Below are 144,179 nucleotides of genomic sequence, written 5' to 3'. Positions count from 1 at the left end.
ATTTCACCAAAAAGATGTTCAAAAATCCTCTTAACTCTGTGACAGGAAGAGCTGGAGGATGTACAACCTCGTTTTTTTTTTTTTTTTCAGATTCATTTCAGTACAACTCAAAGTACAAGTACACATTCTACTCAATGTATGATTTCCTGCGACAAGTGTTGATTGGAGTGTTGTTTTACCTCTCACACACCGATTTGTATGACTTCAAGAAAAGGTGTTTAAAATGAATCAGAGAGTAAAAAGTTGACGTGGGCGTTTTTAAAATTTGTGCTGCACTGGTTAAATTATCACAATCAAGAGTGATGGCGACTATTACTTTACCCTGCAGAGACAGCATAAAAGCGTGTGTACAAATCTTTTATTAATGGAAAATGACTGTGTGTATACATCAATATTATTATGCTTATCTTCAAGTGTAAGAACGTAAAACATCGGAAGCATGAATATGTAAATTACCTCATAAAACTACACTCACTACTACAGTAACTTTCATTGCCAGGTTGAGTTGCATTTATTTTATATTCTCCAACGCTGAGTTTTGTTTTCTCTGCGGTGAAACACTTTCATAACTCCTCCTTAGCTTTTTAATCTCACTTTCTCGAACTGTAATTTGCTCTTCTTTCTGGGATTCTTCAATATAACGCAGCTATACTAAATTAAATGAGCAAAAATAGCAACAACAACAAAAAAATTGCATTGGAGCGACTGCCAGACAACTCTTGATTAACTCCATTCCCTCATGAATCAACAGAGCTGTGATTCTATGAGCGTCCCGCGGTGTCCAAATGTGCTGTAACGAGCCCAATTGCGCGTCATCCTGCGTGATTAATCATTTAATTTGACTTTTTTTTTTTTTTTGCACGAGAAGTTGTCCGCAAACGTACCCCGGCATTGTTTTTCTGATCCGTTTCATGCCTCCCAAATGTAATGTCCCCCTCAACGGTGCCAGCTCCGTCATTGCCCTTTTAACGAGGCGATAGCCAGACACAAGGGAGCAGATGTTGCAAAGAAAACACAGTGACGTGATTGTGATCGATGCGCGCCTCCCGCCATATCCCACCGCATAATTCGGTGGATGGCATCAGGATAACAACCTGCATTACGGGGGAGACAGCTGTCGCCATGGCGCTCGGGCAGCTATGGTATCAGCTCCCGCCTTATTTCAGGCAAAGGCGGGGAAGCCAATTAGAGTGATTTAGAGCTGGCGTGTGTCGTCACCACCTTGAAATCTATGTCTCGGTCCAGCTAAAGAGAATGCATGGCTACCTGGGTGGTCACGCTGAGGAAAGGAGAGCAGCAGCTATGTTTATCTGTGAGATTTAAAGCGATTCGCCTCCAGATGGGTGATCATTCAAAGTTAGCATCAGCATGTCCTTCAAGTGGAGGTAATAAAGTTTTTTGTTGTTGTTGTTGTTGTTGATGATGCTTCTACAAAAAGCCCCTGTGATTACATCGGATAGGACTTGATTTACAGACAATATCTGCAGTGCAACACCTCGGCGTCGGATGGAAAAATGATAATTGCCCTGCTTATGCACAGGTTTTCAAATAATTGCACGTTTCCACAGGTCATGCATAATGCATTGAAAAATAGCATCTTCCCCAGAAGTTTCTGGTATTGCTACTCAAACATTACGTTGTTATTACGCTTCCCAAGATACTCTGCAAACTTGAAACAAGCACTAATTACCTGCGAGGTTAAATAATACACACACACACACACAAAAATCAGACCTTAAATGATGCAGATAAGCGGCAGGATTTTTTTTTTTTTTTTTTAACGATGGCGAACCGTGAGACGGCGGCGAGGCCGTGTGAAATAAAAGGAAGATGAGTCGCGATTGACTGTCACTGGTAATTCGAGCAAGCTTTGAAGTGTAAAACGATGACGGGATACGCTTTGAATGTGTTTGCACTTCCCTCATCCGTTTGAGAGGTCACAGGAAAGTCACGTCTGACGGGGGGAGAAGACTTTCGGAATGGCAGAAGTACGGCGAGATTGAGTTCCTGCGAGATGTGTTCAGCGGAGAAGCAGTCGGAGGGGTGGCGATCGCCGACGTCCCCCGTGAATGTTGGGTACATTTAGTCAAAGATGCCGTAACACCGGAGACTGCTGTAGTTTGGATCACATTCAAAATAATTCTTCATATTTTTAGGGATGATGAAACACTAAAAATATGCCGAAAGTGAGGACAGCTGAGAAAAAAAATGGCCCCCTGATACAAATCATACAAAAAAAACAAAAGTGAAAAAAGGCTAAATATGCTAAAGGCTAAGCTAAACAAGGCTAGGCTAAAGAGTATTAATGAAACAAATTTGAAGCAGTTATAAATAGAATGTAAATCGCTTTTTATGCTTTATTTTGTGAGGTAAAGATGTGAGTCCGAGCCATAATTATCCCTGTACTTCCCCATTATTAGTATTATTATTATTATTATTATTTATGTAATTTGGTCAAGCAGCAGTTAGCAGTTCGAGTTGACATTCAACGGCTGAGGGTAACTTTCTTTTTTTTTCTCTCCCAAACACCGCTTTGTTTTTGTTTTATTTTTTTTAAAGAAAATAAAGCCGAGACAAAACTGCATTTTCTTCAAAGCAATTTTGAAACAGACAATGTACAAATGCGCGTGGAGTCACACGTGCCGATGATGACGATGCTCCAGGATGTTGTAAATTTAAAAAAACTTGAGTTTGTTCTTTGTAAAGTAGCAATGCCAGCTAAGAACTTTGCTTTGAATTTGTGTGTTTGTCGTTGTTTTTTAAACAGTTGTTGCATCCGAAACATTGAATGTTCGTTGCTATTCAACTATGAAATCATATTTAATGGAGGGAACGTGGGATTTGAGTGCTGTTTTGCATTTTAAAGCGTAACGTGTGTTTGCTTTGGTCCTTCAGCCCAACATTGAGAAAGTCCTCAATATATTCTGGGTACATTTAAGTCACACAGCTCATAAAGTCCCTGGTATAAATGATAGAAGGGTTCAGCTCATGTAAACCAAGAGATACATTTTGTTTCAGTTAATTTGCTACTTCATTAACTCATTCTCAATACCACTACTACATCCATCCATCCATCCATTTTCTTCTGCTTATCCTGTTAAGGGATGCGTGTGTGTGTGTGTGTGTGTGTGTGGCCTATCCCAGCAGCCTCGTCCCCTCTCGATGTCTTTGGACTGTGGGAGTAAGCTGGAGTACCAGAGAGAACCCACACAGGAACAGGGAGAACATGGAGACTCCACACAGAAAGATCCTGTGCTGGAGCCGGGACTCGAACCTGGAACCTTCTTGCTGTGAGGCCACAGTGTGGACCACCGTGCAGCCCCACTACTTGATATTTAGGGCCTGAGCCTGAAGGTACTTCAGGCGAAGACCCTATTATGTTTGCTCGGCAGAGCAACACATTAGCAGCACTAATTAAGATTAAATCCAGTCTAAGAAAATGAGACCCTGAACACACCGCAGATCATTAGCCACAATTTAGACTTTACATTTTGAAATTTCAACTTTTTGACTCAATGCTTCGATTTAAAAATTGAGATTACGATTCAACATTGACACGTAACTTTTGGATCCAGAATGGAACATTTTCACATTCATGTTTGATATTTGGGGGACGTAGAGAATATTTATCGACCTTGCATGAGCAGCTCCTTCAGTCTCAGACATCCTCGCAGCAGGAAGGAGCGCTTTCACAGGTCGTTCATCCCAGCAGCAGGGAGACTCTGCCACGCTTCATGACGCGAAGAGTCACTCGGACATTTTACCTCCTCCGCCCCCCCCCCCCATCACTTTACACACACACAGTGCACCCCCCCACGCACATATTTATAGTACATATACATACAAATCTACAGCTGACACACACATGTATAGCACACTTACACACATCTACAGCTGACGCACACACATGTAGAGCACATACACACACACATCTACAGCTGAGGCACATGTATTGCACACTTACATCTACAGCTGACGCACACATGTATAGCACACTTACACACATCTACAGCTGACGCACACATGTATAGCACACTTACACACATCTACAGCTGACGCACACACATGTAGAGCACATACACACACACATCTACAGCTGATGCACACATGTATTGCACATACACACACATCTACAGTTAACGCACACATATGTACAGCACATATACACACATCGACAGCTGACACACATATCTACAGCACATACACATCTACAGCTGACGCATACATATGTACAGCACATACACACATCTACAGCTGACGTACACGTGTATAGCACATACACACACATCTACAGCTGACGCACATATATGTACAGCACATACACACACATCTACAGCTGACGCACACATGAAGAGCACATACACACACATCGACAGCTGACGCATACATATGTACAGCACATACACACATCTACAGCTGATGTACACGTGTATAGCACACACACATCTACAGCTGACGCACACATGTATAGCACATACACACATCTACAGCTGATGCACACACATGTATAGCACACACGCACATCTACAGCTGACGCACACATGTATAGCACATACACACATCTACAGCTGATGCACACACATGTATAGCACACACGCACATCTACAGCTGACGTACACATGTATAGCACATACACACACATCTACAGCTGACGCACACATGCATAGCACACACACACATCTACAGCTGACGTACACGTGTATAGCACACACACACCTACAGCTGACGCACACATGCATGGCACACACACACATCTACAGCTGACGCACACACATGTATAGCACACACACACACATCTACAGCTGATGCACACACATGTATAGCACACACGCACATCTACAGCTGACGCACACATATGTATAGCACATACACATCTACAGCTGACGCACACATGCATAGCACACACACATCTACAGCTGACGTACACGTGTATAGCACATACACATCTACAGCTGAGGCACACGTGTAGCACATACACACACATCGACAGCTGACGCATATACATGTACAGCACATACACATCTACAGCTGACGTACACGTGTATAGCACATACACACACATCTACAGCTGACGCACACATGTATAGCACATATACATACATCTACAGCTGACACACACGTGTAGCACATATACACACATCTACAGCTGACGCACACATGCATAGCACATACACATCTACAGCTGACGCACACATGTGTATAGCACATACACACACATCTACAGCTGACGCACACATACATAGCACACACACATCTACAGCTGACGCACACATGTGTATAGCACATACACACACATCTACAGCTGACGCACACATACATAGCACACACATCTACAGCTGACGCACACATGTATAGCACATATACATACATCTACAGCTGACACACACGTGTAGCACATATACACACATCTACAGCTGACGCACACATGCATAGCACATACACATCTACAGCTGACGCACACATGTGTATAGCACATACACACACATCTACAGCTGACGCACACATACATAGCACACACACATCTACAGCTGACGCACACATGTGTATAGCACATACACACACATCTACAGCTGACGCACACATACATAGCACACACACATCTACAGCTGACGCACACATGTATAGCACATATACATACATCTACAGCTGACACACACGTGTAGCACATATACACACATCTACAGCTGACGCACACATGCATAGCACATACACATCTACAGCTGACGCACACATGCATAGCACATACACACACATCTACAGCTGACGCACACATACATAGCACACACACACATCTACAGCTGACGCACACATGCATAGCGCACACACACACACACATCTACAGCTGACGCACACATGCATAGCACACACACACACACACATCTACAGCTGACGCACACGTACAGCACATACACACACATCTACAGCTAACGCACACATGTATAGCACATATACATACATCTACAGCTGACACACACGTGTAGCACATATACACACATCTACAGCTGACGCACACATGCATAGCACATACACATCTACAGCTGACGCACACATGTGTATAGCACATACACACACATGTACAGCTGACACACATGTACAGCTGACGCATATATATGTACAGCACATACACATCTACAGCTGACGCACACACATGTATAGCACATACACACATCTACAGCTGACACACACACATGTATAGCACACACACACACACATCTACAGCTGACGCACACACATGTATAGCACATACACACATCTACAGCTGACGCACACACATGTACAGCACATACACACACATCTACAGCTGACGCACACATGCATAGCACACACACACATCTACAGCTGACACACACATGTACAGCACATACACATCTACAGCTGACACACACATGTACAGCACATACACATCTACGGCTAACGCACACATGTATAGCACATATACACACATCTACAGCTGACGCACACATCACATGTATAGCACATATACATACATCTACAGCTAACGCACACATCACATGTATAGCACATATACATACATCTACAGCTAACGCACACATCACATGTATAGCACATATACATACATCTACAGCTAACGCACACATCACATGTATAGCACATATACACACATCTACAGCTGACACACACATGTATAGCACATATACATACATCTACAGCTAACGCACACATCACATGTATAGCACATATACATACATCTACAGCTAACGCACACATCACATGTATAGCACATATACATACATCTACAGCTAACGCACACATCACATGTATAGCACATATACATCTACAGCTAACGCACACATCACATGTATAGCACATATACATACATCTACAGCTGACACACACATCACATGTATAGCACCTATACATACATCTACAGCTGACACACACATGTATAGCTAACGCACACATCACATGTATAGCACATATACATACATCTACAGCTAACGCACACATCACATGTATAGCACATATACATACATCTACAGCTAACGCACACATCACATGTATAGCACATATACATACATCTACAGCTAACGCACACATCACATGTATAGCACATATACATACATCTACAGCTAACGCACACATCACATGTATAGCACATATACATCTACAGCTAACGCACACATCACATGTATAGCACATATACATACATCTACAGCTGACACACACATCACATGTATAGCACCTATACATACATCTACAGCTGACACACACATGTATAGCACATATACATACATCTACAGCTAACGCACACATCACATGTATAGCACCTATACATACATCTACAGCTGACACACACATGTATAGCACATATACACACATCTACAGCCGACACACACATGTATAGCACATATACACACATCTACAGCTGACACACACATGTATAGCACATATACACACATCTACAGCTGACACACACATGTATAGCACATATACACACATCTACAGCTGACACACACGTCTTTATTTATTATTTGTTAAAATACCAACAACCCTCCACCCATAATTTCAAACCGTGTATATTTTGGGGTCTTGTAGTGTTTTGTTCAATGTAACTTTATATCGAATGTTCTTCTCTTTCTTTGATATCTTTTAATTTCTGTTTCTTTCTTTATTCGAACTGAGCTGTGGGAACTCAAATTTCCCCATTGTGGGATCAGTGAAGTTCTATCTATCTATCTGTCTGTCTATCTGTCTGTCTATCTGTCTGTCTATCTATCTATCTATCTATCTGTCTGTCTATCTGTTTATATGTCTGTCTATCTGTCTGTCTATCTATGCTATACATGTGTGTGTCAGCTGTAGATGTGTCGATATGTGCTATACATATGTGTATTTTTTTACATACCTCCAAACAATTGCAACTTTATTTAGCTCCATTGTTTTCCTTCGATGCGTCTCATCCAACTGTTGTTCACATGAACTTAGTGATTGAGTTCATTAAAAAAATAATGTAAACAGTTAACCTGATTTTTTTTTAAATATACATTTCTGTTAACTTTTTGATCTTTTGGGATGATATTGTGAGTTTGGGTCCTTGCTGTCATTGTTCTCTTCAAGTTCTATGTTTTCAAAAAAGTAATCAAAGTTTCACCAGCCGGACAGAGGAGCAACGCTACAGGTTCTCAACTCAAAAGAGGATTTTATTTTAAGTCAGACAAGTTTTCTTTTGGCTCTAAATTTCATGTCAAAATCTAAATAAATTGGAAAAAATAAATCAGTGCCATCAGAGGGAGAAGAAAAAGGTGGATTTGGAATAGGGATCCGGTTGAAACCAGTAATTTTGATTGATGTTCAATAAATCTCAATAATGTCAAAGCAAACAAAATCTGATCAAATATTTCTGATGTTTTCTTCCTCTGGGGTATCTTGCCAGTAGAGGGCAGCAAGAGACCAGGTTTCTAGGTTTATTCTCTTGTATAAACAGACGTTTCAGTGAATTTTTTTTTTGTGATTAAAAAAAAAATGTTCCTGAAGGTGTGGAAAACCCACATCAACACTGAATGAGCCGTTCTCTGATGATTGTATCAATTTGTATTCATTTAGCTGTATTGTTTCATATACTCACTTTAGGAGGTTATTCTATTAAATTCAGTGTGTAGAGTAAGTCTTATCAAACAATAAAACGAGGATATAAACGTAAACATTCGACTTGGGGACGCGCTCAAATCTCCCACACATAGAGTTGAGTCCAGAGTTTGAAGTTGCACGTTTTAAAGTCGTCCAGCAGATGGTGCTGTTCAGAATCTGAGCCTCTCCGATGTTAAGCCCCGCCCACTCAGCCGGTATCATTCAAATGTGGAAATTCTCATCATTCCTTTGATGCGCCTGTGTTCGAAATCGGGAGTATAAGAGCTGGAAGTGACGCAGCATTCCTCAGTCGGCCGTTGTTGGCGGCAGTGACTACCAAATTCTGTACTCAGCACCGTTTTGCACTGAATTTTGGACCATTAATGGCTTTTTCCTGCACTGATTTCCGTCTGAAGACCAACCAGAACGTGTCCTTGTTCCGATACAAGGCGGGAGAGTGCGTCCAGGTGAGTAGACCGCAAATGTAGGAGCTTGTACCTTTGAAGGTGAACGCAACAATTCGAACAACCTTTAGCCATGGGACTGCTAGCAAGTTATAGTTCAAGAATTGTCAATGTAATGAAGGTGGAGGAAAACGCTGCATTGTTTCGGGGGGAAAATATACTTATTAGTCAGTTAAAGTTATGATAACTCCTGCTGATCTAACCTTTGTGAACAATGATGTTAACCTGCGCTAAAATAACCTGTGTGAACAATGATGTTAACCTGCGCTAAAATAACCTGTGTGAACAATTATGTTAACTTGCACGAAGCTAACCTATGTGAACAATTGCGTTAACCTGTGCTAAACTAAGCAATGCGAACAATTATGTTAACCTGTGCTAAGCTAACCTATGCGAACAATTGCGTTAACCTGTGCTAAACTAAGCTATGCGAACAATTATGTTAACCTGTGCTAAGCTAACCTATGCGAACAATTATGTTAACCTGTGCTAAGCTAACCTATGCCAAAAATTGTTTACCCGCGCTAATCTTACCTATGTGAACATTTGTGTTTACCTGCGCTAATCTTACCTCTGTGAACATTTGTGTTTACCCGCGCTAATCTAACCCATGTGAACAATTGTTTACCTGCGCTAATCTAACTCCCGGAACACACGCCACCTGTTAAATAGCTTATAACAAAATACACCACTCCATGTTTGAACCGCTTTGTTTTTTGTTTTTCCTGTGCTTTGACCTGGAGAGTAAATTGTGAAGATTAGCAGCAGAACATTGAGGAAAGTGAACGTCTGCATTGATGCTGTGGTTCTTGAGAATCCTGTTAATTTAAATTGTGTGGTAAAAGTTGAGATGTGATGATGAAGGCTTAGTTTCCTGAAGCTCCAAACAACCAGAAGAATCATTATCAAGGGATCATCTCTCAGTAGATCAGCTCTTGTTTGTTCTAATAATTCAAGTGAGGTGTTGTGCACCCTAGAAAAGTTGATGCTGACCCATTTAGCAGTAAATATTAACGGATGACAAATTAAAGGAAAAACAAACATGGCTGCCTGGACAGATATGACATTGTGAATAACCTGCTCCTCCTCTGTGCTGCAGGTGAACTTGACTCCCCCTCAAGAGGTCCAGGGGCCAAAGACAACTGGTCCAATCCACCAGGAGCAGGAGAGACAGAACTTGACGGACCGCTCCAAGACCCAGCAGCAGCAGAGCGGAGGCAGACGTGGAGGAGCCATGGGGCAAAATGGAAATCGGTGGTGCAGCCCACCTCATGATGAGAGGCAGGAGCCTCAAAAGAGAGAGGACGCCACACGTAGCATCCCAACGGTAAAGTCCCAGTCATTTTCACCGCCCGTCCTGGCGGAAGTCTTGGTGACTGAACTTGAAATCTCATGTTGTTTTGCTAGCCTGCTGCTGGGGACCAATCAAGGAGCCGAGGGGACACGTGGGGCCGCTGGCGACCCTCCCGCCGAGAGTCCAACTGGAGGGACGTGCGTCGTAGCGCCGACGTCACAGGTAGGAACTTTCAGCTAAAGCCTCTCTCACATGATCGGAACTGAACTTCAATCACTCATTGTTTTTTCTCTTTCCCTCCAGTCAAGCGTGGACGTGGCCACCTGTCCCCTGCTGCTTCATCCAGGGACCTGACCAAGTGTGTCAGGAAGCAGGTCAGCAGGCTGTCTGGGCTTCATGCTCAGATTTCTTGTGTTGGTGACTTGGTTTGTTGGATCGGCGAGTTGCCGAAGAGCGTTTTTTTAACCGATTTTTTAAATAATCTTTCAGAGCCTCACCACCAATGACATTAGGCAGCATCTGGACAGGCTGCTGCGGGACGAGGCCTGCAACAAGCAAATCTGGGACTGGGTGCAGGTGTGTGTTTTCTGTCTGTGGGGTGATGGGACCACATCGGTCTGTTGGTCAATCATGGTGAACCTGGATTGTCCTCCTCTCTTTTTCAGGCCAACCTGGATGAAAGCCAGACCGCTTCTGTGGAGTTCCTCAGGGCTTTGGTGATGTCTGTGTGCAGGTCTGCCGTCGTCGGTACGTGGGACTCATCTGTTTGTTTGTTTGTTTTTTACGGTCCTCTTATTCGGCTCTGTGTCGTGACCCTGCTGACCTTGAATTGAATTCTTATTGAAGTTTTCCACCGGTTTATCTGCTAGTTTCAGGCGAGCACCGCAAGTGTCTGGATGCAGGACGGCTGACGAAGAGAGTCAAGCTTCTCAAGAGGTTTCTGACCGATGGAGTCAAGCAACTTCAGGCCCTCTTTGCCCTCCAGCAGCTGATGGCAGAGATGCATCACCCAAAAAGTGAGTGTTGACCTCCTGACCTCCCTGGAGGGTGGGATGAGTCTTGTGTTTTGGCTCCAAAGCCCCTAAATCAGTCCATGATAAAAGCTGCCGTGTTGTTGCGTCCCCGCAGTGCTGCTCCTGATGATCTTTGACGTCCTCTTTGAAGAGGATGTCATTTACACCGAAGTCTTCCTCAAGTGGCGCGTAAGTGACGGTGCAGAGCAGCGAGCCTTGGACTCCGTGCGTCTCTTCTTCACCTGGCTGGGATGAGTTGGAGATGATGGCCCCCCCCCAAGTCCTCACCGGGGCCCCAGGGCCTGCACAGGCTGCTGGAAGGAGCCGAGGACAGTTTAGCCCGAGAGGCCGTAACCACTGAGGTGAACCACGACAACGAGTGGAGCCTCTTTTCATCTTTTTAAATGCTTTTCTAATTTAAAAAAAATTCTAATTGATTGTGTTTTAAATAGTTTTTGTGCTTTTTTTTTTTTTTAATCACAAATTGTACCTTTTTATTCTCAGTTTTAATGGGTCCAGATGTTGTTGGGTTTTTTTGTGCTTGTTTTTTGTTTTTTTGTGTGTGTGTGTGTGTGTGTGTTGTTTTTTTTTTTAAAGGGGGTGTGTTTGAGAGTAACTAACTTTTGATACCTAGAAAAAAGCTCCCATCCACTGTCTCGCTGGACTGCTCTCAGGTTTATTCCAACCTCGGCCCTTCACCTGGTATAAATCCACATGTACTTAGATGTTCATGTTCGACATGTCGATATTTGCAGATACGCGTTAGGTTTGTATCTGTTTTAGAGATTCTTGGGGTAAATAACCGTATCCATAGACTTTCATCAGGTCTGAATAAATTTAAATGTATACATCCACACTTTGATGTATTCGTCAGGTATATATCTATATAGAAATGTGGACCACCATCGGGTACGTATCTAAAAGCTTCTTTTTTTTAAAAAAAAAAAAAAGGTCTCAAAGGTGACGCCAGATCCTCCAGGCGGAGACACTCAGTGGTGCTGGCTTGTGCAAAAAAAACCAAACAAAACATGTTGACCAATGTACTAAAAATAACTACATGTAGATGTAAACTTGTGGAATGTCTATTTCTAGATCTTTACCTGGTGATTGTCTTCATAGACAAATACCTGATCACCAGCTAAATTCCTGAGTAACATGGATGGAGGTGTGTGTGTACCTGATGATGATGATGATCTACGTATTCAAAGATATAAACCTGATGAATATAGAGAGGTGACACTGGACACCTGAAAGCAATCTGAATAAATCTCAGAGCGGTGGAGGGAGATGGTTGGTGGGAGCTTTTATCGATTTTATTTTATTTTTGTTGTTGTTCATTAATCGCATCCTGTTTTTCATGCTTTTTTTATGTTGGGGTTTTGTTTCTCTTATTTGAAAATTGTGTTCACCTCTGTTTTTAACAATGTTTTTTTTTTTTTTTTAATTGTGATTGTAGATTTTAATGTGTGTAAATTTTTTTGTCTATCTATATAGATACAGATGTAGTTCTATATCTATATAGATATCTATATATATAGATATATCTATATATATAGATTTATATCTACTCCTCCTGGAACCGTCACCTTATCGTGGTGGAGGAGTTTGAGTGCCCTCATGACCCTAGGAGCTGTGTTGTCGGGGGCATTTTGCCCCTGGTAGGGTCTCCCAAGGCAGACTGGTTTGAGGTGAAGGGCCAGACAAAGAACGGTTCAAAAGACCCACAGGAAGAGGACCAAGAGACTGAGTACCTGGCCCTGAGGGTTACCAGGGCCCCGCCCTGGGGTAATGGCCCATGGGCGAGCTCCTGGTGGCCATGCTCTTGCCCATGGGGTGGGGCTGTGCCCAGCCCGAGCTGCATCGGGTCGGGGTGGGCTTTCTGATAGCCCCCAGACTCTGCCTGTACGTTGGGTTTCACCCCAGTGGACGAAAGGGTTGCTTCCCTGCCCTTCGGGGTCGGGAAGGGGGTCCTGACTCTTGTCTGCAGGTGTGTGTGTGTGTCAAATATATACATAAGAATTAAAAATGTGTGGGTTTTTTTTGTGATGTAGCCTTTGTTTTAATGTGCCTACTTTTTCCTGTTTTAACTGTCTTGTTTTTTGTTCTTAATTTTCTTTGTTGTAACCTCTGGTTTCATGTGTCTAAATGGTTTTATTTTCCACTTTTTGTCACTGAAAATTGATGATCTTAATGAAATGTCTCATGTCCATTGAATTGCAAATAAAAGAAGTCAAATTAAAATAAACACTGTTTGTACATTTTGTTTTTTGAATCTGGGAAAATGAACTGTCCAACTACTGGACTGAAAAGAACAGGGATGGTTTATGTGCACTGGTTTTGTGTCACGTATTACAAAGTTGGAAGATTTGTGTCTTTTTGTCCGAGTATTCTGGTCGTGAGAGTTGTTCAACAACCACACATGTTCAGAGTTTTAAACAGATCCTAATTATCTCGCACTGAGGGAGAATCTCCCAGTTATTTTCTCCTCTCGCTCAGAACGTCCTCAACAAAATGTCACCGACTGAATTTTTGTGTGAAGAATTACCACTGTATGTGGAAAAATACTGCATTTAAATCGGATGAAGATCATGCTGAGAGAAGAGGAACCTTTTTGATCCTAAGTTGTGGATGAAGAAAAAGAAGCAGAATTGATTTTTTTTTTTTCCAATTGAGTTCTTCCTCCGGAGAGCCTTGCCAGTAGAGGGCAGCAGCTGGTCGCTTAACTAAAATAAAGCAGAAGAAGACGCCGGCGCTCGCCAATGACACTGCTTCACCGCGACATTTAATCACAACAGACGAGCGAATTGCGATTTTCAGTTGTTCTTCAGGTGTAAAATGCTCAAAAAGAAATCCAGCGGCACTGAAAAGAAACGGAAACACTCCCAGACGGAAGAGCGGCATGGCGGTAGCAAGCGGAGAAGTACCGAGACGAACGTGGAGGTGAGATATTCAAGCTAATGTTAAGCTAGCTCGCCGTGTATTCCTGTACTTGTAGTTTATTTGTTGTGCTGTATCTAGCTTACGTTGATGTTCCTGTAACACAGGAATGCTTCCAAGTTCGTGTTACATTACAACAAGGTTTCTGGTAGCCAAAAGTTGTTTTTTTTGAACGGCAACTCGCTTAATTGGCCGATAATAGCGGCACTTCCGGTGGCAGCTGCACACCTGCCTTCTGTCGTTTATTATTGTGCTCATTTGTACCTTACGAAGCAGACTGGCCACTAATTGCATTTGCATACTTGATTTTGCGAATGATGTGATGATATCAAAGTACTACAAAAGACCATAAAAGAAAATTACGAAGCACAATATCAGTCACGTTTCCTGGAATTTATTGCTTTGTTTCAATGTAAAAGATTTCTGTATAGTGCCAGAAGTAAATGGGTTCTGCTGGAGAAAAAAAAAATTCAGCGGGCTGAAGTTCAAAAGCAGAACAGAGCACCATGGACAGGAAGAGCAGTTTATGACATGCTTGTACTGATTTGATCACGTTCGCCATGTCAGAAGCTTCGGGGAATCAGTTTGTGAGATTTAAAGAACCGAAAAAGCTGTTTGGATATCACTTTGGATTTCAGCGGATTTGTTGTCGCTTTTCGTTTAGCTTAGTTTTAGCTGGAGTTCATATCCGCTCAAGAAAGCTAAATCTGGTAGAGATTCATCACATGGCAATATTTAGCGTCATACACCGTTCCTTAAAAGCGCCTCTCTAAGCCATTGCTTTCTCACAGCAGGAATCCAAGGATGAGCTGGCCGACCCGGAGCTGGACAGGATTGGTAGTGACATCGAGGAAGGCGGTCTGGACCTCAATACGCCTTTCCAGCCCATCACCGCCTACGTGAAGGACACAAGGGAGATGCTGGAGCAGTGTTTCCATGTGCTGGGGGAGAGGAAGCTGCGGAAGATGCTGCCCGATGAACTGAAGGTGATGATGACGATGATGCATGGTGATATATATATATATATATATATATATATATATATATATATATATATATATATATATATATATATATATATATATATATATATATATATATATATATATATATATATATTTAAGTGAATACTATAAGTCAGGTTGTCAGCGTGGTATGTTGCACGTCTTCAACACCTAAGTCCTTCATTGATGTCTGAAAACCAACTTCATTTCACAAGTGCTGAAATTTCACCTCAGAGCATTGTTTTGTTTCCTCACAATGACCACATTTTCACTTTTCTCAAAGCTTTGAGAAAAGCTCATCACGTTTCATATATATGAAATATATATTTTGGTCTTCTTACTTTTCACCAAAATATGTGGCAGCTCATCGAATGTCATTTCATTTGCATTTTACTTTTGCATCTCATTGTGTAGTCTTTCGTTGAGTTGTCTGTCGCGACTGTTGGTCTCCAATTTGTTGTGTCATGCTGCAGAGAGGTTGCGTTTTGTATCCAAAAACGGTGTTTAACTGTTACACTCTTGTGCCAGCTCTTAAAAGCAAATGTGATGACAGAAATGCAGTTGGAGACCTAAAAGCATTGGTTCTGGCACAACCCCAGTGATATTTATACAGACAGCTGTATTCAGTAAGTGTCTTTCATGGCTTTTGTCACAAACATGCTAACACTTCCCATCCACCACCATTCATTGTGCTAAGCTAACTAGCGGTCAGCCAGTGTAATTTGAAATCATTTCATCACAACTGCTTGGCACAGCCCTCGTGATGTTCGAGCAGGCAGCTATATTCAATAAGTGTCTTTAATGGCTTTTGTCACAAACATGCTAACACTTCCCATCCACCACCATTCATTGTGCTAAGCTAACTAGCGGACAGCAGGTCTCTGAATCTCAGCTCCCTAATGCACGAACGTCTGGTTGGATGATGGCAAATATTTCTCCGTAAATTGGTGTGTTCCTGGTCGTCAAAGACATACCTTCCATCGTTACTTTTTAATCACACACAGGACTGTAGTTTAGAGGAAATCCGAAATCTCTGCTGGGAGCAACTGAACCAGATCTCCGAGAAAAATATCTTACAGATCCTGGCAGGTAAGACTCTCTCTCTCCATCTATTATCTATAATCTGGATCGTTCGAACATCTCGGTGCTGCCAATGAGGCCCCAGTAATAACGCTTGTTTGTTTTTGTCCAGGGCAAGAACTGATGTCTGGATATTGCAAAGAAAACACAGAAAGGACCGCTGAGAGCCAGTGAGTTGCCAGCACACTCGAGGCGCAATTCTAGACCCAAGCACATGGTGTTCTCTTCCTTTCTCATAATTTTCTATATTTTGTTTTGTTTTGTTTTTTCTCGTTCAAGGCAAGACAATAATGTAGACTCCACATGCTGCCTCAAAGAGTCTGCAAAAACAGTTGACCCCAAGCAAGGTAATTGTTATGTAACACACAGAATGTCTTAAAATCTCGTTCGCCTATTATTTTGTTTAATCATCATCTGTCACTGTCCTTTGCGCCCTGTTTGTTGTGTATTTTTTTGTTGTTATCATTATTCGGTTTTGTCGTCCCGTTCTGCATCTTCACCTGTTCCCCAACGGCGGGGGAAAAAAAAAACAAAAAAAAACACCATTGTAAAATAAAATGTCTTCATGTTCATAGAAGGCTCAAGTGAGGACAGCGATGTTCTCAGCATCAACGCAGACACTTACGATAGCGACATCGAGGGACCAAAAGAGGACCAGCCTGTGAAACCTGGCGACGGGACAGTAAAAGCAAGAGACAGCGGCGGGGAGGGCGTTGACCCCGCCGTGAACCCGACCGGAGAGGCTCCGCCAGAAACCCAGCCAGCGGAAGCGAAGAAGGACATCCAAAGTGACATTGACAAAAGCGTTAGTGAGATTTTAGCGCTCGCCTCCACTTCAGGCAACGAGGAAGCGACTGGGCAGAGCGCACCTGCAGCTGTCAGCTCACCTGTGGAGCCAGCGACCAGCCGCGCCGCCACAGTGTGTCAGCCGTCCATTCAGCAGCTGGAGCTCCTGGAGCTGGAAATGAGGGCCAGGGCCATCAAGGCGCTGATGAAAGCAAGCGATGGGAAGAACGTCAGCGCCGCAAAAAGTGTTTGACATTTGTGGTTTCGAGGATTGAATTGAGACGTTTCTGACCGAGTTTGGGGTTGAAGTGTACATTCATAATAGAATTCCTACTGTTCCCCCCAAATCATGCTGTCAGTGCTCCACACTGGAATGTGTCGTTAAACAAATTACAGCCTGTCCCCTGGGATTCTCATTGAAATCTGTTGTTTTAGTGTCTGGTCACTAGATGGCAGTGTTACTCTACCGTAATACATCCATGAACAACCCAGAGGAGACGAGGGAGGGAGGGAGAGAGAGAGAGAGAGAGCAAGAAATGCTGCTCATGTAACAGTGAGAATCACCATGAAGCGGCTTGTAAGTCACATTTCCCTTCATCATGATGTCACTTAAGAGACACACACTTGCTTCGCAACGGCGGAGGATCACACACACACTCACACACACACACACTCGCTGCCATGCTGCGTCTGTAATTGAAGTAGTTGTGGTACTGCACAGATCGCTGCTGCATCTTCCAGCAGTTTGAAGTTCTTAAAGGGAACAAAACACTTTACCTTTGCTGCCCCTGTTGGAAAAAAAAATAAGAAAAAAGAAATCTGGCGTGGAAAAAGTCCTGTTTTGATTACTGTGCATCATATTATGATAGAATTAAGGGAGGGTACGGTGAGTGTTTGATGTTCAAGAAAAACACACTCAAATTACTTTTTTTTTCTTCTCTCAATTCAAACAACTTAAACCTAGAAAAAGAACATTTGTGCAGTCCTGTTTTAAAGACATTCGAAATTCAATTCACGGCAATAACTACAACAAAAACAACAACTTTTCTGCAACCTCTGTGCAATTCTGCTTATTTTAAATTTTTTTTAAAGTTTGATGTTTTGCGGTTACATAATCGATGGATGAATTGCGCCTCTTTCATCCGAGCTAAGTAAACCAGCGGCTCCCTCCCTCTCCCGACTCCCGTGGAAGAGCTTGTATTAATAGCCTCCCTCTCGTCTGCTGTCGTCATTTCCCTCCCGAACCCGCTTTGTCTCCAGTACACAAGTCTTAAGGTTGCAGCGAGCGCGCATTTACATGCAGATGCAGAGCAAAAACAGCACTCTAACCCCCCCCCCCCAACCCCGAAGGAGACAATGAAATGCGCGATAAGAAGCCAGTTGCCTCCTGGGTATTTGCATTTAAAAGGCTTATTTCATGGGAGGAGTGAGGCTGGGAGGGTTAAATGTGTCATTATGTATGCGTTTCCTGTGCAGGTATCTTTGTGCTCATTGAGGGTTTCAGGAAGAAAACGTCCACTTTAGGAAAAAGAAAGAAGGGAGACAAAGATTCCTTGTGCTGTCTGATTGTTGAGTATTTATCGGTGTCATTTGGCTGCTATTAGAATGCCAATTAAGCTCAGTGTGAGCAGATAAAATGGCTTTTTGAAGGAGAAATGCTTGGAAATGGACCGATGCTGGTAATTTTATCCTGTGTTCAAACCAAACCACCCGTGTAAGATAGGAGTTAAAAGTCTCCCCCCCCCCCCAAAAAAAAAAAACATCCACGTGGTGGTTCAGGAGTTACACGTGTTAAATGGACAAGCGATTTATTTCTTTATTTTTGCTCCCCGAGCTGTTCAGAGATCCTCCAGGTTTGCAAGCGCTGAAACACAGCGTACCTTGTGTTCAGTAGGTGTTCTCGACTTCCTGCTGTGAGCTGTAGGAGGAAGTGGCTGTTGCTTTTAAGGCTGCTGGACTGTTTAATGTGTTAAAGCCTCGAATCACCACCACTTCTCCTGTCACGTACGAAAAAAAGTAATTTGTTCTGGATGAAAACGGCAAAAAATGGGGGATTTATTTACGCGGTTTGCTGCAAAAGTGTAAAACTCGAGTGATTAAATATCAATCTGGATGACAGTGGTCAGTATTAATTGAGCCTTTGAGGTTTTAATTGTGATGATTCCCATGTACGCTCGCGGATGCAAGTATTCCAGCAGCTTTTGAGAGAGTGAAATGACAGGATGTGGAATCTCAGTTCGCTTCCGTAGCTCTAGATTCCTGAGCAGAACCTGGACGAGCTGCTTTTCGTGCTGCTGTCCTCTGTATTTCGTTGTTTACTGATGTCCTTGAAGAACCCGGTGTTGGTCCTGTCTTGAAAATAGAAATCTTGCCAATCCCTTGCAAAAAAAAAGAAAAAGAAAATACAGATGCAATGGCATCAGAGGCGAGCCACAGATGACCACCTCTTCTCGATTGCAGTGTTTACACCAGCGCCGATTTGAGGCAATAAACACTTGTGAGTGCCGCAGGGTCGTTTGACCTGGAGTCAAACGCTGCTGAAACCCAAACGGAAAACGGTTCCGCTCATCTGGTTATCTGGATGCAGAGGAAACTAATCAATACAACTCAAGCTACGACCACATGTTAGCATGTCGGTGCTAGCCCAGCAGAAACCCAATCAGTGACATCACATCAAGTTTTCCAGTTGCTCAAATGGTCGTGTCCAAATATTCCAAATACTCGCTCTTTAGGCAACCTTACAATTTTGTTTTGAGCGTAAAATGGGAGGGGGGGGGGGGGCACGTCGCAGCCAAAAACCCCGCCTCCTTTCGTCCTCTTGCGTTTTGATTTTTCTGTCGGACTTTGCATTTAGCAGTTTTGTCGACGCTTTGCTGGATTTGAAAAGCATTTCTCATAAAAGTTTGCGATTGTGGTTTTTGTGTGTGTGTGTGTGTCGCTGTAATCCTGTACACGCCTCTGACGCTCTGCCGAGAGACACTGTTGGGACAAAACAACAAACATTGGTAGAAATGTATTTTATACAGTAAGTGGTGATTCATTAAAAACTTCCTCTTGTGTTTTTTGCGTAGCTTCATGATGAATTGAACTAACAGCCTCCTGCTGAAAGCGAATGAATGACTAAGTGGCTGTGAATGATGAAATGAAGTGATTTCACCAGGCAGTGACTCATCGGACACGTTTCAATTCCTTCAGGTGTCAGTGTTTTTCTCATCAAAGTCAAAACAAAGAGAAGTTAAAAGTACTTGGTTTTGATCTGTTCTCGCGCTTCACTGTGTGAAGATGGTGTACGAATTTAAAAAAAAAACTGGCCATAAATCTTCGTTAAATGACTAAAATTGAATTATTACACTCAGGACATTTTTTTCTTAGCCCTCAGTTCAGACTTAAAGACAGAGGGGGGAAAAAAGCCTGAGAGGCAAATTGAGGGGTTAAAAGAGAACTCGTGAATGAGGCCCAATGCGCGTTTTTCCGTTTGAGCCTCTGTCAGCGAGGGGGAATAGAAGGGCAATTGTTGCCGTTTCAACACAGCTGTGTTGCACATCTGTTCTCCTTTTGCTCCATTTTTTTGTTTTTTCGCTTTTTTTTTTATATCCTTCCCTCAAACAGAAAGAAACCTAGCAGAATCTGTTTTTGTCAAGTGTATGGTGGTATTTGGTGGTGGGAGAAAAGAAAAGAAAAAAATGTGAGCCAAAATCCCTGAAAGAGATTTGAAAATTTGATATTCCACTCCAGTTGCTGTGTGTGTGTGTGTGTGTGTGTGTGTGCGCACATTTGAGTGAGAATTCCTCTCTTCCGCTGACTCCTCTGACATTTGACTTTCAGATTTAATGCTCTCTCTCGCTCTCTCTCCCTCTCCCTCTCCCTCTCCCTCTCTCCCCTCCACCTCTCGCCCACCCGCCCGCCCCTCAACTTCTGGTTCTGCATTCAAATGGTGCATTAATACCATCAAACAACCATTGGAATTCTGGCGAGGAGACCAGCAAGCCAATAAAGCAAAATGCTTTTGAAGGATATCGAGAGACGCAGAGCAGGATGGATGACCTCGCGCAATCAAATTAGCATAATCAAATGAAATATCACAATATTACATCAAAGCGCGACAGCAACTGCAACGTGATCTACAAGCCGGAGTACTCTCTCCCTGAAATACTGGGCTTGATGAAGTGGCGCGTACGTGTTCGACAGTGCCGTAGTGTTGCGCGGCTTTTTAAACGCCCGCGCGTTTAAATCTTTAATCAGGAAACTCGAATGCAGACGAGTTCCTGTGCTGAGGTATACATCTGCTTTGAGAATAAAGGGTGACGGCAGCCGAGACAATTAATGGGTGCCCGATATTTATGTTCAATAACAATAACAAAGGAAGCTAATTGGAGTTTATGTTTAAAAAAAAAAGTACTTTTGGAAAGTTAACTCGACGTTTTACTTGTAAAATGACTTTCAAGCACAACAGGCAGTGTGTGGCGTGGTTTCCCCATCCCGGACGTTCGCGGTTTAATGTGGAGTTTAGCCTCCCGGTTTCATGCTTTTGTGTGCGTTTCTGCGTTTTGGGTGAATTCTCCTCCCATAAATCAATAAAAAGCTGCCAACATGCAAACATAACCACGTCTTTGTGTGTTCAGTCAAAGGTTCCAATATGTGACAAATAGTTCAGTGTCAGTCTGAAGGGAGAAAGTCACGTATTACGAATGAATCAATTGTTTTAATAATTGTTTTAAATGGTCTTTGACTTTCAGTATTTTATAAATCATTCAGTTTATGTGTTTGCGCAGCAATTAGCAGGTCAATCATTTAAAGGACTACTTTTTACGTCACAGCCTGTCACTTGGCGGGAAAGCGGAACTGGTATTTTTACTTTCCTGTTTTTTTTGTTTTGTTTTTTTTTGTATGTTTTTTTTTCTGTAAAGTCGACTCATTTATATATTTAAATAAAAATAAATATTTCAATTTATTTTCAGAATGGTCTCAGAATATTTTTTCAAATTTATATGAGTTTATATGTTGAATTTGCAGAAGAACAAAAGTCCTTCCAAGTACTTTTTACACAGAGTACATTTCAGAGCTTCCCACTTTTTCTTGACGAGCAAAGTTTTTGGTTTGTTTGACACAAGTATTTATACTTTGGTAAATACTCTGTGTGTGTGTACTGTAGTGATATCGGAGCAGTTCTAGTTTTTTAAAAACTAAACTGACTCTAGCGGAACAGTTGGCTCCAGTTGGTATCTGACAAACTGAGTCGACCTTCTGTGAGTTTTTAAGTGAACCTTTTAAGTTACGTCCAAGTTGTGCTATGGAAAAAAAAAAAAAAGGCCGACCACAGCGCCACCCCGAGACACATGATGGACACCCCGCGGAAACACGCGCTTTTATGACGCTGCTGGGTTGGAAGACACTGGGTTGTCAAATCCCAGTGTGTTTTTGTGCGTGCGTGCGCCACTTATTTATTTATTTTGGATTATTTGGATGATTTATTTCCAGCCAGCAGTGCCAAAAGGATTGAAACGAGTAAATTACTTTTGTCAAAGTTGTGATAAACCTGTCAGATTGCTTCCCACCACCAGCTGGCGAGCAATCGTGTGACTTAAGTAATTGTCAAAGGGAACGTCAGGAGAGGGGAGTATATTGCTTAGTGAGGTTCTGTCTGTCTTTCCGTTGGGGTTTTACATCCCCGGCTTCAGTTTAATGGCCTTGTCATGGGTTTGAACTACACTGCATTGCGTAGTTCTCCGGGGTGAAGCGGCGTCGAGTCTTTTTTTTTATTTTATCTTTACTGTCATCCGATTGAATTTTCCTCTGATGTCGACCCCGTGTTTGTGTCTTTAGCCTCCTGATTGATGATACCTGTCAGTGTTTATTTTTGTGGCGGGGAAGCAGAGGGTGTCATTTATCACTTTTGATTGATGGCTTGTAACATTTATAGATAATAAGATATGAAGTTGTTGCCTGAACCTATTAGACAATAAGCATGAGTCATATGACCGACGCACAAAAGCTACGTATACTCCACACACGCACACACACACACTGCTGCTTCACGTCCCAACATCCCTCTACTTGTTCATCACGTCACATGAATAAAGTGCTATTTTAGTTCCTGACAGCTAATTAAGCTGCCCGTGTGTCTGCTTGACTGATCGCTCGGCCCCTTCCTCTGATCGTGACGGCTTGATGCAGAAACGGCATTTATGCAACTAACGTGACATTTTGATGGGGAAAAGAATCGATAGAAATGGATTCAGTCGGGGTGCAAAGTGTGATTTAATTGTTTTTGTTCCCTCGGCCGAGTGATGTTTTCACGCTGTTCGTGTTTTAGCGGGATTATGCAAAGAACTATGGGGGATGAATTTCAAAGTTTTGGTTATTTTATTTGTATTTTTATTCATTTTTTTATCGTTGCTTTGACTTTGAACTTGGCAGAGGTCATTTTGGCTGAGGTGTGTGGTCTGAGGCCCCTCTAGTTCTTGACTTGAAGTTTTTAAGATTGTTCAAAGATGTACTTTTTTTAAAAACTAAAAGTATTTTAAAATGTATGCATTTTTAACAGAGTTTTGATAAACATAATTAAATACATTTTTGAATCCAAAATATCTGTGAATTTAACAAAAATCACGACTTTTTGTAAAATAAAAAAGATTTTTAAAAAGCAAGAGGATTCAGTCTTGTGTAAATGTTAATCGTCTAATCTTCTCATGTTTTTGTTTAAACTGTCATCAGCACAGTGTGACCCACTTTTTGAAAAAGATCCGTTAGCGGCGTTGTTTTAAAACAATATGGCATTATTTCAAATTAATAATGGTGAATTGATGCTTAGTTAGGCGGCACGGTGGTGCAGTGGTCAGCACAGTAGCCTCACAGCAAGAAGGTTCCAGGTTCCAGTCCCGGCTCCATCACAGGATCTTTCTGTGTGAGTCTGCATGTTCTCCCTGTTCCTGTGTGGGTTCTCTCTGGTACTCCAGCTTCCTCCACAGTCCAAAGACATCAAGAGAGGACAAGGCTGATTGATACTCTAAATTGACTGTAGGTGTGACTGTGAGTGTGAATGGTTGTCTGTCTCTATATGTTGGTCCTGAGATGGACTGGTGACCTGTCCAGGGTGAACCCCACCTCTTGCCTGAAAGCTGTTAGGATAGGCTCCACCCCCCGCGACCCTTAACAGGATAAGCGAAAGACGATGGATGGATGGATGGATGGATGATGCTTAGTTAATTGCTAGTACTTCGTAGTTAAGGTTAGTAAAGTAACCCTCAGTAACGCTTAGTTAATCTTATCTCACAGTCAGATAATCATTTACTGATGGCGTTGACGGGTCACAGCAAAGATAGATGGAAAAACTGGGGGAGGTTGTGAGGTGGGGTCACAAAGAGCGTTAAGAAATGGTGAGTCATGCTGAAGTCAAGCACTCGCATGTCAGTAATTAACTAACTGTTACCGATGTGCATTCATTGTGAAGTTTTAGCGAAATTGGTTTTTGTTGTAGTTCATCCCATCACTCAGACACTAAATGACCTCATACACGGTCAGAGCCGACAGTCTGGTGTCCATTTTTAAGGCCTCCGTCCCAGCGTAATGGAGCTTTGATGATGCATGCTGGGTAATCAGCGTAACCTTCGTTGTGACTGAGTTGTCTTTTTTTTTGTGGTGGGATAATGACCTTAATTAATGGACCTGTCTCAAGTTTTGCCTTTGAAAGTGAGGTGATGTCCGTAATGTTCACGCCGGCGCAGATCTAGTGAGGGATTATGGGACAGATGTTAAAATGTCATTTCTGATGTGTATCTCAGCAGGAACAGGTGTTGGTGGTCCTCCTCGGCATGCTGGCGAGAGAGAGAAAAGGTGGCTGCTCATCTGCGTACACATAAAAGCTCCTGGACCGGTTCCAGCTTCTTAAGAACCCGCACCGGTAAGTTTGCACAAAGTGTGGATTCATTTATTTACTCCCCCCCCCCCCTCCCCCTTCAGCCTCCCCTTGCAAATAATTCAAATTATGCTGGCATATGTATTCATTACAAACACAACCATTTGGTGCAAAACGTTGATGAACAAAAATGTCAAATTAATTTGTGCCGTGCGTGTCGTTTCTGAGGAAATGAACTATTTATCAGAGGCTTAATAGTTGGGCTTTATTTCTGTGGAATTAATCAAGGTGAGGAACATTCATCAACATCCTCGCCCCCCCCCCCCCCCCCCCCCCCGTCGCCTCTCACTTTAATCTGCTCCAACCCAAACTGCTCAGAGGCTGCAAATTCAACTGGTAAGACTTCACAATTAAATGGGGGGGAATCACTTTGAAAGTCATGTGGAAGTTATAAGTCACTTCAGAAATCAACACAAGCGGAAGTAAAAAAAAGAAAAAAAAGATCCATCATACGTCATGGGATATATTCATGGTAATATTGATAACCGAACCTCCACCTGTTCCCCGGTGACTCATTCCTCACGGAAGTAATGATACGTGAGGAAAAAGAGCAATCAGTGCTGTGGATCTGAGTGATGATTGTGACTTACAAGGTTTGTTATTGTAGTGGAAGCCGCCGCTGCACCCCCCCCCCCCCGGGGAAAAAAAAAAAACTCAAGAAAAACCATGTTGCAACTGAGAGTTCACCAGAAAATGATTCCACTTTATCAGTACCTTATCACCCTTTAGACTCATTACACAGCACAACACGGGCGCAGAGATTTAAAAAAAAAACACAAAGTAATAAAATGTGATTTAATCAAAATCAAGCAGCGCTCCAGAATAATTGCTCCCCTTCAGCCCAACACGTGAAACAATCGGAGAAGGGTCTACCGTTGCGCTTAACCTCATCAAGGTTCTCATTTAAGTGATGGAGGGCACAGATGCTGAGGCGAGGAGGAGGCTGCTAAGAGGTTATTTTCAATTTACGCCCTCTAAAATGAGTCAGCAGTTTGGGAGGGATAATTAGTCCTACATTTTGTTATGATGCATTAAAGTGGAGCGCAGTTTGAGTCACATGTCTGGATGACTTTTATTTTTTGTTTGTCTTTTGGAACTTTATGTTTTTTTAAAGGAACACGTTGACCTCATTTGGGGAAATGTCTGTTTTTGGTCATCTTTTTCAGAGCGAGATGACAAGGTAGGTCCTCTTTTCTGTGCGGGTTTGAGGGAGCTGACACTTGTTGAAAGCAAGTTAGCTTAGCAAAATGAATGGAAGTGGGTGGTAAGTGTTAGCTTACCTCTTTCAAAGATGATAAGAAAGATAGCCTCTTCTCTCTGCAAGTTTGCGCGAGCGGACACCTGTTGAAAACGAGATAGCTTAGCAAAATGAATGGAAGTGGGTGGTAAGTGTTAGCTTACCTCTTTCAAAGATGATAAGAAAGATAGCCTCTTCTCTCTGCAAGTTTGCGCGAGCGGACACCTGTTGAAAACGAGATAGCTTAGCAAAATAAATGGTAGTGGGTGGGAAGTGTTAGCATACCTGTGTCACAGATGATAAGAAAGATGTCCTCTTCTCTGTGCGGGTTTGAGGGAGGTGACACCTGTTGAAAGCGAGTTAGCTTAGCAAAATGAATGGAAGTGGGTGGTAAGTGTTAGCTTACCTCTTTCGAAGATGATCAGAAAGATAGCCTCTTCTCTCTGCAAGTTTGAGCGTGCGGACACCTGTTGAAAGCGAGATAGCTTAGCAAAATGAATGGTAGTGGGTGGGAAGTGTTAGCATACCTGTGTCACAGATGATAAGAAAGATGTCCTCTTCTCTGTGCGGGTTTGAGGGAGGTGACACCTGTTGAAAGCGAGTTAGCTTAGCACAATGAATGGAAGTGGGTAGGAAGTGTGACCCAATCTCTGTGAAAGGTTATCAGGTTTTGAGATCCTGCATCAAATCACTGCACCCTATCAGGAAAATAGGTCCCATGTATCAAATTCTAGAAGGACAGTTTCTTGTAATTTCTCCGCAACTGCAATACACAACCAGTTGTATAAATGAAGGTTCAGACCGTTGTCCAGAAAAGTGTCTTTGATAACGTTTGATTGAGGTATGCTAACACTTCCCATCCACTACCATTCATTGAGCTAAGCTAAGTAGCAGTGAAAAGTCTCAGCTCCCGAATGCACACACAAAGGAGAGAAGGGTATCTATCCTCTTGCCTGAATCTTGGGAAGATGCTACATTGCTGGACTTCCCAAATCAGCGATTCATTTCTTTAACAAAACACAAAACATTTACTGTGAAAAAAACTGAAATTATACACGCAAAGCATAAAATATATGTAATAGGGCCTAACAATTTTAATAAGTCACAAGACAAAGAAAATACACTTTCGGTTTGTCTGTCATTATATTGATTTTAAGTTTTACCAGCTCTCCTCTTCAATAATAAACCCTTCCCACTATTTTAAGTAACTTTTAACATCATATGGATTTGGATTATATCTTTCCAGAATAAACTGACATTCAATAAACCAACTGTTATTGAACGAATCCCCATCAGCTTTAAAAATACACCTTTCTCCTGACAGAAATAATCCAAATAATCTCAGTAACGTTATCAGATTGAAAACCGGAAATTTATCAAATGACTTTTTTTTTTTTTAACTCTCTTCTGAAAGCACAGAAGACATCAGACACCGATAAGCACAAAAAACACTCAGGAGACTCAGAAATACGACAGACTTTTTCATCGTAGGCAAAAAAAAAACAACAACAAAAAAAATCTAAATTATTCCTCTACTGATGTTTCATGTGCTGGTCCCACTTTATAGCTCATCTGCATTTACTGTACGCGTCTTAATTTGACTGAAATGTTTAAAATTTCTTGTCTCTTTTGTTTCCAAATTTGACTTTTTGGACCGTAGCGTTTGATTTATTTTAATATCACATCATGTCTTACAGTAAAAGCTTTTTAAATGATTCACACTTAACCCTCGTAAAGGCTCCAACGCCCCCCCCCCCCCTCCCAGAAGCTTAAAGTTACAGTAAATTGCAGTATTTTTGCACTGTGGTTGAAATACCTGCCCCCCCCCCACACACACACACACACACACACTCCCGAACGCTTTTCCAAAGTGATGTGTAAGTGTCTGATTCTGTAAATGGGCTATGCCATGGGAACGTTTCCATGGTAACGTGGCAAAGGCGCCAGTACAGCTCAATGCGACTCTCTGGGGAGTATCTGGGGAGCTGGTGCTTAGTGGGAAATGATGATAAAAGTGTTGGATAAAACTCAACTGGGGAAGACGAACCTCCTCATATTGCAACGTAAGGAGGCAACATTCGTCTTCTTGAGCCCGAGCTCTTTGCTGTCAGTTTCCCCAGTTACCACGCGACGAGACGCCCGCCCCACCACCCCACCCCACCCCCCATCCATCGCTTTCATTTTGTAATTTCATGTGTTGACGCTGGCATAAAGAGCACGTGGCTAAACCTCGGGCATTTGTGAGACACACGAGTGAATATGGGCCTTTTAGAACTGACTATTTTTAAGATCTAGGCAGGCAACTGTGGCGGTGGAAACATTGGTCTTAAGAGGTAGCAGCTATCGCCTGGAAGACCGTTTGACCCGGCGACTCCTCTTGCAGCGAGACACCTCTGCTCAAATCAGATACCTGTTTATACCCCCGTGGGTCCTCTTTTTGCTCTTTCCCCAGCAGTTTCTGCGTGATAAGGGGTTGTTCACCGTTAGATGTCGGATTCTAGTGAGCTTGGAAAACACAGGCTTTTTTTTAATGTGTGTGTGTGTGTTGTTTTTTTTTATTAAATCCCGACCGTGCATAAATGACATCCACGGTGAGTGTTAGGCGTGTTGAAATAACTAAAGACTGAGACTCTTTGGAGTTGAAAATGTCACATTAATTTCAAACACATTACCCCCCGCCGCAAGACTTAATGAAGAAGCCCATTAGAATGTCATACCTGCTTACTTGTGACTTTGCAGGAAGTTTATTCGATATGTCTGAGTCAATTATCCAAAGTCTTTGTGATAAGGAACTGCTCGCTGGACCAGAACCCCCCCCCCCCTCCAGGTTTCACTTGGATATTTGTGCTTTGAATACATTCCCAAAAGAAATTCTTCTTCACTTCGGTTTCCGCCGCCAGCGTCAAGCTTTTTTTTTTTTTTTTGTCCTTTATGGCAATTTGCGAAGTGTGTCCAGCTGATACGAAATGAAGACTTAAAGATCTGTTTTTTAAGGAGCCTGAGATGTTTTTTTTTTTGAAGGAGCTCTGCGTGTAAAGAGGCGGCGGAAATCTAGTCCAGTCATGCTCCTGTGACTTTTACAGGAAACTAAAAAGTTTCTTTTGGATGGCGACCAGGGCCCGACTGGGATTTTGGAGCCTGATCCCACTTTAGGAACAGAAAAACCCCCCACAGATTATTGATATGTGAAACCGATACGGTGGATTTTTGTGCTTGACTGAAAATAGACTCCTTCCATTTATTCACTGTGGATTTTGGACCGATGTGACTGTGTAAAGGTCGAAGGCAAATGACTCACCTCTCAACAGCGCATGACCGTTTGAATCAAGACGAAAAGGAAAAAAATAAATAAATAAACAAGATGGAGTCGCCAGAGCGCTCTCTGCTGGACATATACCAGGTTACACCATTTTTAAATCACCAGAGCTGTTGCGCTTTGCATTTTATGTGCTGTATAAAAAAAAAAGGGAAAGGTTTTCATATCATCACAAATCAGAAAATATATGCACAGATACGATAAATCTGTGACAGCGGATGTACCGGTCGGGCCCGAACAGTGGCACTCTGAGATGATCAGTCATTGTTGAAACGGGTTTGTCAAAGCTCGCTTCTGTGGCGTGGTTCAGGAAGTCGAGTGGCGGTGTCTTTGGGCGAAAAAAAAAAAAATTCTAGCGAAATGGCAATTGGGCGGAGTGCAGTCTGTAAATGGCGGGAGGCGCAGCGTTTGCTTCGTACAAAGTGTGTGTCGAAACGCCACTCTGACGGAAGTGTTTGGTTGGCGTAGAGATGTCCCCCACGCGCAAACGGTGTTTTACACACTTGCAGAAATATCACACCGTTTTTTTGACTGTTTTTCACTGAAAGTGCGAACGATGACGTCGCCGCTGTCGTGAATCATGACGAAGTTATTCAAAACTGTACAGCCCCACCATCTGGAGGGGGGAAGGGTCGTTGGTCGATTCCCCACAGAGACCACGCCAGACTGTCCCTTAGCAACATACTTAACCTTAAATTGCTCCTGATGAGTCAGTTGGTGCCCTGCATGGCAACCAGCAATTATTCAGTTATCGTGTGTGTGCGTGTGTGTGTGTGTGTGTGTGTGTTACACTCTAGAGCTCAAGCTCATGTTTTTTTCGCATCGTAGGCCCACAGCCCTCGATTAAAGAAATAAATTGATTTTCAGTGAAACGGGGGAGCGTCTGAAAATATGTGAACTACAAAGTGTAACGCATACATTTAAAATAGTTTCATTTGATTGGACGTGTATATAGCTACACCTCGCACGTGCGACTGAGGCAACGTTGCAAAACGCTGCCGGTGCCATCAAGACAGAGAAGCACGGCGTAAGCGGTTTTCGTTTAGTGTTTGATTTGCCAGCTGTGGAACAAAATGGAATATTTCAGGACTTGGCGAGACGATACCGATACTCCAGGGTCAAGTATGGATTCCAGTGTGGTCATTTGGCATTTACCATTCTCACAACCTCTTTATGATACGCGTTTGCAAATGTGTGTTGACTAAGAGGCTCTGGGCTTTGTGCTTTTTTTCATCCTGTGTATTGAGCTGTCAGCAATGAAGTGACCACATTCACAAATCCTGCTGTTTCTGCCTCCTTATACCTCATTTCTTCTTCGTCTGCGCGTATCGCAACACTTCGTAGGTTCATTGTCTTGCGATTCATGGCTTCGACTCATGTCGTGATATTATTCATGAGCGTGGAATGAGTATTGGGATGCATCATGGAAGGGTTGGAGGAATGTACCATGTTGAGATTTCACAACCGATTTGGCTGATAGTCAACAACAACCTCGTGTCATATTTGCGTACTGAGAAACATGTTGCATACTGACACAAAAAAGTTAATATATGTGTTTCATATATTTATATATATATGTATACATATATATGTAAAAATACATATATGTATACATATATGTATATATATATGTAAAAATACATATATATGTAGATGATATTATCGTTCTCCCCTGTATTGTATCATCACGTTCCCCGTAGCTGAAATCGTTAAATCTAAAGTACAAGTAATGTAAAGTAAGAACAAGCAGTAGTACTTCAAGATACACTGGCTCAGAAACACCGGGTCCTACATTTCTCAGTCACGCAACTCGGGATTCATTCGGAGCGAGCGAACGTCGTCCTCGTGTTTTTGTTGAGAGTGGTGGTGAAATCAAACGTCGTTGAATCGCTCCTGTGAGTTGAGGGCAAAAAAAAAAAAAAAAAAATCTTACGTCACAAAGATGTAAACAAAGAAAAGCATAGTACTACTTTATAAAGCATATATAAAGCTTTACTGGCTCACATAAAACATACAAGGGGACATACTACAACATCTTTGTATTTGCATTGGTAGCAAATGGCCCGCTTGGATTTATATTCACTCGTAGCCATTTTTTTTATTCGTATGCACTGAGGAGTTTGTCTCTTGTCTCGGTGGACGTGGAGCGTTTCATGTCCTCCTCAGACATGTCGCTGCAGCGCTGGGACAAACACCGGATGAGCGACTAAGAAAACAATTCCCCTGGATATGCCAGTTGTCTTTCCTCTTTTCTCTCTCTCTCTCACACACACACACACACACACACACACACACACACACACGCACTCTCTTTCGCACTCTCTTCAGGGCTTGAATCACATTTTCCCTCTCGCGCTTCCTTCCAATGCACCATATATATAGGTGCGTGTGTGCCCCTCGCCACTGACACACACTGACAAATACACCCCCCACCCCCCACCATCCCTGCCCCTCCCTTCCCCTCTCTTCTGCCAAAAAGTCGATAAATAAATGCATTGTCTCTTCACTTGCTGCTGTTGGCATCAGCCTGTCTAAATTGTCTGAGGGGGCAGTGGAGTGTGAAATTGAGTTCAGAACTGTGTGAGGGGGAACGAGATGAGCGTATGTTTGCTTATTTATTCATATTGCAGCAGGGTTTTTTTTTTTTTTTTTGCGCAAGGAAGGGTCAGTTTAACATGTTGAGGTGGAAATTTGACAAGTTTTGAAGGAAAGGGGTTTGGCTCTCGGTTAAGGGAGCGATAGGTTACTCGTCTTATTAAGCTTTTTAAAATAAAAGTTTCTCAAATCTTGCGTCCCTGGCTTCTGTGAACCAGGGACGCTCTTTTGGTGACAGTAGCTGTCATTGTTGTAAAAGCTACACCGGCGCTTGTGTAGTTGCACACAAAGCAAGAAAAAAAGAAGGGAAAAAAAAAGCGGGGGGGGGGGGGTAATTTGACTTGAATCACTATGATTGAATAACTTCACAGTGATTTGCTTCCTCCCATTTCTGAAAAGATGAATTTCTCTCCCAAAGCCAAAGAGTTCTTGCGAGAATAATAGCACCTGCCCGCTCTAATTTGCCAAGAACAAATGATTTTGCTTTCGAATGTAACTTTTGTGCCGCTCTCCCGAGATTTAATCAGAGGTATTACGCAAACCTTTCTTTCCTCGCCTCTTTTCTTGCCACCCTGTGATGAATGTGTTGTTGCCGGATGATGTATGTTTATAGATTGCCAGGGATAACCGCTGTTGTGAAGAGTTATAGCTTCCCCTCACAGTACAGAAAGTGCCTCTATGTGGAAAATCATTCAGGGGTTCCAGTTTTGTCTCTTAATTTCAGCGAGCACCACGCATCATCCCTACATTTCTTTAAAAAGAAAAACCTCAAAACTTTGTTAGAGACTTTTGCAAAGGCTGTTGTAAATGGAAAAATGATTCATATATGCATTTATATACACATATACACATATATATACACACACACACATATATGTATACACGTAGATGTATACATGTATATGTGTTATGTGTGAATATATATATATATATATATATGTGTTTGTGTGTATATAAATGTGTGTGCATGTGTACATGTAAGGATGTGCATACATGTATTTATATGTGATTATATATTCATATACTTTTATACATGTATGTATATTCAAATACACATGTATCTATCAATCTATCTATCTCTGTCTGTGTGTGTGTCTGTATGTGTGTGTGTATATATGTGTGTGTATATATATGTGTGTATATATATATATATATATATATATATATATATATATATAGTTGTACAGATTGGCCACAAGGGTTCATGTGTCCTTCAGTGCCGCTAGAATCAACCGGTCTGGAGGTCACCATTTTTTTATTTTCAACTGACAGAAATTGTAATGGCAGCATGAATCCAATCAAAGTCTTTGCCTTCTCAGCATTTAATAGAAGAACTTTTCCAGGGGTCACCTGATAGCGAAAGTCTTCAGTTTGAAGGCTTCATCCTTTTTGTAACACTCACAGAAACTCATTTCTTCCAGAAATCCAGCAAATACAACAGAATGAAACTCCATTATTCAGCTTGTTTTTCCTCATGTACATTAATGGAATTGCATGGTGTCAGAATGGAATGTCTTGTCTTGTACTTAACATGGAAGACGTTTGCTTCCGAGTGCAATAACACAACAGTAAATTTGGAAATACAGTCACAGTACATTTATTTATCACTTTTGCAACTATGAATAGGTTTGAAATTTACCTTCCCACTGATACCTGCAGCTGCAAGCTGATATAAACTTTGATAAAGTGTCTGGATTCCTGGATTGAAACATAAAATCACCCCATCTCCAAGAGATAGTTCGCACAAAAATGATAAATTCATGGCTCATCCAGTCGCCCTCGTGCTAATGGAAGGTTGGATGAAGTTTGAAAACTGCAAACATTGTTAAGAGTTTCACAGAAAAAGGGGTTGACTATTTCAAATGTAAAAAAACAAACAAAAACGTAATAAAACAGTAATATTCTTGTTTGAGGTACCCTTGACGTGCCAAGTCCTTCTTGAAAAACATCTCTCCCGCCGCATTTTTTGCCTTATTGCTCACTGTCGCTCGACGCCATGTTTGGAGGCTAAAAACGTCGTGTTAGCGATGCTTCTCAACACAGCTTGACATATTGAGGCTTCAGACAAACAGTTTCGTGGAGTTTGATGGTTTTATGACGTATTTTTGTGTTGTGTTGTGTTTTATGTTCCCCCATTCTCTATGATTGAAAGGGAGGGGGGGGGGGGGGGACGACTACAAAACGCATTGCTTTTTAAACTCCAGCAAAGTTTTGCGGACTTCACCCTTACGTCCATCAATATGAGAGTGAATAACTAATGACTAAAGTTAGATTTTTGTGTGGAGTATCCCTCTAATAATAACACATCTATTACCTGCTCATCAGCATCTGCACTCATCAATGGTGTAAAAAAAATAAAAATTATTGTCCCACTAATTGAAGGTGTCAATTGTTTTAAATTTCAAACAAACTACCGTCTTCTTTAGCTTCTGTTAGCATAACTCACTAACAGATTGCGTTTATTACAATAAAATGCATTTGCCCTTTTCCCTGAAAGTCATTTTAATGTGCTTAACGATGTAATTAGTCGTTCTTGAACACGCGGAGGCTGTTTGATTTCCATAAACTGTCACTTTGAATTGACAATACCGTTTGTTCATTTTGACCGCCTCAAGCCCTGTTAAGAGGTGTGCGTTTGAAAAGTGCAGAATGACTACACACTTTCATTATTTATTTTTTTTAACATATGGTTGTATTATATTTTGGTCCTATTTAAACCCCTTAACACCTCAGGGAGTTTAGCAGGCCACTTGGGGTCCCCGGTTGACATTGAACGTTCATGCCCAAGTCACCTTTCGCTGATGAAAACCGACTCAGTTGAGGATGGTGGCAAACCACAGCTCATCCTCTTGCCTTCACGCGAAAATCCTCACCACTGACGTGTTAGCATCCCCGCACTGGCTACCTCTCAAATACAGGACTGAATCTCAACTGCTTTTTGGTTTTGAAACAATGGACAGGCTGGCGAGTTTACAATTTAGGACTTCTTTGTCTCGACCCCGACTCTTGGCCTCATAGATCCTCGGAGCAAAGGTTTCCAACTGTTCCCTGACCAAAGCTAGTGGGTAACGGACACGGTGCCACCAAAGGTTTGGAACTGGCTATGCTTTCAAATATTCCCAATCCATAGAAAGCTTGAGGAGATAACTAAAGGGAGACATGTTTTCTGTGGAGTGAGTTCTTGATCTGCAACCTGACCCGTATCTGTTGATGCCGTATCCTCAGTGCTCCCTCGTCCACAAAAATCACTCTGGAAGCTTCATTCTATTTTAAATTCACACGTATATTCGGATACATGGTGTTCATGCCTGTGATTTGAATCTGATTCGGATCATTTGTGGCTTTTGCTTCACCCCTGCTTGTTTTTAAATGATATTTGTCCAGCATTTTGGTGAGCTGCGGGAGTTTTAAATGTGCTATATCAATTCATTGACTCAATATAGATTCATAGAACCATTTTCTAAACATGTGATGCTGTTACTGTGGGAAAGGTTTATCATTAAAGCCTGTAAGGGATTGTTTCCTTTATTTTTTTTGGTCTAAACTTTGATCACGTGGCGTACTTAAACGGTGCAAAGTCAAGAGGGAGTGTGAATGAGCATTATCAGTATGTCCTCCCACTTACATAGTCTCCTCACTTCCTACCTTTAAAGTCTCGTCTGTATTCTCTCTCATTCTTTGAGTCCCCCAAAGCCACCATCTCCTCAGACTTGGAGCCATTAATCTAATAACAGCCAGCAACTCCCATGAAGTTGAGTCCAATCAATATTTCAGTGCTGAATGGCAAGTTTGTCCTTAAACAAAAATAATTTTCCTTGACAAACCACCCTCCTCAGAGCCCATTAAAAGGGTTTTAATGAGGGGAGAGTAGGAGCCAGCGGTCGACCCCCTACTAGCTTTTGATACAATGCACTGTCGCCTCATTAAATCCTGATGACGTTCAGTGATATTCCAGGATAGTTTGAGACCCATGTGTTAAGCCGCAGATGCAAAGTCGCCATGGGGGCACTGCTGGGGGGCTGTGGGTACCAGCTGGACTTGGCACCACAGCTTGGCCCTAGACAGTGATAATGGCCTCCCTGCTTCTTGTTCACATCACTTGCTTTGTCACTTTAAACTGCTCTGTAATTGCCTTTATGGGCTGCCATGCAATAAAGAGAGGCGTGGAGCCAACCCAAACAGAGTAGTGTGCAAACTGGGGCGGAACATTGCTGGGTGGTTGGACGCGACGTTCCCTAGGCACCGTCTCTGTCTCGCGCTGACAGTGATGGTGCATTTCTGCGCAAACAAGATTGGACCAAAGGATGCTGGTCGTGTTGTCCGTGAGCAGGCAGAGATTTTGAGCCTAAAACTTTGTGTTAACATACAGTACATAAACATAAGGATGAGTCCTGGAACCCTGAAATAAGTGAGCATTGTTTAACATCCCGTTCACTTGTCTCACGGTTTATGGTTAAATGCTTGAAATCTTTTGTTCTACGGCATTAAAATATATCTGCAAGTACGCACGTCTGCATATCGCAGCTTTTGAAGCGGCGTTTGCGCACAAGTGGCAAGACGACGAGAAGTTGTTGAGGACATGAAAAGTGAAAAGTGCAGTTTTAGAATCCCATTGGCTTTTGGTTGAGCGAACCCAGGGAGATGCAAAGCTCAAGGTTGGCTTACAAAAGTGCATCACCCCTGTGGCACTCTATTAACATTTAGTACTTTTTAGGTGTCAGAGAAACCGTTTAAAATGTGGTTTATCATTCTGACTGGGATGGACATCAAATGTTTGGGTCCACTTGTAGCCTACATCGGTTTTCCAGAAAAAAACAAATTGGTGTGACGGGAGAAGTAACGACGCCAAAGCGAGGCAGCAGGGTCCGTCTGTTTCTGTTGGTGGGCCAACACCAACATGTGGATGGAAGCCAACGTGATAATTTCGGGCCAGCAGACAGGAGCCCCAGAGCTTGGACTGACTTTCAGACAATACTTTAATTTTTCGTCTTCAAAAATGGGATTTTTATTTATTTATTTGTTTTTTACAGTGGTCTACAGATCCGGAGCCACAAACATAAACATTGTAATGCGCAAAAACACGCACATGCAGTTTTCTAACCAGTCATCAGTTAATTTGTCCAAAAAAATAATAATAATATTTGAGGGGATGGCACATATTCTTCACAAGTCTTCACAACTCTCATTTGTGGAAAGTGAATCGCATGTCGTAGTCTTCATTGTTGTCATCGGTGATTGAACTCAGTTTTCGTGTGCTTCGATGATGTGATGAAGAGGTTGTTGTACGAGTGTAAAAAAAAACAAAAAAACAAAACAGAACCTGGACCTTGAATGTGGATAATTTGTCGAATCGGTTTCTTTGAGAACTCAATAATTTTATTTTGGTTATGGGTAGAAGTAAAGACATTAAATATGAGAAACTGGCCATGTACGATTAAGTTCTGGAACAAAAATAAAACAAGAACTGTACATCACAAGAAGGTAATTTATCCAAACTACAACTACTACCCAATAATATATGCAAACTTCAGGCAAACTATTGACAAAATGTCTCTTAACGTGATAAACAAATAAATGCTTTCCTTTAATGCGCTCTGAGAAGCATTTAATGACTTGGTGTCTGGAGAAAGAAGAGCATTTCGTTCTGGTTTCTTTGTTTTGAGGTTTTTGTTCGTTTTTTTTTTTTCTTTTTCTTTTCTTTGACATATGTAAAGAGTCTGAGCTCCTCAAATTAAGAGGTTCTCAGCTCTAAGCCAAGCCTTTGCTGAGCAAATCACGTCACCGTTACGAGCCCATATTGTTTTCCAATTTGAATTAGAGCCTAAATGAAGCATTATGATACATGAACACAACCTCTGGGATTATTATCCAAGCCTTTTCTACACTTGGTGTAATTTTAATCACATCGAAGCGTGGTTTAAGCAGAATAATCAAATGAATGGTAGCCTTGATTTTCAATTGCCTCAACCAGGAGGTAAATTGGAATGATGCTTTTCTTTTTTCTTTAGATGCAGTTGGTACTGAACCTGTGTGTCTAGTTGCATGTCGCATTCCATGCGTCTGGTTTCTCATCTTATAGAATACATGCTAGAAATGAATCTGCCTTCAACAGTCTTTACTCAATAACACAGAAGCTTTGTTTGTGGTGTTGTAGTTCCACATAGCCCAAGCTTGTATCGATGAGATAAACAGCAGGGAGAGCAATCGTCATGCAAACATGAAGCATTTTATATTATAATCATATTCTTCATCCAGCAATGAAAGGGTTTTATTCCCTCTGATTTTTTATTTATTTATTTGTTTTTATTTGTGCTGCTTTACAAGCGTTGAACTGCGTTTAATGGGAAGTTGAAGCATCCCTCTGGAGGGAAATTTCTTTTCGTGATGAAGGGGGGAGGAAACCTGCTCTGCACTCCAGAAATTCCCATAAAGGATTATTCCGGTGTGATCGGAGGGTTGCCTTATTTCCTGCCTTCCCTCACTGATTTACATCATTCTTCTATGATGTTGTATTTTTTGCTCTTTGTCAAAGTAAAGACTGAGTGCTGAGGTGGTTTGAGGTACTCCCAGTACTTTGATGATGTGAAATCTCGTTGTATTTGCTTCATTTTCCAGTTTAAAACATTGAAATCAGGGGAACTGAGTTATATCCTCATGTTGTTGCAAAAATTCAGCCAGCGATACAACAAAATATTGTTTTTAGTTCCTGATTGGCACTTCATGCATACTTGCGTATACTTGAATTATGTAATGTACACCAAAGCCGATTCAAGTTCCTCTGGAAAGCTTTGTTATGTCTGATGTATTTGCAAAGCTTCTCCTCTCAAGTTTTTTTGCAGTCCAGTGTTTGACTCAGATACGTTGAAATAACTGAATTGCACTTAGGGGACAAGGCAGGCTGCAGCCACGTAGAAGCAAAGAAAAACGCGAAATTCTTTTGTTTCTCTGTGGATTTTGGCAATGCTTTGGACTGTGCGTTAGCATAAATAAGCTAACGGGCTAGGGGTTAGTTAAGTACCATTGCTTTCTCCGCAGCTCTATCTGTCGTCTTCCATGCGGATATTCCACATGACTAGGAGGCGGCAATCAGACGAAATTACCCTCTCATCCCGAGCCAATCGGGTGTTCTCATGACTCATTCCCACCAAATTGTAATTTCATGTAACAGTGACAGGAATGTCCACTAATTAGCCCCGGTGAGAAACTTGGTCAAATTTTGTCTATTTTTCGACTCCACAATTATCCATTTACTGTCACCAACTTGAGTTTTTCAACACCGTTGAAGCAAATACTGGAGCGGAACGGAGGGAGGAGCTTCATGAAGACATGAATGGCTTGTGATGGCTCCTGATAGCCACACGTGGAAACAAGCTCGAGCGTTTCTGTATATCACAGGTTAAGTAAGGACACCAGACAAATCTCAGAAAACGAGGTGTAACCGTTGTTAATTACCTTTTTAAAAGTTGAATTGAAGTACAACTCCAGCTTAACCATTTTCCACCCTTCCCTCCTGCCTCTACAAAAGAAACCCAAGTCAAATGAGGTCGTGGAGCTTTGCAATATAGTGAAACATTACTGATAAAGATGTCAGAATGCCACACACTCTGAGAGTAATTTCCATCTCTTGGTTTCTGTCTGGTGTTTTAAAGTCGGTATGACCTTAACTTGCCTGAGTTTGAGACTGGGTTTTTTTTTCTTTCTTTTTTCCAGACAGGTATCATGAAAAAGCTGCATGCGGAGGTTTTTTGGGTTTTTTTTGTAAAGTAGCGTATGGATTAGGCGAGATGAGGAGTGAGGGGCACAAAGAAAGCAACGGAACTGCAAGCTGACAATGACAAGCAGCTGAAGATTTCAGTTGCAATGAGCTACTGTTCATGATAATACCTAAAACGTATTGTAGTGGAACTCGGGCGCTAACAAATCTGCTGCTTTTGAGGTAATTGTCGCCCTCACCTGTAAGCTGCCATATATGGTGTTGTTTGCCGCAGCTCTCCTTCAGTTTTAATTCATATTTAAGTCAATATTATTCACCTCAGCCTTCAAAATTGCCATTTACTTAATTAGAGCTGCAGCCTTTTTAGAAAAAAAAACAAATATATATATATATTTGTTTCTTCCCTCAACTGAATTGTTTGTTTAACTCAGTTCATAATGATTTTTCCAAGACTCTGAAACTTATTAAACTACGTACAGTGTGAAGATACTTCTTCAGAAGGCTGCAAAGTCTATGAAGTTGTCCCCCGCTTAATTTTCTTGTTGACATTTGTAAAGCTGTCTCCAGTTGACAACAGCCATTTGCCACGTTGGCATTTGTAGCTGCAATTATAAATGACTCTCCTGTTTATTCCCATTGCGTTTCAATCATCTGGACAAAAACAGAAGGGGCGATTTTTCATACCAACCTGCATGCCCACTTAATGACAGAAGCGCTGTTTGTAATTCCACAAGCGATACAGCCAAATTACCGGTGCTTTTTAAAAAAAAATTTATATCCTTTCAAAGACCCAAATACATTTGGAGAGATCCATACTTTTAAATTTGTAATATTTATCCGAAGCTATTCTTGGGTATTTGATAAGCCCGCTACCCTTTTGTCAAGTTGAACAGACTTTAAAGGCAGAGAGCTGCACCCCAGGGACCAGTGAACGGCTAAATAGATGACATGAATCCGAGCAAGAGTTCCAATGAACTTTCCTTGAACTAGAGAGGACCGGTGATCCGTGACCGTATCTCTTCTCTTGATTATACCTCGTCTTTCTGCTTCCTATTTGTGCTTTTATTCATTTCTCTTTCGTCTTCTCGCCTCTCAAAAGGAGCAATATGCAGTGGTAGTTCTTAAGCTAAAGTCACTAACAAGGCTCTGTCACAGTGCAGTGCCACTTCGCTGCCTTCCCATCATGTGGGATTTTGGTTTGAAAGACAGCAGTTCATTTTCCAATGTGTGGGCTTTCACTCCCGCCATGCGCTCCTCTCTGTCCCATTGCGGCTGACCAAGTGTGTTCCCAGGCCATTGGTTTGATTTATCCACTCTGCTCAGGCAGTAAGCAACAATAGATGACATAAAATGAAAATTCCCCTCCTCCCTATCTCCAGAGATGTGCTTTGCCAGGCGGTTCAGATTAGCCAGTGTTACACAATGTCTTTGAAAGAGCTCCATATTTTGCTTGCAAACATTAATCTTGTTACTTTTGGTGTAAACACTGCAGTCTGTCATCCAGTGTTTGATTTGTAGGTGATCCTGCATGCAGAAGCCCCCCGTTTGAGTGTCCTACCTCTTCCTTGACATTCACTCCACAGCACGCTTGCTTCATTCTATCGCGCCTTGTCACGATTTAACATACTCATTCATGGTAATCACAACGTGCAAAGCTTTATCAGTGCAGTCTTTGTGCACGTCTCTGTGTCGCCAACAGGGGGCAGTATAAGAGTTCATAATGATACCTCTCTCTTTGAGCCTCACCGTGTCCTCTCAGACAGAAGCGAGGAGGCATCGATTTGCATTTATCAGCAATGTCTCATAAATCTCTTTTTTTTTTTTCTTTCTGTCTGCTTTAAATTTCAGTAGACTTCTTTAGGAAGAGAGAGCAAGAAAAAAATGGCTTCTATATGCTTGTCAAACAGGAGAAAGTACCTGTTGTAGTGCAGTGAGCGGGGATTAATACTGGCCAGTGTGAACCTGAAATGCTACAATATCCTGAAATATGACATTCAAGTTTACCCCTCAAAGTGACTGCATCAATGGGATTGTTGAGGTTTCTCGGCCGTATTTCACATTTATTAGTTGACACGTTCGAAGACGCTGGGTGATAATGATTCATGATATGAATTAATTTTCCCCCCGAGAAGCGCATAACGGAAACATAGCAAAGACTTCATGTGCAGGTCAGTTGAACACGAAGGACTTAAGACCTGCACCGTCTGCTCCAGCCGTTCGCGCTCCCGACAGAAGTGTGTGTTTCACCCCAGCCGTGATCTTTCACTCAACATTTATTTTTAGAGCTTGAACCACATCCGACCATGACCGCACCCTTTTCACGGCATGATCAATTGCTAATATTTCTCAATATGACTCAATGCAAGTGAGAATGTTGCAGTTGTGCAATTGTTGGTTCAAGTGAGAATTGAACTTCCACTGTATAAAGCAGCCGATCTGCCAGTGTCTAGGTTACTGGATGATCTCAACAACTGTTGGGTTGGCCGAAGTCAAAATTGTGCATCGCTGGGGACACACACAAAAAAAAGGGCTGTGTTGAATCTTTTGCATCGTAGACAGTGTTGGGTAGAAAACTGAAAATGTATACTCAGTTAAAATGACTTCCATCAAGAATTAGCGAAGTAGAAGTGAAAAACCTCCTCGCTCCCGGTTATGTCCGCCTTAGATTTACTGCTTTCATTGGCACTCAGTGACACAAAACCTGAGCTATCGCGAGCCAGCTCGCAACATTTTCACCCGTGCGACTTCCTTGAATGTACCCGCGGATCAGCTTTAATGAGATGAACGAGCTTTGTGTTTTTCGGAAAGCAAAGCAAGGATTTCATTGCGTAACTGTTGTCTGTTTTAGACTGCGGTATAAAGAGTTGGACCAGGAAGTGTCGCTGGACGCTGCCTCGTGTTGTGGGTCGTCCGGCGTCATGGTGTTTCACGGTCAAAAGCCAAGTGGGTGGAGCTTATTCCTCCAGGCAGGGAGCTGACAACGATGCGGTCAAGGTGTTCCTCAGGCGCAAACTCCCCCTAACACTCAATCCCCACATTTAGAGCAGACTAAACTATTCACTAATTCACTTTGAACTAAAGTAAAAAAAAAAAAAAAAAGTAGATACAGGCTCTAAATTATGAACAGGTGAAAAGAAGAAGTACAGTTTTAAGAATAGAAACTTGAAAAGTACACTTTCCTTACAAATATTACTTTAAAAAAAAATCATTTGCATGGCTATCCACCACCTAAATGTCGACCTGCAATCATACATTTTGAAAAAAATAAAGAAATCCTGCGAGCTTTCGGACTGAGATGATGGAAATTGGTTTCTTTTGTGTTTTTGTGTGTTCACATCGGACAGTAACCGTATTCAGTTCGGGAATATCGCCTCAGTGACTTGAACATGACCAGAGTTCTTTTCACCCCTTTGGCCGCCACGGCGTATGTTTTGAGGAACTGCTTTCTCACAGTGTCAGACTGTAGCTCACCAGCGAGATGAGTTTAAAAGACATGAAGTCAGAGGTTTCTGAAACCGTGCTCTTCGTGCCTCTTAAACGTGTCCGAATGTGACGCAGGAATTTGAACAGAAATCCGTGTTTTAAGGGCACGGATGGTTTTCGGTATGCGCTCGGACACATTTTATATCATAGCGTTAATTAACTTCTTAATTAGAATCTGCTCAGTGAATTTCAATCCAATGTATTCATTTCATTTTATTGATTTGGACAGACTTAATTAACTGAATTAAATGAAGCACTGAGTGATGATGTGCAACAGATAGGGGAGCCAGATCGGAATCAGCACCCGGGGGTCAGGTAGAGGGTTTATTTTGTGCTTGGAGGTTAAATCCCTGATATCTCTGTGTATGTTTCAGTGCTTGAAACAAGCATTTGGTACAAGTTCTGAAAAAGAAAACAACAGGAGTAAAATGTCATTGGGGAAATGTATTGTAGTCGCTGTGCTCCTAAAGTTCAGGTTATGTATTTCTTGACCAAACATGTCTGGAATTTAACATGACAAAGTATAAAATGTCACAGCAAATCAAGTGTATTGCCTGGATTGTAAATACCCCCCCCAGGAAAATCATTTTGCTGTTGGATGTATAAAGAAGTCATGTAACTTGAGGGCAACTCTCAGCTTCACTTTCCTTTTTAGACGGATGCTTGAAGGCACGTTGTAAATCACCGCCGGTTTGTTTTGAAAATAGTCACTGGTACACAATTATATCCATAATTGCGATTAGAGCTTTCGCCGAGCTTTCTGTTTGCATCATCTTATTAGGCTTTGACTGGCAGGGAGCCTCATGAAAAATTAAGCTACAGCAGAGTGATAGGGAGAGAGAAGTGAGGACAAACTGCTCCGTTTCCTCTGACATCCTGAGGCCGTTGGAAGTTCCAATGGGAGGGGGGTTAAGGTCACATTATTACCTAACGGTGCTGCCGAGCCCACCCCTCATCCCGCGGGTACTTTGGTCACATTGGAAGAGGTATCACCAAACACAAAGAATTTTTTTTTTTCCCCATTGCTTTGCGCGCTGAATTATAAAACACAAAAGTGAACGTTTAAACATTTCGCTGCTTTTGCAGTATTTTGTCATTTCTTTGAAGCTGCTTTTGTTTTTCTTTCTGGTGAAAGTTTTAAGATCCCTCCAGACACTATTTATGATATAAACATATGCAGTTGGGTCATAATTTGCCCCCCCCCCCCACCCCAAAAAGACATTTATTCAAATACACTGGTCCCAGAATCGATGAAAATGTTAACATTTATCATTGTAACTCACAGTTTAAGTCCTAGATGAAAAATAACTCAGATTTTAGTGAAAAGTTCAACTATTCCTCTTACCGAAGCAACCTGATCAGATCTGTGCCCGGTACGACAACGAACGCGTTACTTTTCTTTTCGAGAGACCGAACTGGTTAGAAACAGCGGCCTCTCACTTTGTCTGTCAAAACAACTCAATGTTGCAGCTCTCAATGGAAAACAAATGACCGTCACTTTGTAAAATGCCTATAAAAACTGATATCTTAACTTGCAGCTGGCGATAGGAAACAAAACGCTGTCCCCGAGGCAATGCTGACCCCTCCTGTCAGCGAATAGCAACAGTTGTCCTGGTGATCTACAAAGTTGGGCCTCCAGATAAAACCAACCGCGCAAATGTTCTCCAAAAAAAAGTCATAGAAGAGGACTACTTAAGCTATCCGCAAATTAAAAACCAAACTGTCATTTGATATTAAAGTTTATAAAATCAACAAAGTACATTCAGACTCATTTGCTTCAAGTAAAATCGCCTTTATTACAAAAAGGTTTGTACGCTTTTGTCTTTCCTTTGTTGTTTTGCTAATGGTTTTATGTATTTTTACTCAATGCCCATTATTGAGGATCATCACTTTGAAAGAACATAACTTAAGGCCGTAGAATGAGGATTAACCAACTTCCCCTTTGTGGTTTCTGTATTTAAAGCCCTGCCGACAAGTTCATAAATCACCCACTTAGTTAATGTGGATATCCTTTTTGGAGAAAATGACTATGGATTTGGAGGTGATGGTAATTGCAGAATGAAAGTAAGCACATTTGTCATTGTTATCATTCAGACTGGTGTTGGCCACTGAGGATGCTATTCAGGAAATGATGAGGCCAGGGGACCTAAATAGGCCAGGCGAGCCGAGGATAAATGGGAAATACATTTAGATCCGTCCATTACATCTGTAAGCCCTCCCTTTAAGGTGTCTTCAATGTGGCTGGATAAATGGTTGTATAATGGCACATGAGAAGAAAAGGTCAGTAAAGCTCTCGGTATCCATAGGTGACGGCAGCTCGGATATCAACAAACCATTCTGAGATAACACTTTTCAAAGAGCCTCTGTTTCAGTGAGAACTCGCACAGTGGTGTACTTCTAAGAGGCGGTCAGGTTTCTGCCAAGAAACCGCTTGAAACCACTGCATTTGACAGATCTATCATTTCAAATGTGTTGACTGTTCAGTCAGCGGTTTATAAACCCTTGCTTCTGTTGCCTGTGGTGATAACTTTTAACTCGAAGTTTGCCAAGCGTTCTGAAATCAGGTCCATTAACCACTGATGCAGGTTGATATTCTGCTGTGGTGGCGATATATGCAAATGCTACGTCAGCGACCACATGTAACACTCTTTACCGAAACTTTCTCAACCCATTTTGAGGCTGTTAAACTTACGGCATCCTCTTCTTTACTGAATGTATTTTGCGTTGTTTTTATGAAAACGTCGCCGTCCGACTATCAACAATTTATCCCTCTTATATTGGGTTCAGCTAGCAAGTACCTTTTGATAAGTTCCATTCCGTGCCCTGTTTCCATAGCCTAGAAACCTAGACTGCCCCTAGTGGTAGCAAATTTAATTTGCAGCCTGGGTCAGTCTAGCGGCACACGGCTCAGGCTCTGAGCAGCAAAACCAGAACTCAGGTCAGGCCAATCACATCGGATGGGCTACACCAGGTTTGCAACCATTTTGCAGTTGTAGTTAGGAAGTTCCCGTAAATAATAAAGATGGCTGCTGCTGGCGAACAATCTGCGTTGGTCTCAATTATGAGCGATTTAAAGTTAAACTTTTCCTTGAAAGAAGAACAGAAAAACGGCACCTAAGTCATTCATGTTAAAGAAAGATGTTTTCTGAGTTTTGCCAACTGGATATTGAAAAAGTTTGATTTCTCAGTTCGCTCCGCTGCTGGCTGAACGCATGGGACTCATCAGTGGAAACCCGCTTGTGATTATTGTCACCGCTACACCGGAAAGTCACGTTCAAGTCTCGATAAAAGGGTGAGACACTGCTGACAAATTCTGTTCGACTTTGTGTTTTCACAACCGCCACGCCGACATGCAGTAATCTCTTGGCAATACTTTGGGGTTTCTTCAGTTTTTCGAAGATGCTTGTTGAATGTGCAGGCACGCCTGCATTTCTCTGTTTTTTTTCCCCCCACAAAAACAGCAACTGTCTTTGGGCTCCAGAACTTAAGTATTTCTCCAACTTTTCCAGAACACACCATATGCGAAACACCTCCACGGTTTCCGTTTCGTCACTCTGACTACGTCGCGTTCTTCGCCGCTATGATTTGTTGTAGCGCCATCCTATTGCGTGCAGTGGGAGTTTGACAGATCACCGTTTGTCCAGCCCCTCTGATTAAGCCCAGCCAATGGCGGGTTTCCAGACCAATACACATGGTTTTAATAAACGAATCAGTCAAGAATTGGCTATGTTGAATCAAGTCAGTCAAATACGTCATCAACTACAAGACACAACCTCGTGTTAATGGTCTTTTTTTGTGTAACAAGAAAGTACAAATACAGTACAAGAGTGACAGCTGCTAAAAATGTAATGTTTTAAAACTTTAGAGAGGAATGATACAATACATACGATACAATACGTACGATACAATACATACGATACGATACGTACGATACGATACGTATGATGTGATATGTACGGTACGATATGATACAGATAATATGATATGGATGATACAAGATGGATGACATAATAATATACAATATGATATGATACCCATGTTTCCACAGATGGGTTACACTATGACACATCTGGAATATTAAATCCTGAATAGCGACTTCAGTCAGCATTACAATAAAAAATTGGGGTAGACATCTTAAAATTGTAGGGCTATTCTGGTCTTTGAAATCCACCACTATGTTTGTTGAAGGTTTGGGAAAAGGGCCACTTGTTGCAACATTTTTTTTTTCTACTGAGGTGTACATTTTCTTTGTCATTTCCAAAACTTTTATTAAATAAATAAAAATAGAGCTCACCAAAAGAAAGAAATGCAGTTTTTAGTTTTGATAATGGTCTGTATCTGAACAACTAAACATCAGGATTTTGATTTTACCCACCATTACACACTGAAAAAAGGGCAAAAATGAAGCAGCTTCTCTGGCATTATAAACGTTAAAGAATCAATTAAATGCATAAAAAAACACACACACACATAATTAATGGAAAATTGATTGAAGAAGCACTCACTCCTGTCAGTTGTTCTAGACGTCATGGGATGCCCAGTTTCTAAAATCCTGTATGACAACAAAACACAACCTCATCCTTTTAAGAATTTGTTTTACTCCCCTACCGCAGGCCACCGGGGAATAAAAGACGGGAAAAAAAAAAAAAAGTTTTTTGACAAAATCAAATTTGATACAAATTGCATTTGCTCCCAAGGAGGAGACATGGAAACCTTTTTCGCAAGAATAAGCTGACAGTGATTTCATTTGTCTAAGTAGATAAATCATACATATTGAACTTGTCTCTCACAGCGTATCACTGCTCCGACCTGATTTAATTTGCCGCTGTCTGGTGGTGCAAGAAGGCATGCTTAAACATTATAAAAAAAAAAAAAAACAAACTCTGAAGGTTACACAATTTCAGCATTTTAATTAGTTGCAGAGTTGCCCTCCTTCAAACGCGCGTGTTACGCTCCTTTCCTTCCCTGCACACTTTGAGCTTCCTATCCCAGAAAAACGGCCTGGTCCTTCAAACACTGACCTGTGGAGAGACTAGAAGCTGCACCCTGGAAAATGCTCTGTAAATTGGGTAGGGTTGGAGGGTTCAAGTGTACCTGATGTGAGATCAATTGTATTGGAGTGCGGCGGTAACGCTTTTCAACGGGGAAGGGGCGGCGAGTGCTGTGTCTGACAAGAGGACAGAAGCAGTCACAGGAAAGTGCAGTGATGAAAGACAAACCATTTGTGCCCACTGAAAGCTATATTTTACAGCTTCTATTCTACCAAATTGCTTTTGTGCGTTGGGGTGGCTTTTTAAATAATGCAATCGGTTAAAAGCTCTCTGTAAATGCTATGCTTGTGCAGCGTGGGAAGCCAGGATGGAATTGAGTGCATTTTTAGGGAAGAGGGTTATAATTTATGCACCATTGAAATACAGCCACTTTGTGTATTCTTTGCCACTTTGATTCAACAGGGTTCAACATGTGCACAATCTGTTTGAAGATGAGTTCAAAGACCCCGTGGTCAAATGTCTTTAATAACAGTCATTCAGACAAGCACTGTTTTGATAGCTTTAAGAGAATTATGATATGATGATGGCAACATGTGGCCTTTGCTTCATTTAGCCTTTTCAAACAACTCATTAAAAGCACCGGTGGAGCACTTTTGCTGACACGCCGGGGCTTTGTGCGATAGCAGTATTCACGCTACGAGCCGCATCACCCCTGCCTTCTCTTTATTTAGCTGTTAGCATGGTAACACTTTTCTGAAGCTCCCCGCCACCCATCATGCTGCTTCTCATTGGCAAAACAAACCCTTCACCCTCTGGACAACAGCTGACAAAATGATGGATCAGTTCTTCCATATTGGCGTGTTGATCTATAGTCGCCCCTCCCTGCTTTGTCCCCACCGACAGGGAAGATATTGGCATTTGCCACTCAGATGGCTGCACCCCCGAGTCCCATAACTGCTGATTAGTCAAATGAGTCCTGGCCTGTGGAATAATTAATGTTTAACATTGGGATCTTTACTCTGCGGATGATCGAATGGCACCGAGGTGAGCATTGCGGTGGAGGATTGGACAGCAGGGGCCTGACACCCTGTGAGGAGGGAGGCTGCTGGCAGATCCATGTCAGTGTTAGCCTGGGTTAACCTTAGCATGTTACAGACACTGAAGTCTGGGGAAGGGCCGCCATTAGGCGTAATAGCATTTAAATTTCTTAATTCGCTTGTTTATAGCTTAATGGAACAAGGGGGGCATTTAGGGTAGCAGTGAGGCAGAAAGGACAAGCATTTGTCGACCATAGAGGACCTAAATTTAGCCGATAGCAATTTGTGTCAGTCAGGGGTTCCTTTAAAGCCAACTACTTACTTCTTCCTGTTGCCACCAAGAGATTAAAAAGTTGTTTGGTTTTTTTTTAGGTTCTCTATTTAAAAAAAATGGATGATGAGAGGAGGGAAATCCGACAGATTACCCTGATGAAGGTTAGCGAGATGAAAGTTTTTAGTGAGTACAACAAAGTGTTCTCGAAATGAACGATGGCTAAAATACATCTGTACAGGAGAATCTTGATTTCACATTTGATTAATAGGCAAGAGCACATCTGGGTGAAAGAGCAAGACCAGGTGACGCCACTTCTGCGATGCAAAGTGCAAAGTTTATGATTGAAAGACCCTCCCCCTAGCAGTTGAAGCTAACTTTAGCCGCTAACATTAGCAACACAACTGGAAATCTAGACATCGCAGCTTGCTTTTTTACAACTGAAAGTGTGTTTTGTTGTTTTTGTTATCATGAACAAAAATAAAATACTCTTTGATATGATTGTCGATCACAAGGTTCCAATATTTGTTCAGATCTAAACGGTACTCAATTCCAGATTCATATTTGCGGACATGCTAATTTTCAGTCTAAAATTAGCCGGTTAGTTACACGATAGGAATGTATTTCTTTCCTCTTTTGCTAATCTGGGAATTGTTTAGTTTCATTTTCCATCCATAGCAAGTTGAATGTTTTATTCAAGCTTTAAGAATGATCTCGGGCATAAGAAATGAATAGGACATATAACACATGCATGAAAAGATAAACACAATGATCCAAGCGTAGGAAACAAAAGAGGAAAAACTCATATTGTAAACACTGCATCTAAAAGCCTCCCTGAATGACTCGAGGGTATGTTTGAATTGGATGTACTATTTTTCATTTTGAAGCAATGAAATATTTAATGGGCTGGCAGACGACTGTGTGACATGTTTGACCTTCAAAGCAGAAAGTCTGACCTGTTATTCCAGAATTTATACGGCCGTCTCCACCCACGAAAGCGCCGATGTAAGAAAAAAAAATATATATTTAATTACTCAATTAAGCGAGGCGGATCACGACCCCGCGGGTAAAAAAAACAAAAAAAAAACAGGTGAGGGAGGAGGTCACACGTGATCCGCATCAACAAAAGTGAGAAAGCGCTTTTTGAGTGGAAGTGTAAGATTATTTTGGCAACTTTACACGGTGGCAGTGTGAAGAAACACTAACTATCTACTCATGTCTCTGAATGACGTTGATGGAGGAATAATGGTGGGCTCAGTGGATGGATACCTTAAGTGAATGCTGTATTGTTTTCAGTTTGTAAAAAAAACCACACACACACGGTGCACTGAGAAGCTGTATCCTTGTCTTTTTTTTTTTTAAATTTTTTGTTCTCTGTCAGTGCATTTGAGTGGTGGTGTTATGGATTTATGGGCAAAGAGAACGTTCATATCCCAGATGGGGAACTAATGTGGCCAGATTCAGTTCATTATCGATTGTTCCTCTTTTAACAGCACTGGCAGCGTTCAAAGGAGCGATGAGGAGGCGATTACTGTCAGCGTGTTGGAATAAAAGTTTCATAGGCGCAGTTTGGCGTTCCTTAATGCTCCCAGCTACTTTAAAAGTAAAATTCCACATTTACATTTCACTTCGGTTCACTAGCCAGTCTGAAACTGCCCAGTCTAGCGGGCAGGAGCCTGGCCCAGAACCCGCTGAAGGATATTTTCTGATGAAATACTCTGCTTATTTTTATTTTATTGCGGCTGCAGATTTTATGGTCACTGCGGTCGAATACAAAATCAACTGGGGAAAAAAAACAAAAAAAAACCCCATTCCTGATTATTAATAAAAAATATTGATGGACTTAAAAAAAAACAAACAAACAATGAAGCGTTCCTCATAATCCCCCCCCCCCCCACACACACACACACACACACACACACACAAAAGCTAATCAAACAGAAATTACCACGGTTTTCTGGAACTTACTGGTGGACAAAAAAAACCCACAATTTGTTTTTGATTGTTTGCTGCTAACACACACACACACACACACACACAAGGCGCTGACTGTGAGCACTTTGAGATGTGAGGTTTAAAATGGGATTATAAGGCACAGGTGATTATTTATTATGTAATAGAAATACCTAAAGAAATAGGAAAAAATCCCTTACCGCAGTCTGCATATCTGAAAGGGAAATCATTAAAATGACAAGCTATCCATTTCCCTTAGAATATCTACTGGTTTCCTGAGCGCCTGTTTCTGCATAGTACAAGGCAGATGTGGTTTATTTACCTTTCATACAAGAGTGCGCGAGCAGGGTTGAAGTCGCCTTTCTACATGGCGTGAGATGATCAAATAGCTTAGGGATTCAGAAGTTGCTCGAATTTACCTTTTCGTACCCACATAGAGGGTAAAGTAACACAACACTTCCGTAGGTAGGGCAGAGACCTGCGGCGAGTGATGACAAAGCTTTTTTTTTTTTTATATATACACAGTGTTTTGAGGCACCCAGACACATTTGATGAACTCTGCTGGACAAAATCGAGGATGCAGTGGTTTTAGCCTCCATGCCAGCGCCTCCACCTCCTTCGCCGTGGTTGCATTTGAGTCCAGCGCGAGAAGGGCGACCGTCTACGTAAACACAGGTTCCGCGCCGAACACCTCGCGGACCGTGCAGATGCCATGTCTGATCTTATTCAGGGATTAATAATTAGACTCATCACAAGATACAAGCTAGAATTAGCTCGTGTGCATACAGGGTGGTTCATCCACTGTCATCGCTTGTGAATTTTGAAGCCAATTTTTTTCTGGGAGGAGGAACACCAGACAGCTGCGTAATTACACGTCAGGACAAAGCTAAGCCAGTCTACTACAGACGGTAATGGCTCACATTGATATGCCTGTGTCTGTCTGAACAGTACCCACACACTGAATTGTCAACATAATGTCACATCTCAGGTTGAGCCGTGGAGCGGTGTCTTTTTTTTTTTCTCTCTCTCTTCTTCTTCTTCTTTTTTTTTCCCCTCCGGCGCTTGTTACTTGATAATGAAAGCGAGATGATGGCAGCGAAATGCACCCATATTAATCTCTCAGCATTTTCTACCATGACAGCACAATTTTCAGTGCATCCTCCAACAATCCGCCGCTTCGGCGTGTATGCCTCTCAGAGCAGACGCAGACGGCGCTCGCATTTTCCCAGATGCAATTTGGATATAATGTTTGAGGTCTGTCACTGTGAAGGAGTCGAGCAAGAGAAAGCGTCTCGTTGGCATGAAACCAACTTTTAAGATTTCTCGACGCTCCGAGGTTGCATTGCATCACGTCGCCGCTGTTTGCTAACTGATTTTTCAATGCGTTTTTAATCATTTCACGTGACCGGCAAGGAGCAATTCGTGACCTGGTTTGTTTTCAGCATCTCCCTTCGAACAAAAACCATGACTCGTTCAAGATTTAGCCGGTCACATCTCATCTTGCCTTCTGGCTTTGATGTTTTACTGCTTATCTGTTTGCTTCCCAAATGATCCTCGTTTAAGATTTTTCTTAATGCTTTGGTGGAGGATGTGACTGTATCTTTTTTTTTTTTTTTTTAATTTTGTATGCATCAACTTGCTATGAAACACAAGCCCTCTGCTCTACACACCTATAGAAGTCGCTTGTTCCCACCCTGTAGATTAGCGATTTTTAGCGTCGTCTGGTTAGGTTTAGGCACAAAAAAAACTCAGGGTACGGGGTGTGGTATGGTTTGGGTTCAAATTTTTTGACTGAAACGGGAAGCCAGCACCCAGCCCACTCCCCGTGTATGGCGTCCAATCACATATCCATTTATTGATTCATACAGCACATCAAAAAAGCCACCAAACAGTGGCTTTTTCCACCGAGTAGCCTCGAACAATCCCTCCACCGCTCCCTGCACCTCTGTGTATGGGGGATTCTCTCCATTCATTGATGTGACTTGCCACTTTCCTGTGGTCATTATTGCCGCATCGACAAGATGGTATCAGTCGTTTCATGTTGTTTACAAGGTCATTTTTTTTTCTTCTGCAGAGGAGAGGCTTGATTGTAACCACATGAAAAGTGCCCAGTAGGTCGCATTTTAATCATTGTAAAGAATTTGTTCTTTAATCTAACGTGTCTGTCTGTAAACTGGACAAGACTGGACTTTTTTTTTTTTTTTTTTTTTTCCTCCAAAGTCGAGCTTCCTCTGCGACATCAAAGAGAGCAACGGACTAAAGGTGCACTTAAGGGCTTTGTCCGCTTGGAGTGGCGGGGAGTCCATCCATAGAAGGCTGCCTGGCTGCGGTGTCTTCTTTAAAGACAAGATAGAAGTGGTGGAATTATGACGCTCCTCTCCAACTGCTACTCCTGTCTCTTACCTCCAATTATCCAAAGAATCAATAGGAATAAACCATTTCTGGACTAACCGCTTGTCAAGTCATGTTGCACTGCCCTGGCACGCACAAACACACCTTGGTCCCCTGATTGGCTCTCTGTCTCCCTTTAGGGAAAAACAAAAATGAGGTGAGGTTGAAGATGCAGGAGGAAGCAGCATAAAAATAAAAGCTGGGGTTGGGTTGTGACTGTGATATTTCCCCTTGAAGGCTGTCTGCCCCTCTCTCTGTTATATCCTCTTCCTCTCTCTCAGTCTCTTATTCTCACTTTCTACCTCACCCCCCCCCCACCCAACACACACACACACACACCACCCCACACATCCCATTTCCCAGGACTATTCGCTGACAGGAAACATTACCGCCATTACATATCAGTAGATATTGTTCGCCGGATGTCAAAAGAATCAGATTGATCACATGGCACGACAGAAGTGTTGCACGGTGGCAGAGGGGACAGTCAAATTGCTGGAAATAATAGGGTGCTCGCCAGGCCTGACAGATAACTCGGAGGATGCCGCACAATAGGCATGCAACATGGCTGAGCTCCACAATGGAACGAGTAGAAAATGGTTTTTGCATTGCAGTCGTCCTCTCATTTCAGCTGACATCCCTGATAGCATATGCCACACTCTGGAAAAATATCTATGCAAGGAGACGGTGAATCACAGCAGCAGGCAGACAGCAAACTCCGATTACAACCTGCAGAATGAAGAAGAAAGGGAAAAAAAACCTGATGGACTTGCGTGTGTGTGTGTGTGTGTGTGTGTGTGTGTGCGTGCGCGTGCACGTGTGGGTGCGCGCTTTTGCTTCCAAGACCAACAATACACTGATTTATGCTCAATTAGCTTTTAATTAGAAATCAATCTCATTTGAATCAAAACATCAGTCCTCATTCAAAATAAGCAATTTATCTGCAATTAAAAAAAACCCATTAAAGCATAATGATACTTTCACACTAAGAATCACATGGAGATAAAACTGCGTGTTTCTCACCGTACGATAAGGTTCTACTATTTTTTGCGACGGACGAAAGAGGATGATGAAGCAGTGAAATGTCATCGAGGTTGAAATGATGAGTGGATCCACAGAATCAGCGACAATGTAATCAATTCATTGTTAAAGACATTTCTACATTCTCAAGCCATCAAATAATTATTTAATGGAAACTGAAGTGAAATCTTTGTACAGACCTTCCCAGTAGAAATCCTTCTCAGTTTATTTATTTAATAAACTATCTCAGAGAAAAATAATCTACTGGGGCTGATGCCAGTTACAATATGAGGCGTTTTAGAAATCGTATGAATATAGCAGTTGATATTGCGCACATCTATTGACAAATGTTTCTCACTGTCCAAAATTGAAGTCCCGCCATGGTACAATTTAGAGTTATATCTCTTTCACAGTCCTTTTAATGTTGTTATGGTAGAGCTAAAAACATGATCCTGTTGAATCAACAATAGCCATTCATTCAATACATAGATACATACAAGACAGCCGATACAATAATTTATAAATGTAAATATACAGATTATAAGATACACTATTTTTCCCTCAAACTGTAGGCGTAATTACTGGAAATGTTCAGTTTTGGAGGGAGTACACAAAATGTTACCGTGTTTTCACGTTAGCTTCCACTGAGCTGTCTCGGTTAGCAAACTAGCTAATGTAGCACACATAAGGAAGAGTAGCACGTAGGCCGTCACAGGAGGATACGAGAGAAGACTTTTATTTCCCAGCATTCCATCTCGGTACTGAGCTACCACAGCCAGAAGTCAACAGACCGCCGCGCCGTCAAAAAGACCGGTAACGTACGTTGTCTAATTTTGTAGCTTATGACCAAATTAGCGCGAATTTTAGCATGCACCAAGGTAGCTAAACATGTTTAATCAGGTAAATATGCTACTTGCTAACTAGAGCATTGAGCATCGCTCTGACTCGGCAACATTTTGTTGTTAATTGCTAGAGCATAGGGTTAAACACAAAAAAATTGACACTTCTCAAAAATTGTAGAATAATTTGAAATATGATAATTTCTTATGACTAAGATAAGTTTGCGGGTATCTTTTCTACTCATGGTTTATTTGCCTGTACGGTTTTACAAACTGACTAAAATAATTTAAACAAATTCTCTATGAATATCATTTTTATTATTTATTTTTAAGTTTTTTTTTTGTTTGTTTGTTTTTTTGCGTCACATCAAGACCCTGGATCAGATATCTTGTGTTTTAAGGTCTTGTGAAACCTGTCAGCAGACATATTTCTTGATGTAGAGCAACTTCAATTCAAATTGGGGCTCCGCAGCTCACTGAGAGTCAACTTGGGGTTTGGTAATATGAATATTTTGGCATGTAGGTCAGCTAAAAAAAAAAAAGTCAGTTTGGAGGTGTTGTGATCACTATTTTTGCAGTACTTCATGGACCACACAATCTCCCCATTACTTCATCTCTTAAACAGACCCACACATCACATTTATGACTTTATACATCCCTGGCAGAAGTTTGATATACATTAGTGAGAATAGCATTGAACAAGCTGTTGCCAGACCAAGCATAAAACTAAAGAAAACAAATCTTTGTTTGTAAAGCTTTATTACCATTGATTTCCATTGAGAGTCTGATGGTGTAATGAATTAAAAGACTGAGAAATGCTTCATTCGGGTGAGCACGGTCGATTCAGCGGCGCGTATGAGATTGATCAAACTGTACTGTCTCACAATGTCCCCGACATCGCTTCCTGTCTGCAAAGCTGTTGTAGCAGCAGTAAAAAGGCCTCGACTTCATGTGTGGGCTTTGGCTACCACCCCCCACCCCCCCTCCACTGCCCTTCTTGTCATAAAAAAAACAAAACAAAACAGTTTGACCTTGAGCTGTTGCTACTCAGGCACATATCACCTTTTAGCCCCCTTGGATACGCACATAAATCAAAACGTCCGCCGGCCGTTTTAGGATGAATCAGCAGTTTTGGGAGCATTGATTGAATTTTATCTTGATTTCATAAAACATTTAGACAAACCAATTAAAGAGGTGGCTGACTGCAGCCACCAGCACTTAATCCATCATGCTGTCGAGGGGATCAAACGGGATTGACACTAATGTGGTCGATATGTTGGTTTGCTTGCAATCTGCTGCAATGAAGTGGACGTTAATTAGATTTGTCCGAGGAAAGAGGCATGATTGGTATGAAAATGGCTGCACCTTTTGACCATTACGCTTGGCAATATTCTTCGACGGTTCTCTATAGCTCAACCGCTCCCTCCATTCATGAAATGTGTCCTTTCAGTGCGGCAAATCCGTCGCCCTGCAATGCTATTATGCTGCAGTGCGGCCCAAATATTATAATAAGATGGATGGCTCCAGCACATTTTCCTAGAGGACTCTTGGACTTGTCCACCAACTGCAGGTGAAATACAGCCGGCCCATTAACATGCAGTGGTTCTCCCTGGAGTTAATGGCGTACTCCCACAGAACTCCTTCTCCCTTTGTTTTAAGGCCGGCTTCTTAATTACTCGCTGTCCCATTCCGGTTGTAAATGGACCTTTATTGCCGTTCTGTAATCAGAATAAATCCTCAAGCCTATTCACTGGCCCGATGCCCCTCCATTGATTTACAAATGACCCATGTATTATTAATCTGTTGTTTTTTCCCCCTTTTCACCTTATTATGAGCCCTATCTGCGAGTAAAGGGCACCTCGCTACAGTGTTATCGCACAACGCGAGGGGTTGTTTTATGATATAATACTGCCGCTGTGTCGATAACAAGGAAATATCACATCCCCACGCAGGTGCTATCTTGATTTTATCCGCGGCGGCGCTCCTTTATATATGAAGTTTACAAGAGACTTTTTTTTTTCCCCCCCTCAAAAGAACCTTGAGCAGTTTTGACAAAATGACATTAGATCTTAAAGACGAATGATACGCTCACCGAGTATAAATGAGATTTTTAAACCGTCACATTTGTTTAAAAATCCTCTTATGAGCCGAAAAGATGACATATTATGCCCGAAGAGGGCAAAAAAACAGTCACGCAACACGCTGTGTTAGCAGTTATTGTCTTCTCCTGAATGAAACTGAAGTAAGTAAATATGGCAATAAAAAAAAAAAGTCTTTATTAACCTTTTATTTACACATTACAGCCTGAAATGAGATCGTAGGAGCGCCGGAATTAATAAAAAGTCGCAGCTGGATTGATAAAGATGCAGATAATCGTAGTTTAGCCCAGCTTTTCATCAGAATGGTCAATTTTTTTTTTTTAAATCATCAAATTCTTTGACCACGGTCAGAAAAAAAAACCCCAGTCCTTTGTCCATCAGCCGTATTGGGAAAGTTTCAGAGTTTTGGGAGGTTTGAACATTGTGCCATATGTACACATCACTTTTAAACGCCTTCCTTAAACACTGGAATAAAGTGACACAAAATACACAGAAACATATGGCAGAAAAAATAAAAAAAATACCACCAACCAGATAAACGTCAAATTCAGAAACGCATGTGGAACTTGGGTTGTTGTTGGGACCCAGCTGGGATATTTTTGCAAAAGGAGGAATCCTGGTCTGGAGACATCTAGAAGCTGAATTTAAGATGCAGTGTCACCTTCCAGTTAGGGGAAGTAATGTTTTTCTATGAAACGAACGCTTCATTTACTTTATAATACACTGTGTTATCTTCATGTGATGCACGGCAACATAATACATGGTAAGCGTGTGTGCTCTATAGCCCCACCTGGTGGACATAGGAAGCAATATTTGTTCCACAATGCACATGTTGGTCTTCTACTTTGTGCAAAATCCAAATGTCAGGCTTCACCATCTTTTGCTTGGGCTTGGGGTTGGTTTGCTCGATAGCCAGGCTTTGCATTCACGGTCGTAGCACTTCATTTCCTTCATTGAACTTTCCTGACATTTACATACTTCCCATTTGTTTTTCTAGTGGTAGAGTTAGTAGGATATTTTCTATGCTGTTCCTGTGCACAGCAGAATGTGAAGTACAGAACATTAAGGAAACATTAAGCGTCAGAGTATGCAGTTAACCTGAAGGCATTAGCCACTAGCACGCGCAGGCAGCGAAGGTACCAAAAAAAAAAGAAGCTCACAGCAGCTCAGCAAGAGCGGTAGCCATTAGCTAAGATGGATTAGCTCGTGCTGTCAGCAGGGCTACAATTGAACGGTAATGCCCGAGATATTTAAGAATGACGCTGGGTTCATGGCTTTGCTAGCGCTGAGCTGCTGCTTCAAACTTTTTTGTCAACACGCGTTTCATAAGCTCCTTGTCAACGTGACAATTCCAACTGGCTCGAGGACATTTTGCCTCCCATCCATTGGCTTTGATAGCTGCTTGGGTGTGACACGCTCCAGTAGTTTGTCGCATGTGAGATCTGGGTTTCAGAGTGGTTAAGGTCCCATGAGAGTTGTTGGTCCAGCTGGTATTTAAGTTGGTCATTAGCTGGTTGTTACCCGACCGGTATGTATGTATGTGGGACGTTAGGGCCAGGGAATGGGTGTTGAGTTTCCTCGGGAGGGTGCTCAGTGCAGTCTTGTCGGTAGGGGACGGGGAATGAGCAAGCCCACCTCCTCTGCTTAGGAATGGTTGCTCCAGTTTGACACGTGTCCTCGCCGTGTTGTCGTAATGAGGGACTTTCCCGACTTTGCACGTGCTTCCTTAAGCTGAAGCTTTTTCCAACTGTCCGGCCCACCGTCAGTTATTTTGTGAGGTGCAAAAAAATAACGACTGTTGAGATTCCAAACCAGCACATCCGCGGCTATTTCAGCTCTTTACATAACAATTTATAGAGAACTTGTGCGACAGCCTTTTGAGCTCCCTCCAGAGAATTACCATGACAACACAAGGCCATTGTCCTATATGTTACACGGAGGAGGAAAACATTAATAAAACAGGATCAAAGCTGAATTTTAAGGGACACTCGCTGTTGTTTCACTCAGCCTCACATCATCAGAGCTGATCTGCAGTCGTTTCAAGAAATGTACAGACGCTGGATGCAGTCATCAATTCTAATCAACGTGGTGCCTTAAGTCCATTGTGCTCACAGTTTCATCTCCTTCAATTACCATGGCAAATTGGCTTTGAAGCCCGTGAGTGAACTGAAGCGGTTAATTCTTAATCAGCAGTACCAAAGAGGGTGTGGTACAACGCATCGCTCACATTACCTAATTTATTACCTTTCATGATATTGTGTTTGATGGGGAAATGTTTCTGTATTTGAGTATTACGAGCAGCAGATTTATTCTGTAGAGGTCTGTGCATTTAATGGGAGTGTTTGTTAGAATTGCACACCACGTCTTGGTGTTGTTCAAACAATGAATAACAAAGAGGGCTCAAGGAATTTGGGTTTTTTTTTTTGTTGTTTTGTTTTTTTTATTATTATTTTTTTCCCCCCTTCCGTTCAGAGAGCAAACAGAAAACAGACACTTTACATATCCAAAAATCTGTCAGGGAAATAAATAAATTACGCGTCTTCAAAAACAAATAGCTGTCAAAAAGTCTTGGGGGGGGGGGGGGTCCTCACACACACTCACTCTCACACACACACACACACACACACACTCACACACTCACACACCTCTTTCCCCTCCGGAAATCAACTCTCAGCAAAGAGGATTCTTTTCATTGTATTCCAGTGTTTATTTATTTATATATATGTTTTTTTTATCGGCATCAATCCTTTTGTATGTTCCCATCTAAGAGCCAAATTAAGCAAATAACATCCCAGGAGGTGTGTGTGTTTTCTTTAAAGTGATGTCTCCTGTACAGAGTAATCCTTCTTTAGCCCCAGGATGTGCCAATGATCTCTGCTTTGAGAAAGCCAAAAGGAGTTGGCAATAAAAATGTCATATTGTCATGTAGTACCTCGCGCTAAATGCAAATAACATAAATTAAAGGGGGGAGATTGCAGTTTAGTAGACAAATAAAACAGTCAAACATGAAAGCAAAACAAAATGTTCTCTCCCATGTCTGAATTGGAAAACAGGAAGATTTGCATGCCTCCTGATGGCGAATGTACGCGATTCATATTGGAATGTTTTTTTTGTTTTTTTTTTGCCTTGCACGGTGGGGTCGTTTTAGTCAGAGAACCGCTGGTAAATCAGCACTCAGCGTGTTCATCAACGTTTTATTTTTCGCTTTTCATTTAAAGTTACAGATGAAGTTGTGCATCAAAATGCGAGGAAATCGAGTTCAAGCGGGGAAAAAAAAAGGTTGAAAAGAATACGTATCGCGTCATCCAGCGAGAGATGACCTCCACATAGAGAGCGATGGAAGAGTTGAGAATAAAGGTTATTTTAAAAGTTGTTTGACCCTGGAATTCTCTAAAACTTTAAAGTAAAAATTTAATGGAGGTGCTTGTAAAATGATCACTTTTGCTGTTGGACCATTTTTGGTTTAATTTGCCAGGTGTGTACAACTTCTAAGATTTTTTTTCCCCCCTTCCTGTGGCCAGACTGTCATAATACTAGCATGCTGACATGCTAACATCCGCTAAGTAGAATCAAGCAGAAATGGCGTGGCTACTGTGAATACGTTGGCAAAAGTTCTTGCCTTTTTAGAGACTCGCCGCTTCAAAGGAAAACGTCGACTGTTTGGCGAATAGAAACCGACTGAACGCTGGTAAGCTTAGCGCAAAGAATAGGCGTGGATGGGAATTGTTAGCATACCTCCATCAAAAGTCTTCAAATATCCTCTCCCAAAAGGGCTTTGTCTGCATTCGTATAACTAAGGTTCGGCATGAAACAATGAAAAATGACAAAACTTTGCATCGGATACTGAAACTTCTTGATCAGAACGCCTCCAAAGTAAAGGTCCATAATTGACAGCATCAATGGCACTGCAAATGTATTCATCCTTCCTGTTATTGTTGTAACCACTGCAATTAAAGCCAAGTCTGATTCAATTTGGTCTTTATTTTTCCTCAATCATGGAGAAAAAGAACATTTAAAAACACAAAGAACAAAACCTTTTCAATATCCCACAATGACCCGTAATCTACCTCAAACAGAAGCTCCTTAAAACCAATACCCATCACAGTATATTCACGTCGTACCCTTAGAGCCAATTGTCTGGAAAGACCTGGAAAAATACATCACATTTAAACTAACCAACTTTTGAACTTGTTTTTCATTCACGATTGTTCGTCGCTGCATTTGACTTGTTTCGTATGATTGCTTCCTTGAATCTCCACATCTAGATTATTCCAGAAAGGTTACGACAAGCCACAAACAGAGACGCGCATGCATTAAAGGACAGCACAGTAGACAGCAGGGTGTTTTCGATCAATTTACAACACAACTTATGGTCTTGAGCCAGGGACTTTTGACATTGTTGTGGTTTAATTGTTCCTGCGTGTGGCTGAGCAGCTACGGTTCGTCACACGTTACACCAGGCGCTCACCAGAGCTCTGTAGGGGACACGAGGTTTAACAAAAACAATTTATTGCACAAGACCAAAAATTGTTCAAAGTTTAACACCTACAGTCGTGCTACCACGAGGCAATTGGTTTGACACAAAACGAATCTTCACGGCAGTAAGTGTCCATTCAAAAGGTTTATGGAAAGTACAAAATAGAGATATTAGAGATTCGTTCTTGCTCCTCTTGGCAGAGCAATTAAAAAAAAAACAACTGTCTATCAACTTTTGCAACTCCAATTGAGAGCTGCTGGCTACGAGGCCATCACACGGCTGAAGGAGCGTTTCAGTATTTTAACAACTGATCATCCATATTAGCATGCGTTAATATGACATTTACACAGCTACACCGAGTTGTTTGTGCACTGATTTGCAGTGTAAAAGAATAAAAAGAAAAGACACATGCATGTAAAGAAACGACAACTCCAGCTTAACATGCTTGGTATCCGTTATTTGTCAGCAAATGCATCTTACTAGCCAGTTAGCTTGTAGCTCTGAACATAACAAACATACTTTGGTGCTCTGGAGCTAATTTTTCCTCCAGTTTGGAGCTCTTGTGGGGGCTCCAGAAGCACCCAGCAAGTGAGAAATCTGAGCTCAAATAATATTGTGTCCTAATCTTTGCATAAGCCACAATATGTTGGCAAATAAGGAGTTGTTTTAGTTTAGTTTTTTTGTTTTTTGCCACACCAGGAAAAGCTATTTTGCATCGCATCTGAGATGCTCATGTACAGTGTTTTAGGAAACAAAGAAATTACCAGTTCCTATGAAAGGAAGTGCAATTTGGAATGTATTCATTTTACTGGTTGTCGATCTGTCATAAATTGCGTAACTTTCTGGAAGTGCCATTGAGCCATGAAAAGTAATTGGGCGCTAAAGGCACTTAAACCGCAGAAATTTTCTATTTTTGTCTTGAACTTCTGGCTGAGAGAAATGTAATTAAAGTCCATCGTTGGAGCTGATTTCTACTTCTTACATCTGTATCATGATGAGATTCATCTAAAAGGTCACAGCTGACAGTGCTCCAGCGTCTCCGCTATGTTACTCAGCGCTAAGGTGTGTTATCTGACAACATCATCCTCATCCGACATTGAGATGACTGCGGGCTCTCGGTGCATCGCACCATCACCTAACGAACCCATCCGTGTGGAGAAATGGAGTGTTCTCAAGTCTCTTTAAGTAATCGGAACTGCATTATTGTTCATGCAGACACTGAAAAGTTCATTCTGAAACACTGGATGAAGAGAAAGGTCAAAACAGCAACCCCGGCTGACTCATTTCTAATTTTTGATTCATTCATTACTTTGCTTCTAAATGTATTCATTCAGAAGAGTAAGAGTCGCAGCGTACGCACTCGAGATGAAGAGAAGGGGAAAAGCTTACTGCAAAATAATGCACCTTTGAGCTTTTTCTATCAGAAAAAACTTTGTTGCTGTTGTTCTATAGTGAATAGCAAAATACAGGGATTAGTCAGTGATTTGCACATTATTTGGCAGGGCTTCTCTTCCCCTCAAGGTTAAATAAAAGTGACAGAATATCATATTCAAGCAGATAGAAAGCGTCAGACCTGTTCAAATGCACTTGTTGTTCTCAGCAGAGGCGCCTGGAAGACCTGAGGCATTAGCGCGTCCCCTGATGTATCCTGTCCGGGGGTTTTAAATCAGCGCAGAATGTAAGCAGGTGTTATCCATCAGCTGTCACGGGCAAAACCCCTGCTTTGACACGCGTGTGGGGTGTGGTGAGAGGTGCTGGAAAATGTGAAGGCAGCAGCTTTTTGCTGTCAAGTATGATGGAACAAGGATAGAGTCTTTCTGTGTTAAAATGTTTGAGTTTAGCGCTTGAAAACTATACAATTTAGCGACTTAGAAAAACCTCATTTCTCCTTAAAAGAGACAGATGAAGAATGGAGGGCCTATTCCTGAAAAGACCCTCCTGCTCAATTTGATATCTTTTTAAAACAGCCGTAATTTGCAATTTAAATTGAGGTTTAATTAACTGCACTTCCAATCTTGAGATGAATATCCGCTGTTCAAAACAACCAGTGATAAAAGCATGACCTCTACTGTAGTTCATTTATGATAATAGCTTTTTTTTTTTTTTTCCCTCCAGCGCAGCGGACATTTATCTTCATTTAGTCAAAAATGTACACAGAAAAACGCAGCAACTTCTTCACCTTGAGATGCAGCTCAGCGTGGAGTGCCAGGGAATTCTCTTGTGTTGCTCAGTCATGCTGTTTCCTTCGCTGTGGGCTCCGAGGTGTGTGTGTGTGTGTGTGTGTGTGTGTGTGTGTGTTGTGGACTTGTGCAGTGGTGTGTCTAGACTTCTTGGAAGTGGTGGGCAGGACACGGAGATGACTGGATCACCTAAAGCAGTTGAGGAACAGTTTGACACGTGAATTGAATCCAGGCACGGTGCAGTGCTCAGCACTGTTGCCTCACAGCAAGAAGGTTCCGGGTTCAAGTCCCGGCTCCAGCTCAGGATCTTTCTGTGTGAGTCTGCATGTTCTCGCTGTTCCTGTGTGGGTTCTCTCTGGTACTCCAGCTTCCTCCCACAGTCCAAAGACATCAAGAGGGGACGAGGCTGATTGATACTCTAAATTGACTGTAGGTGTGACTGTGAGTGTGAATGGTTGTCTGTCTCTATGTGTTGGCCTGCGATGGACTGGCGACCCGTCCAGGGTGAACCCCGCCTCTCGCCCAAAGGCTGCTGGGATAGGCTCCAGCCCTCCCGCGATCCTTAACAGGATAAGCGGAAGACAATGTTTGGATGGAATTGAATCCAGGCCCAGTTTGCCCACCCTGTCTCTTTCCCATGGCTCTGACGTCCCCAGCTGTGGTGCTGGTAGAGGCCTCAGAGTGATAGTTGGTGTGAACGGCTGGCGCTGGCACATATCTCTTTCATACGGACAATGGCTGCGCATAAAGAGAGCGCGGAAACTCTGGCAGGCGGAGAAACTAATATCTAGATGAATGACGAGCAATGCTGCAGCGTGATGAGAGCGTGAGAATGTTATATGTGCCACTTGTTCCCTTCTTTGTTAGCTTCATCCATGCCAGCTTCTCTCGGTCGTGCGGTGACATACGACCTTCCATCCCCTTGGCAATCTCTTTTAAGCGCAGTTGATCGATTTGAAAGGAAAGCCAATCCCCCCCAACCCTCAACAGAGATTACTCTTGGAGGGAGTACGGAATTTTTGAAGGATCATGGATGTCTTGACTTTAGAGTGGTAAAACCAACTTAAACTGCATAATTTGAAGAGAACCCACAGAATTTTTAATGCAAAGAGCGAGACATCAGAGCGTTTGCAGCCATTCTTTTCTGACAACAAACCCATTGGTCTTCCTCGTTTTTGTGTCGAAACCTCAACGGACATTAACCGCAATATTTCTACAACTAACCTAAAATTTAGTTCAGCATTTTCCACCGCAAATAAAAGGAAAGACAGGTAATTTCCTGTCAGCATGGATTTCGCAGGGACCCCGATGGCACGTTTTGTTGAGCATTCATAGGAAAGCCTTTTCATTATTTAGTTCGTTGGAAGCGTCCTGCCCGGTGTCCATAACACAGCTTTGCGTTGGGGTTTGTGTTTCCCTCAATTCTGATCACAAATTGGCGTCAATTATCAGATATCTGACACATTAAATTACAAATCATCAGCGCTGTTCAATCGACCTCCAGATTTAAGCCTTTCTTGTAAAGTTGTTGGGTAAGTGTTCTCGCAATTTTCACAGGTGGCAAAAAGCATTTATATTCTGAAATAGCTGAACTGTCTCAACAGTCATATTGGTATGCCAGTTATTTTCCAGCAGCCCACACTTGTATGTGTGACATATGACATTTCTGAACCAATTTGATGACTGTGTTACAAATGGGCACGGGCAAAAATTTAATTTCATGTTGTGAAATAGATGGGAGGAAGAAGGAAAAAAAAAAATCAATGGCCAAAATGAGAAGAAGAGAAAGTGCAGGGAAGGAAGAATTCAAATACAGTGAAAAAAGTTCTGGCACATCAATCCTGGCGGCCAGCTGTCGGAGGTGACATTTCATTAGTACACTTTGTCAATAGAGAAATCATCTACGGAGAAAGCAGTTGGGTGCCAGTAACGAGGAAAGACAGAGGCACACAGAGAAGGAGAAAGCTCAGGAAGACAAGGAAAAGAGTACAGTCCTTTTTCATTAAACCCCCCCTGATTCCAGCCCTTTGAAATTAGAGATACTGAGGCTATAGGCGCCATCAGAGAAAATGTCCCTCTTCCATTTAAAGTCTCCATCAATCTTCACCCCCTGCTGATGTGGCATTGCCAGCCCACGTGCTTCTCTGGGTCCAAGAAAGTTTGCTGTTCCACCACCAGCCAAGGGGCAGATACATTTGAAGGAAAATCACCGGAATCACAACTCACGCCATCTCCCATAACACCCTCATCTATCAATTAAGAGCTTTCCTGTAAGTGAAGAATGTGGCAGAATAAGGCCAGAGTTTTTGATGAAGTTGGTACAGGGAGAATAAAAAGCCTCCCACCGTTACCCCCTGGGTGGGCCCATCATAACCACAGTGGCTGCAGCCAGTTTAAAGTAAGACTGATACCGTCCAGCCCCTCACCCTTGCTTCTTACCGCTCGATGGACCGAATGTAAGCAATCTACGGTGCAATGTGTGGGCCACGCATTCGGTGCGTGTGCGGTTTTATTTAGATACTTAGAAGGCGTGTAATCAATGGGCAAACCACAGCACACAGCAGAAAGAGGCCGTCATTAATCACCTAATTATTCATAGGTGTGTTTCGGGCATGACATCACTCAAACTCATCGGAGTGCCTTGTGTCATTCCCTTTAAAGTCAGGGCACTAGGACTTGGCGCATTATTACTTTAGCGACTCAAGCATTTCAATGTGGGAGTAGCCAGCACTTCTCATCTGAGGAATCAGACTTCCTGTTGGGCCAGGTCAATGCGTGCAAGCACAGTGGAGGTAAGGTAGGGCCGGGAGGAGGTGACGGCCAGTGTTTCCACAACACGGACGTCAATAAAATAGCATTGCAACACTGCTTCTCTGCTCATCTGACCGATGCACTCTTTGAATATCACTTCACACATACAGTAGTGCCACTGAATGAAGACCAGCCTCTTCTTGAACTTCGGCGCAAAAATTTTCTGGGGCTCAGAAATGGCAATGCACCATGGATGCACCACACCACACCTCATAATCCCACTGAAGCACCTGTTGGCGCAGGTGGAGTGCAAGTTCACGTGTTAGTTGAAGGGCGACGGAGCTTGGCAGGAAAATGTCATACGTGTCGGCTTGAAACCAGCACTGATGCTTGCGCTTGACCGAGAGCCAGCTTGCGCCATGCTTGAAATAAAGCCCAGTGACTTTGATGTATGACGAGAATTTATGGGCTTTTGTGTCCAAATGTCAATAATTCAGTCCAAGTGACCAAATCTGAATGGGGTTTTATCTTTGAATCCTGTAAACCTTCTTACTTTGTATATTATTAGTAGCGCTTATGGCATGTTGTGTTCATCGGGTATGTTTTCACACCAATATTCCCCTAAAATTAAAAAAAAAAAATATATATATTCTTAATTTGTGGAGGGGAACGTAAAGAACATATTCTGGAAGGCTAATGGGATTTTTTTGGTGTTTTCCCAAGTTATCTGGATTTGCTGATATTTGCACTTGGAATCTCGGAGATCGAAGAACGTAAGTGCTCGTTATGCCTTGTGAACCGATATGCCAGCTTTCATTTTGCGCAGTGGAATAGTCGTGATGAAGATGGGAAAAGCAGGTTGACGTCATGAAACCACAGAAAAAAAAAATCCCTTCAATCAACATTCAAAGGCGTAATGCACAGAATAGCTAGAGCACGAGTCTGTGCTGCAGGAGATGGGTCGCTTATTCAGTCTTATAATATGATTGAAACATACATCATACTTTTAATTCAGTGGCTTATGAAAACACTTTGCGAGCCAGCAGGAGGTGGTCTTCACCAGTTGCTGAGAGACATTCTCTCAGAGGTTGAGTATTGGCTGCTGGCTGCCTCAACACAGCCTGTGACGAGACTTAATATACATCTGAAGAGAAAAAATGCAAATCCATTGCCCATTGTGTTCTGGAATATATTGCAGTACAACTAAAACAGACCTGCCAGTGTGTCTGATCACCTTTGTTACATTGCAAAATGACATCGGTCTCAACTGAAGGCAGAGAGATTGAATTTCTGTCCTTCGATGACATTTAATTTTCCCCTTTTTTCTCCTTTTTTGACAGAGTTTAGCGCTATCTTCCTCTGTTTGTTGGTTTTTGTTCGGCACACAGCAGGTCTGCTGTCCTTATCTCTTATGGGTTTATAGAGTGCAGCTGGGGTGAGGAAGGTTTTTTTTTTTTTTAGGCCAACCTGTAAGTTTGCATCACCTCCTGATCGAAAGCCAAGAGGATTTTTACATTGGATTTTCTGTCATTGTCAAACAAGTTCGTGAGACTTCATACTGTCTTCACAAATGAATACAGCATTTAGGATTTTTGAAGTGTAAATGCAGTTGTTCATAGCGCAAAGTTGACGTTATTCTACGAACCAAGTACACGACTGATTTCGTCACCCACAGCCAGCTAGGGCTGCAATGATTAGTCGACGTTGTCGACAAAAACCGACAATAGAAATAGTCGACGATGAATTCCATCATCGACGATTGTCGCCAGACGCGTGTTTCCAACAGAGTGAGGCATCTCACTTGATTATAATCTCTGCCGAGAGTCGCGCATGCGCAGTAGCGTCTCTGTCTCTGAGCGGTAACATACAGAAATGGCGGCGTCAACATCAGGTACGCGCACCAAAACTTCTAAAGTTTGGGAGCATTTTAGCCTGGATACGGCGAATAAAAAGACTACTTGGAAAGTTTGCAAAGCAGACCGTGCGTGTCATGGCGGTACCTTGGAGATGCAGGAACATTTGAAGAGAAAGCACATCGGGCAGTTGAAGGAAACGGAGTCTGACTCGCCTCGGTGAGATTCAAGTCACATTTAAGCCAGTACGGTTTTTAAGACATACATTGTACATTTTATAAGCGTATTTTCGCTATAAAAAAATGTTTACTTGATTTTGATTTATTGATTTGCCTGTCCCTAAAAAAATGGACAGAGGTTTATTTATTTTTGGATTTATGTCTATTGACCGAGCACTGGTTTTAGACAGGACATTTTTATTTAATTTGTTTACGAATCCGCAGTTTGTTCAGTGAAAGATGTATTTTTCATTGTACCCATCTTTCTTGTGTTTATTGTCATTTGCCACATAATTAAATCAACTTCATGCTAAATTTAAGAAAAAATTAATAATTATCCGATTAGTCGACTAATCGTTTCAATAGTCGGTGACTAGTCGACTATTAAAATAGTGGTTAGTTGCAGCTCTACAGCCAGCTTTGGGCTCCTGTTCATGGCATCATTGCATCTAATGTCTGTAACAACCTCCGTGGTCTTATTTTGCCACTTGTCAGCATCTGTCATTTGTAAGACGAGAAAAATGCTTTGAAATTCATGAGTGCTGAAATTAGTGACACATTATATACCGTAGAAAAGTACTTTAAAGTGATATTTCACAGCAAAAGTGTTTTTTGGTTTTTTTCTTTTGCCTTTAAAGAATTCACAAACAGGTGTCTTGAGCTCATAAAGGCACCTTTTTCCTCCCATATTCCATCTGTGGGGCTCAGGAAGCCACAGACACTTAAAAACAAACAAATTATACCCCTTTTGGGTTGGCTCCCATTTACACTTGATTGCTGAGCAAGCATCTGGATGAAGATTATACCAGAAAATGGTCTTGAGAGTTTGTAAAAAGATATTTTTTAACAGTTTTGTTGTTGTTGTTTTTTTTGCTGTAGTTGTTAGTAAGTCCCCATTAGCTTCAAGCTAATCTCTATCTGCATTCCTGCATTCTGCAGTCACCAAATGTAATGCAGGAGTGACAAAAAAAAAGTCCTCATGAGCCCAAGACAACAATTTGTGAATATAAAGGCAATTTTTTTTTTTTAAAGAAAGAAGTTTTGATGAGGTTTTGCTTTCAGATTAAGTGAACCACAGACCTTATTTCTGGTTTTCAACCAAACGCCAACAGACAAAAGCTAGCGGGCACCATTCTAAGCTGGTTCCCGGTTAAGCGCAAGCGTCATTGCTCGTTTCAAGCAAATGATGTTTTCACACCCTCGCCGTTTTCACACCCTCGCCCCTAAAAACTCAGCTTCAGCATGTAAATGAGATGTGGTCTGGCACAACCATGGTGAATTGCTATTTTGGGACACCAGAAAATGTTTGTGCCATACACTAGGAAGAGGCTGGTCAACAGCGTTATGTGTGAAGTGCAATTTAAGGGGAACATCAGTCACATGAGCAAATTGCAGTGCACTTCCACTTATGCTCAGAAATGTGGACGCATTGCCCGCCACTTCCTCCCTGGTCCTCTTCGCCTCTGATAGCCGCCGAGGATGCCGGCCGTATATAAACACAAGACGGGCGCGCGCCTCCACCTGATGCACCAGGAAGTCGGTTTCTTCAGATGAGGAGCGCTCACTTCTCCAAAGTTGAAATGTGTGCGCCACTGAAAAAGCAACACACCAAGTCCTGGCACAACCCGGGCTTTAAAGAGAATGACAAAAACAACTGTGATTGGTTTGAGGGATGTCAAGCCTGAAACACACCTATTAATAATTAATTGTCTAATGAATGCCTCTTTGTGCCTTGGTTTGCGTTCTCATTATGCATCCTTTAAACACTAAAATGAAGCTGAAAAAGCCCCGAACACACGGCCTCCCGCCAACCGCCCGGCGCCATGGATCACTTAAGTAGGGCCTCCAGTGACTCTGAGACAAGCACATTGGACGCTGAACAATGCTTACTTACTTACTGGTTTTTGAACGCATTCCTGCTCTGCTCGGTGGGGTTCTTCTCCAGCATGTCCAAGATATGATCAAATGCGATCAATCAACAAGCTGGAACTGCATGTTTCATGAATGCTGCGAAGGATTCTTTTCTTTTCTTCTCACTGCTTGGTGCAACAGCTAAAAACACTCCTATGTGAAGCCCATTGGGAGTCCAAACTACTCACTAGCTGAGACGAGGCTCACCATCTTCCATCAGCGATGTATAACTGACGGTAACACTCTGAATGACTCTGTCTTTCACACATTTACAGCCATCCATATATGTAAATAGCAGCACCGACCTGCCAGATTACACTTTCAAGTGTTCCAACCTCTCACAGCTCACTCAGCCCCTCCCCTCTCACCCCATCCCCCGCACGTCAGCTCGTTCAACAGCGATCCATTGGGCTTCCCGTTGACTGGGCTCCTTTTAAACGCTCACAAGTTTCACATCATAGGCAGCAAAAAAAAACAACAACAAAAAAAAGAGGCACAGTCATCAGTTTTCAGTCTTTTCAAGTGCAAAGCGGAATACCTCGAGGCTCTCACCTGGTGAGATGGCCTGTGTGAGACATTTGTCCTCAATCTTCACCTTTTATGTTGGTCCAAGATGTCTATGTAGGCTGCATCACGCTGATAGCAAAAATAGAACCTAGAAAAACCCCAGAAACTCTTTCATTTGAGGCTGGATGGATGGAGGTGAGACCAAAGTCAGCAGATAATTACACCTTTTGGGGTAAACAAACACAGCACTCGACTGTTTCTGAGCAATGGCCGCTCCCTGGTACGCTGCATCACTTAACAGTAGATAAATGATAATGAAGCAGCCATAATCAAGAAGAGTGTGTGAGATTTGCATGGTCCCTGGAGGACCCTTACCTCTGAGTGTGTAGAAGCAAATGCTCATTGTTACTCCTTAGTCGGCACGTCCATATTAATGAGGGAAAGAATATAGGGTGAAATACCAATTGGTGATTTGAAGTCATTTTTATTATTAAATTGTGACATTTTCTAATAATTTCTCAGATAATTTGTTGCTTTCATTAGGTAATCAACGGGTAAATAAGTGGCAACATTTAATTGGAAAAAGCTATCGGTAGTTTTCAGAGCATTTGAAACTGAAAAGAGCAAACAAATGAAGCTTTTGCTATTTTGTGATGATGAAAAAAAAGGTGGTACGACTCCGAAATATATTAAATTAAGATCATTGATTAATTGATTGAAAGTTTAGTTCAAACATGTAAAGACCAAACAAACTATATTTCAAATAAATAGAGTCCCCCTGTAATGATTCCAAACGAATAAACTCACAAAATTACCTCGACTTGCTTTCTCAAGTTCCGCCATTTATGATTCAATTGTGACACTGACTTTTTAGAAATGGTCACGGGAATTGCTCTCATCAATATATTGACTTCTTTTTTCCCTCCACATAATTAGCATTAATTCATGTACACATATAAATATATTCCTGTATTAGTTTTTTCCTATAATTATACATATATAAGGTATATAGACAAGCTACTTGTCTTAAAAATGGATAATGAAGTCTTGATGGGTGTACAATCTCAGGTGTGGTGCACCTGAAACGACATCAGACAACAGAAGTTAATTGTTCGCGTGGGATTATAAACTGCCAATATGACACTTTTTGTGGGGGGGGGGTTCATGACAGATGTCATGATAAATCGCTGCGACTTCCGTTAGTTGTTTCCGTGTTTGAGTTTGAACAGTGGAAAGAATAGCAGCTTGTGTTTTGTTAATAAAGGCGCGAAGCCTATAATGAGATGGCTGTGACCTTTCGAAATACACTGAGGAATGCGTTCATGTTTGACAGGAGACTTTTGACAGTAAATCAACAAAACCACCGAATGTTTTCCCTACAAACTATTCACTGCAAAATAGGATAAACGATTAAAATGTCCATTGTGGACACGCTTGAAAAAAGTCAAGTAATTTTGCTTCAAGCGTAATTCGCATTTATGCAACCGGAAGCTTGAAGGAAAACCAGGCTGAGGCCGTTTCATAGCTGACCTCTCCCACCAGCTTCTTGGTATGGATGGAGATGGTCATAAATGAGCTCTATGACCACACCCTCCCGTGATGTCACAGGTTCCCGTGCACGCTTGAATGTCACTGCAGCGAAAGAGGCGTCAGAGCCACGACAAAAATGGTGAAAACACGTGGCTCCTGCATTCTATTTGCAGGAGAAATCCCTTATCAAAAGATGTACATGCATAGTTGAAGTCAGGCCATTTTGTTGGCCAAATGTTGGTGCCCCAGTATACATGAGCGAGATTGAATGGATTTATTTGTGACGGTCTGTCCACCTCCAAAACAGTAGGTGGCGGTACGCCCGTTTACAGCTGGTTACATTCAGACTTTTTCTGCTTCACCTTCTTTTGATGTCACCACACAAGTTTGTCTGATGCATCTCTGTCCAATGGCTTCAGTTTCAAGACTATTTTACCTCTGTTTTAGCGAAGAGACTTGAGACGTGTATGACAGAGGACTAATTGGCGAGGACCAATCAGGCTTTATCAAAGGACAGCAAACGCAAGACAATGTAAGGAGGACTCTGCACATCATTAATGAAGTTCAAAAAAGGGGAGAAAGTGCGTTGCTTCTTAGCCGAGTCGCCGAGAGAGCCTTCGACAGCGGCGGCTGGACATTTTTGTGTCTGTGTCTCCAAAAAAAAAAAAATTTGCCTTTAATACAGATTCAGTAAATGTTATCAAAACGCTCTATCAGGACCCAAAGACTAGAATAAAAATAAATGGTCATCCTACCAACTGGTTCAAACTGGAGATCAACCAGACGGGGATGCTGCTTCTCTCTTCGCGATTTTCATCGAGACCTGAGCTCAAGCGATACGAGAGCATGAGAGTATGGCAGGGGAAGAGATGAGAGGCACAGAACGCAACAGTGGACTCTTCGCGGATGACGTTTTGATAACCTAAAACCTCCAGATGTGTGTCTTCCCAAACTTATGAAAAAGGCTGGACTTTTTTTAATCACCTGTCAGGCTATGAACTGAATGCGTCCAAAACACAGGTTGTACCCATATATTATACCCTACTCAGAAACACTCGACAAGCATTTAAATCCAAATGGAGTGCAAAAACAATAAAAAATATCAAGGAGTGATGATCATTAAAGATGGGACAAAACTGTACGAAATTAACAACAGAGTTCTAAAGCAGGAAATCCAGAAAGACCTGGAAAGGCGGTCGGTACTGATATTAGACTTCAGGTCCGGAATAGAAATCAGAAAGATGAATGGGTCACCTAGAATTTTATATTTGTTTCGATCATTACTGGCGGAAATTCCCAAATCACAAATTACGGAGTGGGATAAAAGATTTCGTGCTTTAAGAAGCCAAGGATAAAGTCCACAACACTCCAGATCCCCAAAGACAAAGGCGGTTTGGCATTGCCTCATCTCCTAGAATATAACTGTGCGGCACAAATTCGACCCCTGGTGTGCTGGTGTGATTCTCTGTATACCGCAAGGTGGAAAGATATTGAATTGAAAACAGAGGGACGCCATGTTCAGAGTATGACAGCAGACAGGGACATGTTTAAGAAACATGAGAAAATGCTTGATCCAACCATCAGATCCACAGGTGAAATCTGGTTTACTGTGGTAAACAGGAAACACAATTTGGAGAGGGAAATCACAATCTTGAGTTGGATAGCCTATGATTCCAAATTTCAACCAGGGGTAACAGATAGGAACTTCAAACAACGGATAAATAAGGGCATGGCAGCAAAATGCACAATAATTGATGGGGGCAAAATGAAAAGCTTTCCAAATTTGAAGAGAGAATGTGGCCTTGAGGACTACAATCGGTTTAGGTACTTCCAAGTCAGAGATTTCTTTGAGAAAGAATTAAACCAGATTTTCCCCAGGAGTTGAATACAGAGACTGTGACAATGTGTAAAGCATAGAAATACCCCATCTGGAGAGTGAGCTCTGTATTGTACCAGGGTCTAGAAAAGAAGTTAGGAACCTCTACACGGTCCACGAGAGAGGGATGGACAAAAGAAAGTAGAATACCACTGATTTAAGAAGACTGGTTGAACATTTGCGGTGTGCGGCGAGCCACTACCAGGTCCAGGATGTGGAGGGAATTCTGCTGGGGAAAAAATATCACCAGGTTCTTTATTATTCCTAAAACAAAAAAAAACAAATTCCCATCAACCCCACGACCATGCTGGAGAGGGTGTGGAGAGCAGATCGTAGGTCACACTCATGTATTCTGGGAACGTACTGAAATGAAAAAGTATTGGAATGATGTACGCTGGGGTATGAGGTACCGGTGTCACGTGAGCCTCTATTGTTGCATCTGAAATGCCATTCTAAACACTACATACTCAAAAAGTGTCCTTCAGTTCGGCTCACCTTTGAGTGAATCTCAAAAGTACGCATCAGTTCGAACGCACTGCTCGGACTGCACACGACACTTCCTGCTTCCGAGTTGTTACCGTGGCGACTCCTCCTGTCGCAGCAGCAGCAGCAGCAGCAGCAGCAGCGCATCGCTCCTCACCCTAGCTAACTCGCTCGTAATCTTTGCCAATATATCGAACTTACCCACACAATACGGTGACAAATGGTGAACTCATGTGGTGAATATGTTATGGAAACCAAAGCCAAATGACACCTAATTAATCACATTTGAATTGTAGCGTTCTTGTTGTGCTGCTGCTGCTTAGCTCCTCCATTTTATTGTCGTCATAGTCATCGGACCGACGCCTGCGCAACGCTTACCAAACACCGCCGCTTCGCACTGCGGGAAATTGACGCTTGGCTCGTGTCCATCAATCCATACCGAGAAATTTCTCCGGAACAAGTATGGATAGCGCATGCTATTGAGTACATACGAATGTTTCAGACGCACGAAAAAAAATCTCACATCCTGTTTTGCAGACTCAACAGGACGGAAGTATGGAATTTCGGGCACAGCTCATACCTGTGTAGAGATGTAGACGGTGCATTAAGAATATGGAACCACTGACACTGTGTTTTTTTTTTCTATGTTTGAAATTCATAAAATGTGAGTTATAATTTTTTTTTTTTTACACTTTTTAAAATCTATTTGCCCCCCCCCCATTTCTCTCCCCAGTCCACTTCTCAAGGCACTGCAGTGGGTCATACGGAACATGCTGAGAATGCCAGTCCCAACAGGTTCTGACAGAACACGCCTGAACAAATTCATCCCAGACAACATTATCTAGATATGTAAGTACAATTTTAGTACAATTTCAGTCGGTCTGACATGTTTGTATATTTTAAGCTCCAGTTATGGTTGATTCAGTGCAAACGAAACAAGTCGAGTCAGTCTTTCTCTCGGTTAAATCCGTTCGTATCTGCTGCTTATTTTACCCGCCGCTGTGGTTTGTAGGTTGAACAAACACCTCTCGCGTTCATCCAGTGGCAGGTGCTAATTTCCAACCCTGTTCTGGATGATGCATTTGTGATTGCAGCCTCTCGGTGCCGTGTGAAGTCCTTTCCATCACCGCCTGACACGATGAAAAGATTTAGATTAACTTTACCTCGCAAACTCAGTCCATTTATGCCCCCGCGGTCATCTGCAGACTCGTTTGTGTGAAGCAGCGGCGTCTTTGAAAACAACGGGATAATGGAAGAAGTGTGAAAAATGTTTCCAGAGTTTGCACATTTTGTTAAGCCACCATTTAAAGTCGTGTCAATACCTGCAGCATGTATCGATTTGAGTCTTCTTGAGGGCCCGAAGCTTTAGTGCGACTTGATAGATTATGTAGATTCACTTTGCAGTGTTTTGGATGAGCTGTCGACACCATGATAGAAGTCCATGACAGCGCTTCAATCCATTTATGTGACTGGAGTTATACATTTTAAAGCAGGCGTCTGGGCCGTAGGGAAGCTGCAAATAAATTGCGCTTTAAGAGAAATGGCTGGAATCTGGCACTGTACCTCCACAGTCCACTTCACTCTAGATAATGCTTAAATCTATGGCCATAAAGCAAAATATTCCTTCTGAAACATAAATCTTTGAAAGTTACTGGGAATACTTTCTCAGTTTCCCGTAGGTAACACAGGTATTGATGCTTCTTTGAGTGGGAAAACAGGATTAGGGAGTAAATTGCACTGTCACTTTGTGATGGGTACTGAGGCTGTCCCCCCTCCCTTGACTAGCGCTACACAGACTGACTTAAACACAGATGACAAGGTGTTGCTATGGAGACCTTAGCGAGGAACCTGCAGCAAGCCTATCCATGGACAGTTTATGCAAACACATAGACGAGTGTATCTATAGCACTGTTTTGTGGAAAACAAGGCATTCAGGTTAAACACCGTCTCAGCATCACGCCATGTGTGTTAAGTCAAACAAAGAATCAACATGGAAAAAAATGTTTGTCGTGCTTATTAAATAAACACTGACACGCTGGAATTATTCACCGACAACCAGGCCACCTGGGCCATTGAATCACCACGACAGACAAAATGTGAGGGCAGTTAAATTTCTGTTTGTGTATCTGAATCATGTGGCGTGATTTTTAACTCTGAATCGGTCACTGTATCACTACTTTGCCCAACTCTTCCGGAATTTGCCTGCTGGATGTTGGGATGGTTTTCTGGTTCAAATACTTGGTTTGTTTTTTCTGCAGTTGGAGCAGTTCCTGGTAAAAGTGAACTGTTGTGACTTTCTTTTAATCAGATTTTAGGTTGTCCACTTTGTGTTTTTCGAATGCCTCTGTGACAGTGACCGCTGTGGGACAAAAACATTAAATCCCCTTCTCTGTTAAAGCAATGCTTCACCCAAAAAGTGTATTTTACCTTTGAAGTCGTCTCCAATTGGTGTCTCCTGCTCAGACATTTTTTTTTTTTTTTTTTTTTTTACTGCCTTTGTGACGACAGAATCCAGAAAGAACCAGCCACTTTTGCTTAGCTTGAAGCTAACAGCTTATCCTGGTAACACATTTCAAACAAGAAATGTCCGTTTCAATACTCTCAAGGGCATCATTCCTAGGAACTGCAGGTTCGGCGCTCATTCATGGTAGCCCCAAGTGTGGTAACCAGCTGCCGCATTCGGTCGAACGAAGCTGCCGGTGAATGTTCACCAATTTTTGTGGATTACTGAGCAGGTGGCTGAATAAATATGGATTATCCCAGATGATGTGCTTGTGATTTTGTAAACAGATGTTGGTTTTTTTTGGACAGGGTTGCTGTTGCTGTTGTTCAGAGAATCAGTCGCCATGAGCGAAAAGCTAAATATACATGGCTGACTCTCTCTGCATTCTGGAGTCACAGAAAAAGTAAGGCAGCAAAGAAAAAACATCTTTGTGAGTCGTTGGTGAACGCTTGCAGTCCTATTGGTTTCACCCGGGTTATAAAGAAGCCTTTTTCTGGCATTTCCTCTGTAAATGTGACTTGTGTAGGAAGCATGCATTGTGCCCCTACATAGTAAAGAAAGAGCGATCGAGCAGGTGGGAATGCCATGGGCCCTTGAAATCCAAACGACTTTCATGGAATGCACACAAAAACCACCCCGCCCGAAAGAAGAGCATACAGTCAATGTGTTAAATGGACAATCGGCGAACACGAGTGGCTGCTAAACAGAGCGCAGCGAGAACGCCATCAGTGTGAGTGTAGTCTTTTCTCTCTCGGTTCCCAAGGGACGTGGTGCTCGTATCGGAAAAACATGCACATCTACTGTTAAAAAAAAATAAATTACAAAGTTGTAAAATATCCACAATGTCAAGCTGAAAACGATGCATTTTTTTTTCATGTCAACAAACCGTTGCTGTTGTTTGCTGTTGCAAAGCTCGATGGGCTGACCTCGCCGTTTTGGTCTCCTCTGTGGTCTGGATGGGCTTTGATTAATTGGGACGTGCTCTTGCTGCCCTGCTGGTGCTGCCTTTGTTGGGCTCCCTACCATTTTGGAAATGATCTAAAACTAAACCTTGACGTAAGGTCTTTGTCCCTCCAGAAAAATCCCGATTCTGCAAATGCAAAAATAAATGCAAAATCAGCCAAACTCCAAGGAACACGCTGCAACTTGCGGATTCTCAAAATCCCTGCACTTTTAGAGCAAAAAGTCATTATTTCACTGTTAAAAGTTGGAAAACGTTGCAATATTTTTTTTGGTCAATGAGGGAGCTACCATTTTCTTCAAGCGACGTGTATTCCACGCTGCTACGTGACATATCACCTCCTGGGCTCAATCATTTGAAAACGAACTTGCCTCATTAAAAACGTGAGATTTCTACAACCTTACAGTTGTATGAGGTTGCACTTTGCCTTTGGTGCATCGAATATTGTGATGAATTACATCAGTTTTAAAATAAAATCACTGTTTTTTCGGGGGGGTGGTTATTGTTTCAAAAATAAAGCATCGTCTCAGCTCTTTTTTGTACTGTAGAACAGCAAATCACAAATTTTGTCATTTCCTTCGAAAACAAAAACAAACCCCCAACTTTTGTCACAATTTTAGAGAAAAGACACAAAAAACACATAAATAACTGCTGAGTCTTTGAGCAACTGACTGGAGTGGCTTGACTTGTGACAAGTGACTTAGCTAGTGACAAAATGCATGTATGCAGTTTGTGGAAATTTAGCTCTGGGTTCTTTAGCCTGTTGGTGGCTCATCCCACCATACATCTACTGCTTCCAGGCTTGTACTTTTCCTCCATAAACTGATTCTTCACATATTAATACAGATTTTTTTTTCGCAAGGACAAAATGTTGGGACAGGCTACTTCTGGTTTCCGTTTGAGTTGCTTCGACCTATCACGTCTTAGCGGGCCTTGATTGCGCCCACCTGGCTTCTTTTGAAACAATCGGCTCACATTCGTCATCTTCCAACTCCGTGAAAATATCTCAAGTTGCTTTTTGGAGTGTTCTCCATGAGCGGTGGACGGAACAAGGAAGTCTTGGACTGGATATCCCCTGGCAACACCTGAAACCCCGAAGCACTGGCCCTTGTTCCTAGAGGCTAATTTGTCAGACACAGCTGATGGGTTCCAAAAGTTGTTCTTACCTAGCAAACAGAATGGACAAAGACCTTCACAATGCAGGTTTGTGGGCAAATCCGAGTGTTTGTTTCAAATCAGTGTTATAATTGACACAGATCTGCGCGGTTGTACGCGCTCCCCTTCTAATGTGAGACCAAGGAGCTCATGTTCTCGGTGCTGTTTGAGTGTTAGCAGCATTCAACAAAAACCGGGCCAAATCTCACCCAACCTGGTGTCGTGGTGTTGAATGGCCAAGGAAGAACCAAGGAAAGGGCGCTTTTTTTTTCTTTTTTTAATAAGTTGGGTTTCGTTGCGATTTGCCTTGGCAGACGTACCCGCTCTCCGAATGCCCTCCAAGTTTGAAAAATGTAAAAAAAAAAAAAAGTAGTCACGCATATCAATCATTCCCGACTGTGATTAAATCTGAACGTGTTCCTGTAGTTTGAGCCTTCGTGCCAGAAATCTGTGCAGTGTGTATGCTTAAGTGTTGGTTAATCTGTACTAGTCAGCCGTTAAATATTTAAAGCAGATTCTTTTTCATGGTGAGTTAGCGTTTGAAGTGAGTTCACCGCTTCAGTCGTCCTGCAGCAAGTGTCAGCCGGTGACGAGTAATCACAGCCCACATGAAAATATAGCTTCTGTCTTCATTTCTCTTTGTTGGTAAAATTGCCTAAAAATTGAATAATTCTGGGAACTATGCAAATAGGCAAAGCAAATGACCATTATGATTATGCATCATTAAAATTCAGATGAAAAAGATGGAGCTCTTATTTTGTAACATCCATCAATATGGTAATTTTAACATTTACTCCCCCTGTTCTCCATTTCTTGGTGCTGTACTTTCCACTCCCTGAGACTTGAAAGCACTGCGGCTGCTTGAAAGGACACAGGCATGGGCCACACCAAACACAACACACGTGGAAACACACACACCGCAGCAGCAAATTATTCTATTTAGCTTTTTTAGCTCCTTAACTACTTATTCTGATATTAACATTTCAAAAAATATTAATGACCAAATTATCTTTGGCATGAAGTTTCATTTAATTTGCTGGAGGCTCCCCGGTCTCCAGACGATCCCCGATGCTCAACCAAAGTATGCAAATATAGCAGAGGAGACTTTGTCATAATTAAAGACTTTTATTTAGGAAAAACAGTCTGTTCATCAGTGCAGCATCCAAAGTGGACTGAGGCAATTCAGCAGAAAAGACGAGCAGCTATCAGTTTTTAGAAGCAGTCAGGAGGGCTCTACCATTTACAACAACACATTATCATATAAGTTCATGTCAGATCAGGGGGTGGAGCCAAATATCGGGATCACACTTTTTTTTTTAGGCCAATCCGGACGTTCTAGCATCGCCAGGGCTTCCACTGACCCATTTTGGATTATTGCTGAATTTAAGCTCTGTGGCGAACCCGTGTTTATGAGACATCAGCGCGGGTTTCTTTTGTTGTTGTTGTTGATTCTGCACAAGATAACCTTAAATCCACTTCCCCACAACATAGCGCTTAACAGTCACCGACTTGAGATGAGTGTCACCACAGCCAGCTTTGCGCTCCTTTCACATTTGACGTGATATGCTGCACTCGTACAAGCTAGCAGTCTACATATGTAGGTTAGGGCGCGTCTGTGTCTTTGAAATGTAATGTTCAGTCTGTAATTCTTGCCATTATTCACTGATATTTGTAAATTCTCACCTTTTTACCAATTTTCCCACCAACTTTCTCAGCTTTAAGTCGTCCGCTACGCAAATCCTGCAAAGTCACTTGCACAAATGGTGCATGTGAGATTTGGTGAGACTGAAGATGGAATTTATTGGAAATTGGGTAAAAGATACTTTTGCTAAAAATGTTGGTGGCAAATGACAATTTATTGAAAAAGAAATGGACGCTAAGCAACTCGGGGGGCGGGGGGGGGGGGGGGGCGCTTTTGAATATTTGCGGTAGCCCTTGGCTGTCGAAACTAGCCTGTTGCTATCTGTGCTAGCCTGTGACCAGCATGCTAACTTTAACATCCAATGCTGATTTGCATTTAATATTTGAGTGATTTAATTTACTCTGGGAATTGTTTCGACATGATTTCACACAACTTATGTCATGTTATTAGAATGTTGCACAATCCACTGTTTGATAGCTAGACAGCATTTATTTTCTCCTAATCACCACCAAGCATACGTGATTTTCTTTTTCTACAAATGTAGTCATGTATGTTACGTATAGGTGTCAGTGCACAGGCGTCAAGAGGAGGGGTTTTAATTTTAAAGAGCAAAATCCGTCATTTCCATCCAAATACAATCAGTCACGAGGTGGAGGGATGCTTTGAAAATCAGGCAAAATTGTTGCAGTGCCTTCTGAAACACACGGTTAAGTTTCTTCTCTTCAGCCTGACTAAAAATAAAGCTGAATTGCAGCCAGGGAAGGTCAGTATGGATTATGGAGCACTGTGCTCCCTGTGGAAAAGAGTTGTTTGTTGTCTGTCCCAATGTCAGATCGAGAATCAAGAGGGAAAGTGCCTCTCTCAGCAGGTCCAGACTTTCTGTCAATGATAATCCGATGCAATGGCTGATCTCTGGCGGATGGAGCATGGCCAGCACGGAGGAGACAAGCTGGAGAGTCTGGATGATTCTTGTTCACTTCTCAGAAAGTGTCCCAGCTAAGATAGCAAAGTAGAGGAAAATCAATTGTTTACACAGATTGTGTGCAGGATATGGCTGTGTTTATTGAGTGTATACATAATCCGGTTAAACAACAGAAAATGAATTCAAGTGAGAGAACATGCCAAGCTTTAATTAGCCCTAAAAGCTCTGAATGAAGCGACCCAGCTGGTAAAATTACCGCTGCATGTAAATATTAATCATGCTAGGGGTGACACACACACGATGGCCCAGCCAATGAACTCCCAGCATCAACATGATGCATCTGCTTCAGCCATGAGTGCTGTTGAGTTTTTTGGGCATGTGTTGTGGAACGGGTCATTAAAACTGACCGATAATCAGGGATATCATCGAGGGGAAAAAAACCAAAAACAAACCTCCGCTGCCCTCCCCTCCAACCTCCCCTGATCCCTCCCTCATTTCTGGCTTAACCCCTTAAAAAAGATCCTCTCCAAGTTGTATAAACAGTGAATTGTGAGCCTCAAGTTGAGAAAATAGGGACGCACCGCAAGTCTGGTCTGCTCTTGGTATCTGAAATAAGAATTTTGGTGATAACCGATTTTGTTGTTGTTAATTTTGTTGTCATTTTTTTTCTCCGTTCTGTGTCAAGAACAGAAAGAACTCTTCCTGAGCGATGGCGAAGTCGTTCAGCCCTTTTCCTACACCGTCAGTGAAAGAGCCCAACTCTTACTTTGCTGCATAACCCTCTTTTACAGTATTGTTTTTCTTCTTCTTTTTAGTCCGCTTTTAAAAAAAACAACAACTACTGACTAACGAGGCAGTCCAGGAACCGTGGGGCGCAACATGAATGCAACATAATGACATGATACCGATATCTTCTCCATCTTTTGAAGGATTAAGGTGCCTGATCAGGTCGTGATGGGGGGTTGAGTTCAAGACAAATCAAGTAATACCAGGATCCAGTCGCAGACTTTGATAAGCATGTAGCCGATTCTCTATCGGCCTAGATTTGCAGAGATGGAGGGAACGCCAGCATTTGTCCTGGAACTGCAGCGTCGATATCCGTCACTTTTGTGCAGCAGCATCCAAGATCCGCTCACGCGATGTCAAACGAAGCAGCGAGGGAGGGGATGGTTCAACAAGTCAGGCCGCTCGCTCACCGTTTGGGGTTCAAGCGATGAAAAGCCGCGCCCTTCAGGAAATTTGCAGCCTTCCGTCTGGCGACAAAACTGTGTTTTGAGCGAGACATCCGGACATTTGCAGCCGTCGTTAAAAGGGCACGACTGAAATGGGATTGTTCGCCTGATACCCGGAAAAAAAAAACTACCAATAAACTACCAATATAGAAAATTAAAAATAGACCCTTTCTATGTTCCTTTTGTACGACATTTTTTACTGGTATTATGAAAAGGAAAAAGTCTGATTTGTTAAACAAATTATTTATTTTGTTGAAGATATTTAATGTCATACGTGACCATTTAAATAAATGCGTGGGAAGGCTCCCTCCTGCACCACCAAGGTTCATCCCTTTTGAAATCAACGTACACATTCTTTCCTGTATTTTAAGCGTTCTAAAAAGCTTCTTTTTTCTTTCTTAATGTCGGCATATACTGGAAAACACATACGCCGATAAGATGTATCTGCGACAGGACGATAATGGCAGATTTATCAGTGGGCCTCTAGTTGGAACCCTAACCAGATCTTAACCACAGCATTGTCACAACTGTCCTCGTACCTCGAATTTTATCTCGAAATTTGTTCAAATCTATTTGTTCAAACAAAAGGTTTGTCCGGAGTATTTCTGCTTGATTTTCTCACCGCGCGGGGGAGGGTTTTGCTAACCCGCGGTGCTCGACATACGCGGGATTATTCACGCACCATTTCGCGTCACCGTTTATCCAGTTTCATACGGACGTTTCATGAGAATATCCTGCGAAGTGCTCACTGTTCTCAAAGGCCCCTCAAAAGTCTTCAAAAACAAGGCACAAGCGTAAGCACACACAAAAACCACTTATTTATCATGAGATCGTGTCAAACTACCAGTTTCTCATTGCTGCAAAGTTGTTTTTTTTCTTTGTTTGTGCAAGAGGTTTAAACTCAGAAGTGTCACAAACAATCATATTAAACAAAGAACAGAAGCACAACACCTCAAATTCAAAGTTTTTTATGGTTAAATATTGACAGTTTTGGGGATTGATTCAGAAATTGGCCTCAGCAAGAAACAAAAAAAAATCCTTTTTCATGACAGGAGACCTTCAAGATCTCAAAACAGATTTTAGAAATTGAGCCTACAAGAAATCTTGTACTGATAACTGAAATGAAACGTTTTACCTGTCACAATATCAGGAAAACAGACTTTGCCAAATCTGAATATTTTTACATATATATACATACACACATATATATATATATGTGTGTGTGTGTGTGTGTGTGTGTGTGTGTGTGTGTGTGTGTGTGTGTGTAAAAAAAAGAAGTTATCCGGTGCAGCTGCATCTTTAGCCGTAACAGCAGTTTGGTTTTCCCAGATAAAAGCATGTTACTGTGGGTTTCCCTCACAACACGCTTGGAAATAAAACATGGAACTGGTCACACGCGGACAAATATGACCCCGATGTATCAAATGATGAGTTGCGGAGCAGATCACTAAAAAAAAAAAACAAAAAAAGACGATGGTTCAGGCAGATTTTCGCTCCGTGGAAAAGAGCCCTCGAACCACAATAGGACCCACTCTCTTTGATAAAACTGGGTTTATATTCACAGACAAAACTGCAAATCCACTGTGTTTAGGCTGAAAAATGGAGGCTCCATATAATTATGCTGAATCTGAGGAGCACAAGTGAGTCATTGAATCAATGATGGTGGCGAACACTCGTCGCTCAGCTAAATGAACACACACACACACACACACACACACACACACACACACACACACACACACTTACCCAGCAGTTCACCTCTTTCTTTTTTCTTTCTTTCTTTCTTTTTTTTTTTTTTTGAAGCTCGTTGCTCATATTTATCGCTCATGTCAAATTATTTGACTTGTCACCATGAGAAAGCATTAATGTTCCCCGGAGCTACAGACAATGACACTAAAGGTGACGCCTCCCATTTGTGCTGTGTGTGTGATTTGGACACTTAAGCAGCTCATTGCCTTGCGGTGAGAAAGAAAGAAAGAGAGAAAGAGAGAGAGAGAGAAAGGGGGGGGGCGATCGCGTCCTTGACTAATGCTAATGCGTGATTGATTGGCGCATTAAGTTGGAATCGATAAGTCTGTTAAAAATTCAACAGAATGATACTCGGTGTATTCTTTCTACTGTATAATAAATTACACCGCAGCTTTTGGGGATTTTTCTGAGAAAGAAATTGGACATTTACGGAGAAGAAAAAAAAAATCCAGTTAAGAAAGCAGGTCCTGGGCCAATTTTCCACCCTGCTCTTGTAGTGTACTTGAAGAATACGAGTGCAGTGGCGTGTTCCACCAATGAGACATGAGCTCTGTCCACATTTGTTCATTCCGTCGATCCCCAATCCTCGTTATCCAGTTTGAATCCCAGATATCTGCACCGTAGTTCCTCCTACATCGCTTTTAAAACCACTGTTGGGTTTGAAACGAATTAATATAATTTCTGTTGATGAAAACGTTGAATCAAAATGATTAACGATGCCCAGTTGAGGCGACAAAACGATCCATCGCCGTGTCCTTGGGTCTACCTTCAGGTTTTCGGTATTCGGGTAAAGGAAAATTAAAACCACAGTAAAGTTGATTAGTCGAAACGCTCCTGCTCATAGGAGGTGATTCATGTCTGGTTTGAACTTTCCGTCCCAATATAAGAAGCTCTTTGTCTCCGTGAGTTTAAAAGGAAATTACGAAAACGGCGTTTTTTTTTTTTACTCGAATCAGACGTCGCTTTAAGGGTCTTTAACTGGTTAAAAGCGTTTTATTACCATGGTGAGTAAGTATAATTGTGTATGTGGTTCATGGTATCGAAGGCGCAACACATCAAGGGAGACAAAGGTGACACAAATATTATTGTTGGAGTCCTCAAATTTTTTTTCTTTTGTTTCTTTTAACTACTGTGTAGAGTTGTCAAAATATAAGCCTTAGAAATATCGCCCGCGTGAGAACACTGTCACGATGACAGCTTTTGTCGTTTAATTACATTGCAAACGCAAAAACAAGACTTTTTTTTTGGAGGTGAAAAACCAAAACAGAAAGTACACATGGAAGGCCGTTCATACACTCTCTAGAAAACAAAAAATGGTAAATTGGTCATTAAAAGGATTATAAAGAGTGGGGCCTGGTTTTTGTCATGCGCATTATTGGAGGAGATTAGTAGGTACTAACGATGAGCTACTAATGGGACATGAGCTTACGAATAATAATGATGAAAGTAACAAGTTATTATGATTACAACAACTGTAGTAAAATATATAGACAGTGTATGTTATACAATAATACGTGTAAAGAAATAAATAAGATGGTGATTTCTGCAACTTGAGATCTTAAACTTGCTCAAGGATATCAGCTGTTACTTTAAAAAAAGATTTGTGATATTCAGTATCTTAAAGAAATACTTATAATGCTAGTAAGTCAACTCCACCGTGGTATGGTTGTAGTTTTCACCGATTCATTGTGTTTCACGACAAAAAGCTGATTTGCATATTGTAAACAAGCTGGCACATAGAGGGTTCATGTCACTTAATGAAGTATTGTTTCGATTATCAGAACTGAAACTGATGATGACAAAATAAAAAAATGGTGATTTATATTCATATGTCATATAATTTCATATTACTAATGATTTGTGAAGTGCTACTTTTTTCCTCGGGGGTTAAAGCTACAGTAAGGAGAATTTGTCTCCATCTGCTGGCAGTGAGAGTTACTACACCTGTAGCCTCCTCTGCTTATTTTTGCATCTGTAAAATGGAGGATACGTTGTTTTGAATGTCTCCCAATCCCTGCCAAATGAGCCTGCAGGGTAAAGTCAATTATCTACATTCAAATTAGCAGGGAGCTAACAGGAAGTAGCCAGCTTGGAATACCTCTTCCTGGCAGGGCAGGAATGACGTCATCAGTGACGTAAACTTGTTGTATTTCGAGATGCAGAGAGATTCACCTGGGGATGAGTTTGAGAAGCACTGTAGACGCTTGTTTCACTCATTCATTCACTTTGGTTTAATAAATTAGCATGTAAAAACAGTGAACTATATCAAGGTGATGAAGTTGGTGACGTTAACGATGATGTCATCACACTACAGGCCCATTCGAGCTGGTAATTACCCGTCCTTGATTGGATCCCAGAATAGGTCCTCGGTGACCATGTGGCGTGGCGTGGGGGGGGGGGGGGGGGGGTCAGCATTAGTTTAGCTGTCTGGTGCCCTGAGAGTGCTGCTCCGTAACATCAGTGTCACCCCATGTCATGACAGCTATGCTAACCCAACAGGACAGCCTTTACCGTATTAGCCTTGGACTCATCTGAGTATTGAAATAGTGGCGACCCCTTGACCAATGATCGTGTGTCTGATGTCACTGCGCTGTCACCCGTCCTCGAGGTAGCAGCAAGAGGAAGGGAAGTAGATGTGAAAGGACAAAAGTTGCTATTAATTATGACGAGCTGTAATTGCAGATCTTTGGTGGTGGTGGCGGAGGGGGGGGGGGGGGGTAGCGGGTGGGATGGATGTGAAGGTTTGGCCGGCCATGTTTTTGGGTTTTTTTTGGGGGGGGGGGGGTGACACAACTAACTGGGAGATTGCCACTGCTGCGACTCAGTCAGTTCACATCAAATCATATTTACCATAAATAGAGGCAGGGTCACAAGGAGGTAGGAGCTGGGACGTGAAGGCAAGGCAAGGAGAGGAAGTGTGAGCATCCGCGGAGTTTGTTTTCAGTGATCGTTGGTTTATGACGCGCGCAAAAAGAAAAAGTTGGAACCCTTGGACAGTTTCGCATTTTGTTTTTTATCCGTTTAGCTCAAAAATTGCCTCATAACAACAATACAGTTTCATTTCATCAGATTTTACAGGGTTGATTTTTGCACGCACAAAGTTAAGAAGTAGAACCTTTATATGAGGTTTCAGTATTTTTTTTTTGTGTCCATTAATCCCTTTTAAATGATGCATAATGATGATGAAAATCCAAATTTCATCGGACTGCAGTTTTATTGTTTAATGGTCATTTTACAGAAAAAAAAAAAAGTTAAGACTTGGAACTTCTAGGATGTTTCATTTTTGTTTTTTGGGGGGTCATTTTAACCCATAAAATTGATGCAGAATAATAAAAATATTCATTTATTTTAAATTTATTCCAATGAACATTTTAAAGGTTTGGGTTTCTTTTAACCAAAATGAAATTAAAAAAAAAAAGTCAAGAGATCTAAACGTCATGCAGTTTGAGTATTAATTTGATTCGGTGATCATTTTAAATGCCCGGCTTTTGCCACCATACTTATCATCGCAACATTTTAGGGACTCAGACCTTCTTGTTCCTTTCATCCCATAAAATTGCTGGGTAACAATAATCAAAATGAAAATGTCCTACAATAACATTTAAAAAAGTTATTTCAGTAATAAACTAAAGAAAGTTAAGAGTTTGAACCTTCTAGAACCTCATAAAATTGATGCATAATAACGATAAAAATCAAAAATGTATATCATTCCATTTTTAAACTTTATTGTCATGATCGTTTTTACAGGGTTGGTTTGATTGTGCACACAAAAATTGAGAATCAGAAACTTTCATTTTTCAGAAGATTCTATTATTTTGGGTCCACTTTCGCTACGAAAATGATACATCATGAATAAAAAATAGATCTTTTTAATTTTATATTTATTTTCATCATTTAAAAGGTACGTTGTTGGTTTTTTTACACAAAAAGTTTAAAATTTGATTTTTTAAAAATCTATTTTCCCATTAAATTCGCTCGTGTTGATGATTTTGAAATAAAGACAATAACTTCGAGCAAAAGCAGGCTTCTGCTGCTTAATCATACCCCCCCCCCCCCCCCCCGGGGGCTCGTTCACACCCCCAATCATCGGATTGGATTGTCATGACCACCGACTTAAAAAAGGTCTTAAGTAAAAACAAAGATGAGGTTTCCTGAGTGAGCTGATCGATGCGCCGTTGGTCTCGCATTTGCTATCAGATTCATTAGTAAATCTTTGATTGGGGGTGGGGTTGGGGGGGGGGGGTCGCGCTTGCCATGGGCCTTCCTGTCCTTCCCCGTTCCTGGCGGACACACATCAGTGACAGGGTGATGAGAGCCAGGCACGACTGGCCTTTCCTCTACGTCTTTGTGACCTTTTTAAAATTTGAAAATAGTGCTTTGGGTTTTTATTGGACCTGCGGTGTTGAGAAAATGAGCCGCTTACAAAGACCATTTTATCTAGACATGTATATGTATACTTACATAAATATATATATATATACATATACATATATATACAGTGTATAAAAACTTAGAAAATAAAGAAAGGTACCCTCATTGATCGAATAAAACGGTCTGAAAAAAAAGGTCTGGCTAAACACGGCCTCAAGTTTGATTCGACCCTGTGAACTGCGGCTGTAAACAGCCCATCACGACCTTATCTCAATGCTGATGTTCCATTTGAGTGATGGAAACCATGCTTCCCCTGGCGGCTCACTTAAATACACTTGCCCTTTCAGCCCCACTTACCTAATAGCTGTCGGCACATTGATCAAACCCCCGCGCTGTCTGTCACCTCCCGTGTGCCAACCTCCAGCACTGATGAGCTCGGACAGACAAGCGTTTCACACGAGGCCTTTGCCTGGCGAGGTATTACCGGGATCCGTGACCTTTTTACGAGTTTTGGACCATAATTTATCGGAGATTAGCTGAGTCGGACATGTAAATTATCCCGTGGAAAGGGCAGTGGAATCAATTCTTCTTTAGTTTTAGATATTACTGTATCTTCTGGGAGCAGAACAATTATAAAGACTTTAAAAACAAAATAGGGAGATAAGCAAAAGCCGCGATGGAAGACGTGACCTTTTTAGTTTGAAATATGAAGTGCTGCGCTTAGAATTGGTCATTAGCTGGGATTGTTTGGATGCCTCGGCACATTCCTCCCGTTCTCCATTTCACTACCTCCAGCTGAATATGCATCAGCTTCATGTCTTACATGTGTTGCCCTTCCTGCATCGTGTCAACTCCATAATAATATACGTGTTGACCTTTGCCACAAAGATGTCCTTTCCAAAAGGTGCCATTTACATCCATAATCACGCCGCTTTTCCTCTGGTGAGGCCGTGCACTTTTAAATCCTCCTTACATTGATGTGCTCTCCCTCCACGGAACAATACTTTTTAAAACCAATTAAGGCGGCCCCTCCCTCCTCCCTCCAAAAAAAAAAAAGAATGAAAAAAAAAGGCCATTGACAAGTAGCCAATGCAATTTCCATAACAGAAGCTTTGGCTTCCAAAAATAAAAGATACCATCTTGGAGTTACTTTCAATTTACCTGTTTGTGAAATCACATCAAGCCCCTCAGAAGATTCAAGTCAGCAAAATTTGAGCTTTAATCCACCCCCACACACACACACACACACACACACACACACCCAATGTGTAACAATGCCATCACTACACTTCATGTGTATTACTCCGCCCGTTGTATTTCTCAAGGACAATTACTAGTTTTCCAATCTCTCCCCGGCATCTGAGAACACTGTGACCCCCATATTAAAGCAACGCAGTGAATCAGCTTTATTGGATTACCTCCCAACCTTGACCCGAGGAGGAGGGGGAGGGGGAGGGGGAGGAGGAGGGGGAGACCATCTCAATGTGGGAACTCATCTCCCCATTAAACTGCCTCAACCTGACTGGTTGCTCCTGTAATGTATGAGATCCATGGCACTCTCTCAGGGTTGTTTATGTTGACCTCCGATGGGGCTAAGTTGAGATAAGGAGGGTGGAGGAAAAAAAAAAAAAAACGAAATGAGAGGACAGAGAAGCGGACAGACATAAAACCACAGAGGAAGATTTGACCAGTCACAGGCTAATTCTCCACATCTTGAAGCTTTGTGGATTTAGTTTTTTTTTCTTTTCTTCTGGTGGGTATAAAATGAGACGTATAAGAATATTGCATCAAAAAAATATGAGAAAATCGATGAGTTCGTGCATCACAGGATAAATATTAAAGCTGGGTGACGAAGAGGAAGGGAAAAGCGATGCAAAACATGTTACTCTTCAAATTCAAACTAATTTTAACCATTTAAGCCTCTAAAATATTCAAAACAAACAGAAACAAATCGATAACGGGAGAGACAAGTTGAGACGTAAAGTAGATAACACCATCAAAGGAATAATCAGGAGCTCTGTGTGTGCAGCGCCTTTGGCACAGAAATTGTAGCCGAAAGTGCTTTAAAAAAAAAAAAGTTGGAAAAAAAAACCCATAATATCATGTAAACGGAGAATATTTAAAAGAGAATGCAACCGGGATGCATGTCATAAGATGAGTAATTGGACGAGAATCACAGTAAAGAAAACAAGACGTTTAAAAAGATGCGGCTTTATCAAGCGTGGCAGGTTGGTTTGCCTCCCTCTTGCAGGGTCAGACGTGTTGCCTTTGTCCCTAAAGGTCATTGTTGTGTGTTTTTGTTTTTTTTTATTCCCCACTGCTCTTGTGCACATGACTTGATATCTGATTTTCATGCAGAACATGACAAAAAAGTTAAAAAAATTCTGTTTATTCGAACGCTCCCGCTTCTGAGCGATGTGACCGAGAGGCAGTCGAATTGTTACGGTGATTATTGATTTTTTTTTTTTTTTTTTTTTGCCTTTGTGCTGAAAATTTTCAGCCATTTGGCAATTAATTCATATTTGTCAATATTCCATCGATGAAAATGAGTTCATCTAATAATTACATTTTGTTAGCGCTGAAAAACACGCCAGAACAGGGGAATTTTGAACGAGTACCATTTGGAAAAGCCCATTGTTTATTGCAGCTTTATCATGAATAACAATGAGTAAAAAGAAAGACTCTTGACTTGCAATATATATATGTGTATATATATATATATATATATATATATATATTTTTTTTTTTTTTTTTAAGACTTTCTCACTAGTATGTCATTGCTCGGACCAGCAGCTAGCATCATTGAAGAGGTCAAGTTGTACTCTTTCACTTGGTGTGAGCTCCAACTCACGATTGCCGAGGAAGTTCAACTCAGAAGAGTGGAGATGAATCTGGATGCACGTTCGGCCCGTAGGGCTTCAAGAGTAAAGCTGACTTTAAAAGACAAGAACAAAGAAAAGAGATTAAAGATCAAAGATTAGGAAGAAAGCGCACGTGTAGTCTCTTACAAAGCCACAGAAAACGGTGTGCGGAACCCGTATTTAAAGGGATGGTTTTTAATTTTTCATGTAAAATGTCTCGACCCCCTCATACCAACACCAATCATTAGAAAGATCCTTGCCCCCTTTTGGTTTCTCGTGTGAAAAATTTAGTTGCTATGTTCAGAATACAAATTTCGGAGTTTAAAGAGCTGACAGTTTTAGCTTGTGCTACAGGTGGGAACTATTGAGACTTGCTTCTGATCCTGGGAACGCTGTCCCAAGGGGTCCGGATGCTTCACGACATACAAGCCATTTCAAGACAAGTATGTAGATCTGACACCAGGTTGTGCTTTATAGACCAGTAACTGGATTTTAACATTTATCATGTGACTCACAGGAAGTGGGTGCAGTGGTTTAAGGACCAGTGTAATCTGCACCACTTTCTCCGTCTTTGTGAGGACTCTCTGGATGAGCTGCAGCTGTCTTATTGATTTTTTTTTTTTTTTTTTTTTTTTTTTTTACTCAGGCTCATGAAGACACTCTTATGAGCCTCTCAGTGGCTGAAAATACTTTCTTTTTTTTATTGTGTTTCTTTAAGCGTCTCAAATCTGCAAGCGGCAATTAAGCATAAGAACCCAAGGGGGCAGCATTCCGGGATGCAAAGATAATTTTGCAAATGGAGCGTTGGACTTATCTGTTGTTTCAAGTGTTTGTTGCAAACATTCGGGCATCTGAAATGAACTGATATTGGCTAAAATATCAGCCGCTGTAATTTTTTTTATTTTTGGGGGGGGGGACGTCTGAGGTTTTACGTACGTTGTTTTGTTTTGATTCAAGAAAAATCCAGCCATGTTGATGAGAAAGTGTTAAAGCCGCACTGTAGTGTAACTTTGAAAAGGTATGTATGTGACAGTTCGAGTGAAAAAACCAAAACAAATTGTCATGAACTGTCATTAAATATCAGGATTCAAACCTGCCTTTGCTTCTCTGTGGTCACCGGTGCCCTTTAGAAAACCTACTACATGTTGCATTGCCCGACTGCCGAATGAACGGACGCCAGTAGACGTTATCACAAACATTTCAACCTTTTTGAAGTATCAAAAGCTTTCCCTAAACATGTCTGAACATGCAGCTGAATTATTAAGCCTGCCAGGACCCTCGCTGATGTCCTTGATGAAATGTGATATCCATGTAATCAATCCAGAATGGATGTCTCCCAACACTCCTTGCATTATAATCTCTATAGATATAAAAGCAGGGTGACAGAGACATCAGGATAATAGGAGAGATGAATGAGCAGCATATGAAATTTTACATACTTTGTCCCTTTCAGACATTTGCTTTGTGATAAAAGTTGCCCCTATCAGTGGTAGCTGCAGTGATCATTTTAAATCAGTCTATTGGTTAAACAATATAAAGCACTTTAAACATAGTCTCTTGCATGGTGTGTTGTGGAAAACAACATTCAGTCAAATTGGGCCCCTCCTCCCGAACTAAACGGCACGTACGCCCACCCCTGACAACATAAACACACCCAACCAGACTTGCAATCACCTGCAATCCAACCGCCAGTCGTCACATGCTCAGCCCTGGCAAGGAAATGCTAAACATCACCTGCAACAAGCTAAATGCCAGTTAAGCCAAGCTAAGTGCTTGCTAGGACAAGCTAAATGCCAGCTATGAGAAGCTAAACACCAGTTGGCAAAAACCAGCTAGGATAAGCTAAATGCCAGCTAGGACAAACTAAATACCAGCTAGAACAAGCTAAATGCCAACGAGGACAAACTAAATACAAGCCAGAGCAAGCTAAATGCCAGCTAGGAGAAGCTAACTGCCGCCTAGGCAAACTAATTGCCAGTTAGTGCATGCTAAATGTCATTTAAGACAATCTAAATGCCAGCTAGGACAAGTTAACTGCCGAATAAGACAAGCTAAACACTGGCTATGACACCTGAACGCCAGCTAGCACATGCTAAATGCAAACTAGGATAAGTTAACTACTGGCTAGGACAAGCTTAACACCAGCTAGGATGAGCTAACCGCTGGCTTGTACAAGCAAACCACCAGTGTTTGTCACATACCTGTCTATCAGAAAGAAGGCCAAATCCACATCAGTCTTCATCCCCAGTCTCTCCTTCAGTGCTTGGAAGCGGGAGAACGCCAAACTGACATTCACTCACATTCTGGAACGAGCTTTATCAGTTTGCCGCCAGCAGTAGGGCCGTATTTCCTTATCTGCACTGCTCCGTGCGCATCTGCCATTTTCTCAGGAATGAATTTCATCTCGCACAGTGTTTTATCCACGCCCAGCCTCCCAGTCAGTCAAAGTCACCACCACACATGTCTTGAAGTCCAGAAGTGACGATTGAGCCAGATACATTTTTATGAGTCTTTCTTTTTTCAGGACCATGCTGCAGACTCTACATTTAAGGCGGCATTTGTGCAGATCAAGCTTGTGGTGTTAAAAGCTTAAACAGCAATGACAACAACAACAAAAAAAAGCATGTCCCCAATTAAAGAATAAATTGAGATTAATGTCCTGGTTCTCTATGTCCATCATGTTCAGAACGTTCCAATTACAAATGAGCACACAAACATTTAGCTTATCTCTCGACAGAAAACATATTTTGTAGTAATCATTTCAAAAACCGGTCGGGGCATTTCGTTCTGCATCTAACACAAAATCAGAAAAAGAAGGAAAATCATATCAAAACAACGGGGGAGCAGTGTAACAGACTTCCGAGGCGGCAGCAATGGGCTGCCTCATCCACCGTCTAGGGCTCTTCAATTGAGTCTCTCTAGTCATGTAAGGTGCGTGGGCGAGTGAATGCTCCGGTTTCTATGTCTTTGCCGGCCTGTCGGTTTCATCAGCGGGTGCACCGCTCTGTTACTAGACGTCCTCCTCCAGAGAAGACACCTGCTGTTTTCATCTTGAAATCTCATGTCGGCCTGTGATCAATCACTGGCTGTCAAGAAAAAGCAATATTGATCTATAGCAGGAGTGTTTTGGCTGCTGGTTGCACCCAAGCTTACAGTACTGTTTGCATGTGGATTTCCTGTATCATAAAAATGGCAACAACAACAACAAAAAATAAAAAAAATCAGGATTGTCAGGTCAGAGAATCAAAAGCAGCTTTCATTGAAGAACACACTTCCTTAAAAACTCCAGAGTAAAGATAGAAAGAGTTGGATTTTTGGCAACAGCAGGCTTGAAGTGCCACAGGAAAGAAAAAGAAAGGAAGCAAGCCCCCTAAAGTGGGTGACCTCCCAAGCTAATGGTGCTGTCAGCGGCTAATCACGCTGTCAGCTACCATTACAGTTAAGGCGTCCATCTTGTGTCTGCATTTGTCTTTAGTCTGTTACCTTTGAGAAAACTTTACATTAGAATGCAGCTCTCCTTTGATAGGCTCTTATTTTCAGCCAGCTGATATTCAATTTTTAGGTCTTAAATTATTATTATTATAAATAAATTAGCTCCTGTGGGGAAATTTGTCCTGACCCTGACCCGTGTAGGAGCCACAATCCAGTGCCTGGGGAGCAGCTCTATTTCTGAGGCCGGCTTCTTAGTGAAGGGTAAAGACCTTACATGCATTTCCTAAGGTTGAGAGAAACCAGACATGAGGAGGGTGTGCAAAAGACCCGATTGTTGAGGTGACAGCGCAGAGCAAGGCACTGCGCGCCGTACCGTACATGCATATTCATGAGCGCAAGAAGGATGTAGTAACAGTCTCCTGTGGGCGGTTACGGTGCCATCGCAGTTGACATTTTCATCAGTGATTTGTGTACATGCATGTGGAAGAGTGAGAAATGAAGTGAGAGGGCTAATATGCATGTAATGATTTTTGCAGCCGGCTAAACTGGCTTGTTTTTTCAATTGATGGATGGCTTGTCGAGTCAATGAAATATTATAAGATAGTGAAGAATACAGAAACAAATGTTCTTGGTGTTGAGGTATCAAGGAACTTTCATCGATTGCTTGAGTTTACATATGCATTAGAATTGATTGGTTTAAATAGATGGAAAACTAGATGTCATGGCATTAATATATGTCGATATTTTAACCAAAAATAGACCGCCACATGTCTCATTTCATGTTAGCTTTACTCTGTTTTAGCGTCGATGACTTTAGCATGCTAGTACACTTAACTAAAAGGGTCAGTCATACATTGGAAATTCCATACAACTAAATTTTTACATGCTAAGACACTGTATGTTCAAAATGGGAGTATGAAACCAATGATATGTAGTACTTTTGCAGTAGTTATGATGAAAGGTACATACAACGATGGACAAGCAGCTTTGACACAACTGCAGTAATTATCAAATTGTTAGATTCTTGTTCTCATGGTTGTTATTGGATATTTATCAGATTATGATTCAATAAAGAGTATGTAGTCCTTATTATGAGTTTTAGGTAACTGTGATGCTATCAACTCACAGTTTTAACTGCAGTGCTAACACGCTAGCATGTCAGCGTTAGCATTTTTCTCAGATCGCTGCCGTGCCTCACAGAACTGCGAGCATAGCCGTCGCTAAATGACTCACTTATGTACACGCTGATGAAGTTTTATGTGAAACACGTTGAACATTTACGAATCATTTCAACATAGCGTGACCTTGAGAGATGTGAGCACGTTTGTGTAATTAATTAACGCACATCATTTTACGCACATGCAGTTAATAAAAACGGCACAAAATGTCTCAAGGAATCTTTTCCCTTGAATCCGTTGAATTCTTGAAGTAACTGAGTGAACTGAACTCTCTGCCTCTGCCTCTAGATAGATGTTTCCCTCTTATGTTCTCTACAGTAATCAGAGCATCGGAAACATTCTGTTTCCTCAATTAGTGAAATCAGATCAAGCGAAGCCCCCCTCTTTTTTTTTTTCCTTTTTTTTTTAAAGAGAGAGAGAGACTGTGCGTCAGAATTGTCTGCCCCTTGTATACTACATCAAAGAAGCTTGTAAATAGATTTCCTCCCCGAATCATGCAAATCAAACATGGCGGTTGTTGTTCGTCAGCTGATGTGTGTATGCTCTTATTAATCTCTGTAATTTCAACAGACACGAGTGGGGTTGCTATCGTTTTTGTGTCACAGGCTGAGCACTGGAAAATTGGCTTATTGGTTATGGTTGAATTATTCATTTAAACCTGCAGGATTGCTGCTTGGCTATGTGGTCCATGTCAATGACTGTCTGGGGGTTGACGGGCCCAGTGCTGGGGAACGTTAAGATGACGGCGGTGAGTGGAAATGATCCATGCTCTCCCCGCTAACTTTTCTTCATCGGCAGAAACGTTCTATTTGCTTTTTTCTTGGCCGTGCTCCAGCCTTGCTTTATTTCATCCCAGACTATATTGCACAATAAAACATTTTCAACATGCTCAGATATCGGCTGATGAATTGATCCCTACTGCTGTAGCAACATAGTAGTATGTCACTGTGATGCATGTTTTTTGGTGGAATTGATCATCTCGGAGCGCTACGGCTGCAGCAATTTATGCCAACGGCTTGACAGTAGCATATATCCAAAGGTCTGCTTCGACAAGGTGAAACTGTCTTTGTCTTCAAGATGAAACTTTCTTTCATTTCTAATTTTGACAGCAAATATGCAAATGAGGGAAGGGAAGCCTGAATCATCATCTTCTTTTTTTTTCTTTCTTTTTTTTTTGGCGTGATATATTTCTTTTGCCTTTACTTGTGACTTCTTCTCTTGAGCAGCACTTTGTAATTTCTGAAATATGTTACAGATCAGTTCCAAGGCAGCGACAAGCACAGAATGAGTTGCCGTTGAGTTACAGTATCAGTCGTCATGTAATTCGTAAAGGTCTGCTTCTCACTTTCCTTCTGATGAAATTCAAACTGTTGGAGCAAAGAAGTAACACTTTGGTGAGAAATAGTGACTTGTTTTGTGCATTTTATTTCAACTTGTCTAAACAAGCTAATGGAAGCAATATTTCTGAGTGCTTTGTGCCTCACTGTATCACTTTTGGGGCATTAATGATGACAAAGCACAACCTCGAGTACAATATTGCATGATACAACGGTTATGTATATGTGTATATATGTGTATGTGTATATATATATATATATATATATATATATATATATATATATATATATATATATATATATATTAATCTCACTTGTACTTACAAAACAATACAATACAATACTTGTAGTTCACATCTCCAGCCACTAGGAGGACCCTTTGCACACACACACACACACACACACACACAAAAATAGCAATATCAGTGTTACCTTATTGAGTTCGCTAGCTAGTATTTTTCTTTTTTGTTGTTGTTGTTGTTGTTGTTGTCGATTACCTTTTTTTTGTGAAGAGATAAGGCTTTTCACAAAAACTAATATTACCACACATATAATCACCAGTTAGGTTTGTAGGTTTGTTAATGTCACATCTGCGGAACAAAAAATTAGCCGGTGTTGTTTTATGCTTAACTCTTCCCGAAGTTTCAGAATTGAATCCACGAATTGAAAAGCAAGAATAGTTTGTTTTTTTTTTCTGTCTTTTTTTTCTGTCTTTTTTTAAATAATCAGGTCAGCAGTTGTAAATCTAATAATTCATGAATCGAATGAATCTCTCCCTCAGAAAGTGAACAAAATTAAGATGTTCACCACATCACTCGTCAGCTTCGGCTGTGGGAATCTGTGATTTTTCACACTCCTTCTGTTGTGGCACATTATGGCCAAAGTGATTGAGCGCTCAACAATAATAATTCTCTGATAAAATGTCAATTGGTGTAATCCGAAATTACATTATAACCCATACCAAATAATGACTTGTCATGGATCAACATCGAATTAGTAAATGACAGATGAATCGTTCCAGTAGTTACAATTTTTAAACAAGACTTTCTCAGAAGTCATATCAAGTTGTGGTGTATTTGGCATTATTAGCGTACAGCCGGTTCTGTGATGGACATCCACATTGATGCCACATATGTTTGGCATTGTTATTTGACATGGAACTTTAATTCCATATGTCGACTGAAGTGAACGATTGCCGGGCCTTTAATCCCACCAATGATAATGCCAAATAAAATGTAATAGCCCTCGAGCCTATGATTCATGTCTTGATCCCTGCAGCTACATTAAACAAGCATTGATTGTCCTGAACGCCCACCCTAATCCTAATGCAAAAAATAAATACCGTGTAAATTCCCCCAGTAGATATTCCCCTGCTTTTTTTCTGAGAGACTGTGCCGAGTGCGTGCAATCAATATATGCTTTTGGGTGTAAAATAACCTTTTGATGACCAGTGAGGAAATGCAAGCCATTCAGACCGTTTCTCACACACCATTATTGATTTCCCCATCTGTGTGTTTTTTTTTCTTTCCCTTCCCCTCCCTTTTCTCCTCATTCCAACACAACACCACAGCCCCTTCTTTATTCAGTGGAAATCTTCTGTAGTTACTGCACATGTGTTTCTGAGTTCAGGCACGAGGGTGGTGGGTCCCTCGCCACCCCGTCTCTTTGCCTCGGTGGTCTTAAAGGTTAGTTTCGCTGGTTCGCTTCCCCTCTGCGGCGAGGGGGGGGGGGGGGGGGTGTCTGTCCTGCTGTGCTTACTCAGCTGAGCAGCCAATGCCACAGAGCACTTAGTAATTTCTCTTCCCATTCAGTGCTTGTTGGTCTATGTTATATTGTTTGGGTCAGTTGGAGAAAATGTGCTGTAGCTCATTAGTGGTGCAGTTCAAACCTGTGAAAACATAAAGCGGGAATTGGACATGAGAAAGTCCTTTTGTGGACAGAAATGAAATTATGCTGCATCACAGGGTTATTGGAGTTGTTCTCCGGCAGAAATGTTTCTTTTTTGTCAAATATTTCCATGGCGGTTTCTCACGAAATAGCTGTGAGGAGCTAACGCAGCACTGCAGCCTCAGTAGCTAGCGGTTATTTAAACGTCTAAGATTAAACGTTTAGATAACCGTGAAAAGACGTCTATTCACAGATAATAATTTCTAATAATAATTTAAATAACCTCTAACAAACGTGTATTTATTATTCTTCATCTGCCTGTCCATTGAATGTGGGGCTCTTCCTTACGCTCTCCATCTATGTAACACATCCTACCTCAGCATAGACGTTTAAATAACCGTCTATTAATAGACGTCTAATTAGACGTCTATTAAGAGATAAAAATTTATAATAATTAAAAAAAACTGCAAATATACGTCTATTTGTAGACGTCTAATAGACGTCTATTCATAGATACAAATTTATAATAATTTAGGTAACCGTTAATATGTCTAAAGACGTCTTATATATGTCTATTCATAGACGTCTGATAGACGCCTAATATGCGTCTATTCACAGATAATGTATTATAATTTAAGTAACAGCGAATATACGCGTGTAGGAGCCATTTCTATGTAAAAGTATGTAAGGTCCCACCAGTAGGCGTCCGCACTGCCTTCAGTGGAAATATCTGTATAGGTGGGAACTTTCTATCAGGTGTCAGGTGTTGCTAGACGGAGTAGCATACAGTTTTTCGACCGCTCCGTCACGTTTGTTTGTTGTAATGGTGAATCATGTCACAACCAAATGGACTTTACGCTCTTGTAATGGATACTTGCACGATATTGAAGATCTTGAGACGGTGAGAAATAAAGAAAGCATCAATTGAAGAAGCAAAACTGGAAGCTGTTTGTTTCATGAGATGAAAGGTTACGGTCGTGCAGTAGCAGGCGCAGTGATTAATTTTAGCCTGTCTATGCAGCCCCTCAGTGGCTTTAAGTTTTAGGCTTCGCCACACCAACGTGCATTTATTATTATTCATCTGCCTGTCCATTCAATGCGGGCCACTTGCTCCTCCTTCCGTTCTCCATCTCAGTAGCTCCGTGTAGCGGGGCGTTTCCTCGGCTCACCGATGTTAGCTTGCTACTTTAGCTCGTTGTGGTAACTGCCGCAGTTCCCGCTTGCATTCCACATGTACTCCTCGCAAAATCTCTTGTCCGTCGTAGCCAGGGCCCATAACCTGTTGGCAGGCTCTATTCTCCTGAAGCAGAGATGGATAACTCCTTTGAGAAGAGTCGCAACAACAACATCCGTCTTTTCTTCTTCGCTCATCAAAGCAAAAGATAAACTTGACAGTGACCGCTGACACGCGTTTTTCAGTGTGGTAAAAGTGAACCGTGTCGTATCATTGGCTGGACACCTGTCACTCATTGAGTCTATGCGCTGCATAGATTTTCTTGTGTGCTGAGAATGTGCGAGCGGTGCGCGATTGCACAAGTGCGCAGCTTAGAGGGAACATTGGCGGCGGGTGTAAATCCAGCGCCTGCATGCTTAAACGCAGATGTGTGGGAGCATTTTGGGTTCAAAAACAAAAAAGAAAGCAACAATTTAGACAAAAGTATGGCCGTTTGCAAACTGTGTCACACAAACGTTAAGTACTCTGGAAATACCACCAACCTGCGAGCCCACCTAAAACGTCATCAGCCGGACAAGGAAATGCTAACTGAGACCGAGCCCAAGAAGCTGCGGCGTGACCCGAAACAAACCATGCTGGACAGTGACGGCGGTGGTTGCCACAAGTTCCCATCTTCTTCACGGAGGTCGCAGAAAACGACAAAGTCCATTGCCTACTTTATTTGTCAGGATTTGAGACCGGCTTTAGGCACGTAGTGAACGAGATGGAGCCCTGCTATGCTATAGTCACCCGCGAATTGAATAATTAGCTGCCATGGTTTATTTGTATTTAACCTGGTGGCTAGACTGGCTAGTAGCCACCTCACATGTTCAGTATCAAGCTAAAAAAGCTGCCAAAGAAGGCCACTTGCTGCACTTAAACTCTCCTTTGTTCACTTTACTTTTCAAAAGCTTGCAAGCTACAATTTGCACTCAGTTTCAATAAATGAAGCTAATTTTCTCCCCACATCTTTGATTCATTTTGTCCAGCATTTGTAAGCTGCCAGTCAGAGCCATATGTTGTGTAATTGATGCTTTCAGTTCAATTAATTCAATCCAAGTCAATGGAACACTCACAAGATGTCACAAAAATCACTTTGTCCCTTTAATATCTTTTATAAAAGGATGTAAGTGTATCGAATTTTATCGTGAGCTGAATATCGTTTTCTATCATATCATGAGCTGAATATCGTGATATATATCGTATTGTGAGATGAATATCGTGATATATATATCGTATCGTGAGATGAATATTGTGATATATATCGTATCGTGAGATGAATATCGTGATATATATCGTATTGTGAGATGAATATCATGATATATATCCTATTGTGAGATGAATATCGTGATATATATCGTATCGTGAGATGAATATCATGATATATATCGTATTGTGAGATGAATATCGTGATATATATCGTATTGTGAGATGAATATCGTGATATATATATCGTATCGTGAGATGAATATCGTGATATATATCGTATCGTGAGATGAATATCGTGATATATATCGTATCGTGAGATGAGTATCGTATCGCGGGAGTGGTGTATCACTACAGCCTTACCGTCTATACATTTTTTCTTTCTTTCATGCATTCATTCGAGGTTCATCTCGCAGCCGCCTCTACTTTTACAGTGGTAGTCACGAGAGGATGGCCAAATTCTGCGCAATTTCTTCAAATTTGTTTAAAATTTACGGTGCATTTGGTTGGAAACCTGACGACTGGCAGGTTAACTCACGGCACAGATTGTTACCTTTTGGTTTGAAAAGGGTTGGAAACTTGAGATTGAGTAGATGCACATGTGACATGACCAGGAAAATGACATGGTGGTGGCACATCTGTTAAAGTGAGTTAAAAGTCAGTCAGGATCCTTTGGACAAGTGAACTTCCTGGTTTAACAGTGCAAAGTAGCACTTTGGTTGGCAGTTGATGCCGTTTAGAGGGTAGAAAACTTAATTTTATCATTATTCACTTCGATCTGCCTGTTGAAATGAAAAAGAAAAAAAATGGAATCCCAAAGTCTCTTCATGTTTAGGTACAATATCACGTTGTCAATATTTGGAAAACTGCTTGTTTGGGTTAAATTTGCGAAACGTGGTGCTGTAAACAGGATTTAAATGAAACCGACAACGAAAAAGAATCTGATGATATTTGTGGCTACTTCATATTCCACACAAATACTTGTTCCTACGCAACCCGACAAAATAGTTCAAAAAAGTAGTTTTAGATGTTTGCTGTTGTTTCCTATCGTTACTTGAAGTTCCAAAAGAATCCTCTTATAAGTCGCAGCATTCATTCAAATTTTCTCGCACACACAATAAAATGGACGTTTAGATTTTATTATCACATGTCAGGTTTGGTTCTTTTATTTTCTTGTCACTCTCTTGTTAGAAAAAAAAACAAAACAAAACCTCTAAAATTCCCTCAAGATACTTCCTGCATCCAAATATTTGAAACCACTTCTACACACACACACACACACACACACACACACACACACACACCTCCCCCTTGGTTGTTCAATATATTTAATGAAATCGGCTTTGTTAATAAATCTCCCCTTTCCACCAGAGTAAGCAGCAGCAGCCTCTCTGCAGACTCAGCTTTGTTTGTAGACTTTAGAGCCGGCCAAATAAGATTTGCACCCTACATAAAGTGAGCATTTACTTTGTCTGACGGCTTATTACCGCGCTCGTGTTGCAGCATAATCTACACCGGGGGAACGGAAGGTGAAGACTAATTCGCCAGGTCGTGAGGTTAAGGGTAAAGTTATCGCAGGGAGGTGGGAGAATTTTCTAGATAAGCCGGCGAGAAATATAAAATGACAAAAGAGAGCGTTTGGGAAAGAGGATGCTGCTGTTTTTAACGGCAGTTTTACATTGTTCCCACTTATCTTGTTATCAGAACAGTGAGGAATCTTGCGCTGTTCTTCATAAAATCAATTCGAGCATCACTTGGAGGTGTCCACGTGCCTGAGCCTCGTTGTTCATGTAAGAGTCGATATCAGCCATTGATCGTACACATGGGGAGTGCATGAACCTTTGTTTAAAACATCTACTTAAGTGGTTTAGCTCCTGTAATCATGAATTCCGTCTCCATTGGTGGGATATTATCCCTCACGCACCCGGAGCTTTGTACCCTACACCTCACGGATTCTCTAAGCGAGTCTAGAAGGGGGAGGGGGGGGGGGGGCCTCGGCGATCATCTCTTGGTGTAAGTCGTCCTCTGCAGCAGCTGTTCCAAGACATTGTCATCACTCTCTTCATAACGAGCCCGGGGTGAGACGGGAAGGTTGGGCGGTAGGAGTGGGTGGTGCCACACGGTGCTGTGGGAAAAACCCTACGGTGTGGCAAGCTGTCTACATGGACGGGTGCGCTGGGACTCCTCAGGTGGGCTGATGAAGAGGGGTTCATTAGCTGGCTTTCTCGATTTTTAACGTCTCATACTGACCAGATGATTTCATTGTTAAATACAATTAATAAACCTGTGTTTGACAATCCTGCCTCCGCACATCATAATCTCATGCCCTCTCGCCTCAAATCACTTCATAGCAAGGGATGACACTTAATTGCCCGCAGTTATTGTTAATCAGCGTAAAGATCCCTACAATTTCTTAATCGCAAATGCTTTTCTTTTTTTTTTCTCTGTCTCTCTCTCTCCTCTTCTTCTGTTTCTTAGGGCCCAAGAGCCTTAGCAGTGAAAAAGGCAATTAAGCTAATGCAGTATGGGTGTCATAAGGTTGTAGATATTTCAAGAGCAGAGCAATTTACCACTTGGAAAAAAGAGGAGAGGGCTTGCATAAAACATTCTGCTCTCTCCCAGATTTATTATGCTTTTAGTTGTGCTATATGTGATACAATTAGCGGTAGGTGCCAATAAGGCCCGCAGCTCAAGGACGTGGTCATCGCCTGGCCATCTGTCATTAATTGCATTCTCCTGTTATGCGGCAGGCAGGTTGGCGAGCGGGGCGGGCAGGGCCAGGGGGGGTAGAAGTTGAGCTTCATGTCACCAGGCACCTCAAACCACAGGTGTGGATTGAACATGTGTGTCACTGTGGATCTGCACTTTGGTACGTATAAAAATAGGACAGTAGGCTCGTCCTAGAAAAAGTTCTGTTGAGCAGAGATCTGAGGAGTTTTTATTGTATTTCAAAGCAACGTAGATCTTTATGTGGGGTGTCTACAGGTCCTTTAAAGTTGAGTGTTATAAATATCATTTTGCATTTCAACTACTCACAAGTAAGTATTCCCTCCTGCATTCGTTCTTTTTGACTCCACAATACAATACAGTAATTCCTCTTAGCTCGAAGCTAATAGCAAACCAAACCGGAGGGGTTGTAATTATCTTGTTTTTAGCTAAATATATGTGATAATGGGTTCATGCACATACAGCTCGATAAAGAGGATGTGGATGATGCGCTTGAGTTTGTACATTTCATAGATTTTCCCTCTTTCATTAGTTCTTTGTGTCTCCACAATACAGTACAGTAATTACTGTTAGCTTGAGGCTAACAGCAAACCAAACTGGAGGGGTTGGAGTTCGCTCATTTTTTGGTAAATCAAGGTGATTATGGATCCATGCACATACAACTCGATAAAGAAGATGCGGAATACTCAGGATGATGCGTTTGTGCTTGTAAATTCACATTTTTTGTGTGTGGTGTTAGCCGTCTGTCTGTTAGCTGCTATTAGCTTCAAGCTAAATCAATGTCGCTGGCCCTATCTGCATTCTGGAGTCGCAAAGAAGTGATTCAGAGGGGAAAACATGCGCTCAGGACACCTACTTGTGGATACTGAGGCAAAATACTTTATTTTTTTTAGTCAATTATCACTTTTAGAGGAATTAAATATTATTAAGTTTGAATTTGGAAGGTCTTACCTGACACAAATATTTGCTCTAATATCATGTCATTAACTCCAGGACTGCAAGTAATAATTATTTTTATTGGCAATTAATCTGCAAACATTCTTCAGGATTAATAAAAGAATTCTTCAGTGTTTAAAGTGGCAAGACATCGTAAAAATTGTGATCAAATAGTATTTTTGTTGTTGCTAATTATCTGATATAAATTTAAAAAAGAACACCAAGTTGATATATTCGAGAGTCTGCACTCAGCAAATGTTTGATATTATTCTTTAAAAAAAAAAAAACGACTGTAGCTATGAGTCAGCTTATCAAAATATTTTTCTCTTAATTAATTGTTACAACTCCAGCCATCTTTTTCTTTTCTGTCCTCCGCGTTAAATTTGTTTCATAACATTTCCTGATCCTATTACTCTTTTTACTTTTATACTGTCAATTATTTGTCTGTAATAAGCTACTACCACTCCATACTTCTGCATTGTTTGACTGACAAAGAGCAATTGTCCAAAAAAAGTCTGTCTCAACTTTTTTTTGGGGGGGGGGGGGGGGGGGTGTCTTAAAAGCAGTAAATGTAAGCGTTGCATATATGGGGGTTTGCTGTTACTGTCAAAGGAATGAACGAAGGATCTTTTTTGTCAGCTAAGACCTTCATGCGAGAGCAGGAAGCCCTTAGACGAGTGTCAGTCTCTCACCACAGCACCATTATCAAGTCATTTGGATGTGTCACCTTCATTAAGACGCAAATGGGTGCAGAACTGCAGAGGGCAGCAATGATATGTACAAGAAAGCCCCCCCCCCCCCCCCCCACCCCACCGCCTCCTCCCCAGGCGAGTGCCATGTTATGTATGGAGGAGAGAGAGAGAGAGAGCCCTGTAAGCACGCGCACACACACCCCCACACACACACTCGCAGCAGCAGCAGCAACCTATGGTGTGTGTGAGTTATATATGTGAAGTAGCCAAGTTGGCTCATAATCTACTCTTTTTAATCAAGTATCTGCTTGCTTTATGGGTTTCATTTTATGGGCTTTACATTATGTCTGAGTGAGAATACAGGATCAAAACATCCAGAGAATACAAAGTACCTGATGTTATACTTTGCCACTGCAGTAATAGACATGTTTCTGGAGAATGCCACTGATATTGGTGTCGCTAGTGCTTTTTTAACAGCTTGTTTCAAAGCCCCCAGTGGCATGACAGGAACACCTTTTATCAGGAGCTGTTAGGCCGCGCCGTGAAAATTTAAAAGCAGGTGCGAAAAGCCTCCGATAGGTCAAATATAGACCTCACGTCTGGTGATATTTCAAAAATGTTTGACCTAAGAAATGCCACCTCGAACTTGTGTTTTCGTATTGACAATAACTGTAAAACTGTAGCTGCTAAAGATTTGCATTGCATGAGTCCACACCCTCCAAATGGTGTGTCACTGATGTTTGCAAGCTTAATGGGATTTGATCTAAATTTAGAGGGATCATGTCTCGCTTGTATTTAAAATTTGGATTGCAGATACCTGGGTAAATTGCTACTTTGAGTCGCTTTCTGACAATGTGTCATGACAAGGAAGCTGCCAAGAAGGACACAAATCACGGGGTCTATTTTTATGAGAGGGGAGGAAGAGGGAGAACGTTGCCCCCTCTCTCATCAGCGGGAGTGAGTAAAAAAGAGAGACAGCAACCCCGTGGCGTTGTTGAAGGACAGGTGGGGAGATGAGTTCCTGACACACTTTGGCATGTGTACGCAAAATTGCCCGTCATGTCAGGACTTGACAGTGTTCATTTTGTCGGGGAGGGTTTGACTTGACAGGTCGGCAGAGATGCAAATGATCATTTCCTGCTCTTTTTTTTTTTTTCCCCTTTTTCGGGTGCCATGAAAGCCGAAAGGTTGGCAGTTGCTGAAGCATTCATTGCTGTGAATGTTTGGCCGAACTTTCCTTGTGTTAACGGATGAATGATTGGCATATTTTTGACTACCGAGCTGGCAGCGAACATGCAAATAAATACAAGAGAGCTAAACATCTGAAATCTCAAATTTGGCTGGCACCAAGCAGAAGTGATGTACATTGGAACACAAACAGTACTGCCAAAGTTTACCGCTGTCTTTTTTTTTTTTCTAATAATGAATCAATTCAATAAATGTTCAAATATTTTCATATGAGACATCTTGAGATTTGTAAATATTTTGAAAGTATTTGATTAAGGGTTTTACCGGAGAATAAGCACAGAAAGGACTGGCTGATGGGCTGGGAACGAGCAGGCAGGGATACACCATCTGGCCTATTCTGCATATTCTTTCCATTTGACTTGCAGATTGGAGGTAGACAAGAAATTTTTCGAGCCTGAGTGGTGGCAGACCTCACTGGGAAACAACCAAAGCAGAAATAACAGTCTGAAGGTGATCATTTTAGTGAACATCAAAGATGACAATTATTGAATTAAGAACTCTTGTGTAGCTCGGGCGTTCACCTGCTGCTTTAATATTCGGAAGACAATGCAGTTGTTGCTTCATGAAGCTTCCACAGCTCAATGACAGGATATTATATTATATTCCCTTACGACATGGGGGTCGTTGGTTCGGTTCGGCTGTGTTACCTACGGCTACCTGGTCGGTTTCGGCACCTTTTCAAGAGGCGGGGAAACTGAGGGGGAACAACATGATCTTCCCACATGCTGCGCTCCCCTTGTTGACACCCCTCGCCATGAGGTGAAAAAGATGGGCCCAAGGACTCAACGTGTGACAGACGAAGCATTTGGGAGCCCGTGGTGCCCCCCTGAGCGGCAAAAGGTAGTGGAGCAGCTCCCAGAACTGCTTAATAGGGTGTTTTTGCGATGTAAGATTGGAGAGGGAATAAAAGAGGGGGGGGGGGGAATACTTGGTGACTGATTAGCTTAGCATAAAAAGCAAAACAAGGGGGCGGTGGCTATTTTAGCTTGACCTCCTGCCGAAACACTTCATATCATGTAAGAACAATAATTTGAAAAATAGTCGCATTAGAAAATACCTTCCCCAACAATCTTGTTCCTTCCCTACAGCAGGAAGGTATTTAGAACTGAGCGGGCTGTGCTGTCAGGGTTTCGTCACTGCTCCACACCTTTAAGTGTTTAATAGAGGGTCAATTCAATCCAATGGGAAAGGGTTTTTCTACACCCCCCCCCCCCCCCACACACACACACACACACATACATTTAAAGGCTTATATAGCAAAGATGATGTAAAAGTTAAAAATGGAGTAAAACCTATCAATATGATGTTCTTCCCGGGAGACTGAAATTGCATATCATTTGGTACTTTTGATGCAGTTTTATTTGTTTGTCGCAGTGAATGATCTTCCATTGTTCTTCCATTGCTAAAGTTGACCGAGTATTTTAGGTGTCTTTAGCCTTAGGCCGTGTCCAAGTCAAGTCAAGTCAATTTTATTTGTACGGCGCCAAATCACAACAAAAGTTATCTCATGATGCTTGACAAGTAGAGCAGGTCAAGTACCACACTCCTTCAATGAATCTACACCCAACAATTCTCCATCAGCAAGCACATCCTGCAACAGCAGCGGCCAAAACCTTCCTTTTAACAGGCAGGAACGTCGAGCAGATCCAGGCTCAGTGGGGACGGCCTTCTGCTTTGACCGGTTGAGGGGAAAGAGAGCAGGAGAGCGGGACAGAGACAAAGACAGATAATGGAGGAAGACATTTATGCAGAAGGAAAGAGAAGAAAACAATCTGGTTTATAAAGTCTTTTTTGTAAACACGGCATCGTCTCAAGAAATGCATATCCACACAAAACCATTGAAAATGCTGTAATATACTGTATATGCCAGTCCTGTAAGTGGCGCTGTAACTGGAAATACACCCAAAACAGAGAAGAAGACAAGGAGCAGTAAAGCATTCTTCTCATGCAATGTAAACAAATTTACCATAATCTGCCATTGTTGCTGTTGGTGGTGGGGTGAATGCATGCGCATTGGGGGAGAGATTTGTTCTTCCTGGGACCCTGTTTCAATACTTATCATATTTGGGCTCCCAAAACATGTGCCATGGGCCATGTGGAGGAAACACCCATACGATTAAAAAAACAACAACTTTCAGACACTTCTAAACTGGTCTCTGTGTGGACAAACTACCTTGAATTCAACCAATATGTCAGCACATCATCGTATATCAACAGTGGTTTGAAATGCTAATGGTGGCAAAGACAAATGTCCTACTCATAAAATGGAGGACTTGTTGTTTCAAATATCCGTTTCGCAAAAGACGAATTAATTTAGAGCAGATGGTGGGAGCACAAGTGGTTGTTTGGCTCGGAGGAAAACATTGATTGACTCATTAGTTTTACAGATGTTGGCAGGCATATTTTATACTTGTTCAAACCAAGCTAGCTGTTTTCCCCCCATTTCCAGTGTTTATGCCACATTAAGCTAAGCTAAGCTAAGCTTCTCGGGGCAGTTAGAACTGATGTTTTTGTCTCCAAGAAATCTTTTACAGGAAAGTTGATTTATTTATTTTTTTGATCCCCTTGGTTTATTTCCCCTGCTAGGTCGGTACTTTCCCAAATATTTCCACATAAGCGACAAAATCTCACTTTAAAAACTGCTGAGTCATTATCAGCAGGCGATTCGGCAGCCGAAAGTTTGTCCACCTCATTTCTACGGTTATAAACTCTCCCTCTCCCACTCTAATAATTACAGCTATATCCTTCCCAAGGATTTTACTTTCACATATCAGAGACGTGTGTGTGGACCCAAAAACACCCATAATAGACCATTTCAAGGACTTTGTTTTACTTAACATTTTAAAAATGTCAGTCATAATGTGCAACTGTGGTCAATGTTTATGAACAACCATAAAGGCAAAGTTAGTGTAGCATCACAACCGAGCTATTATACAATAAAAGTTAACGTCCATGAAGTAAGGAGACGAGAGGAGAGGACAAAGCAATCATTAAAGTGGAAATTACAGCTATGTCACTTAAATGAATGCCGTGCATAATAACAGCATTGTAGGTTAGAGTGCAACGCTAAATGCAGCAGAACGAAACTCGCAAAGAACAGCAGAGACGCTGCGCAGGAGGGGGAAAAAAAAAAGAAGGGAAGCAGTAATGGGATTCCGTACAAAAGACAAACCAGACATACATATTGTAATTCCTCTGATGTTTAATAACCCAGAGGCGTCAAAAAAACAGGCCTGCGGGGAAGTTTTGAGAGGGAGCCAGAATATATGAAACTCTACAAACTTGGCCACTGACTCAGAGCAGACACTGGAAAAATCAATAGAAGCAGATGCCCTATTTTCCCTTCTCGGTCTCAAAAACAGATATATCAAAAAAGGCCTATCCTCAAAGGTTAATGTCTATTCTCCTGGCCCATATAGGAGCACTTGAGCCTGGGGACATGAGGTCTGATGGAAACCAGAACTGGGATGAAATGCACATGGTCCGGAACATCTCTGGCATTTCTCCCGTGGAAGTGATGCAACAATGCCCTGACATTACCTGGCGCAAAGATGAATCAGAGCTGTAGAAGCTGTTTTTTTGGGCCGTAATGCCGCATATATATATATATATTTTTTTTTTTAGAAATGTCAGGAATTTAGATTAGTTATAGAAACACAACTAATTGGGGAAATCATTTAAATGGTTTAAAACGAAGTCACGATACATTTTCAGTCTTATGCGAGGCTAAATGCAGGATACAAGCAATTTAACAACCAATATTTTCAATGGAAATATCTTGGTGGAGAACTGACCTAAAACTTTTCCATATTTTAAGAGTCATGGCGTAAGAGGTTGAAGTAATACGAGGCATTATGTGAATGGGTGTCTTTGGGTTCTGAGTGGGTGGTTTTCAAGAGGCCCCTGTGAAAATGCAGTACAGGTGTAAACATCATGTGACCATTTCCAGGCTTCGCTTCGACGTCCCTGCAAGTCTTCCTGTTGGCTTGATGAAACAGGTTCAGTGTTGAAGCGAGGAAATGTCCAGGGGGCAGGAGGAATAAATGAAGGCGAGGCGATAGAGATATTTTCTTCAAGTTCACATTAAATTTCAGTTGTTTATATTCGCTAATGAATATTGGACCTCTTTTGAGCCCCCTTTTTAAATGGGAAAAAGTATTTAAGCAATCGTTTTTAGTCAACAAAATATGGATATTTACAGTGGAATAAAATAGCATAAGGGACTTTGCCGCATCAAGCAAATGTACAAAAAAGATCAAAATCAATGCTGCAGCTGGCCCCCACAGGTTAATCCATATTGTGTATTGCAACCTGTTCCAGAAAAATGAGGCTGCTGACAAGGGTGTCAAGTGTGGTATGTCCATCCCTGTAGTGACATTTGAAATGTCAGTAAAGGAACTGGATCGAGTACGACCTTGTACGTGTGCCGTTGCGGACGGGCATATCCCATTGAGGGGACCTCATCCCAGCAGCCATTTACATACAAGGCCGGATGGATTCAGTCTTTCAAAAGTCCAAGGACTGCTGTCAAACCCATTTCTGAATATCAAACCTGGTGAAATCTGTTGAGAGACGATTGCCAAATTAGTTCTGAGACGATGACATGAAGACGAAATGAAAAGGCAACCACTGCAGGGCTTCTTCAGCAGTCCAGTCACATACTGTAGATTATGCAGGCTACTCATCGCTGTAAACAACATTTTCCATTATTACAGTGGGCCTACTTTAGGGTGCCCAGATATCGCAGTTGTCTATCAGCTGCTGGTTCCGTTCAGTCATGGTAGGAAGAGGCTGCACTTGCGCCTCCTCTGATAATGATCCTGTACGTAACGCAAGTAGGGGGGGAGCGGGTTGGGGGCTTTGCTAATCTTCGTCTAAGGGGAAGCCCACCATCTCTGACCTTCAATAGGAGAGCAATGCCATTATTAGGCACCATCAGCGTGCAGGAAACAATCATCGCACACATTTTGAGCTGTCAACTTGACACGTATTTGATTCTTTTTGGACAGAAGCTCTGACAGAGGAGCATTGTGACCTCAGAGAAGGACGCGCAGATACGTGCCACAGACAGCGGGTTCAACTTTATCACATTTAAAAGACGGACACCTTGAAATAATGCCCCTTTAATATCGTTACACACCAATAGCGCAGGTAGGCAAAAACACACACCTATCTTTTAAGTGTCACCTCATATCTAGCTTGACATTCGGTGAGCAGCTCAGAATTCCCGCTGGGTGAAAACCTTTTGTCCCCTTCAACTTGATTTTCTACTCAATCAAGACCTTTGGTGACAGAAAGGCTTTTAATCCAAGACTGAGGAGTTTAATTAAGTTTTTTTCCCCTTATCTGTATTTTTTTTTGATAAGGTATATGAAATTGGTTCAAAACGTATATTGATTAGAGTAATATAACTGATAATGTAGCTTATTTCTCAATTCCAGCACATCTTAAGATGATGGAAAATCAGGTTTGACAAATGATTGTAAAATCCTCACTCAATAGGTCTTAGTCATGGAAATAGAACATTAAAGAATTTTGTACAATTCAGTAGGAAATGACAAATCTGCTCCGCTTGGGGTGTTAGTGAAGGAAACGTGCCAAATTGAGTGTATTCTGAAATTAAACGTACAAAAACTAGTACAGCTTCTATTTTCTGACCCAATTTTTAATAAATGATCCTGGATTATTCGATTGCTGTCTTGAAAGAAAAGAGGGGAAAAAGCCATCAAAGGAACAATGCTGTCATCCGGGCAAATGCAGAAAGAGCTAGCCAACTACATTTAGCTTGGAGCTAACGGTGACGGCTTGTAACAGCTGTTTACAAACTATGGAGCATGCCGGACTGTTTAATCTCCGCCTTCCAGATCTTAACCGACACAAACACTTTGATTTGAGCTCAAAACCTATTCAGAGATCCAGTTCAGCGCTTGTTCTTGCAAGCAAGTGCGACCAGTTTTTAAACTCAAATCAAAGTGTTTGTTGATCACTGATCATAAATCAGGTGAAAGAACACATGGATTATATTGGACGATGTGCTTTTTGAATTTGTAAAAAGACATTTTTGGGCAGGTTTTGCTATCAAATTGTTGCTGTAGCTATTGTTCGCTGTAGGTAGCAATTAGCTTCAATCTACCGAGTACGCAGCTGGTTAAAGATGTGGATTATACCAGATTATGTGCTTGAGACTTTGTGAGCTGCTATTTTTTTTGGGCCGTTTTGCTTTTGTCACCCATCATCTACTACAATTATATGTTTCTGGCTCTTTGTGCAACGTAAGTCACAAAGAAGTGATGCTGGTGGGAGAAATATCTTCATGAGATCAAATCGCGAGTACTTGAAAAGCGGGGAGCACTTGAAAAGCCAGATTCGAGCTCTGTTGGTAATGATCTGCATTAGCGTCATTATTGGAAACAATAAAGCTTGGTGGACTGATATCAGTTTCAAAGGTAATTTATCTAAAAGGACAGGCTAGATCCACCAGAAAGATAGAAAGAAATCAAGAAAAAAAATTAAGTGGCCATTAGAATGAGAGAAAGGGTAAGGGAAGAGATGTTCTGATGCATTGCAGCAAAGCGAATCTAATCTGGCACCTAGCACTCCTGGCTAATGTCTTGATAGGGTATAAGTGGATCATTTCCACCCTTAGAAAATTTTCCCTGGTGCAGCTGGAAAGAAAGACTGGAAAATCAGTGTGCCTTTTCACTGAGCTGTGCCCCTTGTTCTCTCTTCTTGTCATATTTTCTCTGTCTCCAGCATTATTGATTTCAGATTACAGTCGCTTTATGTTTCCCTGTATTCCCCTGCTTTGGAACAGTGAGATATCTTTGCCCGGTGTAGGGTTTCATCAAGCCCAAGGGCTATTTAGACTCCTCGGTTGCATCGGTTCAAATGTCAACAAAAATTCGCCAGTGCTACACTGCTACTGAAGTGGGTTGATTCTGGGAAGTAGGAGGAGCACGGACATCCATCACATCTTTTGCTTTGTCATGGCAGAAGGGTAGTGGACGTCACCGGGGTGGAGCTTGCGGAAGGTTGCAAACACTTTCGCTGCTTCTTTTTTACTGCACAAGGTCGGGAGAAGCACATCATCCCCCCCCCCCCCCCTTTCACTATTTATAGAATCTTAGCTGTGCAACGAAGAATAGAATATTCTGCTGTGAGTTTCGAGCGACGCTAGAGCTTCATCAAGAGAGTGACTCACCCGTGAATACGCGCTTTCATATGTAAATGTTTGACCAACAGATCACTTAGGAAACCTCTCCTTTTAGTATTCACCAAACTAATCACATATAGGGAGGCGAGGGCACCAGCCGGCGATGCTGCGAGTCAACAATTACCCGAAGGATGCTGGAAATGACAGGGTAGACGTCGGCCGTTCCCGTGTCCCTACTTGCCACGATTGATGAGTCCATTTATCTCTCCCTGGCCTGTCTTCGTCGCCTCGCCCTTCTGTTGCTATGAAAATGAATAGCCTGCGTAAAATGGAGAAACGATGCCCTGAAAAAAACTGTCTTTACAATACCACAGAGGCATATTTATTTCATCTTAAAGGGGAGGTTTGAGGTCACCCTCCAGTCCTTCCCCAGTGACATTTTCCGACTTGACATTCTGTGACATTTCCAGTTAAATATTGCTGATATTCCTGCAGTGGAATTAAAAGCATGTCTAAAAGGGACACTGGCTTTAAAGCTCTCTATCTTCCTCCCTCACTCCCCTCTTCTGCTGTCTCCCTCCCCTGTCTCCTCATCCTGCACACTCTGCTGCATCCCTCCTCTTCAGGCAGCAACACAGGCTTACATGCACTACCTACTAAGTGTGGTTGACTTGCATCTCCAGGTATTAGAAGTCTTTTAATCCCGGAGGATTACCGAAAATTCTATCACCCGGAATATATAGGAGACAAAGTGTGTAAAGGCTTATGATGCTATTTTGAGCCCAAAATTCGAAGATGAAGATGCTTTAACATGCCTGAAAGCGCACATGCAAGAGAGACAAAATGGCCTGACGGTGATACTTCACCCCAAAAAGTGCATTTTGACTTTGAAGTGCACACAAATAGGTGTCTTGAGCTTATGCAGACATTTTTACACATTTTGCATCACTTCTTTGTGAGGCCAGAACGCAGAGAGAGCAAGCTATGTGTCTTTAGCTTGAAGCTAATGCCAACTGGCAACAGCAAAACTGTCTCTCAAGCGCATCGTCCGGTATAATCCACAACTTCTTTATCCAGCCATGTGCCAGACTACACACTAACCACAACCCTTCCTGCTTGTCGCCACCGTGATTGGGCGAGCCACAGCGAGTTGGTTCAACCGAATGTGCCAGCAGGACGTGCTCGGCTGCGCTCGTGTAACTTCAAGATTTGCAAGTAGCTTGTTTTTAGCACAAATCAAAGTCTTTGTAGATTCCCGAGTTTACGGCTGAATAAAGAAGACGTGGACTATACCGGATGATGCACTTCAGAAATCACAAATTGACATTTTTGGACAGTTTGCTCTTCCTAGCTATCGGTTGCTATTAGCTTCAAGCTAAAAATACATGTCTGGCTCTTTCTGCATTCTTGAGTCACAAATAAGTGTGTTTTGGGGGTGGGGTGGGGGGGGGGGGCTGAGCGCAAGCTTTGGTCTTATCACTTCATTTTTTTGGACTGCAACTGATGATTATTTTCATCAGTGATTAATCCGGAGATTATTTTCACTCATATTTAATGATTTTTTTTCAGTCTTTGAAATGTCATGATTTTTTGGGGGGGGGGAGGGGGGGGGGGACAACCAAAACCAAAGACTCTTCATTTTCTGATGTAAGTCACAAAAAGAACAGCAGATGGTTTTATTTTAGATTTGATATAACAAGGAAGTTGTCTTTTTTACAAATGCTCAAGGGCATTATTCACCATAATCCATGTACTTCTTAAGCCATGAGCATCAAGCCAAAAACACGTAGCTGGCTCTTTCTGCACTTGGGATTCGCAAGTAAGTACACGAGAGAGGAAAAAAAACACCTTCATGTAAGGCAAAAAAGGTGAAATACCTCTTTAAAACTGACTACAACAAAGCAATACACTGTATATGTCCAGTTATTTCGGACAAGCCTGCAAAATCCTTGTGCGCGGTTCGTTTTTGTTTTTTTTTGCTCCAGCGGTTTGTCTGCCTGAAGTACTCAGTCACTCAAAGTGGAGATGTTGCTAAATCACCAATTGAACAAGAGGAAGAAAAAGAAAAACTGCACTCCATAATGTCGGCCAACGATTCTGATGCTTCATCACCTCCTCGGAGTTGCAATGATTCAGCCCGTCCTGCTCTCAGAGACAACGTGGTGCTGTTGTGCGCATACAAAGGTTCTCAAAGTGTTCCTATCGATTCATTCCGCCATTAGCCCCCTCCACATCGCCAGATCCCTAAAAGCTATTACTGACATAGGACCAAGTGTCATTAATTGAGTTTAACAAATATCCTTTTTAGTTTAGTCATTGTGATTCACGACGTCTCCTGCAACGCGTGTCATAACACATCGATATCTGAAGTGTTTAAGAAACATAAAGCGGCAGCAGAGGAAGACAACTGTCTAACCCATCCACCGATATTGTTCAGATGATGAATATTTATAGACAGAAAATGACTAAACGGCATTCTTTTATTTTTGGAGCTCGGCTCTTCGGTGTTTGCACAGTAGTCAGGGAGAGTGAAACTCATCAAATTCAGGGACAATTGATTTTTAATGGGGGGAGAAAAAAAATTGCATAAAGGTAAATTATGATGTTTTACCTCCACTAAGGAGGGAATGTGAGCACGCAAGCATGTAGTTATTTGTTTGCTTTTCAGCAGTCGCGGCTGCTGTAAATCATCACGGTTCTGGATCTGATTTCGATGTCAGCGTTGGTATCACTAAAATGTGTGCAAGCAAAATTTGGGAGTATTTTTGGAGTATTTGAGCTCGAGGCTCAAGTATTGAATTTATGGAGATGGTACATCCGAATTCTGGATTGTGATTCAGAAGACTTGTTTCTAGTGGTTGGATGTCGACGACACTGTACTCCCTGTACCGAATCATCACCGTACTGCAGGTGAACTCTCACCGAGTCCTTCCTAGTTTTCCTCTTGAACCTCCATCAGTGGAGTCGGACACAACATAAAGCTAACGTACTTTATGACCTTGATTTGAAACAAAACCTCCAGGAATCCGAGCAGCAAAACCGAAACAAGGAGCTGAGAAATGCTAAATTAGTAAAACCTGCTCCCGACCTTTCGCTAATCCAAGCAAAGCAAGGGGGCTGATAACGAACAGGTTATTTTAATTGGTTATTTAATCTTGACAAAAAGATGTGCAGTAACCTTTTTTATTTTTTTAAATTCAATATATATTATTGCCAAATATCACAAAAATGCTTCAAAGCACTGCACATAAAAACAAAAATCACAAATTAGAGCAATAAAAGGAACATAAATTTCGAAAAAAGTTCATAAAAGTGACGTCGATGACAGCTTGGCATACAAAGTATCCAAGTCAATCCCTCCAGGATTCTGCGTGATGGTCAAAGATTTTTGTTTTTGTTGTGACTTTTCTTCAAAACTTAGACCTTTTTTTTTTGCTGTTGTTGTTATTTTTCTTTTTTTTTGCAGTAAAATTGCGAGAACTTTAAAAATTCACAAATGAACCCACTTGCTACCACCCTAACTACTTCACGACCACAATAATCATATCAAATCACGTCCTTTGTCAATGGGTGTTCTACGTCACCGGAAATTGAGTTCGTTTTGTTTTCTAAATTTTCCAAAAAGCCTCCTGATGTAAAAATCGGTGTATCGATGCTGATTGAATTATAAATCATAAAAAAAAAAACAGGGATTCTCTTGTAAAAATGACGAATTGTTCGCACTTAAACTGATGACTTTTGTGAGGAAAGTGCGCGAAATAAGAAAGAGAACAAGCCGAGTTTTGCTGATTTTGCATTCATTCACGCCACTGCAGAATCGCGACTTCCTGGAGGGACCGACAAGATAAAAGCAGGAACGTGGTGCACTGACATTTATGAAACCCAACATAAAATCAAGTGCACAGAGTGTCCAGAGTTTTTGTATTTCCTTCTTTTTCCTTTTCGTCCACTTTTGTCCTTGGTTCTTCTGTATCCAGTTCGGACTGATTCATGCGCCGCGTGTCCAGTCCCCACACGTTATCCACACTCATCACACCGACTCTCTCTGCAAATAATCCATGATAGATATGCTACCACACCCACCGATACATCTTTGTCATGAGAGGACTCTGGATTTCATTTTCTCCTTCTATTACCCACAAGATAATGATCAGCAGCTCTGGCTTGCTGAGAAAACTGTAAACACACCAAACTTTTGTGAATTTTCACTTTAGTTCAAGTCTGCAGCGTTTGGACGGAAGTCCGATCCGCAGCAGTGGATGGTAATTGATTGTAATCAAAATGTAAAGTAAGCCTGAGCTGTCTCGCTAATGGATTTAATAGTTTATTTGTCTGGAGAGGTGAATCAATCTTAAAATATTGACGGTAGGATCCTGCAGGATTAAAGACGGGCCAAGAGGTCGAAGGGCAAGCCCCGCGTGTTTGCTGCAGGAGGGCGAGTGCTGGGATAAAAGTCCTGGGTTCTAAGCAGTTTAGCATATTGAATGGAAATTAACCTTTCCGTGAAGTAGCGCCCAAGACAAGCAAATCCTCTTTCATTTGTTCATTTGTTCATTAGTCCGGGGAATGACGAGCTGGGGTGTTGCAGTGATATTGCTGAAGTTTCCCAAAGACAAAATAAAATAAAATAAAATCTCACACGTTCAGCCATTAATATTGGATGGTTCTCATTTTGAAATGCAAACACGACAAATTAAAGTGTTTATAGGCTCAGTGTGAGTGAATAAAAGGGCTCACTATCAAAGTTATGTGTGTGCTTTTCCGTTGCCGGGTTCCGCTGTGAATATTTCCTGGAGGATAATACGGGATCAAGCGCTTATGATATTGACGTAGAGGAGCACGACGGTGATGGAGGGTCTCAGTAGTTAGCAGGCCCCGGTGGAGCACAAAACAATCATTTCTCTTTCAACCAGCATCAGAACCAATCAATTGCAGATAATAAAAAAAATACTCAAGTGAATAAATTATGGATTTTTGAGTGCTTTCAGAACCTCTGCTTTCATCCTATGTATGCATGTGCCATCTTTTCCTCAGGACACATAGCTAAAGCGCGACCCCGTCCAGCTACGTGCTGCAGCTGACCGTGCAATCAACACGGAGCACTCACCTCCGTTTGCAGAATTAGAAGTGAAATCTCTGATTGTACCATTAAAGAGGGCCTTCATTATGACTTAGCAAGGACAATTTGCATGCTCTATTCCACAGAATTTGAATGAGGCCCCAATCAATTATACTCATTATCCAGGCAACTGATTGGCATGTGGTCAGACATGCACCCTGCAGAGGTAGCGCCGCGGTAACCGGGCGGCTAACAACGCACACACAATATAAATATAGAAGCCGACCCTTCCCTTACACGTGTGCAAATATGTCAGGCATCGACACATGAGAAAGAAACAGTGCGTGTCTCGCTGTCTCAAGGAATTAATTAGTCTTTTATTTGTAGCCGGGTTTCTTTGTTTTGTTGTTTCTTACCCTCAAATATGTGTGAATGTGTTGTTTCACCCGGGGTATATTTAAAATGATAACGACACCTTTAATTAAAGCATTTCTCTATCTGGAGTTGATACAAGAAACAGCCTGTAATTGTTTTTTTTTTTGGATGATAACAGTGAGGATATGTTTCTTTCTCTTTATATGAAGATTAATGACAATGCATGCAACAAGTAATCCACACGTGCCCACACACACACACACACACACACACACACACACACACACACACACACACCATCTATTGCATTTTAGAGTCCACAAAAGTTAATGAAGTAAAAACTTGTATTATGAATTTTGAGTTCGATTTTTGAAGCAAGAGAAATCCAGGACCCTGCTTGAGCATCTCACACTCTGGTGTTCGGTCAAGCTCAGGCTTCCTTCCTCGTTTCAAGACGGTGCGAATGACGTTTTCATGCCAAGCGCCCTCACTCTTTAACGAGCAAATGAACCTTTGCTCCATCTGTGCCCGCTGGTGCTTCAGGATGTTAATGAGGTGTGATCTGACGCAACCGTGGCGCATTGCTACTCTGGAAAACCAAAAAAACCTCGGTGTCTTTGGTCCAAGGGGTTCGGATATGAAATGCTGTTAATGCACTCGGTGCATCAATCAGACAAGCAGATGCCAGCGGCCTGGCGTGGATGCCTGCTGCTGGGGTAGATGACGCGCTCACGCCCGATCACCTGGCGCACAACAGGTCCGCTTCTTCTCCTTTTGTTGATGAGTGCGCGCCACCGAAATAGCAACATGCCAGAAACCTGGGCTTTAAAGACAGGTGGCTCGCCGATTGGTTTGAGTGATGCCACGCCAGAAACACACGTAGGAACGATTGGGTTCTAATGACTGCCTCTTTGCGCCATGGCTTGTGCTCTGATTATTCGGTGATTAGGCTGGTGGTTCGCTGAATTTTTTTTATCATTATTCACGAAAAACAGCTCCTCTATCACATTCACACTTGGATAAAAAGGGTCTCTCGACGATCTGGTAGGTTGAGGCAACAAAACAAACGAAAAAAAACAACCCAGCGTAAATTACGGTTGAGGAAAAGATTAGAAGATTAGATTAGAAATCAATGACAAAAAAAAAAAAAAAAAAAATTGTGATCTTTAAACACATGTGAAGATGATAATTTCCCGCCCTGGTAGTTCAACCGTCTGTGACAGTTGAAGGTTAAACGGGAGACCAGAGACAAAAATAGCCCGCCGTTTGGATGTAATCATGACTTCAAATGTGAAGGTGTATGATTTCTTTTTCTCTCTCTCTCTCTCTCTCTCTCTCTGTCTCTCTCCGAGCTTATCAGGGAATCTCTCCCGGTGATGTACTGCGACTACTGGCAGACGCTGAAGGTTGCTCCCGCCTACACACACTGAATCTGTATTGTAAATGAGAAAAGCCTCACCCACCACCTAAGTTTTAAGCATTAATCAGAATATAAGCGACCTGCTAAGGGTTGTTTTTATTTATGTAGCTTCCATTGAATCCCCCAGTGAGTCTCCCCTAACAGCCAGGAAGAGGCGCTTGCGAACATCGCGCCCACCGATACTTTGCCAACTAGAGGGATGCCTTGGCAGTTATCAGATAAGGTTTCCGTGTGGTTTGCCTCGCCAGACTGCTTTGCTAACACAGGCTCAGCTAGGCTGCAGGGCAGTAGCAGCTCTCGTGAGTACATCCGAGATCACGCCGCTATTGGCAGGTTAAACGACTGGACCGGAGCCAAATGCACGATGGCCTGCTCTAAAATCAGTTTGCCCCTCTGGCGAATCCGCTCCTGAAGACTTTGGAGATGGAAGCTGGTCAAAAAAAAAAAGAAAAGAAAAGAAAAAAAGACGGTCTCGCTAATCAAGGTTGGATTAACCTCTGTCTCCTTAGATAGATATTTGTAGCCTCAATTTGAAGCACGCGCCGCTCATGTTTTGTGCATTAAACCACAAATACCATGATTGCTTTTCCTATTTGCACTCGTCTGTGGAGAGTTGTTCTTGTTGACAGAGCTATTAGTCTTTGAGATACCACAAAATTCATCATAGTCACCCTGCGGTTGTTTCACAAATTCATCATTTCATTACTTTTCCTCAGAGGGTGGCGGCGGCGGCGGCGTGAGGAAAAGAGGGAGGTAGAGGAGACACTAGGTTTGTGATAACATCGAATTCCCTGAAGAAAAAGCAACGGTGCTGTTCGGGTGTGGCGTTTAGAGTCAAATCTTCAGTAATCACCAAAACAAGGACAGGAATTAATATGTAGATTCATGAGCGCTCGCTACGAGGACCTAAAAAAGATTTTCATTACATCTTGATCAGAAAGCCATTTATCTTAAGGCTCTCAATAAGTCGCGTCCCCTAATCTGTCGGACAGATAATTAATATCTGCTTATTGAGTAAATGAAAGTCATTATCTTGATTTCCTTCAGATAATTTATCTGCCTGTGCTTCACACTTTAATGGCGGAGACAGGTATTGATTGGAGTCTTGATATACGCTCTCAGGCTTGTTTTGACATATTTAGCTGTAAGGTCAAGGTGTTCTCCGTAACAATGAAAACAAATGACAACGTTAAGACAACGCCGCGATGATCTGCTCCGATTCGACCAATCCATCTTATGCTTTTCTTCTTTTGAACAATCAAAAACGCTCCTCTTTTCTTCTGTGACAATGCCCCCACATCACAACGAAGCCCACTCTCAAATGTAGATCAAAACTCCGCACGCATCAAGATGAGAAACCATGGCAACCGACATACATACATTGATTGCTACATGCACTATGCAGGCAGTTAAAGTGCTTTTTTTTTCTTCTTCTTCTTCTTCTTCTTCTGTCTACTAAAACACATACATCGGCTCAGTGTTTTAGATGATTTGGCTTGCTAATGGCTAATTTTAGCATAATTTGACAAATGTCTTCGTACACAAAGCCGGTCAAATACTGCTTAAGGCTCCAATAATGGCTTCTATCATTGGCAGAGAGCAGACAGTCTGAGCCAGACAGCAGCTGTTACACAAGAGCCACAGACTCAACAAGAAGCCCGATGAGCATTTCTGCTAATGTTTCATGACAGATCAAACTTCCAAACAAATCTTGTCCTACACCTGCGCTCGGTGAATTGGCAAGTGCAAGGCGAATGTCAGTTTGCAGGCGTGCTAGCTAATTAGCAAACACATTAACAACATGTTACTGCAAATGTCATTTGTCTCATTAGATGCCAGTGCGGTCATTATTCTTCAACATCCCTGTCAGCTTCGCACTTTCTGCCACGGTTAATCTACATTGTTTCTCTTCAATACGCTTCCATCAACGTGTTTTCACGCACGTTTTGAAGCGTTGGATTAAAAAAAATTGTGTCTTCGATGTCAAAATTTTAATTAGAATCAAGACGATCTCCAAAAAACAAAACAAAAAAAACACTCCCAGTAGGTATCGTTTGACAGCCGAGAGGTACAAACCTGCCGCAGTTCAAGAGGAGGAACACAAAGACAGAAAACACGAGCAAATTAAAAACCAAATTGTTCAATTGGAACACACTCGTTGTAAATACTCACAACACAACGAATTTCAACAACTGCACTGCAACAACCCAAAACACTAAAACTATGGAAAAAGCATGGAAGTTAAAATCAAACACAGACAGAGCAGAAGTGCTGCAAATCCGGCCGCTGCGGCGGTAGTGCTCCAGGCCACTGGGGGCAGCGTTGAGAGGGACGTTTGGGAGCCCAGAGGACACTGGATAAGAGAATCTAAGCGATTTACCTCTCAATTTGCACTTTCAAGTTTTCCCAATGCTTCCAAAAGTCCATCTCTCTCTTCATGGAGTGTTTCCTTTGTGGCAAGAGGCGTTACAGCGTTTCTACTCCAAAGACACAAAGGAGACCAGTGATTTTTTATTTATTTATTTTTTAAGGGTTACACATGAAAATAGCCTCAAAGCCTCAAAGGGCTTTCACACAGCTGTATCGCCATTTTTACTTCAGTGCATTTTCTTGAGCGATGCAAAATAATAATAAATAATAATAAATAACACTTCAAATCAAAGGAGGAATCTTTATTTCTCCGTTCACAACAATTTGTAGGATATTTATCTGTGTGCGTTGTGGAAATGAGAGTCCAGCTTTTTCGGTGCTCGACTGAATATTATCACAACAATTATTTCCTGTAGAAAATGGGTTATTTTTTTGTTGTTGTTGTTTTTTTGAATCATTTGTGATTTTTTTTTTTTTTTTACTCCTCCATAAAGAATACACACTGGTATTTCCAAATACTCACTCTTTAAATGTCACGCTGATGTGCATGAATGGTCACTGATTCAAATCCTTTCAGTCAACTTCAAAGCTGTTATTGATGGAAATATAAAAATGTAATTAGTTTGCTTTTATGTAAAAAAAATAAATAAATAATCTCCGAATAATCGCCGGAGGCCTTTATTTTCTTGAAGCGGGGTGTGTTTAGAATATCAGCAGCTGAATTCTTTGTGGCTGGGATTTAAAGCATTTCACTGCATGGGGCGTCCAAATTTAAAACAAAAAAAAAAATTCTAATTTTTGAGGTCATTTCAAACAAAATGTCTATCATTTACATTTGAAGTAAAGTATGCTAATGTGTTCCTCGCTGCGTTTTTGGACGGTCCCGCAGCGTCACGGAAAGAATGTTTTTGCCTGAAAAGCTTATCATACGGTTCTTATGTTTCATCCCCTCCTTTACTTGGGGACTCTGCTGAACAGAGCGGTGGTGACTCCGTATCCCCGTCCCACTGTGAGCCCTCTGGGATGGGTTTAGTCTCTGATGCTTATCACCCAGGTGGACATCCAGCCAGAGAGAGCGGGGCCGGTGTCCCTGCTGGCGAGCCTCTGGCCGGGCGCCTCGGCTCGGCTGCTCCCTGTCGTCTGGCTCAGCGGGTGGTGCTGCGATCGGTGCTCGCTGACAGGGGTTGTCCTTCTGCCCGGCGGAGGCAGGGCTAGGAGTAAAATCAGCGTGACTTCTCATCTAATGGGCCAAGGCATTACTGTGAGAGTGCGCCATTGTTGTTCACACTTGTGTCCAAAAGCGAAGCAAACATACAGTTGGCGGCTGGCAGAGCTGTGTGGGATGTTCATGCCTCAGGTCTCCATTCAGACCCAGCAAACGATGCCGCTCTCCTTTATCCTGGATCCTAATGTGACAGATAATACTTTCTTTAGTGTTGACCTTATCTTTGTTCAGGTTGAACGGGGTATTAATTCTTGTTCTGTGGTGTGATATGTAACCCCACAAAAAAATGGTTGGGTCTGTGATGGCTCAGAACCGTCCTAAAGGCTCTCTGAAACCGCTATGTTACCATGTTGGGTTTAGAATGCGTCGTTTGTCCCTATTGGCGTCGTTTCTGACCTCATCTGGCAACCTCATTATTTATGCAAGTGCATGAGTTGACGGCGATCGGTTGCCGTTGTTTATCTGGCAACCTCATGTCACTACTACTCGGTGATTGGCTGCCCTCACTGTCACTGAAAAGAAGGTACTCCCACTTTCTCAGCTAACTGTCGCCGGTGCTAAGTGTGACTGCTACTGTCAATTGACAACATTCCATATCATACAACAACATTCATAAGATAAGATACCAAGTAGCCACGGCCCATTCGCGGATCCAGCCGTATATGCAGTGGCGGGGTGGCCGTCGGGAAAACCGGGAGTTTTCCCGGTGGCCTGGTCCCTTGGTAGCCTGCCTGGCTGGCGAGACTCCTTCCCCCTCAAGCCAGGCCAGGCCAGCTAACGACAGACAGCACAGATAAAACAAAGGTCTCAATGCATTCAATCAATCTGCTCAGTCAGTGCTGCTGCAGTCTGCAGTTTGTGTCGTGCGAGCGAGCGACACGAGAGAGCTGCACTCACTCGGCTCGCTCGCATAATCACCCCCTCCCAAAATATGTCGAAGGGGCGTGTGTGAAAGGGGTGGGTTCGGTGTGTGTGAGTGGGGGGGGCACTGACTGAACTGTGACGTAACACTTCAGCCAAAAACGCATTGGTCCATTTTCCCGCGGCGATTCAAAAAAGGGGAGATACTTCAAACAGAGGTTATGACACTGCCTCACACTTCGTGTGTCTTCCCCACAACTGGGGGACTTTGAAGAAACACCAAAAACACGAAAACTTTGATTTTCATTCAAGGGGACCTTTAAAGTACGGCAGTGTCGCAACAGAGGGACAAACCTCACAAAGCAATGCTAAATATTTTGGCCTGTTAGCTCAGTGAATAAGTGCTTTTCTGATGGCATCAAAAGCTGGAAATTTCCCAAAACAATTAAAATCTGGCAACAGTGCATCGCAGTTGTACGACCATGTGATTTGTGCCTGTAACAGCGGCCTTGATCTTTGACCACCAAAGTCTTATCAGTTCATCCTCAAGTCCCAGTGGATGTTTTAGCCTGTTTTGAAAAAAAAAAAGAAAAAAAGAAGCTCCCTCCAGGTTTTCCTGGAATACCGCATTATCCCTGACATCCCAGTGGACAGTTTTACTAAATTCTGAGCCATTCCCTCATGGCGTTCCTGAGATATCGGACCAACAAACAACTTGAAGACATCATGCCTCCAGTCCACAGCTGCGCAGAATCATTCAAAAAAAAAAAATGTTCTTGTGCCAAATATTAAAAATTCATTTGTTTTCCCCTTGACAACTTTGACCCAGTCGATTTAGAAACCAAAAACAACCTGGAAAAGAGTGGGAACAGCTCACTTCCTTTTCAAAGATTCAGCTCCTCTAAAACTGAATACTCAGTGTTCAAGTCACGGACAAGCAGTCAGACAGAAAAACGGTTGTTTCCTAAAAACTTGGGATTTCTTTCCTCCTTTCTCCTTGTGCATGTGTTGAACAAACCAGACTCAATGTACAAATCTGTGAGATGTAATACAGGTATATTTTCAAAATGGTGGTCGACGTGACGTTCATCGACTTCCCTTTTTTTCAAACGGCATTTATGCGAAGGGAAGCTACGTGCCTACGTGCCTTTTTATCCCCATCATTGTCCCACAAAACAATTGCAACTTTCCAAACTGAGAGTGATTCCCGAAGACCTGCCTCTCATTTTTGACAGCTGTCGAAGGCCAAGACAACCTCTTTTTTTCTTTCTGCTTCATTAAAACCGCGCGTCACATCACATGTAACGGCGTCTTCTGACAAAAAAAAAAAAAAAAAAAGCAACAACAAAAAAATGCCCTGAGTTAGAAACGTACCCAATTTACATTTCAAGTGTTCGCTTAAATGCTCGGCCAATTCAATGGAAAGATGACACGCTAGCGGTGCAACGGGGAGTTTGTTTTGTAGAGAATGAAAAAGAAATCGTAGCACCTACCACTACAACTGATGGTTGAGGGTAACTTCTGTCTCTGGACCATCTGTGTCCTGTTTGCAGAAGTCAAAATGTGAACCACAACACAGATTCACAATATGTCCGTCTTTGTTTTTCGACAGAAGCTGAGTGAGAGGGGGGAAATATTGAAGGCCTTTAGGAAGCAGATGTTTGGTCTGTCTAATACTGAGGAGCTACGTGATATTTAGGATCTCCTCTTTCCCATCTGCCAGGCCCCCTCGGGGTTGGAGGGGCGGCGAGAGTTTGCGGTGGTGGGCAACACTTGCTAGACAGTGACAGGAAGCTTTATCTCGACATCTCTGTCTCTCGCCCGCATTAGATCTTCCCCCCTACGTTGGAAGAGCTGTCACGCCACGGTTTGCCGCTCAACTCGTCTGCACCCCCCACCGCCACCTCCTTGGCGTTATATAAGCTGCCACCCCTATCACTAAGACCCATCAGAAACCCTTACACCCTCAACACACACACACACACACGCACACACATCCAGAGAGCCACGGCTCGAATGAGATCTGGCTGCTGTGGATGTGCCCAGTAAAGAATGCTATAGAATATGTGGGTGAATGAGGTCCAATGCAATGATAATACCGAGTCCAAAGCAATTTCCGCCTTTGTTCCCAGCACCTCCGCCTCTGTATCGGACATAACATCCTGAGACGGCGGAGATTGGTGGCCAGGATGCTGAATTTTTCATGAGGCAGGAAAGGTTAGATAAGATCCTCCCACGTACTGGAGATAGTGCACTCACAGATCTGTCTTTGGAGCCGAACGGTAAAAATAAACGTGAATGGGTGAGATTTTTGAATGTGACCCCTCAAAGAGTCCGAGATTTTACGGCTAGGAAGAGTTGGGGGGGGGGGGGGTAGTGGAAGTTCTGTGTCCAAATGTTTCCTTCCAGTGATACACCGTGCTGCTTCAGCAGGCTTCTGGAAATAATGAGTGTAGTTTCAATGAAGAATTTGTCTTCATTCATTTTGCAGAAGTGTCATTGCTTACATCCTAAACACTGCGAAGACACTCAATCACTCTGCAAAGGGGCCGGGGCTAAACGGATAAATCATTCAAATGGATGACAAAACTATTTTTTTTTTTTTTTCAGGTTGAATTTCAGCTTTTTCTTTTTCTTCAGCTGTTACCGGTCCACCGAAGGAAATGTGCTGTTGAATGAATAAAACACAAGAAAAAGACACTTAGAAAAACAAAAGTGATTGCAAAAGGAAATGTCTTTGTTTTGATGGTATTTTTTTCTTTCTCATGAAAGGACATAAATATAAAATTACCACAAAAGAAATAACTGGGCCGTATAAATGAGTAAGTCTTTAAGGGGGGGGGGGGGGGGGGCCCTGAATGTTTCTTTTGTGATTCTAGAAATGCCAAATTTTTGTTTTATGCCTCCATGATACGTCACAGTGACTTTGACATTTTACTTTCGACCGCCAACACCTTTTCAGGTCTTCTGTCGGTTTTAGCTTGAACCCAACCGGACTGTATCACTCGTCACAACCACGGAAGCTGGTTTTTTGCAACTGGCGACCGCGTCTGTCTCCCGCTCAGGTGATCATGAGGTCGAAGCCGATACAGGGCAGGGGTGGCCTGCGTGACGCTAAATATTGGTCACAGTTGTAATCATGGCAATTGAATATACATTTAGAGAACTTTAGAAAATCAGGCACTTTATGACTGGTTGGTCGTGCTGGGTTTAAGGTTTGATCAGGTTCAGGCACGAATAAACCCTTTGTTAGGTTGAGGAAAAGATCAGGCTTGGTGTTAAAATATAGATTTTTAACGTCAGAAATCCCAGATGCGTAATTCATAGGACTAATTACAGTGGCATAGCACAGGATCTTTCTGTGTGAGTCTCCATGTTCTCCCTGTTCCTGTGTGGGTTCTCTCTGGTACTCCAGCTTCCTCCCACAGTCCAAAGACATCAAGAGGGGACGAGGCTGATTGATACTCTAAATTGACCGTAGGTGTGACTGTGAGTGTGAATGGTTGTCTGTCTCTATGTGTTGGTCCTGTGATGGACTGGCGACCTGTCCAGGGTGAACCCCGCCTCTCACCTGAAGGCTGCTGGGATAGGCTCCACCCCCCAAGACCCTTAACAGGATAAGCGGAAGAAAATGGATGTATTCCTTGAATATCGTCTGAACAAAACCGATATCAACAGGGTGACAGTGACCTTGCCATTTGCCTTTCGTCCTTCAACATCTTTTCATTTCAACCATGAGTCCCGGTGGACACTTGAAGCAAATTTGAAGTAACACTTCAATACTTATTAACCGATTGAACCAATAATAAAAAAAAACAACAACAGCAAGGTTTTATCTACTGTGTGATGTCAGCACGGTTGAGTTTTTGTCTGCATGCTTGGTAAAGGAATGTCTTTGCATTTCAGGGACGATACGTCTCTTTCACTGAATTGGTGGTTTGTGGAGGAAGAAGATTACAGCCTGAGAAACAACTCCGGAACCGCCCTTGGAGGAATCCCACCCCTGGAAATGTGAGTGTGATGGCGGGAAGGGTTGATGTTAGACCCCCTAAATGCTCCCTTGGGCTTTTTGTCTCGGCAGGGACATGACTAATATTTCCATAATCGCTGAAAAGCCCAGTGACTTGCAGGCCCAGATGAAGCGGACACCGTGTTTTAAGCTCTGAATTGTAAAGGTCAGTGGCTGCTCCTCAAACATGTATAAAGAGCCGCGCTGCCATTTCCAGTTGCATTCAAAAGCCACACGTTGCAGTCTTTTGTCAGTGGGAATGAGCTGCTTTGGTCCTCTCATCTAAGAAATCAGAAGGCCACAGGAATGTGAATAGTGTTTTTTCTCCGACTACTTCGCTAAGGTGTATAGGTCTGCTCTCACTTGGCAGTAATTTGATCCTATGTGTTGAGTGTGTTTTGGTCCAACGTGCGTGTGTGCGTCCATCCTTCCACAATTATCACACGTATGAGTGTTTGCAGCGACACCCAACAACCTCGTTTTTTGTTGTTGTTGTTGCTGTTGTTTTTTGTTATTTTCCTGGCAGCCCACTGAATCAGTTCCATCTCAGCTCAACCTCTTACCGCCTCACCGGAGGCCCTTCAGTTGAGGACATGTTTTGACCCACAGGTCCACAGTGAATTAAGCTTGCATGACACCAGCAGTAATCAAGAAATGACATTCCATTTGTGTTCAACTCTGCTTGTTAAACTGACCATTAACCAGCTCTGGCTCACCGCCGGTGTGGTGGCTATTCATGACGTGTGCCAAGTCCGTTTTTAAACCCCCCCCCCCCCCCTTTTCTCTGCAAATACTGATTAGAGGACTTTTATTGGAGTGAGCTTTTCATGTTCCACACAAAAAAAAATGACCTTTGAGTGCTTTTCAGAGTTGAAGTGTTGTCAAAGCATAATGTGGGAGGGTGAGTTGACGGGTATGTAATTTATGGGTATGCGATGATTTTTTATTTTTTTTTAAATTTCACATTGATGGAGGAAAAGAGAGAAAAAAAAAAAAAAGGTCTGTAAATTCAAAACTTTCAAAGCTTGGAGTCTCTTTATCGCCTTTTTGGTGTATTTTTAAGGCTTGATTTTTGTTAAAGGCACCGGAGAAATAAGATAACATGATCCGAAGCTTCTCCTGCTCCCTCTTCACCAGAAAACAGACAGGCTTGTGGGTGAGGTTGAAGCGGGGGGGAGGCTCAGGGTTTCTGGGCATCTTTGACGGGGGGACGAGAGGTGAGGAGAAGCTCTGAAAAGCAAAACTGCTGCATTTTTAATAATTCTGATGAACAATTCAGTCTTATGTGGAGGGAAAAAAATCATGTTCTTGAGGCTTTGGCCACAGATCCTGTAACCCTTAAGCTCATTGTACCATATTAGAGATCCCTTTGATAATGGTCAGAACTGCCAGAGCAAAGACGCCGTAACTATACCAGCGGGGGCAGATATTCACCTCCTCTGACGCTCAAGGACGCATTTGGTATAAGCAGGCAGTCCACATGACTTGTCTGATGACCGCGGGGGAAGAAAAAAAAACCGCTTCAATAAATATGCATGTTTTAGCAATATGCCGTGCAGTCCACAGAGGAGGGTGAGTGCACAGAGGCTTGTAAATCTAGAGAGGACACAGGTCATGTTGTTGCTGCCGTGATTAGACGTTTCTCTCGCTCTGCTGACCTCTGAGAGTCCGAATGGTCACAGCCAAGGTAGAGCGAGGCTATAGCTCGCACACAAAATGAGGCAACGCACATCAGAGTCATACAGTATGTCAGAGCTTCTGGTATATCAGGGCAGAGATTGTTCAGTGATAATACGAGTGTCCTCGGAATGAGGTTTCAACTACCAGACAGATTCGTCAAATTAAAATTCCAAATATAATAGGATCGACGAAATAAGGGGTTTGAGATGCATACTTAGTATTCCATCCACCCATCCATCTTCAAACAATTATCTGAAATCAAGTCGGGGAGGTAGCAGCTCCAGAAGTAAACCCTTAACTTCCCTTTTCCCAGGTCACATCGACCATCTCTGACGGGGGACTCCCGGGGCATTCCCAGGCCAGCATGGAGGTATCGTCCCCCCACCAGGTCCTCCATCTGGCCTACAGACTCCTCCTGCCTGGCCCAAGGCGTGGTTTCCTTACTGAATCGATGCTGGTACCGCCTCAACTGGTTCTTTTCTACGCAAAGGAGCAACACCTCTGCTCAGAGTATCAGATGACCGAACTTCTCACCTTATCCCTACGGGAGACACCAGCCATCCTCCTGAGGAAACACATTTCTGCCGCTTGTCCTCGAAATCTGGTGCTTTTGGCCATGATCCATGCAATATGGAGTAAGAGCAAAGACTTGACCGGCAGATCAAGAGCTTTGCCTTCTGGTTCAGCTCTCTTTTCATCGGTGCGGTTGAGTGAATGCAAGACCGCCCCCGCCGCTCGGATTCTTCAGCCCCTCTCACCATACTTAAACACCTTCGCTTGGGATAAGGACTCATTCCCTATCCGAAGTGGACAATCCAGCATTTTCCTGCCGCGCTGATCCTCATCCCAGTCGCTTGAAACTCGGCCGCGAACCGATCCAGGGAGCGCTGAAGGTCACAGGCTCGTGATATCATCAGGAGGGGGAAGTACAGGATCGCTCCATGTCTCATCTAAAAAAAGATGCATCCTAATTCACGAAACCAGAGGAGAAGCTAACAAATTTGATCAGATCCTTGATGATACACCTTTCTGATGTGCAAAGGGCAACGTAAAAAGCACTGAAATTACAGCGTATGAGCTGATTATGTCCTCAATAAGCTTGAACAAAATGACATGTTTGCTCTTTGAGACAGACGCGTCACTGTGTAACAGCACCACAATCACTCGGAGGCTGTGTGGAGACCAACAGAGTGTATTATCTAATCAAATCATTTAGCTCGTTTGATCCTGTGTGTGCGACTGTAACGCACAGGCATTATTTCATCGTTTTAAATTACAGACTCTTATATTAGAGGAGCTTGTGAGGGAATATTGCGTTCAAAACTACAGGGATTCTCAGCCAAGAAACCTCATTCTGTTGAGTTTATTTGCATGTAATATAACTTTTATTACTCACAAATATCGGAGAGGAGAGCAAAACATTGATTCCCTGTGCGCATCATTGTTCGTACTTCAACCCCAGCTCATAGAAACAAATGACACAAGCACGAAAATGATGAGAACTTCTTAACACTGTGTCAGTGGCAGCACGACATCTTTCAGATTTACGTGTCAGAACTATGGTAATAAGAGGGTATTTTTTCGCGGGGGACTGTGCAACGTGTGCCTTTTAAGGGGTGCACAGGAAGACCCACATTTAATTTCAGCACAAGTTGAAAAAGAAGAAAGGTAGAGAGACTCACATTGGGTGAGAAATGCATATGGGACTCCTTTTTTTTTATTTACGTGAATCTTTTGAGAAGCTTTTGCTGCAGGTAAGTATGGCCTCGCCCACCTGCCTGTTGAAAATTTGTCAAATACACAGGTATTAAAGCCGCAACGTGTTAAATGCCTAACACGACGAATTTAAAGCAGAGATGTGATGGCTTTACTGCACAAGGTCCGCCAAACCGTCGGAGCCATCAGTGCTGATTGGTTTAAGGCTGCTCCGTTGGTTCTACTCTTAACCCGATGCCACGTCGACTAGGATTCAGAATTCCGCAAACAGTCCTCAGTGAGGCGTGGCCAAATGCTCATCACTGGGTGAATTTAATCAAGCTGTGAATTATGGGTGTGGTGAACCAGGCGAGGGAACACGACCTAAACAGTCTTTCGATGATTGCGTACCGTCAATATTAGCCTGGTCCACACACTTTAGCTAGCGTTTCCTTGCTACAGCAAAGATTATGATTGGCTAATGTTTACTGCTCATATTACATTCTTGCTAACAAACAAGCTGTTGATCCATTATCAATCCATTATCATAATTGGCACCCTTTTTTTTTTTTAACCTGAAAGAATAATTGATTTTCATGAAGATGAAAAGCGGTGTGTTATTATAGGCTAAAGTTAGCAGTTGTGGATGATCTCCTGAACTCCTCATACATTCATAAATGATAAAAGCACCCAGCGTTTCAGGTGCTAGATGGATTTCTTTATTCATCAAATGAATGAAACCGCACACTTAAAACCTAAGTTAACAGATTTAATCGAAAATTGCCATCTTCGTCATTTCTATTTATCGACGTGAGATAGTTCGGGGGTGAGAGGGAGGAAAAAAAGGAAGCGTCTCAAGATGTTTTTTTGTGAAAATGAATGTGAAAAGGGGAGGGAAATATGTAGAGCTTATTCTTTAAATCGTGCCCTGCCTGCATTTTTGAACACTTTTCTTCATATTTCAAGACCCTTAGAATATTTTGGGCTCTGATTATGAAGAAAAAAAACCCAAAAAACTTGTCAATGCATCCATTGTTCTTTCATTTACACTTGAATGAGGGTTGGTTTCATTAAAAACAGTCATCAACGCTTCAAAATTCCCAAATGTATTATTTCCAGATATATTTTTATGTATTTAAATATTTCTTAAGCCGCAGACCACGAACCCTATTTGAGCCAAAAACAAAACCAATAAGAAATGGACTTTGAAGGCAAGGGATCCAAACACTCAACAAGTAAACCAACTTACTTCCGGATACAAGGACGCTTGCCACTCGTGACCCATCCTTCACATTTACATCAACTCGAAACACACCACCACTCGTGTTATATAAATATTTCCCTCTGAATATACATTGTCATTTGCACGTGTGTGTGTGTGTGTGTGTGTGCGTGTGTGTGTGTGTGTGCGCGTGCGCGTGCGAACAGAAGTCCCTCTTCTGTCGATCATATTGACGATACATGGCCTTCTCATTTCCCATGGGGGTAATCACTACATTTCCCAGTGATGCCTGCTTGGCTAAGCAGTTTTAATACACAAATCAATTTTGCATTACCCCCTTCTGGCTGTGAGTGCTCATAGTGTGATAGCCATGAAAAATTGATGGGCCATAGCATGCAGATTGCAAACCTAGTGAATCTTAAATCTGTCCGGGGTCTTTTTTTTGTTTTTTTTCTCTTAAACAAGACAATGTCAAAGGGGTGGCTTGACTGTTTGTTTTGCTCGTAGAGCTGTTGTTCCTCTTTTTTGACTCGGTGTTGAAAAGAGAGACAGACACTCCAGTGGAGAGAAACAATGAGGCGCGGCACGACAATAAAAAAAGATGAGGGATGTGAGGAAACACAGAAAGCAACCAAAAAACAAAAAAAAACAGAATAAAAATGTTTTTGTTTACCCCGAATGACACCCGCACAACCCCAGACGATACACGCAAATGTTCTTCCAACTTCTCTGAAACATCTGGAATATAATGACCAATATCTTAAAGAGCATTTGCTTTTGCCACAGCAATTATATTGTGTCATTTGGCGAACCGCTTCGTATTTGACCAGCTGATGACTGCTGAAAGAAATCATAGTGGTCCATAATTAGCTTTCACTATGAAATGAAGCTATCACGGGAGAGAATGAGGAAATTTCACACTTTGGAAATTAGATTTTGCAAGGTACTGTGTTGATGTCCTTGAGTATAGGCACATCAAAAGGCTTTTTGTTCCACTCATACTCAGTACTTTCTCTGACAAATACTGACAAAAACTTGCTATGAACAGCCAATTGAACAGCCAAGAGGCGTTTTGAGGGTCTAACCGCCACATTCGGTGGAATTATTTCTTTCTGTTGTACATTAAACGTGGCCTTACCTCAGTTTCAAAACTGTTATCGACGTCTTTTATCCGTCAGCCCGTGTTGATGTATCGCTCAAAGAAAATCCCAGAAAACTGTGAGAAATTAGCCCCAAAGAAAATGTTCCAATTGACGGTCAACGATCACATTTACATGCACGACAGCGTAGAAGTCATATAAGTCAGGTCATAATCCTGGTGACTACAAACGCGAATCGGACACCCGGCATTTGCCTGTATTAACCAGAATATTGGGTCATGTAAACACATCAATCGGAAAATGGCCATTCACGGAATATTACTAGACATCAAGCTCACACTTAATTTGCCAGCAAACGTTTTCCAACCTTTCCCAGAGATGATAGGAGTAGTTTTGTGTAGTGGAGTGGAGGTCGTTTAGCGGCAAACTGGAAGCAGGGCGAAATCAGTAAAACATCGTTGGCGGCGAACCAAAAAAGGAAACTGCTCCCTTTACGCCACAAATCACCACCTGTCACGTGACTTGTTGAAGCGGTCTTCGGTGAGATCGCCCTGTCCAAAGGTCGAGTTTAATCAATTTTGTTTTTATTGTGCCAAACAAAAAGAGAAGGTGTCTGACTTAATTCATGCGGAGCAGATCTCAGCTGTGCTTTTGCAAATGATAAAGCTCCTTTTTTACCTGACGGAAACCTTGAGTAGGACCCTGCTGTGGTTGGGCGGCCTTCTGCCTCGACCATCCGGGTTAAGAGTGAGCTAGAGACCCTCAGATTGCACAGAGGTGTGTTCAAGTATACTATAAATAAATTTTTTAAAAAAAGAACCCCAAATCAAAAAAGGTGTTTGATCTTATCTTGTGTTGCCTTTTCAGAATCCAGATGGAGGACCGTATGTGTCGGGAAATGACAGGATCGACGTGATTAAATGTCATGCCTATGAAAGCTGTTGTGTGCAGAATATATGGTATATACAGATAAGACATTTGTAAATGTGTAATTACATTCAGCCAAACTCACACAGACGTATGGATCGTGGCATTTTACGTGGGGTAAGGACGGATTGTACAACTTGATGTATAAATAAGGATTTGCAGAAGCTCCGATCGTAGTTTTTAAGTCTTTACAACCTTATCGCATTTTGAGGAAGGTGGTAAAAGTTGACATTTGAGGACTGCGGTGTGCACAAATCTCTTGTACCTGACTCCAAAGACAGAATGCTGTTTTCTACAGTTTCTCCATGGAGAAAAAGGGGGTTTGTTGCCATGACAATAGTAATGTCATTTCAATGGCAGAGATGGTAAGATGGCGGGTGTGTTGAATTTCATATGCAGGTGCTATGTACAAAGGAGAAGTGTTACAGATAATGGAATCGATTTCCTGTGATTTCTGAAGCAGAGAGCTCACTGCAACAATGATAAAGGAATTAAATGAGCTAGCGCTAAACATAATCCACCAGTTACACATGGTTATTTGACTTCAGATTGCTACTTAGCTTGTAGAATTGAAAGGAGAGAAAGAGAGAGCGAGAGAGAGAGAAACCCCACTTTCTTTTATTATTCACTGTGATTCCGTATGAGCTTGATTTTACCTACTGAACAAATGCACATGAGGTTTTGGTATGTCTGGAAGATAAGATGTGGTTTATTTTTGGAGATTGGAGGAAGAAATTACACCCAGACAACAAACTTATCCATCAAGGGCTAAGATATCTGTAATAGACCCCTGAGCAGAGATAGTGTTTCTGATTTAATGCCGGGTCAATTTATTATTGCGCGAAGGCTACAGTAACAAGTAATCTGATCGGATTGTACTTTGGCGATGTGGCTATGTGATAGTTTGTTGCAGGTCAATGACAATGATTTCTTTTTTTGACCATCTGCCTGTCCAATACTAACATGCTTTATCTTGTACTTTTGACCTGCTTGGCCATGTGAGTAGCAACGTCCCCATAAAAACAAGCACCCGTCACTGATTGAATTTGCCTTTGAGAAATATATCCCCTGAAGGTTTGCTTGTATGCACTTTTTTATTCAATCTCACTGTCGGCTTGTAGAGGTCAAAGCCTGACATATTGAAAGTGACAACAAAGAAATGTGAGTTGCAAGCTGAAAATATTTAGGGCAGTTTACAGAATAAATACGCATTCATTTTGTGACAGCTCCTGACTAGATTTTACACCGAATTTGTGTGAAATTACATACAAGCAAAACTTTTTGGCACCTGGACTCTCCTGGGTTGCCACAGTTTGAAAGTAAGCTCAATGTCATATGTTTTGTGGATGCTGACTTTATTTGCAACTAGTTTTGTAGATGAAGTATTACAAGTAAAAAATACTCACTACTCACTGTTTGAGTCAAGAAGGAGGCAGGTCATTATAAGATTATCATCTGTTTCTGGGCCTTAATGGCTCCACATTTTCTGTTGTCTTAATTTTGGTCTTGGTATAGCTTCATGGCTGTATGCTAGCGGCTATGCTAGCAAGTAGCATGTGTACTTTGTGGTGTATTTACCATCAGATATTGTTTTCAGGTGCAGGTGGTGACCGAAAAGTTCCAAATTCCTGACTAGCGTGACTTTCTGACTAGATGCAAACCCGAAGTCATATGAAGGCTTGAATTGACCAGGAAAATGTCCATGACCTCCTCGTATCTGACATAAAATTCAGGCAGACAGCAAGAAAATCGGAATGTTTTCATGGTGGACTCACAAAAATCCCTGGTTCAACAAAGTAGGCAGCAGTTAAAGTTGTGAAACTTAAAAGTTGTCGCTTTATTTTATTGGTATTCACTGACAGTGGCTTCTTGAAATTATATTCACTGTTTGATGATAATGTTTCAGTACATTTACGGTCTGGTTAGTTTCTGGCACAAAAAAACACTTGGTGAAGGTCAGGAAAATATCTTCTATCTGGTTAATGTTGTGAAACAGGAAACTTGAGCCTTGCAGCTACATCTGGCCACTTTTGAGAAATTATAAAGGAGTTACAGTCGTTGCGTCCCGACAGAAATGCAGATCTGATTGGTTCTCGCGGTGGATGACGTTAATATAGGTCACGGCTGGTGAAGCGGCCCTAGAATGGCATCTCTGGAAGCAACAAGCATCAACTGTAATGTAATTAACTTAATTAGTGCAGTTATCACAGAAATAGATTCAATACCAGCAATAAAAAAAGAACAGGAGGATGGATGTGATGATGTCGTGTATTGTGATTGGCGTCAGGAGTACGTCAGTCGTTGCAAGTACCCCTCCCTGTCATTGTGGTTCTAGAGCAGAGAGGATCCAAACTGTAGAGCTCTACTTTCACCAGAAGAAAATGGTCTCACAAGGCTACTTGAACAAATCTCAAAACTCCTGTCTCAGGCAGTCAGATCCAAGTGCACCTGACTGAAGTATGCAGATCGGGATTGGGCTAAATGTGGGCAGGGCTGAACCTATGACTCCACGGTTCTGAATGGTTAGGTTCAGACATGGATTCAGAGTGGTTAGGTTTAGCTATTACATCAAGAAAGTTGAGAATTAGGGTCCTGTGTGGGCAGGGCTAAACGTTTGACCCCACGGTTCCGAATGGTTAGGTTTAGGCAATGGACCGGGAGAAGTTAGGTTTGGGGTCCGAATGGTTAGGTTTAGGCCTAGGTTCCAAGTGGTTAGGGCATGGGTTCTGAATGGTTAGGTTTAGGCCTAGGTTCCAAGTGGTTAGGGCGTAGGTTCTGAATGGTTAGGTTTAGGCCTAGGTTCCAAGTGGTTAGGGCATAGGTTCTGAATGGTTAGGTGTAGGCATTGGATCGGGAGAAGTTAGGTTTGGGGTCCGAATGGTTACGTTTAGGCACAGGTTCCAAGTGGTTAGGGCGTAGGCATCGGTTCCAAATGGTTGCGGCAAGTGTGCTGAGTCAAACGTTTAGCTCCATCCGTGTTGAGCCGCTCCTCGATCTGCACATTGCAGTCAGGGCTTACCCGTCAGAGCCACCTGAACCTGGTCCCAAATATTCAGATTCAGTAAACTTTATTTATCCCTGTACAGTGTAACCAACTTGCATCAATGAGAGATGCAGTAGTGCAGTAGAAGTAGTAGTGCACAGTAGATTTTCAGCATAATTACGTTCATGAATGAGAAGCGCTTTACAAATATTGTGGTATGTACAGGATGAATTGTAGCATGAATAGAATATGATTATAAATATAAATATGGAATTTCTCACAACAGCAATCGTGGCCAGCAGATATCAGGTCCACGACCTCCTTGCTCTATCCCCTGGTCATTGTTAACAGTCGCTATTGCAACTTGACACTTCTGCGTGGAGTTGAAAGACGGCGAATACAAGCGTATCTTTCAAGAGCAGCCAGTTTACACTCAGGTAAAAAAGAACCACAACAGCATTGCTCGGACTTCAGACTACAGACATTTTTAATGACCTTCCATCTCGGCCAATGTGTCCCGTCTCTTTTTCGCGATGCATGGAGTGTTGACGCAACCGAGGCGTGCTCAAAAGTGATTGGTCAAAGCCGCTAAGACAGAAACCAGAAGCTTCCCTTCCGGCATTTTCTCCCTTGGTTACAGATTCTTTATTTACATACAGAATGTGTTCATTGAGCAGTAGTAGTACTAATATCGCTTTTTGCCTGCCCTTTATTTTGTTACAGTTTTTACTTTTGTCCCCACATAGTTATCCCTAAAGAAAAGGGTACTAAGACTTTAAACGTGACTTCATTCATTACTCCTACATAGTATTCCACCCTTTCTTGTTTGTACCTTGCATGCCTCCTCCGGTCTTTAATGAACTCTGTTGCAGTTATTCATCAAGCCAGCACACTGCGATTGTATTGTCACTTATATTTTCACTTTTCAATTATGTTTATGTTATCTGGAAACAGCTGAGTGAAAACTATCAGCTTCCTTCCTCGCGGTCCACAATCCTGCAAAGACCAATTTTTATGCCGCAATAAATTTCGCTTGCCATTATGAAACACGCTCTCATTTGGCTGCAAGGTGGTTCGGTCTCCCATCACTGGACAATCCCATTGATTGGACAGTCCTATGAACATAATTTCAGATGTGTTGAAAGGGACATTAGCTGCCTGTGCAAGCTGTTCTGTGGAATATTGGTGCTCTACATCAACCCAAAGAGGCTGGGCAGCCAAGCAGTTCTCTTGCAGTCTGCTCAGAGAGAGTGAGCCATGTTAGGGAACCTCAGTGTATGACAGTTGTTGTGTTTACTGCTGAGGCAATTGCGGTAATGCAAGTCAGAATGACAAAGTGACACTGTTGTATGCAAAATATGAACCGCTAGCTTTTTTCCCCCGTGCACAGATAGCCTTTAATTTGACTGAAAAAAGACACTTCTTCAAGAATTTAAGGGGTTGCATGTCTGCTTTGTAATTTTTTGTGTCAGAAATACAGGTTATATCATGGATTGATTTCCCGCTGAAGGCGTATGTATTCAAATGAACACCTTTTTTTTTCTAGACCAGGGGTTCATCATAAATATGGGATTGCGCCGTGAAGTAGGAAGTTTCCATTCACAACGCTCACATTTCAGAATACGCGCGATTGGCATCTTGAAAAGGGCAGATTAATGATAAAACCTTTAAAAACACTTGGGTGGCTTGTCGCAACTTTACACTCAGCAAATTCCTGCATGAGGATTTCCAGAAATGGAAACAAATAAATAAATCGTGCATTCGAGATTGTGAGTAATTAATATGAGCCACAAAATGTTTTCTGGTCATGAAATGAATTACAAAGTAGTCGTAATTATAAACACGATCATCTGAAAAAAACAAACCAATCAGTTTTATAATAAACCAATAACATAAAATACGGACTGTAGCTTTAACGTGGGCAAGTTTAACAGGTGATCTGGCAAAAAGTTTTCGAACTCCTCTAATTTCTGTTGCTGCACTTGGATTTATGTCTCAATTTAGTCTCTGACACCTTGAATGTCTTTGCTATATCTGTAAGGGAAGCCCTTTTCTGAACAGTAAAGACCCGCTTTTAAGAATTATAACAGCCTGTCTTTGTTAATTGCATTTTCTCTGGCCATTATGAACTTATATACTGCTTCCTACAGTGAAATATTGTCCAAATAATGCTTCAGACGTAGTAATTATACAGTTCCAACCATTGCTTTTGTACAGACAGACAGCATATAAATCAACTAAGTTGGGACACGTAAGTTTGGAAATGTTTGCATCAACTTTTAAGGATTCATTTTCCGCTGTCATTTTTCAAAGGTTTTCGGGTTTTGTTTAAAAAAAGAGTCTTAGAAGTTGTTTAATATCAGCTTAACTTGATCTGTTAATTTCAGTAAAACCTTGAAAATCAGGTTGTATGAAGTATTTTACTGGTTGTAAAATTTATTTTGGCTATTTGTGTAGTGTGGCGAAATAAGAAGACACAGTTGTACATGCTCGGAAGCTGGGAATTGATACATTCAACTGATATTCTTGGGAGTTTTTTTTTTTTCTCTGTTTGGATCTCCACCATCTCCTGGAGCAAATATGTAGCTAGCTCCTACACGCCATTGTTTTCGCCAATTAGCAGCTAGCTTTTGTAGTTGTTTTTTTTTTTTTTCCATTTTATGTATTCGATCTAGATTCAAAATTAACAATTGAGTAGCGAATCTTCAAAAACCGAGGTATAATGTTCCCGAAATACTATTTAATGACTTGGTCCAGGATTTCATGTCAAACAACAACAATCTTCCTTATCCAGGATCTAATAGGAAAGATATTTGTGTCCAACAACAGGACAATCTTAAAATTTGATTGCTTCTATATTGTGTCTGTAATTATAAACCTACTTAAGGAAAGAGGAGTTTTAAAAATACAGTGATTGTCGAAGATTAATTTGTGGTTACGGTCCTTTAGCACCTGATATGAAGCTGATCGGAAACATTGTGTTTGTAAAAATCTGTAGGAACTAATCATTAAACTTGAACCCAGTGCATTAATC

General features: G+C 41.9%; 2 protein-coding genes and 1 long non-coding RNA gene across 5 annotated transcripts; all 3 read left to right on the top strand.

Annotated features, from left to right (window-relative positions):
• Window positions 1–8,876: 8,876 nt before the first annotated feature.
• LOC147238629 (uncharacterized) lies at window positions 8,877–11,809 on the top strand. Its single transcript, XM_086197264.1, has 8 exons — window positions 8,877–9,056; window positions 10,153–10,380; window positions 10,461–10,569; window positions 10,651–10,721; window positions 10,837–10,923; window positions 11,013–11,094; window positions 11,217–11,363; window positions 11,476–11,809. Exons 1-8 carry the CDS (start codon window positions 8,973–8,975, stop codon window positions 11,613–11,615), a joined length of 948 nt encoding a protein of 315 aa, XP_086053390.1. The 5' UTR covers window positions 8,877–8,972; the 3' UTR covers window positions 11,616–11,809.
• A 2,274-nt stretch (window positions 11,810–14,083) lies between these two features.
• caap1 (caspase activity and apoptosis inhibitor 1) lies at window positions 14,084–22,205 on the top strand. Of its 3 annotated transcripts, none has more exons than XM_086198111.1 (6): window positions 14,084–14,300; window positions 15,092–15,283; window positions 16,306–16,390; window positions 16,494–16,551; window positions 16,661–16,728; window positions 16,957–22,203. In XM_086198111.1, the coding sequence occupies exons 1-6, from the start codon at window positions 14,196–14,198 to the stop codon at window positions 17,418–17,420; spliced, it is 972 nt and encodes a 323-aa protein (XP_086054237.1). In that variant the 5' UTR covers window positions 14,084–14,195; the 3' UTR covers window positions 17,421–22,203. The 3 variants fall into 3 exon arrangements, with proteins under 3 accessions (XP_086054237.1, XP_086054236.1, XP_086054235.1); XM_086198110.1 differs by having other exon boundaries at window positions 14,085–14,300; window positions 15,089–15,283; window positions 16,957–22,202; XM_086198109.1 differs by lacking the exon at window positions 14,084–14,300 and adding an exon at window positions 14,594–15,007 and having other exon boundaries at window positions 15,089–15,283; window positions 16,957–22,205.
• Window positions 22,206–55,791: 33,586 nt separating this feature from the next.
• Window positions 55,792–136,726, top strand: LOC147238627 (uncharacterized). Its single transcript, XR_015111907.1, has 4 exons — window positions 55,792–55,903; window positions 76,548–76,663; window positions 131,436–131,540; window positions 133,532–136,726. It is a non-coding gene; the product is annotated as an uncharacterized LOC147238627 (long non-coding RNA).
• Window positions 136,727–144,179: the final 7,453 nt, after the last annotated feature.

This window comes from Aulostomus chinensis, chromosome 24, assembly GCF_037954235.1.
Source record: "Aulostomus chinensis isolate RoL2024-O1b breed Wild chromosome 24, RoL_Achi_v1.0, whole genome shotgun sequence".
Taxonomy (NCBI): domain Eukaryota; kingdom Metazoa; phylum Chordata; class Actinopteri; order Syngnathiformes; family Aulostomidae; genus Aulostomus; species Aulostomus chinensis.
Note: the sequence above shows the minus strand (reverse complement) of the source record. Positions and strands in the feature narration are given on the sequence as shown.

What these genes read in the sequence shown, in the direction of transcription:
- LOC147238629 (XM_086197264.1), top strand. Translation starts at nt 8,973, where the DNA reads ATGGCTTTTTCCTGCACTGATTTCCGTCTGAAGACCAACCAGAACGTG. An exon ending in AGGCGGGAGAGTGCGTCCAG is followed by an intron (nt 9,057 to 10,152) that starts GTGAGTAGACCG and finishes TCTGTGCTGCAG; the next exon opens with GTGAACTTGACTCCCCCTCA. An exon ending in GTGCAGGTCTGCCGTCGTCG is followed by an intron (nt 11,095 to 11,216) that starts GTACGTGGGACT and finishes TTTATCTGCTAG; the next exon opens with TTTCAGGCGAGCACCGCAAG.
- caap1 (XM_086198109.1), top strand. Translation starts at nt 14,858, where the DNA reads ATGTCAGAAGCTTCGGGGAATCAGTTTGTGAGATTTAAAGAACCGAAA. An exon ending in GCTCAAGAAAGCTAAATCTG is followed by an intron (nt 15,008 to 15,088) that starts GTAGAGATTCAT and finishes GCTTTCTCACAG; the next exon opens with CAGGAATCCAAGGATGAGCT. An exon ending in TATCTTACAGATCCTGGCAG is followed by an intron (nt 16,391 to 16,493) that starts GTAAGACTCTCT and finishes GTTTTTGTCCAG; the next exon opens with GGCAAGAACTGATGTCTGGA.